Consider the following 144179-nt stretch of genomic DNA (forward strand, 5'->3'; position numbering starts at 1 on the left):
CCCACCCCCTTCACCACCTTCCGTTTCAATTCTATGTGCCTCCTGCCTCCTAGTCCATCTCCCGGCACCCATTGAATTCCACCCAAGGTGGCGTACAACTAGAGGCAGCAACAGCTCACCTGCATAGGGACAGGCATGACCGCATGTGCTCATCCCCATAGAGGAGTCGGTGGTCGCCATAATTGGAGTGATCGTCACTAAGGTCGTGGCCACCAGCGGGGCCGAGACCATAGTAAATGATAGTATGTTACTACGTAATCCTCCATCTCACATCCCACTTCCCCTCATCCCACATTCTCCTCTGATTTACAAGCTACAGATGGTGTAAACATGCAGCTCTTACATTTCACCGTCACTCCCTTCACCACGACCCAACTCTTTCTCCTTTAAGATATCCAAGAACTGCCACCAGATCAGGCACTGGTGCTCAAGTGTGAAAGCTAAGAGGAGCAGGACACTGCTGATGAAGAAACAACATTGCTCGCCAGGTAGTGATGCAGAAGCAAGATGTGAAAGAGGAAGAAGAGAATGATGATGAAGAAACACAATTGCTCACTCTCACACTCGCAGCCACCAGCTCAAATACTGATGCCTCATGTACTTTAGAGGATGGCATAGAGGTGGGATCAGGCTTGAGTGGCCAGAATGTGCTGCACCCCCTCCACCCCCCACTCCCCACTCTACAAGAGCAGCAAGTTGCTGCTCCAAAATTGTTTGCCCCCAAAGAGATGACTCCCAAGGGCACCATAAATGACATGGAGACCTGCTCTCTTTACTTGAATAACCCTCGCACTTCAGACAATAGAACAGGGTTCCAGGAATTGCAGACCCAATATCCCTGCAGGAAATCCTTAAACGTCGCTATTGTATCTGCTTCCACCACCTCTCCTGGCAGCAGGTTCCAGGCACTCACCACCCTCTGTGTAAAAAACTTGCTTCGCACATCCCCTCTAAACTTTGCCCCTCTCTCCTTAAACCTATGTCCCCTAGTAACTGACTCTTCCACCCTGGGAAAAAGCTTCTGACTATCCACTCTGTCCATGCCGCTCATAACTTTGTAAACCTCTATCATGTCGCCCCTCCACCTCCGTCGTTCCAGTGAAAACAATCCGAGTTTTTCCAACCTCTCCTCATAGCTAATGCCCTCCAGACCAGGCAACATCCTGGTAAACCACCTCTGTACCCTCTCCAAAGCCTCCACGTCCTTCTGGTAGTGTGGAGACCAGAATTGCACACAATATTCGAAGTGTGGCCTAACTAAGGTTCTGTACATTTGCAACATGACTTGCCAATTTTTATACTCTATGGCCCGACCGATGAAGGCAAGCATGCCGAATGCCTTCTTGACTACCTTATCCACCTGCGTTGCCACTTTCAGTGACCTGTGGACCTGTACGCCCAGATCTCTCTGCCTGTCAATACTCCTAAGGGTTCTGCCATTTACTGTATACCTCCCACCTGCATTAGACCTTCCAAAATGCATGACCTCACATTTGTCCGGATTAAACTCCACCTGCCATTTCTCCGTCCAAGTCTCCAACCGATCGATATCCTGCTGTATCCTCTGACAATCTTCATCATTATCCGCAACTCCACCAACCTTTGTGTCGTCCGCAAATTTACTAATCAGACCAGCTACATTTTCCTCCAAATCATTTATATATACTACAAACATCAAAGGTCCCAGCACTGATCCCTGCGGAACACCACTAGTCACATCCCTCCATTCAGAAAAACACCCATCCACTGATACCCTCTGTCTTCTATGACCGAGCCAGTTCTGTATCCATCTTGCCAGCTTACCTCTGATCCCGTGTGACTTCACCTTTTGTACCAGTCTGCCATGCGGGACATTGTCAAAGGCTTTACTAAAGTCCATATAGATAACATCCACTGCCCTTCCTTCATCAATCATCTTCGTCACTTCCTCAAAAAACTCAATCAAATTAGTAAGACACGACCTTCCCTTCACAAAACCATCCTGTCTCTCGCTAATAAGTTCATTTGTTTCCAAATGGGAGTCAATCCCGTCTCGAATAATCCTCTCTAATAGTTTCCCGACCACTGACGTAAGGCTCACCGGCCTATAATTTCCTGGATTATCCTTGCCACCCTTCTTAAACAAAGGCACAACATTGGCTATGCTCCAGTCCTCTGGGACCTCACCTGTAGCCAATGAGGATGCAAAGATTTCTGTCAAGGCTCCAGCAATTTCTGCCCTTGCCTCCCTCAGTATTCTAGGGTAGATCCCATCAGGCCCTGGGGACTTATCTACCTTAATGCTTTGCAAGACACCCAACACCTCCTCCTTTTTGATGACGAGATGACTGAGACTATCTGCACTCCCTTCCCTAGGCTCATCATCCACCAAGTCCTCTTTAGTGAATACTGATGCAAAGTACTCATTTAGCACCTCGCCCATTTCCTCTGGCTCCACACATAGATTCCCATCTCTATCCTTGAGTGGGCCAACCCTTTCCCTGGTTACCCTCTTGCTCTTTATATACGTATAAAAAGCCTTGGGATTTTCCTTAATCCTGTTTGCCAATGACTTTTCATGACCCCTTTTAGCCCTCCTAATTCCTTGCTTAAGTTCCTTCCTACTGTCTTTATATTCCTCAAGTGCTTCATCTGTTCCTAGCCTTCCAGCCCTTACAAATGCTTCCTTTTTCTTTTTGACTAGGCTCACAATGTCCTGTGTTATCCAAGCTTCCCGAAACTTGCCAAACTTGTCTTTCTTCCTCACAGGAACATGCTGGTCCTGGATTCTAATCAGCTGACGTTTGAAAGACTCCCACATGTCAGATGTCGATTTACCCTCAAACAGCCGCCCCCAATCTAAATTCTTCAGTTCCTGCCTAATATTGTTATAATTAGCCTTCCCCCAATTTAGCACCTTCACCCGAGGACTACTCTTATCCTTATCCACAAGTACCTTAAAACTTATGGAATTATGGTCACTGCTCCCGAAATGCTCCTCCACTGAAACTTCGACCACCTGGCCGGGCTCATTCCCCAATACCAGGTTCAGAATGGCCCCATTCCTAGTTGGACTATCTACATACTGTTTCAAGAAGCCCTCCTGGATGCTCCTCACAAATTTCGCCCCAACCAAGCCCCTAGCACTAAGTGAGTCCCAGTCAATATTGGGGAAGTTAAAATCACCCACCACCACAACCCTGTTACCTTTACATCTTTCCAAAATCTGTCTACATATCTGCTCCTCTATCTCCCGCTGGCTGTTGTGAGGCCAGTAGTAAACCCTCAACATCGTGACTGCACCCTTCCTATTTTTGAGCTCCACCCATATTGCCTCGCTGCATGACCCCTCTGAGGTGTCCTCCCGCAGTACAGCTGTGATATTCTCCTTAACCAGTAATGCAACTCCCCCACCCCTTTTACATCCCCCCTCTATCCCGCCTGAAGCTTCTAAAGCCTGGAACATTTAGCTGCCAATCCTGCCCTTCCCTCAACCAAGTCTCTGTAATAGCAACAACATCATATTTCCAAGTACTAATCCAAGCTCTAAGTTCATCTGCCTTACCTGTTATACTTCTCGCATTGAAACAAATGCACTTCAGACCACCAGTCCCGCTGTGTTCAGAAACATCTCCCTGCCTGCTCTTCCTCTTAGTCCTACTGGCCTTATTTACTATGTCCTCCTCATTTATTTCACTAGCTCTACTACTGCTCTGGTTCCCACCCCCCTGTCACACTAGTTTAAACCCTCCCGAGTGACGCAAGCAAACCTTGCAGCCAGGATATTGGTGCCCTTCCGGTTTAGATGCAACCCGTCCTTCTAGTACAGCTCCCATTTGTCCCTGAAGAGAGCCCAATGGTCCATATATCTGAAACCCTCCCTTCTACACCAGCTGCTCAGCCACGTGTTTAGCTGCACTATCTTCCTATTTCTAGCCTCACTGGCACGTGGCACAGGGAGTAATCCAGAGATTACAACCCTCGAGGTCCTGTTTTTTAACTTACTACCTAACTCCCTAAACTCCACCAGGAACACTCAGCTCATTACAGCCTTGGTCCAAACAAGAACAAAAGAGCTGAACTCCAGAGGTGAGGTAAGAGTGACTGCATTTGGCATCAAGGCAGCATTTGACTGAGTGTGGCATCAAGGAGCCCCAGTAAAACTGAAGTGAATGGAATTCAAAGGGAAAACTGTCCACTGGCTGAAGTCATACCTTGCACAAAGACTGAGGGTTGTGGTTGTTGGAGGCCAATCATCTTTGCCCCTGGACAGAGCTGCAGGATTTCCTCAGGGAGTCATCCTAGGTCTAACCATCTTCAGCTGCTTCATCAATCAAGGTCAAAAGTGGGAACATTCACTGATGATTGCACAGTGTTCAGTCCCATTTGCAATTCCTGCCATAATGAAGTCCGTGCCTGCCTGCAGCAAGACCTGGACAACAGCCAAGCTTGGACTGAGAAGTGGCAAGTCACATTTGCACCTTACATGTGCCAAGCAACAAGTGAGAATCTAACCATCTCCCTTTGACATTCAGTAGCATTGCCATTACCGAATCCCTCACCATCAACGTCCTTGGGGCCAACATTGACCAGAAACTTAACTGGACCAGCCACATAAATACTGTGGCTACAAAAGCAGGTCAGAGGCTGCGAATTCTGTGGTGAGTGTCACGCTCATGGACAGTGCAGTGATGGAAATACAACAATAAACTGGAAAGTTATAAAAAAAACAGTTTTAAAGACTGGTACACTTGCCTTCAACAAGTTGGAGGACAAAGTCACATGACATCCATCTTCACCTGCACTGAAATACATGTTCATGTCTGCCAGAACTAAAACTCATTAATCCGTCTGCATTGAAACTGTAAACAACTCTTCATACATGGATGTGAGCTATCCACGAAATGAGCTAAAACAAAGGTACTCGCAGATGCCCCATCTCCAGCTACAATCATTACAATAAAGTGTGAAAATACCCCATCTTATCAAAATGGGCTGCAATCAGAAGCTATTGTATAACCCCTCAGGAACTAAAACCTAAGACACATGGGTGAAACTAACACTTAATGAGTTTTACCTTTAATGACAACCTTGTTGGAGAACAAAGAGAACGCCAGGACATAAAAACATCAGCCAGAGATCTCCAGTCACAGTGAGAACATCAAAAGCCATCTTCAATTCCAGAACAAGGCTGAGAGAAAAAGAGAAAGAGAGAGAGATCAATTCCAGCTAAGACAGTTGAATCTGCTGAGACGGGTTTGCAACCAACTGCAGCAGAGAAATAAGATAGTGACTTTTTAAACAACTCCTCCACCTGTCAAAATTGAACTAAGAAATACCAGCACTGCCTTCAAACTAAAGTGCTGACAGCCAGAAGACTTCAACATCCCAGAAAATGCAAGACAACCAGTAAACAGGCCTGCAACTTTAAAAACTTACCTCCCAATACAATACAACGGGTTTTTCCTGAAAACAGCAGACTATTACACCTTGAACTCTTAACACCTTCCATCTATCATTTCTTAAGTGTACATGTGAGATTGAATGTGTGCATGGATGGTGATGCAATCATTTCGGGTGATTATTGTTCAATAAATATTCAATCTTCTGATCAAACCTATAAGAAAACCTGTCAGTGTCTGTTTATTTGGCAAACAAAACACGGGGGCTGAACCACTAGCTTAATAAAAACACTATCTGTGGTCAGTTGGGAGATGACATGTGGAAACCAGCCATGCCATTTCCCACCTGCCTGCAACACGAGTAACTCACCTTCTGACTCCCTAAAGCATTTCCAGCATCTATAAGGCACAAGTCAGGAGTGTGATGGAATACTCCCCACTTGCCTAGATGAGTGCAACTCCAACAACACTCAAGAAGCTTGACACCATCCAGGACAAAGCAGCCCACTTGATTAGCACCCCATCCACCATCTTACACATTCACTCTTTCCACCACTGGTACACAGTGGCAGCACTGTGTACCATCTACAAGATGCATTACAACAACTCACCAAAGCCATAATAAAAGCAAAATATTGCGAATGCTGGAAATCTGAAATAAAAACAGAAAGTGCTGGAAATAGTCAGCTCGCCTGGCAGCATCTGTGGAGAGTGAAACAGAGTTAACTTTTCAGGTCTGAGGGAAAGTTTTAACTTGCCAAGGCTTCCTTGATAGTACCTCCAAACCCACAACAAGGAACAAGGGCAGTTGGCACATGGAAACAGCACCATTTGCAAGGTCCCTCCAAGTCACATAGCATCCTGACTTGGAACTATATCCACCGTTCCTTCACTGTCACTGGGCCAAAAACCTGGAACTTCCCTCCTAACAGGACTGTGGACGCACCTACACCACATGGACTGCAGCTGTTCAAGAAGGCAGCTCTGCACCACCTTCTCAAGGGCAATTAGGGATGGGCGATAAATGCTGACTTTGACTGTGACGCTCACATCTCATAAACAAAGAAAAAGTCCAAAGCCAGACCTTCTAGGCCAAGAACTGCTCAAGGTCATCCTGCAAGCCCATCTGCAGTCTCCCCCACTGAAAGTCAGTACCCTTCCACCAGCCATGCTTCAGCCACTGAGGTAACATTGGATAAGAGCACTAGACCAGGCAAAGCATCCACAAGACAGGTACACAAGGGTGATTAAAAGCAAAATACTGCAGATGCTGGAAATCTGAAATAAAAACAAGAAATGCTGGAAATACTCAGCAGGTCAGGCAGCATCTGTGGAAAGAGAAACAGAGTTAAACTTTTCAAGTCAGTGACCCTGTGTTTCAGGTCAGTGAAGGGTCACTGACCTGAAACGTTAACTCTGTTTCTCTTTCCACAGATGCTGCCAGACCTGCTGAGTATTTCCAGCATTTCTTGTTTTTATTACACAAGGGTGATTGGTTGGGTTTTGTATGGGATATTTAATATTTTGTTGGATAAAGGTGGCATGGAATGGTAGTTTTGTGGTGCCTTTTATTTCAGCATTGTGGCCAAGAGGGTGCTGTTATGGTCCTTATCACAGTGGTGCAGTGGTTAGCACCGCAGCCTCACAGCTCCAAGGACCCGGGTTCAATTCTGGGTACTGCCTGTGCGGAGTTTGCAAGTTCTCCCTGTGACTGTGTGGGTTTTCACCGGGTGCTCTGGTTTCCTCGCACTGCCAAAGACTTGCAGGTGATAGGTAAATTGGCCATTGTAAATTGCCCCTAGTGTGGGTAGGTGGTAGGGAATGTGGGATTACTGTAAGGTTAGTATAAATGGGTGGTTCTTGGTCGGCACAGACTCAGTCGGCTGAAGGGCCTGTTTCAGTGCTGTATCTCTAAATAAAATAAACATCAAGAACGACAACTTATATTCTTTGGTGTCCTTAATGTATAAAACATCACAAGGCACTTCACAGGAGCAGTCCTTGTTTCTCTAGGTGATGGAGGTTGTGGGTTTGGAAGGTGCTGTTGAAGGAACCCTTGCTGATTTGCTGCAGTGCATCTTGTAGATGAAACACACTACAGCTGGGGTGCACCTGTGGTGGAGGAAGTGAATGTTTAAGGTGGTGGATGGGGTGCCAATCAAGTGGGCTGTTATAAAGCAAATTCAGACACCGAGCCACATAAGGTGATATTGGAGCAGATGGCCAAAAGCTTGCACAGAGGTAGGTTTTAAGGAGCATCTTAAAGGAAAAAAAGAGAGGTAGAATCAGAAAGGTTTAGGGAGGAAATTCCAGAGTTTAGGGCCTAGGCAGCTGAAGGCACGGCCTCCAATTGTTGAGCAATTAAAATAAGGAATGCTCAAGAGACCAGAATTAGAGGAGTGCAGATATCGCGGAAGATTGTGGGGCTGGTGGAGGTTACTGAGCTAGGGCCGGTGCGGCCATGGAGGGATTTGAAAACAAGGCTGAGAATTTTAAAATGAAGCTGTTGCTTGGCCGGTAGCAATGGAGGCCAGCGAACACAAAGGTGATGGATGAACGGGACTTGGTGCAAACTAGGACACAGGCAGCAGAGTTTTGGATGATCTCAAGTTTATGGAAGGTATATTGTGGGAGACCAGCCAGGAGTGCATTGGAATAGTCAAGTCTAGAGGTAATGAAGGCATGACTGAGGGTTTCAGCAGCAGATGAGCTGAGGCAGGGACGATTGGGTGATGTTACGAAGGTGGAAAAAAGCAGTCTTAGTGATGGCGCGATTATGTGTTCAGAGGCTTATCTTGGGGTCAAATATAACTCCAAGGTTGCAAACAGTCTGTTATAGTCTCAAACAATTGCCAGGGAGCGGGATGGAGTCAGTAGCTAGGGAACGGAGTTTAGAGCAGGGACCAAAAACAATGGCTTCAATCTTCCCAATATTTAATTCGAGGAAATTTCTGCTCATCCAGTACTGGATGTGGGATAAGCAGTCTGATAATTTGGCAACAGTGCAGGAGTTGAAAGAGGTGGTGGTGAGATAGAGCGGAGAGTCATCAGTGTAAATATAAAGACTAACACTGTCCTTCAGATGATGTTGCCAAGGAGCAGCATGTAGACAAGAAATAGGAGAGGACCAAGGATAGATCCTTGGGGGACACTAGAGGTAATGATGCAGGAGCAGGAAGAGAAGCTATTGCCAGTGATTCTCTTGTTACGATTAGATCAGTAAGAATGGAACCAGGTGAGAGCAGTCCCACCCAGCTGGATACCAGTGAGAGTCTTTGGAGGAGGATTGTGTGTTCAATCATGTTAAAGGCAGGAGACAAGTCGAGAAGGTCACATTGGATGTCATTTGTGACTTTGATAAAAGCAGAGGCAGAAACCTGATTGGAGGAATTCAAACATGGAAGTACTGTACTGTACTATATGTGTGTAGATTAGAGTCCTGACAGTGATCATTTTATATTTTTTATATAAATACTGTATATTTTATAATAATTAATCACTCAGGACCTTCCTGGTCTCTGCATCTCAGCTGCTCACTGGATAAACTTGCAGCAAGTATTTCAACCTGTAAAGCAGGTCTAGGTAATGTATAATGATATTTTCTAAACCTTCGGGCAATTGCAGTGTTTATTTTAAGCAAAACAGATACTGGGACAGTGTGGCACAACTCCACGGGTTTCTGTTTAACTCGTGACCAAACAATCACAGACTTCGTGGCTCCAATTTCATCTTTTTAAACAACCTTTCAAGTCCAATTACAGTTTTTGTTGCTTATCTGCACAAACTGAAAAAGTGAAAATCGGATTCGGAATCAGAAGGTAGGTAAAGTGAACATTCCGGTGGTCGGGTCGGGCTCGGGTCAGCTCGGGTCGGCTCGGGCCCGGGTCAGCTCGGACGCAGGAAAAGATTGGCACACAGGTTGGCACACACATTCCCACCTAGTTTTGTGTCATCCGCGAACTTGGAAATATTACATTTGGTCCCCACATCCAAATCATTGTTATATATTGTGAACAGCTGGGGCCCAAGCACTGATCCCTGCGGTACCCCACTAGTCACAGCCTGCCAACGTGAGAATGACCCGTTTATTCCTACTCTCTGCTTTCTGCTTGTTAATCCTTAATCCATGCTAGTATATTACCTTCTATCCCGTGTGCTTTAATTTTGCTAACCAGCCTCCTGTGGGGGACTTTATCAAACGCCTTCTGGAAATCCAAGTGTACCATGTTCACTGACCCCCCCTTTATCAATTCTGTTATTAACCTCCTCAAAAAACTCCAACAGGTTCTTCAAACATACAATGAGAAACATCATAGAGCAGATGATTGGGATGCTGAAGCTATGGCTCCATTGCCTCAACAGCTCTGGAGGAGCCCTCCAGTGCTCGCTGGAGCAGATATCCTGATTGGTAGTGATCTGCTGTATCTTCTGCAACCTGGCCATCATGAGGGCACCAGTGAGCACCTCAGGAGGAGGAGCAAGAGGAAGAGGAAACGGAGGTGGAGGAAAGGGAGGCGGAGGAGGAAAAGGACTGTTGTGCAATGGATCGGGGGCTGTGTTCACACGAACCCTAGTCAAATGAGGTGATCACAGACAGCCCTGCTGGAATGTGGGTGTGGTGGCTGTCTCCTTCTTTCCTACTCCTCGTCCTCCTCCTCCTGAGGTACTCACTGTATACCTGGTGTCAAGGGCTGTGCCTCGCGATGGCCAGATTGTGGACGATCCAGCTGACCACCATGAATCAGGATACCTGCTCCAGCAAGTACTTGAGGGCTCCTCTAGAGTGTTTGAGGCAGCAAAACCCTTGCTTCAGCATCCCAATGGTCTGATATATGATTTTTCTCATTGTATGTATGTTGGCCACGTGCGGTTAAGTTGCGGAGTGGAGTGGAGTCATGATCCAGGTGTAAAGTGGATGGACCTTGTCACCCAGCAGTCACCTGCATGGTCGATGAAAGATTGAGGGAACAATCGACTGATGCAGAATGAAAGGATCATAGCTGTTGCCAAGAATGCAGTCATTCACGAGCATGATATGCTGAGCTTGGTCACATGCCAACTGCACATTCAGGGAGTGATAACCTTTGTGGTTGTGGTACATCTGAGCATTGAGATGCAGCGCCCACAAAGCCACATGTGTGCAGTTGATGACACCCTGCACCATGGGAGGGTTTGAGATTCTGGCAAAGCCACCTGCACACTCTGTCTGCTTCTCTCTGTTCGGAGAGAACACAATTAACTCCTCTCTCCTGGCGTAAAGAGCATCTGTCACCTCTCCGATGCTGCAGTGGACAGCGAACTGGGAGATTTTACATATGTTGCCTACTGCAACCTGGATCCCGACACAAAGAAATTCAGGGCCACATCACCTTCACAGCTGATGGCAGTGCGTCCCCACCCTGCTCCGAAGTTGCAGGCTTGGTTACAAGAAATAGCAAAGTTCTGTGAGCACTTCCTTCGTAAAGCACAGACAATGCACACACTGCTCCTGGTTTAGGTGGAGGTAGGAAGACCCTAGGTGGATGAGTCCTCCTGCTGAGAGCTCTTCTCCTCCTCCTCCTCCTCCCTCTGTGAAGAACTTGTCGTCTTCTTAGCTGTCTCTGCTTCCTCTCATGCTACAGCCCAATGGAATTGCAACTATAGTATCTATGATTGGGAGCAAGTGGTCTGATCAGAACCCTTGCAGTAATAACCCAGGCCTTCTCCACATGCAGCAACACTTCCTGCAGACTTCACCAACTGTAACCAATTCCTCAAAACACTGAGCACTTCCACACAGTGGAAGTGGCGGCACAGTGGCGCAGTGGTTAGCACCGCAGCCTCACAGCTCCAGCAACCCGGGTTCAATTCTGGGTACTGCCTGTGTGGAGTTTGCAAGTTCTCCCTGTGTCTGCGTGGGTTTTCTCCAGGTGCTCCAGTTTCCTCCCACAAGCCAAAAGACTTGCAGGTTGATAGGTAAATTGGCCATTATAAATTGCCCCTAGTATAGGTAGATGGTAGGGGAATATAGGGACAGGTGGGGATGCAGTAGGAATATGGGATTAGTGTAGGATTAGTATAAAATGAGTGGTTGATGGTCGGCACAGACTCGGTGGGCCGAAGGGCCTGTTTCAGTGCTGTATCTCTAAACTAAACAAACTGAGAGTCAGTAGAGACCAATCAGCACTAACTTGCAAGTTGTTGCTGAGCCCTCTAAATGGGATCCTTCCTGCTGCTCAACACCTATTCAACTGTGTGAGGTTAAGAGAGGGCATTAGCTAGGGGGGAGAGGTCGAAAATGGAATTGCTGGTGTCAAATCAGTGTTACACGCTGGCTGGGAATTTATCCTGGCAGCTGGGGTCTCGACATTCGGAAAAAGCGACATCAAGAACCCCGCGTCTCTTTTGTAGGCGGTCCGCCGAATTTAGTGCCAGTTAGGCACTTAAGTGGACAGCGGTGGGCCTTCCATGAGATCAAGGACCCTCGGAGAGCTGCTGCCAACCAGAGGCCGGCAGCTTTTCCACAGCCTGCGTGGTTTTTCATGCCGAGCTTCTAGTGTGGCGACAGGGCTTCCCGCCGCGCAGCTAATTGCGGTGGCAGCGGGATAAGGCCCTTCATTGGGCATTAATTTCCCACTTAAGGGCCTCAATTGACAGAGGGGCGGGAGGCTGTTCACAGGCCTTCCTGCCCTGGACAATTTTGGCGGAGGTGGTGGGGTGCCCCCACCAACATCCCACCTGATTTTATGCTCTCCCCGCCTCCAAACCCGTCACGGGGGAGAGCATAAAACTCCCCCCGCTAACTGATGTCATGATCTGCCTACTCTGCATACTTCCAGAACATTCCCCTAAGGCCCATGAATGCCCTCACCAAGGTGGGTTTTGGCATGGACTATGCCAGAAACATGCACACGCGGTGCAGACACCATTATGGTATCAAAACGGCACCCGTAATGCTGAAATCACGGGCGCTACAAGCCCAATTTTGTTGACATCCTCTTGTCCACAGATGTACCTGATAAATGACAATTTTCAAAAATTAAAGGCAGAGTTCCCATAAAATTTTCACTCTGACACTTTGAAAGGTGTGACTGGATAAATCTATTATCTGAGCTTCTTATTACAAGGAATTTCCAAATTTCTTTATGATTCAGTTAGCATCAACATACATTACTAAATGCCTAACCAAAAACATACTTTTTCTCACCAACTTTCTTCTCTTCTCTCTTCTCCTAGAAGCATTGACTCCTTACTGGGGTACAGTTCCTGGGATGAAGCCCATGGAGTCACTGAGGAGATGAAAGTCAATATTTGTAATATTGTTGAAATACAAGATATGGTGGCTAGAGCGGAAAGCTCAGTACTTTTTGCAATGATAGTAACTCGACAGCCAATCTCATAGGGTTACAATAATCTTAGCAGTGGCATACATTTCTGGTCTGTGTTGGCTACTACTCTGTCTCACGTTCATCTTGTCTTGCTCCCTTGATCCTATTTCCACTAAACTGCTGACCACCCAACTTCCCTTCCTGATTTTCATGGTAGCCCATATTGTTAATGGTTCTCTCTCTTCAGGTGCTGTTATCCCTCTCCTTTAAATCTGCTGTCATCAGCCACCTCTTCAAAACAAACAATCCATCACCCCACCATACCTGCAAATTACTGTCCCATCTCCAACCTCCCTTTCCTCTCCATACACATGTTGCCACCCAATTCCATTCCCATTTTTACCGGAATTCCCGATAATCCATCCAATTCAGTTTCTAATCCTGCCATAGTACCAAAATAACTATTATCAAAGTCACAAATGACATGCTATGTGACTGTGACAAAGGTAAATTATCCCTCCTCATCCTTCTTGAGCTGTTTGCAGCCTTTGACATGGCTGACCACGCCATCCTCCTCCAATAGCTCTCCACCATTATCCAGCTGGGTGGGACCACACTCCATTCTTATCTAGCTAATTGCAGCCACAGAATCACCTGCAATGGCTTCTCTTCTTTCTCTGACACCATTATCTCTGGTGTCCCCCAAGGATCTATCCTTGGCCTCCTCCTATTCCTCATTTACCTTCTCCCCTCGGGGGCATCATCCGAAAACATGCTGTTAGTTTTCACATGTACGCTGACGACACCCAACTCTACCTCGCTACCACCTCTCTTGATTCCTCCACTGTTGTTAAATAATCAGACTGCTTGTACGACATCCAATATTGGGTATTTATTTAGAGATACAGCACTGAAACAGACCCTTCAGCCCACCGAGTCTGTGCCGACCAACAACCACCCATTTATACTAACCCTACAGTAATCCCATATTTCCTCCCACCTATCTACACTAGGGGCAACTTACAATGGCCAATTTACTTATCACCTGCAAGTCTTTGGCGGTGGGAGGAAACCGGAGCACCCGGAGGAAAGCCACACGGTCACAGGGAGAACTTGCAAACTCCGCACAGGCAGTACCCAGAATTGAACCCGGGTCCCTGGAGCTGTGAGGCTGTGGTGCTAACCACTGCGCCACTGTGCCACTCCATTGCTTTTCGCCATTGCTTTTGGTCCCCACTAAAATCTCTTTTCCCTTGCTATTGAATTCAACCTTCTCTCTGGCAACTGTATGAGGCTGAACCAAGCTGTTCACAAATTTGGTGTCATATTTGACCCTGAGATGAGCTTCCGATCACATAATCACTCCATCACTAAGACTGCCTATTCCCTCCATAATATTACCCAGCTCCCTGCCGCTAAGCTCATCTCTGCTGACACCATCAACCATGCATTTGTTATCTCTAGACTTGACTATTCCAATGCACTCCTGGCCAGCATCCCACATTCTACTCTCCGTAAACTTGACTTCATCCAAAGTTCTGCTGCTGTGTCCTTACTCACACCAAGTCCCATTCACTCATCACCCTTGTGGTCACCGACCTACATTGGATCCCTGTTAAGCAACACTTCAATTTTAAAATTCTCATCTTTGTTTTCAAATCCCTCCATGGCCTCACATATCCTTATGTCTGTAATATACTCCACCCCTATAACCCTCCGCGATATCTGTGCTCCTCTAATTCTAGCTAATTGAGCATCCATGATTTTAATCGCACTACCATTGGTGGCCAAGCCTTGAGCTACCAGGGTCACCAGCTCTGGAATTCCCTCCATAAACCTCTCCACCTCTCTTTCCTGCTTTAATATGTTTTTAAAACTTATTGCTTTAACCAAGCTTTTGGTTATTTGCCCTTATGTAGCTCGGTGTCAAAATTCATTTTATAATGCTCCTGTGGGATATTTTATTACATTAAAGGTGTTGTATAAATATGAGTTGTTGTTTTATTGTGGAAATCATATAATGCATTGTAACCTGACAAACCATTTTTTCATTACACCTAAGGTTAATATGGGACAGCTTCTTAACAAACAAGTATTTAGTGCACGCAGGAAAAAGAATTGCTAAAAAATGCAGCATTGTTGAAACACTTTGCTGCAGTGCATCAATATCTTTGGATCCCTTGCTTAACGTTGTCTGTAAAAGCCTCTAAATGTACAAGCCCATTGTTTCTTTGTGAGCAATTAGACATGCGTTATAGACTATTAGGGATGTTTTAATTATAGTGCAATATTTTTGTTTTCAGATATCTAAGACTGGTCAGTTACCCTTGTGGATGACCATGAGTATTTGACCTTAAAAACAAGTTACATGTGCAGTAGCAGGAACTCATGAAATTGGCTATCATGACACTGTGTACAAAGTCCAACGTTAGCTCTCATTAGATCTGGGAAGTTGCTATATAATTTGCCTGATACTCTTATGTCATAGATTCGCTATTCACTATTTCTCATTATGTATCAGTTTGTAATTTAAATTGAAGCATGTTTGAGAGAATTTCTTTCAATTTTTCCACTGCATTTAATGTAAGTTTGCCTTCTTCTGTGCCTTCGCTGAGAGATTCTACCGTTCTGACTTGCTAAGTAAATATTGACATTCAAAAATATCAATCGGTTATCTTAAGGCAACAGATTGACTCATTTATATATTTTCAATGTGTTTTTAAAGGGGCGGCATTTCCATTGTAGAGTGACTAACAAGACAGCATGATATTACACATTGAGGAAGGCAGAATTAAAATTGCATCATAACAGCACTAAACCACTGCTGTAAATTTATTTTTATTTGATAAACTAAATTTAAAATACTGACATTTTTTTAAACTATTCCAGGACATGAGAAAACCTCCTGAAAATGGCAACACCTGTCCTTTAATGCTGTGCAGAGATCTTCAATGTTGGCAGGTCTAATTCAACTCTTCCTGGAGTGAAGGAAGTCAAGTATTAGAAAGAATCAGAATAATCAGGCCTAATTTAGAAAGAACAACTTGCTATCTCAGTCCACAGTCCTGGCAACTTTCAGGAGGATTCCTCTCCCAGCAATTCTAAATGATTTTCAAAAATGGAGCAAAAGAGAATGAATTCAGTTAACCAGATGTGGGGTTGACTTGAAATCTTTTCAAACTGGCTACACAATCTATTTAAATATTGCTAATAGTGTCATATTTTGCTTTATAATGCTCCCGTGAAGTTCCTTGTGATGTTTTATTATGTTAAAGGTGCTATATAAATATAAGTTGTTGTTGTTGTAAGGTATTACACAGATTTAGGAATATCAGAACTGGCTGAAACTTGAAAAAAATTTCAAATGTTTTTGATTGGTTTCCGAGAGGGACCTTGACTTCTCCATAGCCAATAGTCAGGTAAGAAGTTGATCAGCGGTGAACTTTGACTTAGGGATCAAGGCTACTATTGAATTGTCAAATTCTCCAAAACTGTTTAAGGCATTAGTTTGCAAAGAGCAAAATTCTATGGATGCTGGAAATCTGAAATAAAAAGACCTATGTTTCATCGACCTGAAATGTTAAGTTTCTTATCCACAGATGCTGTCTGACCTGATAAGTGTTTCCAGCATTTTTGGTTTTCATTTAGTTTAGAAAGAGCTTCGGGCTACTTAGATATGGGTCTACCCATGTTCACAATGATGGTTTAGTGAGATATTGCTTGGACAACCTGACATGATATTGCTTCCTAGAAATGGGATGGTGGAACAATAAATTTAAATAACATTGCATTTCTTATATTAAGTCATTGCTGTTTGGACAACTTCACAGCCCCTCAGTAACAATATCCTTGTCATTATTAAACAATTCTTTCATCTTTGTACATTGTATAGTCCAGGGAATTTCCAATAGCAGGGAGCTCAATTGCCACACATGCATCAGCTTTGGGTCCCTTTCTGAGGGTAAACTTCACATCCATATTCCAAAATGCACCAGCACTTCCCATTAAGTGATCTTTTTTTTAATTTGATCAAAGGCCAAGATTATCAATTCAATTATTTAACTAAGATCCAAGCCTTCAGTTGTACAATCGGCTTGATGGCTAACTGGCACAGTAACAGGTTCTGGTCATCCCAAACATGAAGAAAATGGCCCGAGTTTTACAGTAACTATCGGCATTCATCGTCTTTACTCCTCTGAAAATAACAGCAGCTTCTGAAGTCGGCAAATACGCAGTTAAATGACGAAATCCAGAAGGTGCTCTTACTGATTCTCCGTTTCTCCAAAGGGTGTGTTATTAAAGTCCTTCCCCCAGAATGCAATCAATTAGAAATCACTGAACTGAGGAGAAATTCTACTCTTACCCTCTTAGTCTTGCAGTAAAAACCCTTGAAAAAGTTACACCTTGTTGAATGAGATATAACTGGGTTGTTAATGGTATACCACGTCCATAATTACTGCTAAACAGTCTCACTGACCATCGCTTGATGACATCCTGTTGCTGGAAACCTGGAGATCCCCTTGATTTAGCGCCAGCTTCAAACTGATGTTGGGAAAGGGGTAAATCTTTGTGGGCAGCTTTCTTCAAGGTCAGCAGCGAGCGCCGTCACTTTGCTGCTGACTGCAAATTCTGGACCAATGGAATCAGTGTCCTCAAAAGAGTTGACAGTTTTTCAAGATTAACAAAGACTTATCTTTGCTGCTCAGTCCCAGCTGGAGTTGAACAACCATTAACAATCAAAACAGATTCTGTAACTGTTCCCATTCATCCAGGGCATCCAGCTTATATCTACCTGGCAGTCGGGTATTAGGTGATCTCTTATACCACATACACATCTCCACATTTTAACATGAATAATGGCACTTCTGCCAGTACCTTTGTTCTTGCAACTTTGTTGTGGTGCTAATCAAGATCTGCATTATGGCTCGTAAGCTGGGCTCTGCTGCCACTACATATTGCAAGACCTCCTTCCTTTCGTTTGCATTCAGATAACTTTAGTAATTTGGCCTGATCATGCTGTCATGCAGGCCCCCAACTGCCAAGAATGAGGCATATTAATTTCTACACATGGACGTTAAATTTCTAATTGTTGCTGGGAAGAAGAGAAGGCCTGTTACAAAGGGTTGTCAGGCCCCTGGCTAGAAAGACATTTTTGCATATTAACAGACAATGTGTGTAGACAAAGCACCATTTTCTGAAGCACACAATACACAGAGCCAAGATGTGGTCAGACCAGTTAGTCACATGACTAACTGGCTGTTGCAGAGTTTGAACTGAGAGTTTTAAATTGGAGAGACAGTGTTTTTGAACTGGCAGAATGCTCCGGGACTGAAGAAGACCTCCTGCCTGTCTGCCTGCTCCCATCTCCTTCTCACGGAGCTCCAAAAAACCCATTGATGACACATGAACCCGAAGAGAGAACAGTCTCCTACAATGACCAAGATTTAAGAAGAATACTGGGCCCCAATGAAAAGCAAGATCGACCTACAAGCAAGAACTCTCTACCGTGAGCTCGAAGACCCGCAGCAAAAACTTTTCAGATATTGCCTCAAACCTTTCCACTTTATTTCTTCTGCTCATTTCTGTCCCTATCTGCCTGTGTGTATCGTGCATGCATGCTAGTGTGGAAGCGTCGTATATCTATAGGCATTAACCGAATTAGAGTTTTTAAATAAAATTTCACTTTTCTTCTTTAAACCTAAGAAAGTCTGTCTGTGCTGCTTTCTTTGCTTTATAACTGGAAAGCAGTGAATAAAGATTCACCAAGGAGGAGCTAAAAACACAGTGTGTTTAAAACTAAACCCTGTTACAGTAAGATCAGGTGAAGGCTGAAAGGGAACCCTAGACCTCTTTCTCGCCTGGTCATAACAGAAATTTGGGGGCTTGTCTGGGATTTTATCCACAGACAAATGAGAGAAATTGGAAGTGGGAAGCCAAATTGTTCCCAATCAAAAATGAGCAAGACTAATATAGGGTTTCTTGTGGTTGTGTGTGCTTGAACACTAAAATGTCTGCAACTGAAACTAATAGCTCCCCAAGCCAGGGTGAAGTAACTTGGGAAATGTTAAAAGCACTGTCTATGGAGGAGTTGAGGAAAATGGTTGAGCAGTGTGGGATCACTATACGTGACAAGGCTAGGACGTCTGAACTCCTAAGGCTAGTGGCCAACCATTTTTCCCTTGAATCTGAAGAAGCAGAAACAGGGTTAGAAGCAAACTCCAACAGGATATTGTTAGCAAAGATACAATTGGAACAAAGGAAACTTGAATTTGAAGAAAGAGAGGGGGAGAAAGAAAGAACCTTCCAGAAGAAACGTGAAGAAAATGAAGACAGGAGAGAGAGAGAGAGAGAAAATATTCCAGAAAGAATGCGAAGAAAGAGAGTTAAGGCAGCTTGAGTTAACTAGGGGGTAACAGAGTAACCCCGGTGAATGCATGACCAATATGGAGGAGCATAATTCAGCGTTGGGTATAAAATTGTTAAAACTAGCTCATCTAATCCCAAAGTTCAATGAGGAAGATGTGGAGGTATTTTTTGTGTCCTTTGAGAAACTGGCAAGGCAGCTAAAATGGCCATCTGAAACCTGGTCTCTTTTACTGCAAAGCAAGCTAACTGGAAAAGCCCATGAGGTTTATTCCTTGTTGCCAGATGAGAGTTCATCAAATTATGAAAAAATGCTATCCTCGGGGCATATGAATTAGTACCCGAAGCTTATCACCAAACGTTTAGAACCCTCCAGAAGCAAGCTAATCAAACTTATCTGGAGTTTGAAAGAAGTAAGCAGCTGGCTTTTGACCAGTGGCTGAGGGCTCTTAAAGTACAACTCAGCTATGAGACTCTCAGAGAAGTAATTCCGTTTGAGGAATTTAAAATCTCTTTCCCACTCTCCATAAAGATCCATGTAGAGGAGCAGCGGGTTCAGAGAGCCCGGCAAGTGGCCATACTAGCTGATGAGTTTGCTTTAATTTATAAGTCTGTTTCCCAGGAGAGAACCTTTCCTAATCAACACCACAAATCCAAAAAGGAGAAAGGGTGGGAAGTTAATAGAAGTACAGGCAGTTCTGGGAGAGAAAGGAAAGCAGGAGACACAGGGGGCCCTCCTCCAGCCAAAAAGGAAGGTGCTGTGAACAAGAGTGAGACCGGAGACCTGTGTGCTTCCATTGTAATAAAGCAGGGCATTTAAAAGCTGACTGCTGAAAACTAAAGGGAAAACTGGAAGGTTTAATCAGGGCACACACATTCAGTGAAGAAGTGAACCTGATGGAAAGCACAGCAGAACAAGCTGTAGCTTTAACTGCAGTAAGAGTGAGAACCATGAAGCTTACTACTGCAAGTGCAGGAAAATCTAACAAGATTCTTGAAGGTTATCAGGGTTTTGTGTTTGAAGGGAAAGTAATCCCGTATCCCTCGAGTGAGCCAAGCAAGCCCATAGTAATTCTCAGGGTCACAGAGGCCACTAGATCCCTTTTACTGGGAAAAGGTCTTTCCCCAGAGAGTGCAGTGAACACCAAAATGGTGGTGAATGGTATTGGAGGACAGTGTAGACCTGTAACTTTACACCAGGTGCTTTAAAAGCTACTATTTAAAGAATGAGGTACTGATGCGGAAATGAAGCTCTCCTCACAGACCTGAGAGCAAGGAGTGGACAGTAGTTCACCAGTTAGCGGTGCCGCAAAGGTAACGGAGAGAAATATTAAGAAGGGCCCACGAGACTACAGTGGCTGTACATGTTGGTATACGATAGACCAAAGCTCGCATAAGACAGCAGTTTGACTGGCCAAAGCTCCACAAAGATGTGGTGGAGTACTGCAAGAGTTGCCACATGTGCCAGGTTGAAGGGAAACCCCAACCTACAGTGAAACCTGCACCCCTAACCAGTGTTAGGAGGACCCTCCAGCAGAGGGAACCGAGAACAAAAGGAGACAGGCAGGCACACAGCTGGCAAAAGGTTAGACAGGGAAGGGGAAAAGGTGACCAAGAGGGCAGGTTAAAGGAAGTCTGGGAGGAAACCCTGATGCAAGCCCCTACTGTCCGGTCAGCCAACCCAGAAAAATGTGAACAGTTAGACCCCACATCTTCCTACGTAAATGCAGACACAAGAACCACCCCACCAGAGTTGCTACCAGCATTTACAGGAAACTGCAGAGACAAAGAAAGACCTCTAGGGGGCAGAGAAACTGTGAGAGTGATCTCTCACCTCGTCGAAGTGCCACAGGGGCGTGCAGTAGAGGCTGCACAAATACCTGCAGGCAGGAGTGTCCCAGAGAACAAAGGGGAGATTAACAAAGTATCCTCCCCCACAGTCAGAAAAAAAGGGAACCACCCATCCCCCAAAGTCAAAAGCCTTTGCATGACTCAGCAAAGCACTGAAAGGGAGTTCAGGATAGACCCACCCACTACTGACTCTTTAAAAAAAAATTCAGCAGGAACAAAGAATCTGGGCAGCCATGGAAATAGGCAAACTGAAGAAAAACTTCCCCAAAGAACCACATGGTTACTGGGATGCCAAAAAGGGGAAATTAAAGCAGCAGTGGCACCAAGAAAGGACAGTTTTAGTAAGTTTTTGGATTCATGAATGAATGGGAACAAATGAAAGAAATGCATGGTTTTCTGTATCTTATATATTTGCTCTCAATCTTCTTAATGAAATGCACCTTTTCTCAAATTGCATTGAATTCCCCTGGATGTGGAGGTGTCATGCAGGCCCCCAACCGCCAAAAATTAGGCATATTAATTTCACCACATGGACATTAAATTTCTAATTGTTGCTGGGAAGAAGAGAAGGCCTGTTACAAGGGGTTATCAGGCCCCTGGCTAGAAAGACATTTTTGCATATTAACAGACAGGGTGTGTAGAGAAAGCACCATTCCCTGACACATGCAATACACAGAGCCAAGACATGATCAGACCAGTTAGTCACATGACTAACTGGCTGTTGCAGAGTTTGAACTGAGAGTTTTAAATTGGAGAGACAGTGTTTTTAAACTGGCAGAAAGCAGAATGCTCCGGGACTGAAGAAGACCTCCTGCCTGTTGGCCTGCTCCCATCTCTTTCTCACAGAACTCCAAAAAACCCATTGAAGACACATGAACCCGAAGAGAGAAAAGTCTCCTACAGTGAACAAGTTTTAAGAAGAATATTGGGCCCCAACGAAAAGCAAGATCTACCTACAAGCAAGAAATCTCTACAGTGAACTCGAAGACCCATTGCCTCAAACTTTTCTGTCCCTACCTGCATGTGTGTATCGCGTATGCATGTTAGCGTGGGCGCGTCGTGTAGCCATAGACGTTAACTGAATTAGAGTTTAAGTTTAATAAAATTTCACTTTTCTTTAAATCTAAGAAAGCTGGTTTCTTTGCCTTATAATTGGAAAGCAGTGAACAAGGATTCACCAAGAGGGAGCTAAAACACGGTATATTTAAAATTAAACCCTGTTACAGTAAGACCAGGTGAAGGCTGAAAGGGAACCCTAGACCTCTTTCTCACCTGGTCGTAACAATGCGAATAAGTGATGCCTCCATTAAGTGCAGTATGGATGAAGTCATTGTCCACATGGGCTATATCACTGTTTCAGTCACAAGAGTGGTCTTCACAGGTGGGTTTAATTGTTGATATTAGATGACTCTCTTCCCTTATTACAGTCTGTTTTAAAGGGCTGGGTTTTTAATAGTATTCCTTAGTTCTGGAAAAATCGCTGTTTCCTTCCCTGTATGAGTGGCAGCGGTCCTGTTCTATTGAAGATTGATGCTGTAACCCGATCCAATGTTTTTTCCTTTTCTTACCTTGATGTATTACATTGTAAAACCTTTTCTTTTCAATAAAAATGATAAAAATCTAAGGTTAACAGTGGATAAGTATGTTCAATGCAGGATCAAAATAGTAACACTACAGAAGGATAGCATTTCTCAGGAATCAATTTTCCAACCCTCTTTCTTAACAAGATTCAAGGTGATCTTGTTCCTTTATTTTCTAGGTCCAACAACAAAGAATTACTAATGCACAGCAGCTACCAGTTTTATCTGGGGGGGGGGGGGCTAAATAATTATATGAGGGAGAAAGGAATAGATAGATTTGCTGATAAAATGAGATGATGTAAGGTGGGAGGAGGGTAGTGTGGAGCGTAAACACCAGCATTGATGAGTTGGGCAGAATGGCCAGTTTCTGTTCTGTAATTTCCATGTAATCTGCAAAATTCTATAAACACAGCACATCTTTTTTTCCCTGTAAGTGCCAAAGTAAGACGAGATTACATTCAGCCTGGTTCAACAAGAAAAGCAGTGTAAATTAGAAACCAATGTTTGTGGGCATTGCATCGTCAGGGATCCCTGAAATAATCTAGTGACCTCCGAGTAGAATCTTGCCACGTTGGTGCACTGCTGTGATAAATGAAACAGTGTTCCCTCTGAACGCCAGTCTAGGGTAGAAGGAACAACTGCCATCAATCCAATTCAGTCACTTCATGTGATAGAAGCTATTCGGGAGTTTTACCTGAATTATTTGAAGGTAAACATTACCAGGTAATTAATGTCTAAATAAAGAACCCATTGTTCCTCTTGCTGCCCTAGAAATAAACATTTGATTCCTAATAAATTTTAGGTAAAATCTTATTTCTATCTAATTAGATTCCACTAATCTTTCCAGTTTTGAAGCAAACAACTTTGATACTTAATTCTGAAGTATTTCTGTCACAATTAATCTCAGTTGTGTTCAATTAGAGAGAGTTATTCTGACCCTGACCTAAATGTTTAATTGTTCAAAAAGAACAATTGCACAGTTTAAGGTACAAATATTATATTTCCATTTGGCTCAAGAACCTCCCATTCTAAACAAAGCACAATTCCAATTTCTCATTGTCAGATATGGGGCCAGCTTTTCATCAAATGATGCTGAGCCCAGGAGTAGCTCAGTACCATGTTAAAGACTTCATGTTCCTCTTCCTAATTCTTTCTTTGCAGCTGCAGCAATTACAGCAAATCCCACTCCCTCATGTGACAGCCCCTTCAAATATATCATAGGTCCTCACCACACTCATTTAGTAGAATATTATTGCTTTGACTTGAGAAGTAATAAAGTTTTGCATTTGGGGGATCAGAGCTATCCAACTCCATTCTTGTAAACATTCTGTGGCCTTTTCCACCCCCTCAAAGGCTGGTACTGAAAGCTTTTCCTACTGTATAAAATATATATCATGAGAAAGCCAAGAGAACTGTTGATACAATAAGAAAGCATAATGCTTTTTATGAGCCTGTTCCATTCCATCCTTCCAAGAAACCTGGGTGAGTTGCACGTGAATATATTCAGCAACCTACATTTATATATGAGCTGTAGAAAAAGGTCCCAAGGCACTTTGCAGAATAAAACAACAATAAACTCCAAACCTTTTGGGGAGTGTTGAGAGAGGTAGGTGAAAGTTTGATTGCAAAGATATACTTTGAAACGATGGAGAGATAGAGAAGTTGCGGGGAGGGCTTAGGGAGAGAGCTCCAGGGAGTGCGGGGTGGGGGCGGTTAGTGGTGGTGGTGGCTGAAGACTCTGCGAGCAATGGTATGCCAACTGATGTTTGTATGAAATCTGATCAAAATACAGGAGTATATCTCCAGTACCAAAGCTGGATTCTTTTACTTATATTAGCGGGGAGGGGAACGGGGCAAATATTCTTTAATACTGAGAAATGTATCACCAGTACCAGTGCGTCCTTGACAAAACTTGTAAGTTTTGAGATGTAAGGTTGTGCGTGAGAGAGAAACTGAGAATCGTGGAATACGAGCCTCCTCGCTTTGGGAAAAGATGGCAGTGTGATTTCCATTGTTCCTCTGGCCTCTTGTTTGATTTTCGACCCCAGCAAGCATCTTGTCTTTATACTCAGCTTTCTGAAGACATGTCTTTCAAAACAAGCCCTCTTTCTTCATTTTTTCCAAGTGGATAAGTCACTGATTTCCTGTGTTTAAAACAGCCGGCAATGACGTGGCTGGGTGTTAATATGCAGATTGGGAGCTCTGGGGCTGGTTACAGGGGATTGCTACGTGTCTGGGTGATTTAAAAAGCAATCGGAGCCTCCATCTCTGCCCAGCCTCTTCCAACAAGACAGTCAGAGAGAGAGGGGGAGATCCTAACCATAGCGCTTCTAATCCCGCTTCCACATCTCAACATGTCAGGCAGCAAGAAGCCGAACACGGTAAGACAAGGGTTGCAAGCAGCAGCAGAGTAGTTTTAGATCAAACTCGCAGTTCAGAGTCCCATGTCATCTACGGTGTACGGGGCGGGGAGTAGAGAGCGACTCGATCGAACATTCAGCTGCCAAATGAGCATTACGTTTCCTTAAACTTTAGTTTTGGTGCAAGTGGAGGCTTAAGCTCATTCGAATGAAGTTGTTAGCCGTGCAGCATCGTTTACTTCGTGCCACGCATGTCACCGATAAGTAGCACCGTAGTCACTGGTCTTCATCAGGCAGCAGGAGTCTGGTTCTGGTTATTGATGCTGAGAGCAGACACAGGAAAGAGAAAAATAGCAACTTTATGAACAGGGCAGAAGTGTTAATACGATTTTATCGAAGCACAGTATGAATATACAATATAAAGATAGTCACATAGTGTTAATGTGAATTTATATCTATAGCCACAGCAGAATAGTGTCAATTTGAATATATATTTGAGTAACAAAATAGTGTTAATTTCAAAATATATTTAAGAATAGTAGAATAGCGTTAATGTGAATATACACACAACAGAGCAGTATTAACTTTCAATGCAAGTAGTTTTAAAAAGTGTTTAATATTGTACTGTCTTTTTCAGTACAGCCAATGATCTGAATAGGTTGGTATTTTATAGAGGTTATGTAGGTGTTCATCACCTAGGTTGGCATAATTAACACAAAGCTGCTCTTTTGAATACTTTCTAAGTACAGTATGTACTTGTCTGAGCTATGTAGGGTGTCATTTGTATGCCCGTGCTGACTGCAACAAACATTGATTGTGCATTATGAACAGTGGCTCATTCATGAATGCAAACCTTTCACAGTTCAGTATGAAATCAGACCTATTCCCCAGTGATGCTGGTTCTTGTGGCATTTCCTTCCATGGATACCAAATAGAGATTGGCTGATGGCTGGTTACCTTCTGACAGGGGACTTGCTGAGAGGAAAAAAATGAAGTGCTTTTTATGAAAAAAAATCTATACTAAAACCTATTGTTTTTAATGTGAAGCAGAGCTGGTTGTTACAGTAGGTCAGTGTGAGCAGTATGACGTAGTGGTGAAGGAGACAGGTCTGCTGTCTGGTGAAAAACATTTGCAAAAAAAGTTTTCCCATTTACAATGCACTACAGTTCTAACTACAGTTGTAATGTGTTTGAGTTAGCTTCTCGAGTGCATTTCATCAACCCATAATTGAAGTGTGTCTACCATATTTCCTTTCCAACTTGCCTTGGTTGGAGTGAGGAAATTTTAATACAGCCACAGAATTGAAGAGAATTTTCCATATCATGATAAAGCATTTCTGAGTGAGCCAAAGATGTTGGCTTACTGTGGTTTTTAACCTCTTTGATCAACCTTAACGCTGATTCAGAGAAGAACTCAGTTTCTTTTCGACCTAATCTTTTAGATTTAAACAGCTGTTTGAAAATGTGAAAAATTGCAGAAAATCCTTTCTTTTGATTGTTCTATTTATTTTTCACATATGGCTGTAATATTACCAAATGCTTGAAATGGGTTTGGACTGGAGCAATCTTAGATCAGGTTAGTATTCTTTTGGTCAGTTGGGTATCTGACATAGAGAGAAGACCATCATCACTTTGCTCAAATCTGCCCAAATTAACCAACTGAAAAATCTGCATCAATAGATTTTCCAATTACCCCATTGAGTTCACATCTTTTCCCTTAAAGCCCAGTCTGGTGTATTGCATTCAGTTCTGGGTACCACACCTCAAGAAAGCCCTAGAGGGTACACATAGCAGATTCACCAAAATGATACCAGGCTAAAGAGGGTTAAAACTGGGCATTCATGATGTGTCTGCCATCAACAGCAGCAGAATTGTATTCCACCACAATCTGTAGCCTCGCCCTGAACTCTCATTGCTATCAAGCTCGGCGACCAAACCTGGTCAATCAGGAGTAGCACCAGCCATACCTAAAAATTAGGAAGCAACCTGGTGAAGCTACAACACAAAACTATGTGCATGCTAAACAGAGGAAGCAGTATGCTATAGACAGCGCTAGGCAATCCCACAACCAACAGATCAAATCAAAGCTCTGCAGTCCTGTCACATCCAGTCATGAATGGTGTGGACAATTAAACAACTAACAGGAGGAGTAGGCTCTATCAACATTCTCATCTTCAACAATGGCCGAGCCCAGCATGTGAGTGGAAAAGACAAAGCTGAAGTATTTGCAACTGGCTTCAGCCAGAAGTGCTGAGTAGATGATCCATCTCATCCTCCTCCTGAGGACCCCGGCATCACATGCAAGTTTTCAGCCAATTTAATTCATTCCATATGATATCAAGAAATGGATGAACACACTGGATACAACAAAAGCTGTGGGCCCCGACAACATCCTGGCTGTAGTGCTGTCAACCTGTGCTCCAGAATTAGCTGCGCCTCTAGCCAAGCACAGTACAGCTACAACACTGGCATCTACCTGACATAGTGAAAAATTGCAAAGTTGTGTCCAGTCCACAAATGGCGGGACAAATCCAATCCAGCCAATTACCTCTCCCCACCCCAGCAACTCTATTCAGCCTGCTTCCAATCTTCAGAAAAGTGATGGAAAGTATGTCGACAATGTTTTCAAGCGGCACTTACCAAAAACCTGCTCACTGATGCTCAGTTTGGGTTCCATCAGGACCACTCGTCTCTAGACCTCATTATTGCCTTAGTCCAAAAATGAACAAAAGAGCTGAATTCAAAAGGTGAGGTGTGAGTGACTGCCCTTGACATCAAGGCAGCATTTGATGGTGTGTGAGGCCTAGTAAAATTGAAGTTAATGGGGATCAGTGGGAAAAGTCTCCAGTGTCTGGAATCATAACATGCACAAAGGATGATGTTAATGGTTCTTGGAGGCCAATTATCGTCATCCCACGACATTACTGCAGGAGTGCTTCAGTGCAGTGTCCTAGGCCCAACCATCTTCAGCTACTTCATCATGACCTTCCCTCCAAAATAAGAACAGAAGTGGAGATGTTCACTGATGATTGCACAATATTCAGTTCTGGTTGCAATTTCACAGATAATAAAGCAGTCCATGCCCACGTGCAGCAAGACCTGGACAACAGCCAAGCTTGGGCTGATAAGCGGCACGTAACATTCATGCCGTACAAATGGCAAGCAATTACCATCTTCAACAAGAGAGAGACTAACTACCTCCTTTTGACATTCAATGGCATTATCAATCTTGTGTACCACCATCAACATCCTGAGTGTCACAATTGACCAGAAGCTTAGCTAAATAAATACTGTGACTACAAGAACAGCTCAGAGGCTGGGTATTCTGTGACTCACAACCTGATTCCCTCAAGCCTTTCCAACATTAACAAGGCACAGGTCAGGAGTGTGATGGAATACTCTCCACTTGCATGTATGAATGCAACTCCAGTAACACTCATGAAACCCGACACCAGGACAAAGCAGTCTGCATGATTGGCACCCCAATCACCATCTTACATCAAGATGCATTGCAGTAACTTGCTAAAGCTTCTTGGACAGCACGTACCAAACCCTGAACTCTACCACCTAGAAGAACAAGGGCAGCAGGCGCATGGGAACACCACCATCTGCACGTTCCCCTCCAAGCCACACACCATCCTGACTTAGAAATATATCGGCATTCCTTCATTGTCACTGGGTCAAAATCATGGAACTCCCTACCTTATAGCACTGTGGGTGTATCTACACCACATGGACTGCAGCGGGTCAAGAAGGCAGCTCACCTCCACCTTCTCAAGAGCAGTTATGGATGGGCAACAAATGCTGACCTCATCGGCAACCTCCACATTCCCTGATCAGGAGTGAAATCAAGAAGGATATTTTCACTCAAAGGGTAGAGTAAGTGTGGAACTCCCTCTCCCAGAATGCTGTGAATGCTGGGGCAATTGAATTTTTCAAGACTGAAATCAACAGATTTTTATTATTTAAAGGTATCAAAGAATATGGATCAAAGTTGAGGTACAGATCAGCTATGATCTAATTAAATGGCGGAACAGGCTCAAAGGACTAAATGGCCTACTCCTGTTCCTCGGCACACTCACCTCCCTATGTCCAGAAAACATAGAATCACAGAATTGTTACAGCACAGAAGGAGTCCCTTCGGCTAAAGGCCTGCTCAGGTCATAAAAAAAACTGACCCGAACCCGACAGAACCACATAGGACCCAAGCCCGAGCTGGCCCGAGTCCCTCCATTTTTTCCCCGCGCCCAACCCAATCCGAGCCCGACCCGACCCAATCCCGCCCCAACCACCAGAATGTTCCCTTTACCTACCTTGTGACTCTCAATCTGCAGGAAGCTGCAGCTTGAGCGTGATGACGTCATAGAGACGCTCACTGCGCAGACTCAGAGTTTCCCTCTTTGACGTCCCGGACTCGCAGCTCATGTAGGTTTTTTACTTTTAATGCTTCTTGCTGTGTGTGTCTCACCCGGACCCAGCCCGACCCAACCCGAACCCGACACATGTTGGATAGCAGGCCTTTACCTTCGGTCTGTCATGACTGCGCTGGCATTTGGAAGGAGCACATGCTTGCAACAGCCAAAGCTTTGGGACCTCCAAGTTTGGAAATTACTGGGGATTAACTAAAACTGCCCAGCTTATTATTACAGAACACTGTAGGTTGCCATCTTTTTCAGCTATCGCATCTATACCTGTTAGAGCAATGCCTATTTGAAGCCAAATGGGAAAAAAAAATCCAACCTCGACCTCGCCCTGCCCCATCAATGAGCTAAGCTGGCTATTTAATCTTAGTTAGGCCGCACTTAGAATATTGCGTGCAATTCTGGTCGCCACACTACCAGAAGGACGTGGAGGCTTTGGAGAGGGTACAGAGGAGGTTTACCAGGATGTTGCCTGGTCTGGAGGGCATTAGCTATGAGGAGAGGTTGGAAAAACTCAGATTGTTTTCACTGGAACGACAGAGGTGGAGGGGCGACATGATAGAGATTTACAAAGTTATGAGCGGCATGGACAGAGTGGATAGTCAGAAGCTTTTTCCCAGGATGGAAGAGTCAGTTACTAAGGGACATAGGTTTAAGGTGCGAGGGGCAAAGTTTAGAGGGGATGTGCGAGGCAAGTTTTTTACACAGAGGGTGGTGAGTGCCTGGAACTTGCTGCCAGGGGAGGTGGTGGAAGCAGATACGATAGCGACGTTGAAGAGACATCTTGACAAATATATGAATAGGAAGGGAATAGAGGGATATGGGTCCCGGAATTGCAGAAGGTGTTAGTTTCGGCAGGCATCAAGATCGGCGCAGGCTTGGAGGGCCGAATGGCCTGTTCCTGTGCTGTACTGTTCTTTGTTCTTTGATCAACAGTAGTATTAGATCAGATATTGCATTACAGAATCTGCCATAGAGGGTCACCTCAGTTTAATTTCACATTGACAGTAATGTCATCTTCAAGCAAACCTCACTTGCCTTGACTCTCTGCAAGGCCTGTTTCTGTGCTGTAACTGCTATGTAATTCTATTTAATAGTCACCAGTTGGTATTTTGGCGTAGATTTATACCTATTCATAGTCGATGAAATATAAATGGACGCTGTGCAATTAAAGGTATCACATTATTAGATCATCATAAATGAATGATTCAGTTGGAAAATAGATCCAGCATTAATAGGATATAAAAGTCCATGTACTGAGAATAGACTTAACTGCTGAAAATCAATATACATTAAAATTAACTTGCATCTATAACTTTTACTAACATTTATAAAGAATCTACCAGCACGCCTTGAATTAGATGGAGATCAGACCAAAATCCTGTGCTTCAATCTGTTACTTTCAGTATAACACACTGGAGTGCCCATTAAATTATATGCAAAAATTACATCGAGACACTTAATGGGAAATCACATTAATGAAGACATCTATTAAATATTGAAAACCATAGTCCAACATTCACTGAAAAATCTCACCAATCTGTCGGAGTCTGCTTTTTCTCATTCCTCCACATAACACGTACATTTTCTCCATCTCATACTTAATAATGTATAATGGAAGATTGATATTATTTCTGGGAGAAATTTCATAGAGTCTTATCATCTTGGAAGTTTTATGTGTTGATTGCCTTCCTCAGAAGATACTTGGACAGAGTCATGTGAGCACAATCCATGTATTATAAGGAAAGACATTGCATTATTGAGTACTTTTCTGGATCTCAGGACATCCCAAAGTGCATATGGGCCTCTTAGGACAAATGGCCGTTTCTGATACTTTTGTTATGTTTATACACAGTTCCCATGCAGCACTCTCCCCACCCGCCCCACCCCGTCCCCCGCACTGCCCCCACCATCATGTCTCTCCCTCACACTCTAACACACTCTTTCCATCTTTCAAATACAGCAAAAAATAGATTAGTAGTGAGCACCGCCAGATATTAAGTAACCTTTATTATGATATTCTTATCCTGTCAAGGGTAATATCTAATTTAGTTGAGATCTTAATGGTTGTCCATGTTTACAAGATTCTTCTCCTCACCCCCGACTACCTCAGTGGCTCCGTGATTTCCCTTTACCCTCCTATATTTCTGAGCACTCCTTCTGTCCCTAATCTCATCCCCATTCTAAACCCATATTTTTGCTTTCATTTCCTCATCCTACCTGGCCTGCCCCATTCACCTAAGGCTAGGAATCAGCACTATCCAAGCTTATCATTTGACACCAAGCATGGTTTTGGTCACTCACACATTTAAGGTAATAATGAATCATCTGGTCTTATAGTACAGAATTATAAATAAAAACAAGAAATGCTGGAACCACTCAGCAGGTCTGGTAGCATCTGTGGAAAGAGAAGCAGAGTTAATGTTTCGGGTCAGTGACCCTTCTTCGGAACTGACAAATATTAAAAATGTCACAGGTTATAAGCAAGTGAGGTGGGGGGTGGGGCAAGAGATAACAAAGGAGAAGGTGTAGATTGGACAAGGCCACATAGCTGACCAAAAGGTCATGGAGCAAAGGCAAACAATGTGTTAATGGTGTGTGAAAGACAGAGCATTAGTACAGAAAAGGTGTTAATGGACTGAATATTGAACAGTAGCAAGTGCAAACATGAAAAAAAAACAGTGGGTAAGCAAAGTATTTTGCTTTTATATTAGTACAGAATTATAGTTGCCCATAAAGAATTTTTACTCAAATGCTTTCATTTTTCTTTAATCAGCCGCAATAGGCAACAAACATTTAAATCGACAATCAATTTGCTTCAAACTTTCATTGAAACGTTATTTCCAATGAAATAGATAAAAGGATGACAGTATTAGCAGGTTCTAAAAAAAAGTGATATTTACATCAGTTTTGAATACTGGCATTTGCATGATGGAAAACAAAACCATGTGTGCTTGCCCCATTCAAGACACGGCTTAGAGTTTCAAGATGACAGCCATACCTCACTGAAAAGTTATAAACTCCAACTCACGACTTCAGTGCATTAAAGCAGTCTCCATTAAAACTGTATGAGCAGAATAATCAAAAAGTAATCATATTACCGTTTTTATTCAATTCACAAGAATTTAATGAATTTGTAACTCGTTAGTAATGGAAGAAGAATCCTCTATAGAAGAGTGATATTATCTGTCATGCATAACAGTGCATGCATTCAGAATTCTGCTCTGGGATACAATTGTAATTCCCATATGTGCTGCCATTTAAAGTTGGCAAATAATTAACATGTCAGATTTAGAGTGGAGGTTCAAAGGTGAATCACTGTGATGTTAACTATTTTAAATTCAGAAAAATATGCACGCGAGGTAATTATATTAAAACTAAAGGGAAACTTGCTGATGTAAATTAAGTAAGTGCACCTTAACAGTATTGTCTAAAAGTTCAGTATAACTCGATGCTTCTTACAATGCATAACTTGAAATAACTAGAATGGAAGAGAATTATAGCTGTTTGAATTGAGTTTGGCTGATTAGATTGTGCCATTATCGTGTACAGAGCAAATTCCCACAAACAGCAGTGTGATGAATGACCAGGTACAATGTGTTTTTAGTGGCATTTGTTGAGAGGTAAAGATTGACCAGATTTCCCCTGCTGTTCTTTGAACAGTGCCATGGGATCTTGCACATCCACCTGATCAGGCTGACAGGACTTCAGTTTAACATTTTATCCAAAAGGACAGCATAGCCAACAATGCATTTCTGCCTTAGATCTGGACTGAAGTATCAACCTAGATTTTGTGCTCGAGTACCTGGAGAAAGGTTTAAACCCATGAAGTGAGAATGCTACCACTGAACCAGCTGTATTCTTTAATACAGTTCCCAATTTTTAAAGGGGATGGATAGATGGACTGTTTAAATAAAAGCACAGCAGCTGGTTAAGGGACAGAATCATAGAATACAATAACTCAAGATTAGCAGCTGAAAATAGAGAACAGCATTTTTAGCCTGCCACGTTCCCGGACAGATACATTGGTCATACAGGTTAGGTTAGGATTTGCAAAGGTATGAACAAAACTCTTTCACTTTTGTTCAAGAAATTACTGTTTAATAGGAACTTCCAAAGCTCAGTAATGTGCAATAGGAAACATTCAAGAAGATTGCAAAATTAATTTCGGTTGGACAGAGAAGCATTGTAATCAGAGTTTTCGCTCAAAAGATTACTGCCACACATTGCATTCGCTCAATGTGTGCAGTTCTCAACTTAGGCTAAGTATTATAATGAAAGTGTTAACGTTCCAATAGAGTACTTTGTTTGCGGGTGACATTCTCAGTCCTTTTGTAGCCATTCTGACTTACATGCAATTATATACATTCCCTAAGCCACCCCAAGTGGCCAATATCACATTCTGATCTGGCCCAGAGTTGTGGTTCATGTAAAGCTTAGATTCTTGACATACCCTCATTTCATTCTGGAGATCACCCAATAGCCTAAGTAGATCTGTACTAGATAAAACTACCCTGGGCTTCCTGCTCTCAATTCTGATTTGGAATTTTCAACAGGGTTTTAAGCTCCTGGTTAAGAGTCTGAGCAATATTATTGCACAGCAGTTAGCAGTTTTTAGTTCCTGTGTTTGTTTTTACATGAAATTACATTAATAAATTTGAACTAAATCATCAAGAGCCGAGTACAAGTAAAACTGCTTCAAGAAAGAGTGTTAGGATGTATTAAAGTTATATTTTTGGAAGGTTATAAGAATGTCATTTAAGTCTTTCTTCTTCAGATCTCTTTGGTACCATTTAAAAAAAAAGTTGTACAGAATGCAGTTCAATGAGGAAAATGTGAGGTCATTCACTTCGGACCTAAAAATGATAGAACAAGGTACTTTCTAAATGGTGAAAAGTTTTAGGAGGCCCAAAGAGACTTGGGGGGTCCACATACACAGATCATTGAAATGTTATGAACAGATAGAGAAAATAATCAAAAATACTCATGGAATGCTGTGGCCCCATTTTAACTGTATTTAAGTGAATGAGTTTTAAGGGAGTTGCAATGGAGCCCCTGGCCTTTATATCTAGAGGACAAGAATACAAGGGCTAGACCTCATGCTTCAGCTATACAAAGCCCTGAAGTACTGTGAGCAGTTATGGCCACCGCACCTTGGAAGGATATATTGGTCTTGGACTAGGTATACCAGAATGATACCTAGACTCCAAGGGTTAAATTTGAGGAGAAATTACATCAACTAGGACTTTATTCTGTGGAATTTAGGAGGTTAATGGGGTGATTTAAATGAAGTTTTCAAGATATTAAGGGGAATAGATAGGGTAGATAGAGAGAAACTATTTCCCTTGGTTGGCGAGTCTCAGACTTGGGGGCATAGTCTTAAGAATTGACCATTCAGGAGTGAAATTAGGAAACACTTCTGCACACAATGAGGTGGTAGAAGTTTGGAATGATGTTAGATCTATTGTAAATTTTAAGACTGAGATGGATATATTTTTGCTATTTGCAGTTATTAAGGAAAGTGGGGAAAAGGCAGGTATAGAGAAGCAAGATGCAGATCAGCCATGATCTCATTGATTGGCAGAACAGGCTCGAGGAGCTAAGTGGCCTTCTTCTGTTCATATGTTCCTATGAATATTGGGGGTGAACATGGTATTGTGTTGAGGAAGGAAAGTCACACTCTGTATTGAAATAGGTGTGATGTCAGTAAAAGCCCAACCACCAAGAGACTCTTCTCTGAATGTATTGCGAGTAATTTAAAGCCACTAGATTTATTTATTAGAAGTAAATTATTGATTTACATACACTTGTTCATTGAGTAGGGAATGACTTCCCAATGGTTTGATATGGTGTCTTTTTTTTTCTCCATTGCTTTTCTTTCTGTGGTAGAAAACAAATCTTTTTAATGTGTAGTGTGAGCTGTTATTCTTCCTGATGTCCATTAACTTATGTCACTGAATAAAACTGCACCTAGATAACAATGGTCTAGGTGCCAGTTCACAAGGAAAAACAATCTGTTCGTGCAGCTTCTTGCTTTCAAATGCCAACTTTGCTAACTAAAAGAATACACTTGTGTTTCCTCACCTGCATGTTTACATTTGCCAGATGATTTCAGATAATCTGCTGCCAATTGCTTCAGATCTCATTGCAGAATTCAATTCCAAGATTTAGGGTTAGGGCCGAATCTATTCAAGATTAAATTGGATAAGGGTTGAAGTCATATGAGAACAGGATAGAAAAATGTGACTCAACCAGTAGAGGGTACATCCACCATGGACTGCCTGGGCTGAATAGTCTTTTTCAATGTTGTAACTTCGATATATTGTTGTTACAGTTCACCACAAATTACTTATTTGAAGTGTGAAATAAACCATTTTAGGAGGTAGAATGAGAAGAGACAATATAAACTAAATGGTACAACATAAAAAAGGAAAGGTTTCAGGAGTAAAAATGCCTGAGGGTTTACACAAACAAATCTTTGAAGGTGGCAGACAAGTTTATAAAGCTTTAATAATAGAAGTATAGAGTACAAAAGCAAGGATGTTATGCTAAACCTTTCTAAATCACCAGTCAGGCATTGGCTGGAGTATTATATCCAATTTAGAAAGGGTGTTAAGGTCTTAGCAAAGGTGTGGAGGAGATTTACCAGAATGATATTAAGTAAGAGGAACTTCAGTTATGTGGAGAGACTAGAGAAACTGGGATTGGTCTCCTTAGTGCAGTGTATGTTAAGGGTAGACGTGCTCAAAATGATCGAACATTTTGATAGACTAATTAAGGAGAAACTGTTTTCATTAGCAGAGGAGTCAATAGAAACTTAAGAACATACGAACATACGAATTAGGAGCAGGAGCAGGCCACACGGTTCCTTAAGCCTGCTCTGCCATTCAGTAAGTTCATGGCTGAACTGATTACTCCACATTCCCACCTATCCCCGATAACCTTTCACCCCCTTGCTTATCAAGAATCTATGTACCTCTGCCTTAAAAATATTCAAAGACTCTGCTTCCACCTCCTTTTGAGGAAGAGAGTTCCAAAGACTCACGACCCTCTGAGAGAAAATATTTCTCCTCATCTCTGTCTTAAATGGGCCACCACTTATTTTTAAACAGTGACCCCTAGTTCAAGATTCTCCCAGAAGGGGAAACATCCTTTCCATATCCACCCTGTCAAGACCCTCAGGATCAATCAAGTCGCCTCTTACTCTTCTAAATTCCAGCGGATACAAACTTAGCCTGTCCAATCTTTCCTCATAAGACAGCCTGCCCATTCCAGGTATTAGTCTAGTAAACCTTCTCTGTACTGCCTCCAACGCATTTACATCCTTCCTTAAATAAGGAGACCAATACTGTACACAGTACTCCAGATGTGGTCTCACCAATGCCCTGTATAGCTGAAGCATAACCTCCCTACTTTTGTATTCAATTCCCCTCACGATCGACAATAACATTCTATTAGCTTTCTGAATTACATGCTGTACCTGCAAACTAACCTTTTGCGATTCATGCACTAGGACACCCAGATCCCTCTGCATCTCACAGTTTTGCAATCTCTCACCATTTGGATAATATGCTTCTATTTTTATTCTTCCTGCAAAGTGGGCAATTTCACATTTTTCCACATTATACTCCATTTGCCAAGTCTTTGTCCACTCCCTTAACCTATCTAGCCTTTGTAGCCTCCTTTTGCCCTCTTTACAACTTACTTTCCTACCTATCTTTGTGTCATCAGCAAATTTAGCAACCATATCTTCGGTCCCTTCATCTAAGTCATTTATATAAATTGTAAAAACCTGAGGCCCCAGTACAGATCCCTGTGGCACACCACCCCTTACATCTTGCCAACCAGAAAATGACCTATTTTTTATTTTATTTTATTTTATTTAGAGATACAGCACTGAAACAGGCCCTTCGGCCCACCGAGTCTGTGCCGACCAACAACCACCCATTTATACTAACCCTACAGTAATCCCATATTCCCTACCACCTACCTACACTAGGGGCAATTTACAATGGCCAATTTACCTATCACCTGCAAGTCTTTGGCTGTGGGAGCAAACCGGAGCACTCGGCGAAAACCCACGCGGTCACAGGGAGAACTTGCAAACTCCACACAGGCAGTACCCAGAATTGATGAGGCTGCGGTGCTAACCACTGTGCCACTGTGCCGCCCCTACTCTCTGTTTTCTGTTGGTAAGCCAATCTTCTGTCCATGCCAATATGTCACCCCCTACACAATGAGCTTTGACTTTTTGCAATATCCTTTGCTGTGGCACCTTATGAAATGCCTTCTGGAAATCTAAGTAGAATACATCCACCGGTTCCCTTTCATCCACAGCACATGTAACTCCCTCAAAGATCTCAAATAAGTTGGTTAAACATGATTTCCCTTTCACAAAACCATGTTGACTCTGTCTGATTACCTTGAATTTTTCTAAGTGCCCTGCTATAACGTCTTTAATAATAGCTTCTAACATTTTCCCTAAGACAGATATTAAGCTAACTGGCCCAATAAAAACAAAAAGTGCTGGAAATACTCAGCAGGTCTGGCAGCATCTTAGGAGAGAGAAGCAGAGTTAACATTTCAGGTCTGTGACCTTTCAGTTCTGATGGAGAACCCTTCATCAGAACTGAAAGGTCACAGACCTGAAATGTTAACTCTGATTCTCTCTCCACAGATGCTGCCAGACCTGCTGAGTATTTCCAACACTTTCTGTTTTTAAAGTCATTTAATTCGTCCTAACAAACCCTTGAAGAGATCTGTAATCCCTTCCATAAGCATTTACAATCCATGAGTTTTGATTTTCTGTAGGAAATCAGACTCGGGGAATTTTATGCTGGTGGCAGGGCTCTCGACGTTGGAGGAAACCGATGCTGCGTTCCCCATGTCACCTCGTGGCCAGAAGGCCTGCTGAAATTAGTGCTAATCAGGGCTTCCATAGGACTTAGGACCCGTTGCTAGAAGTCCCGGTCTTGCAGAGCTGCTGGTCAATCAGAGGCCGGTAGCTGCAGCGCCACCACGAAAGCGGTGGCTGCTGCTGTAGCTGCAACGACCAGAGACTGAGGAGCGGCGCTGGAACCAGGCTTAAGGTTGGTCAGGGCAGGAGGCATCTCACGGGTGGTGGCGGAGGGGGAGTGAAGGGAGCCGGCGGCAAGGGCAGGGGGTTGGTTCTCAGGGGGCACCCCCTTCCCGATGCTGGGTCCCTCGTTCAGGCACTGTGTCTTTGAACGAGGGACCCCCTCACCGCGCCCCTGGAGCCAGGAAGCAGCCCACACGGTTTCTCGTGCCATGCTTCCCATGCGGTGACAGGGCCACCCATCACACGGGTAATTGCGGCTGTGGCGGGAAGAGGCCCTTAACTGGGGGTTAATTACCCAGTTATGACCCACAATTGGCAGCGGGGCAGAAGGCTGTTCACAGGCCTTCCCGTCCCGGACTTAATTTCACTGGAGGTGGGAAGGTGCGGGTTTCCCCCTGCCCCCCATCCCTGCCACTAGCCCACCTGCTTTTGTGCTTTTCCCGCCTCTAACCCCACCACAGAGGAGAGCATAAATTCCATCTTTTGTATTGGAAATACTAAGTCATGAACAGTGTGGCTCTGCATTATCCATGACTTCTAATTCAAGAGAGGTTTCTTTCCTTAATGCCAAGTGATGAATACAAAGGTCCTCTTTTTAACCTTAACGACAGCAGGTTTACACAACACTGAACAGGGCTTGAGTAAAATGAGATTTCAGAATCTGTTGAACGCATGGTGTGAACAGTGAAGATATTCAGTATTGCACTGTATTGGATTACAGTGACGGCTGAGAGCGTCTGCAGTGAATTTTTTTTTAAAGTCTTTCAAACACTGCTTTACTGTTTCATATACCTGGCACACCATGATGTCAAACTGTTTTAAAATTAGAGGAGCAAGTGCTGCCAACAAGAACTCTTAGTGAAGTAATTACTGCTGTTCTAGGTGACGCTGTAAAGAGAGTAATGCCTTCACATTTAGGTTTTTTTCACAAATGGAAGTTTTAGTAAGTTCTTCACTGGCATTTTCTGCTGGGTGTTTTTCCTGAAAGATTCAGTTTGAAATTTTGCCCACAAAGGAAGCTGGCTCTGACTCAACCATCACTGAGGTTTCCAAATATAAAAGGTCCAGATCACCCATATCATCCAGAATACTGGCCTGCAAAGCATGGTTCCTCTTAGAAAATGATTGGACAATATTTTGCAACAGGCTAGTTAATTAAAGTCCTAAGTAGTTTTCTTTCTTTGGCCTCCTTGTCTCGGGAGACAATGGGTAAGCGCCTAGAGATGGTCAGTGGTTTGTGAAGCAGCGCCTGGAATGGCTGTAAAGGCCAATTCTAGAGTGACAGACTCTTCCACAAGCACTGCAGATAAAATTGGTTGTCGGGGCTGTTACACAGTTGGCTCTCTCCTTGCACTTCTGTCCTTTTTCCTGCCAACAGCTAAGTGTCTTCGACTCGCCACTCTTTAGCCCCGCCTTTATGGCTGTCCGCCAGCTCTGGCAATCACTGGCAACTGACTCCCACGACTTGTGATCAATGTCACAGGACTTCATGTTGCGTTTGCAGACGTCTTTAAAGCGGAGAGATGGACGGCCGGTGGGTCTGGTACCAGTGACGAGCTCGCTGTACAATGTGTCTTTGGGGATCCTGCCATCTTCCATGCGGCTCACATGGCCAAGCTATCTCAAGCGCCGCTGGTTCAGTAGTGTGTATATGCTAGGGATGTCAGCGGCCTCGAGGACTTCTGCGTTGGAGATATGGTCCTGCCACCTGATGCCAAGGATTCTCCGGAGGCAGCAAAGATGGAATGAATTGAGACGTCGCTCTTGGCTGACATACGTTGTCCAGGCCTCGCTGCCGTAGAGCAAGGTACTGAGGAGACAGGCTTGATACACTCGAACTTTTGTGTTCTGTGTCAGTGCGCCATTTTCCCACACTCTCTTGGCCAGTCTGGACATAGCAGTGGAAGCCTTTCCCATGCGCTTGTTGATTTCTGCATCTAGAGACAGGTTACTGGTGATAGTTGAGCCTAGGTAGGTGAACTCTTGAACCACTTCCAGAGCGTGGTCGCCAATGGATTGATGGATGGAGCATTTCTGACGTCCTGTCCCACGATGTTCATTTTCTTGAGGCTGATGGTTAGGCCAAATTCGTTGCAGGCAGCTACAATCCTGTTGATGAGTCCCTGCAGACACTCTTCTGTGTGGGATGTTAATGCAGCATTGTCAGTAAAGAGGAGTTCCCTGATGAGGACCTTCCGTACTTTGGTCTTCACTCTTAGACGGGCAAGGTTGAACAACCTGCCATCTGATCTTGTGTGGAGGAAAATTCCTTCTTCTGAAGACTTGAACGTATGTGGGAGCAGCAGGGAGAAGAAGATCCCAAACAGTGTAGGTGCGAGAACACAGCCCTGTTTCACGCCACTCAGGATAGGAAAGGGGTCTGATGAGGCATGGCTGTGCTGAATTGTGCCTTTCATATTGTCATGGAATGAGGTGATGATACATAGTAGCTTTGGTGGGCATCCGATCTTTTCTAGTAGTCTGAAGAGACCACGTCTACTGATGAGATCAAAGGCTTTGGTGAGATCTATGAAAGCAACGGAGAGGGACATCTGTTGTTCACGGCATTTCTCATGTAGCAGTCAAATGGGGGAACAGCATGTCAATGGTCGATCTCTCTGCTCGAAAGCCGCACTGTGCCTCAGGGTAGACACGCTCAGCCAGCTTCTGGAGCCTGTTTAAAATGACTCGAGCGAAGACTTTCCCCACTATGCTGAAGAAAAAGGGAAAGAAGGTACCAGCCCATCGTTTTGCAAGCTGGAACATCAGAACTATGTGTCCTGGCCTGTCGGAAGACCTTACACAAATCAACGATGCTCGGAAGACTGCCATCATTAACAACGAGCTCAGTAGACTCAATGTGGACATTACAGCACTTCAGGAGACATGCCTCCCTGCGAGCAGATCTCTAAGAGAGCAAAACTACACCTTCTACTGGGAGGGTAGGGATCCTGAAGAACCAAGACAGTGTGGAGTGGGCTTCGCCATCAGAAACTCTTTGCTCAGCATGATAGAGCCACCTTCAAATGGCTCAGAACGCATACTCCCTGGTGTGCAGCAAAGTTAGACTCAAACCAAAGAAGCTACATCACTCCAAGCAGAAGGGCCACCCGCGCATCAACACTAACAGAATTTCTTATCCACAGCTGTTACATAGGTTTCTAAATCCGACTGCTCACCGCCTCTGGTCCAGTACACCTACTCAGCATCTATGCTCCAACACTCTGCTCCCTACCTGAAGTTAAAGACCAGTTCTATGGGGAACTCCATAATATCATTAGTAGCATTCCCAATACTGAACATTTGTTCCTGCTGGGGGACTTTAACGCCAGGGTTGGGGCCGGCCATGACTCATGGCCCTCCTGCCTTGGGCGCTATGGCATTGGAAGGATGAATGAGAATGGACAGAGACTGCTGGAGTTGTGTACCTATCACAACCTCTGCATCACCAACTCGTTCTTTCATACTAAACCCTGTCACCAGGTTTCATGGAGGCACCCAAGATCACATCGTTGGCACCAGCTGTACCTCATCGTCACAAGGCGAGCCTTTATAAACAGTGTTCAAATAACTCCAAGCAGAAGGGCCACCCGTGCATCAACACTATCAGAATTTCTTATCCACAGCTGTTACATAAGTTTCTAAATTCACTTGAAAAAGCCCTTCCAAACACTCCTACAGGGGTTGCAGAGACCAAGTGAGCCCACATCAGAGATGCCATCTATGACTCAGCAATGACCACCTATGGCAAACGTGAGAAGCAGAATGCAGACTGGTTTCAACCTCACTTTAAAGAGCTGGAACTTGTCATAGCCGCTAAGCGCATTACATTGTTGAACTACAAGAAAGCCCCCAGCGAGTAAACATCCGTAGCACTTAAAGTAGCCAGAAGCGCTGCACAAAGAACAGCCAGGCGCTGTGCAAATGACTACTGGCAACACCTATGCAGTCGTATTCAGCTGGCCTCCGACACCAGAAACATCAGAGGAATGTATGATGGCATTAAGAGAGCTTTTGGGCCAACCATCAAGAAGATCGCCACCTCCCCCCCCCAAGTCTAAATCAGGGGACACGATCAATGACCAACGCAAGCAAATGGACTGCTGGGTGGAGCACTACTTAGAACTGTACTCCAGGGAAAATGTCACTGAGACTGCCCTCAATGCAGCCCAGTCTCTGCCAGTCATGGATGAGCTGGACGAACAGCCAACAAAATCGGAACTCAGTGATGCCATTGATTCTCTAGCCAGTGGAAAAGCCCCTGAGAAGGATGGCATTACCCCTGAAATAATCAAGAGTGCCAAGCACTCCATGAACTGCTTTGCCTGTGCTGGGATGAGGGAGCAGTACCACAGGACATGCACGATGCCAATGTCATCACCCTCTATAAGAACAAGGGTGACCGCGGTGACTGCAACAACTAAGTAGTTTAATGCTTGTTAAATCAGGGAGACTTTGCCATGAATTAGGTACCTATTATAAATAACTGAAGATATTACAATTCAGTTCTTAAGTCCAACAAAACAAGCTCAACATCCAAGTATTAATGTTCAACTTTTAGTAGAAAGTAATTCTGACTGTTCACAGCCCCTGATAAATGGACCACGTTTTCATGTTTAGATTGTGCCCATCAGATTCAAGGAGATCAGTGCTGGGGGATGGAACATGTTCCCATTTCCGCTTTAGAAAAGTCATGAAGATGACTGATATAGCAAATAGAAAAAGTCACCTTCGGTGCAGTGAGTTTCGGGGTGGGGAAGCAGGTGAGAAGCTGTAGTGAAGCTGGTTGAGTTGTGCCTGACCCCGGACATTATTGATGTTGATGGAAAGAGGGTAGTGCTGACCTTAGTGCTGAAGACTTGTGCCCCAGAACTAACCATGCCTCTGGCCAAGCTGGTCCTGTACGGCCACAACACTGCTATCTACCCGGCAATATGGAAAATTGCCCAGGTATGTCCTGTCTACAAAAACCAGAACAGGTCCAATCCAGGCAATTACCGCCTCATCAGTCTACTCGCAACCCTCATAAAAGTGAGGGAAGTTGTCATTGGCAGTGCTATCACTAGCAGTTACACAACAACAACCTGCTCACCAATGCTCGGTTTGGTTTTTACCAAGAGCACTTGGCTCCAGACCTCACTACAGATTTGGTCCAAAAATGGACAAAAGAGCTAGATTCCAGAGGTGAGGTAAGTGTTACTGACCTTGACATCAAGGCAGCATTTGGCCAAGTGTGGTATCAAGGAGCACTAGTAAGATTGAAGTTAATGGGAATCAGGGAAAAATCTCCAATGGCTGGAGAATTAGCTGGTACAAAGGTTGATGGCAGTGGTTGTTTGATGGGAATGGTTGTTGGAAGTCAATCATTGTAGTCCCAGGACATTGCTACAGGAGTTCCTCAGGGTAGTGTCCTAGGCCCAACCAGTTGCTTCTTCAATGACTTTCCTTCCATCATAAGGTTAGAAGTGGGGATGTTCACTGATAATTGCACAATGTTCAATTCCATTCACAACCCCTCAGATACTGAAGCAGACCATGAAGCAGCAATTCCAAGATAACATTCAGGCTCGGGCTAATAAGTGGCAAGTAACATTCACGTCACACAGGTGTCAGGCAGTAACCATCTTCAACAAGCATGAGTCTGATCAACACCCTTGACATTCAATGGAATTACCACAGAAAGCAGTTGAGGCCAAAACATTGTATGTTTTCAAGAAGGAGTTAGATATAACTCTTGGGTCTAAAGGGATCAAAGGGTATGGGGAGAAAGCGGGAACAGGTTACTGCGGCAACAGGAGTTGGATGATCAGCCATGATCATAATGAATGGTGGAGCAGGCTCGAAGGGCCGAATGGCCTACTCCTCCTATTTTCTATGTTTACCATCACCAAATACCCCCCATCAACATCCTGGTATGGAGGGGAGTGGAGGGGGGGGGGGGTGCGGTGGTGTGGGGGCAGCGGTCCCCATTGTCCAGAAACCTAACTGGTCCAGTCATGTAAATACTCTGATTATCTGAGCAGATATTCTGTGGTGAGTGACTCACCTGTTGACTCCCCAAAGCCTGTCCACCAATTGCAAGGCACAACTCAGATGCATGAAGGAACACTTTCCACTTGCCTAGATGAGTGCAGCTTCAGTAACACTCAAGAAGTTCGACATCATCCAGGACAAAGCAGCTTGATTGATTGGCACCCCATCCACCATCTTAAACATTTACTCCCTCCACCACAGGGTGTACCATGTACAAGATGTACTGCAGCAACTTGCCAAAGCTTCTTTGACAGCATCTTCCAAGCCTGCAATCTCTACCGCCTAGAAAAACAACAGCAGAAGCCACATGGGAATGCCACCACCTCCAAGTTCCCTCCCAACCCACATGCCACCTTGTCTTAAAATATATTGTCATTCTTTCATCGTCACTGGGTGAAAATCCTGGAAATCTCTATCCAGTGGTACTGTGGCAGCACCTACACCACATGGACTACAGCCATTCAAGAAGACAGCTCACCACTACCTTGTCTAGGGAAGTTTGGGATGGGGATTAAGTGCTGACCTTGCCAGTAATGCACACACATGTTCATCTGATGAATAAATAAAGAAAAAAAGCATATTTTCATTTTATGTTGCAAATTAAAACCAGGTTATATATTGGAAGAGACACTGTTGCTACTTGCTCAGTTAAGAGGTCTGAAAGCCTCTTGTGACTTACAATGTGAAAGGGCCCTTTATGAAAACTCTCCCATTTGCATCCATAGCCACCCAATGACCTAGGTAGTTTGGCCTTACTATCAGATGAATATCTGCAAGGTCACGATTACTGATGACCATCTCTGATCATTTTGTTTCTCATCATGTGCATCACCATTCACACCTTTTAATCCATTCACCTTCTTATGCTATCCCTGAGATAGAACTCCTTAACCACAGTCTCTCCAACTTTTCCTCTTGCATCAGCCCCTCGGTTACTCTGCTTAATAACTACTTTACTGCCATTTGGATACCCTTGTGCATGCTAATTTTTTTTATTCATTCATGGGATGTGGGCATTGCTGGCTAGGCCAGCATTTATTGCCCATCCCTAATTGCCCTTGAGAAGGTGGTGGTGAACTGCCTTCTTGAACCTTACTTGTACTTCTTTCAATGTAGTATACTGTATTTGCTGCTCGCAATGTGGTCTCCTCTACATTGGGGAGACCAAACGCAGACTGGGTGACCGCTTTGCGGAACATCTCCGCTCAGTCCGAAAGCATGACCCCGAGCTTCCGGTTGCTTGCCATTTCAACACACCCCACTGCTCTCATGCTCACATCTCTGTCCTGGGATTGCTTCAGTGTTCCAGTGAACATCAACGCAAGCTCGAGGAACAGCATCTCATTTACCGATTAGGCACACTACAGCCTGCCAGACTGAACATTGAGTTTAATAATTTCAGAGCACGACGGGCCCACCATTTTACTTTTATTTTTAGTTATTTTTTCTTTTCTCTTTTTTATATTTTTTGTGTTTATTTTATTTTATTTTATCTTAGTTTGTTCAGTTTGCCTACCCACTTTTTTTTCATGGTTGTGCTTGTGGCTGTTCAGTTTTAAGTCCATTAACACCCTATCTGTACTAATGCTTTATCTTTCAACACGCCATTAACATATTGTTTACCTCAGCTCCTTGACCTTCTGGTCAGTTATTCTTTGTGACCTTGTCCTATATACACCTTCTTTGTTATCTCTTGCCCCACCCCTGCTTTACTTGCTTAAAACCTTTCACATTTTTAATATCTGCTAGTTCTGAAGAAGAGTCACTGACCTGAAACGTTAACTCTGCTTCTCTCTCTTCAGATGCTGCCAGACCTGCTGAGTATTTCCAGCATTTCTTGTTTTTATGCCTTCTTGAACCAATGCAATCCATGTGGGGTAGGTACACTCACAGTGCTGTTAGGAAGGGAGTTCCAGGATTTTGACCTAGTGACAGTGAAGGAGCAACAATATAGTTCCAAGTCAGGATGGTGTGTGGCTTGGAGGGGAACTTGCAGGTGGTGGTGTTCCCATGCATCTGCTGCCCTTGTCCTTCTAAGTGGTAGAGGTCGTGGGGTTTGGAAGGTGCTGTTTAAAGGAGCCTTGGCGCGTTGCTGCCGTGCATGCTGTAGATGGTACACACTGCTGCCACTGTGCATCCGAGGTGGAGGGAGTGCCTGTTTGTGGATGAGCTGCCAATCAAGCGGGCTGCTTTGTCCTGGAAGGTGTTGAGCTTCTTGAGTGTTGTTGGAGCTGCACCCATCCAGGCTAGTGGAGAGTACTCCATCATACTCCTGACTTGTGCCTTGTAGATGGTGGATAGGTTTTGGGGAGTCAGGAGGTGAGTTACTCACCTCAGGATTCCTAGCCTCTGACCTGCTCTTGTAGCCATGCTATTTTTATGGCTACTCCCATTCAGTTTCTGATCAATGGTAACCCCCAGGATGTTGATAGTGGGCGATTCAATGATCGTAATGCCATTGAATGTCAAGGGGAGATGGTTAGATTCTCTCTTGTTTAGATAGTCATTGCCTGGCACTTGTGTGGCACGAATGTTACTTGCCACTTATCAGCCCAAGCCTGGATATTGTCCAGGTCTTGCTGCATTTCTACACGGACTGCTTCAGTATCTGAGGAGTCGCGAATGGTGCTGAACGTTGTGCAATCATCAGCGAACATCCCCACTTCTGACCTTATGATTGAAGGAAGGTCATTGATGAAGCAGCTGAAGGTGGTTGGGCCTAGGACACTACCCTGAGGAACTCCTGCAGTGATGTCCTGGAGCTGAGATGATTGACCTCCTACAGCCTCAACCATCTTCCTTTGCGCTAGTTATGACTCCAACCAGCAGAGAGTTTTCCCCTGATTCTCACTAACTCCAGTTTTTCTAAGGCTTCTTGATGCCATACTCGGTCAAATGCTGCCTGGAATATCCTGGAAGTTCTCCACCCCCACTGCTCTCCCTTGTACAACAGGCATTTCTTTGGTCTCAGGTCAATGGACCAGATGCTACAGCACATGGAGTACATCTAATCGAGCTGCCCATCACCAGATTTATCTTCACCATCCCAAGCGGTTAGGCATTTCTCTCTCTTCTGCTGGGTAGTAGTGGAGGGCAAGCTCAAAATCCTTTCCCATGAAACCCATGCAACCTCCTTCCTTACCTCACTTCATGAGGTGAACATGGTCTTCTTTGTTTCAAAAATTGAGATTAGTGTGTGTCTGCCTCTTTCTCTCTGCACTGTACTCTCACACTAATCACCCCTCCTAATTGTTTTCCCAACCTAGCCCTCAAGAACACAAGAACACAAGAAATAAGAGCAGAAGTAGACCATAAGGCCCATCGAGCCTGCTCAGCCATTCAGTACGATCATGGCTGATCTTGGGCTTCAGTTCCACTTTCCTGCCCGCCCCCCATATCCATTGATTCCCTGCGAGACCAAAAATCTATCATAGCCTTGCATGTATTCAATGATGGAGCATCCACAACCCTCTGGGGTAGAGAATTCCAAAGATTCACTCATCCTTACACTTGGCAGTCTTCCCATCTCTTCCCAAGCCATCATTAAAATTTACTTCCTTTAGCAAGCCCACCACCTGCTATGTCAACCTCTTTAAACCCATTTTCTCAGCAACCAGCTTTGCACTCACCTGTCTTACTCTACACTATCTGAATCCTTTCAGTTCCCTTTCCGCTTTACGCTACAGCACCGAGACCACTTTGGTCAAAGTAATCATCCTATTTGACTGCAACAGCTCACTGTCCTTTGTAATTTTCCTCAATTTTTCCATCACTTGTAACATCCTTCATTCCTGTTCACCACCACTCTTCACATCGACCTCCATAGCACCATTGCTCTTGTAGTTCTGTTGGTACCTGTACAACACAATCACTGCATCTTCTCAAATGCTTTCTCCTTCTATATGCATGGTTGACCTCTGTTGTCTCAAATGGTGCCAACTTGGTTCATCCCATTTATGGTCTACTTCCTTCTCCTTGATGGCATCTGCAAACACAGGAGAAAATGTAAGCTGATGATATCCATGTATACCTCACTGTCACCACTCCAGGGTTAGTATTTGACTTCCTTTCTGACATTAAGTCCTGGATGATACAAAACTTCCAAAAGCTCAGTATCAGAACAAATGACGTCATCCTGCTCAGCTCTCACTATCACCAATGAGCTTTGGTGCTGACTCCATAAGCTTCCCTGCCTGCTTGCTAAGACTAAGGCCCTGATGGTGTGGAAGCTCAGCATTATATTCAAAGCTGAGCTGAGATTTCTACCCCATAATACAGTCCATCACCAAAACTAACTTTTTCTAGACTAACTAACTTCTAGAATGTTGTCCGTTTACATCCCATCCCCTCTGATGCCGACACCCTCATCCACATCATCATCACCTTGAGTTCCAACTTCTCAAGTGTTCTTTAATCTGGCCTTGCTTCCTTCGTCCAGACCACAGCTAATCCAGCATTTCTTGATTCAAGTTCCCTCCTGAACTGACACCATGCCTATCCTCACCAAGCTCCACTGGTTCTCTGATTCCCAACAAATCTGGATTCTTGTCTTCATTTTAAAATTGCTTTAAAAGCCTGTCCCACCCCGTTAATCATTTCCAGCTGAACATCCCAGCCCACATCATTCACTCACCCGATTCCCAACCACGCCTTGTTCTCCATTCGTTCCACCCCACATCAAAGATTGATTTTTAAGTCCATATCCTCTGAAATATTCTGACAAAAGCACTTTGCCTTACTTCACCTTGCCTAATATTCATAAACCGACTCAAAGGACTGAGTTTTGCAGCAAGGCCTCAGGTCCCAATATTAGCAGGTGTCGCTTCTGTTCAGGCGTTCAGCGGCCAGCCTCGCACAATCTTACGGCAACTGACCAATTAATTCTGGGTGGCATGGGGTCCATCCACTGCAGGAGCGGCAATCAAGGCATCAATTGATGCCGCGCAACATTTAAAGGGCTGCCAGCCCTGTTTTCATTGCTGACTGCCTTCCGGGAGCCTCTGCCTGCCTTCCGGGAGCCTCTGCCTGTCTGCCTGCCTTCCGGGAGCCTCTGCCTGCCTTGTGATGAGGGAACTGAACGGAAGCCTACAGTCACAATGGCAGATGGAAGGCTCTGGGTGGCCCCATGGTTCAGTGATGCCTCCCTGCAGATTCTCTTCTAGACAGCCAGGGCAAGACGGCAGGTCCTCTTCCCCTGGGACAGGAGGAGGAGACTAGCCCAACTGACCAAGCAAGCCTGGACAAAGATTGCAGAGGAGATCAGCAGCCATGGGGTCACCCCAGAACCTGGATCCAGTGCATCAAGTGCATCAATGACCTTATTCGTCTGCCAAGGTGAGCACTCCATATGTCTTTTCCCTTTGAGTTGGCATGTGGCAATGTGAGAGGGAGGCCTTGGTGGAGAGGGAGTGACCACCCAGGCAGTGGCAATGGGGTCAGGCAGTGGCATATTTTCTCAGAAGCAAGGCTGCATCTTGGTGAGAGGTCCCCATCTGTGAATGCTGACTCTCACAAAATCCCTGGAAGATGGCCACATGCAGGAGGCACTGGTGTGCCCCAGTTATGGACTGCTGGACCCCCACCAGCATAGGCATTGTGATTGTCCCCGTGTTCATTTTTGTGCCTGCAGGAGAAGACAGCACATAACACAGAGGTAAGGACTAAGACTGGTGGAGAAATGCCATAGCAACACATCCTGACCCCCATGGAGGAGAAGGTCTTGGAAATGCCAGGGCACAAGAGCGTCTGCTCTATCACTGATGGCAAAGCAGCAGTGCCCCCCCAAGAGGGTGAGTGGATGAGTGCAGGGCACAAGGGTGTATATGGCACACGCAAGGCATAGATCTAATTGTGTCCTTGATTGGGGACATGGAGCTCCGCGTGGGAACCCTTAAACCTTCAATCTATATGTTCTCTCATGCAGGTTAGGATCATGCCGAAGTGTGGACAGCTGGAGGGACTGGGGTCTAGCCGGCTGCTTCTGAGGAGGAGGAGAGATCCTCAGAGATTGCACCATCATATCATTCCCTCACATCCTCCACCAGCTTGGATACTCTCACTTTGGTGAGAATCTGTTCATGCTTAGAATCGGGCACACAACCTGGTGAGCATGGCACAGATGTGGCCAAGCAGCTGATGGAGGCTGTGAAGGCTGAGGCCTTTAATAGTCACAGGACTGTGGGAGGCCAAGTCCATGCTGAACCCCGGGCTGATGACATGCCTCTGGAGTCATCAGCATGATGACAAATGCTGCAGCTGCAGCGAGAGTGAAGGGAACATCTGGCAGAGCTTCCAGGGACTATGTGCTCCCATGCGTGGACGATGGAGGAATCCATCCAGGCCGTGAATGCTACTATGACTCTGGTGTGTATGCACATGGCTTCCTCCATGCAGAGATTGGCAACCCTCATGGAGAGCCTGATCCAGCAGACCACCCAGTGGATGCCAGAGATGTATGCAGACCTGCATACCGTCGCCTTGTCCATGAGCTCAATGCAGTAGTGGCAAAGCGAGAGGGGAAAGCAGCACCTGGACTCTCCATGCAGGTCCTTGCATTTCTCAGGTCAGCGGGGAGGTACAAATGTGCCTTGCAAAGGAGGAGGATCAGCTGCCTTCTACATTTGGGGGTTCCTCTCAGGGTGCACCTGGTGTGGACAGCAGCACCTCAGGCCCTCTGCCGGTGACAACACTGCCTTGAGTAGCAACACATTTCTCCCTATAAATAAAATAGCTAACCATGCAAACATCAATAGAGAGCAGCACAACTGTATTAGCTAACTAGCAAGCAGAATAGTATGCAATGCAAATGCGAAGCACTTTTGTTGACAGAATACAGCTAGCTACATCATGTTACAGGATGGTAGATAGACCTTATCGGATGACCTCTGTGGATTCACACTGTGTCAGGAGTGCAAATTCATCCAATAAATCATGAATCTCAAGGGGAGGATTGTTATTGTGGTTATTGAGGTGAGGCAGTTGAAAAATTAGCAATAGGAAGATGGACCATTTCTCACACTGCTATTATCACAAGGCAATTAAGCCATGATGGTCTCTGTGCAACTTCTCCAGTTGCTTGTAATATGTGTCTGAAGACAGGGCAGCAAACAAAAGGGTAGTGATCTCCAAATCAGGATAATTTTATAGGATGAAGCAGATTGTACTTCAGAAGAGTCATGTAAAACAGAAAAGCAGAATGGGACAGTTGGTAGCCAAGACTCGTTTATTCATCATGAATAACTAGGTCCTGGATTCTAAAACACAGACACAACAGCATCTCTCATGGACAAAATGTCACTTACTCACCAAAGCTAAAGACAAAATTAGATAAGCACAATTACAAATAAAGAGTGCCCTTCAGTTCCTTCAATAAAGCGATTCTCTTAAATTCACTTATGTCTATATCTCAGTCTATCACTGTCAATTCTGATTCAGCTTTGACAAGATAATCATTAACAAAAAGCTTTTCTGCAAAAAGTTGAAAAGTTAAGCGGTTGTTACTGCATGTATTACTCAGTTACAAAATATTTAGTCACTATCTGTAAGATCATACTCCAGACTAACCAATTTATGCCCAAGCCAAATCTCTCACCTGTTAGCAAAGGTGCACTTTTAACATAATGTAATTATGTAATGATACAGACAACTTTCAAATGACATTGGCCACTCAGATTATCTGCCCTCAAACTGGTTAGTAAATGATGCACATTGCTGTTACTGTTCTTTGATATACTTGTAAAACTTGAACTTTAATCCAATTCACAGTAGAAAATCTCAGTTAATGACTGTTCCCAACATGCTTATTGAAACATAATAAATTTTTACTCTGTCTTCCCAGACAGGTGTAAAACTGCAAATGCAGCATGGATTGTATTCAGGAATGGTGGACAATTCATTATAGATTAAGGTTTATTAAAGCTATCAATTACATTGTATTTATTAACTGTTGTATATGGGTCAGCAGCATCCTGTTTTTGCCACTATCACTCAGTCCCATCACACTGTACTCTTGTATTCATGAATAACTTACAGTGCTGACTTCTGGAGATTCCTTTGATTTTCTTCCTGTTTTCCCCTCAATACAATTTCCGGAACAATGTGATTCCAATTGGATAGCAGCAGAATTGCGGCATCTATGTAGAAGTAAAAGTCCAGCAATTTTCAACATGTCACTGAGCTTGTGCCCCAAGTAAAAGCAATGTGTGCCAGAGCATAGATGTTGAGACATTCCCTCAATTACTTTTGCCATTTTAAAATGAGTTTACATTTTTACATTTACATGCTAGGTTATTTTAAAACCCAAGGTTAAAGACTTGGAGCAAGCATATTCAACTTTTTCACGTTGTGGGGGGGCACATTACAATTTTTGTCTTGCATAGGGGGCCTGTGAGACAATTTCACAAAGATAATGGCATTAAAAACTTATCTTACTATTAATCAAAACAACAACAACAATGTATTTTTGTGAAGAAGCTTTGAATGAGAAGACAAATTTATTGACTTACTTTCATGTCACGATGTTGGACACTGACTTAGTGAGACACCTGGCTGTTTTGTTTGCTTGCACAAGTAGTCAATGTCTGCCCATACAATTTTTATAGCTATGCAAAGTATTCCGGATAGATGTCCATCTGTCAGGAGTGATCTTGATTGCTCTCTCTCACTCCTCTCTCTTTGACTGTCTTTCTTCCCCCTCCCTCTCTGTGTTTCCCCCACTCTGTGTTGTTCCCCCCCCCCCCCCCCCACTGCCTCTGTGTCGTTACCCCCTGTATAGTTCCCTTCCCTATCTGTGTCATTTGGACAAGTGGTAGAAGTGTCAGTGGGGGACCATTTCGGGGATAGTGACCATAACTCTGGAAGATTTAAGGTAATTATGGAAAAGGACAAAGATGGACCGCAAATAAAGGTACTGAATTGGGGGAAGGCCGATTTCAATATGATAAAACAGGATCTGGCCAAAGTGGACTGGGATCAGCTACTTGTAGGAAAGTCTACATCAGACCAGTGGGAGTCATTCAAAAAGGAAATAGTGAGAGTTCAGGGCCAACATGTTACCGTAAAGGTGAAGGGTAGGACCAATAAGTCCAGGGAACCCTGGATGTCAAGGGATATAGAGAATTGGATAAGGGAGAAAAAAGGAGGCTTATGACAGATTCAGAGGGCTGAAAACAGCGGAGGCCCTGGAGGAGTAGAGAAAGTGTAGGGGGGTACTTAAAAAAGTAATTAGGAGAGCAAAGTGGGGGCATGAAAAAACACTGGCAGGCAAGATAAAGGAAAATCCCAAGGCCTTTTTTAAGTATATTAAGGGTAAGAGGATAACCAGGGAAAGAGTAGGGCCCATTAAGGACCAATGTGGCAATCTGTGTGTGGAGCCGGAGGACGTAGGTGAGGTTTTAAATGATTACTTTTCATCTGTGTTCACTATGGAGAAGGACGATGTAGGTGTAGAGATCAGGGAGGGGGATTGTGATATACTTGAACAAATTAGCATTGAAAGGGAGGAGGTGTTAACGGTTTTAGCAGGCTTAAAAGTGAATAAATCCCCAGGCTCAGATGAGATGTATCCCAGGCTGTTATGTGAGGCAAGGGAGCAGATTGCAGGGGCTCTGACACAAATTTTCAAATCCTCTCTGGCCACAGGAGAGGTGCCAGAGGACTGGAGGACAGCGAATGTGGTACAACAATTCAAAAAAGGGAGCAGGGTTAAACAGGTAATTACAGGCCAGTGAGTCTAACATCAGTGGTAGGGAAAGTATTGGAAAAAGTTCTGAGGGACAGGATTAATCTCCACTTGGAGAGGCAGTGATTAATCAAGGATAGTCAGCATGGCTTTGTCAGGGGGAGATCATATATAACAAATTTGATTGAATATTTCGAGGAGGTGACTAGGCGTGTAGATGAGGGTAAAGCAGTTGATGTAGTCAACATGGACTTCAGTAAGGCTTTTGATAAATCCCGCATGGGAGATTAGTTAAGAAGTTAAGAGCTCATGGGATCCAGGGCAATTTGGCAAATTGGATCCAAAATTGGCTTAGTGGCAGGAGGCAGAGGGTGTTGGTCGAGGGTTATTTTTGCGATTGGAAGCCTGTGACCAGTGGTGTACCACAGGGATCGGTGCTGGGACCCTTGCTGTTTGTCGAGTACATTAATGATTTAGATGTGAATATAGGAGGTATGATCAGTAAGTTCATAGATGACACGAAAATTGGTGGTTTCATAAATAGTAAGGTGGAAAGCCTTAGATTACAGGACAATATAGATGGGCTGGTAAGATGGGCAGAGCAGTGGCAGATGGAATTTAATCCTGAGAAGTGTGTGGCGATGCATTTTGGGAGGATTAACAAGGCCAGGGCATATACAATGGATGGTAGGACCCTAGGAAGTACAGAGGATCAGAGAGACCTTGGTGTGCTTGTCCATTGATCACTGAAGGCAGCAGCACAGGTAGATAAGGTGGTTAGGAAAGCATACGGGATACTTGCCTTTAGTAGCCAAGGCATAGAATATAAGAGCAGGGAGGTTATGATCGAGCTGTATAAAACACAAGTTAGGTCACAGCTGGAGTACTGTGTACACTTCTGATTGCTACACTATAGGAAGGATGTGATTGCACTGGAGAGGATGCAGAGCAGATTGTTGCCTGGGTTGGAGCATTTCAGTTATGAAGAGAGACTGGATAGGCTAGGGTTGTTTTTCTTAGAGCAGAGAAGGCTGAGGGGGGACCTGATAGAGGTATACAAAATTATGAGGGGCATAGATAGGGTAAATAGGAAGAAACTTTTTCCCTTAGCGGAGGTGTCATAACCAGGGGGTATAGATTTAAAGTAAGGTGCAGGAGGTTTAGAGGGGATTTGAGGAAAACCAATTTCACCCAGAAGGTGGTTGGAACCTAGTACACACTTCTTGAAGGGGTGGTAGAGGTAGGAGCCCTCACAATGTTTAAGAAGTATTTAGATGACCACTTGAAACACCATAGCATACAAGGCTACAGGCCAAGTCCTGGAAAATGGGATTAGAATAGATAGGCTTGATGGCCAGTGTGGACACGGTGGGCCAAAGGGCCTGTTTCTGTGCTGTATATCTCTATGACTCTATGACTCTATTTCCCCCCTCTGTTGTTCCCCCTCTCTCTTTCTCTCTCTCTCTCTCTCTCTGTCTCCCCCTCTCTCTGACCCCTCCCCTCTTGCTCTGACCATCCCTCCTCCTCCCCGACCATTGCTGAGAGTGGGAACAGTGGTTTCCAAACTTTGGACAGCTTTGTGGTTTTTGGGCAGGCTTTTAAAAAGAAATTGGAACCCACCACAAACCTCTCCCCTGTCTGGGAAAGCCCTGATAGTTATATGCATGCAATCAATCCAGCGATGATCCCAAACCCAATGGACCTTTCCGTCTGACTGCCTAGATTGTTCCATTAGTGCACATAGTCACCGACCCTCTTGAACAGGACATTGGTCACCTCCTTGCTGCACTGTAGACTGGGAGATGCCACACATGACTCTAGTGGATCCCTGGAAAGATCCGGAAGCATAGAAATTGAGAGCTATGGTGATCTTCAGTATCACTGGTGTTGTCATTAGAGAGATACAGCACTGAAACAGGCCCTTCAACCCACCGAGTCTGTGCTGACCATCAACCACCCATTTATACTAATCCTACATCGATCCCATTACCCTCTCACATCCCCACCTTCCCTCAATTCTCCTACCACCTACCTACACTAGGGGAAATTTACAGTGGCTAATTTACCTATCAACCTGCAAGTTTTTTGGCATGTGGGAGGAAACCGGAGCACCTCGAGGAAACCCATGCAGTCACAGGGAGAATTTGCAAACTGCGCACAGACAGTACCCAGAACTGAACCCAGGACGCCAGAGCTGTGAGGCTGCAGTGCTAACTATTGCGCCACTGTGCCACCCGTGCATCTCAGCTCATCCTGCAGCATAGCACACAGATCAGTGACTGCCTCCCTGGAGAGTTGCAGTCTTCGCTGACACTGCTTCATGGACATCTGCAAGTAGTTGAGCCTTGGACGGTAAAGGCCTACTTCCCGATCCGAACCCGACCGGACCTGACGACATGTGTCGGGTGCGGTTCGGGTCAGGTCGCTTTTCTGGGTCTGGCTTTCTGGCTTAGCTCGGGTCAGGCTGGGTCCAGGTCGGGCTGTGTCCGAGTCAGACACACACAATATTAATTGGACTTGAAAGGTTGTTTAAAAAGATGAAGGTTGGAGCCACAAAGTCAGTGATTGTTTGGTTATGAGTTAAACAGAAACCCATGGAGTTGTGCCCAGACAGGTTGTCCCACACTGTCCCAGTATCTGTATTGCTTAAAATAAACACAGCAGTTGCCTGAAGGTTCAGAAAATCTCATTATACATTACCTAGACTCCTGCTTTACAGGTTGAAATACTTGCTGCAAGTACTGTACTGTACTGTATGTGTGTAGATTAGAGTCCTGACAGTGATTATTTTATATTTTTTATATAAATACTGTATATTTTAGATAATTAATCACTCAGGACCTTCCTGGTCGCTGCATCTCAGCTGCTCAGTGGATAAACTTGCAGCAAGTATTTCAACCTGTAAAGCAGGAGTCTAGGTAATTTATAGTGATATTTTCTGAGCCTTCAGACAATTTTAAGCAATACAGATACTGGTACAGTGTGGCACAACCTGTTTGGGCACAATTCCATGGGTTTCTGTTTAACTCGTGACCAAACAATCACTGACTTTGTGGCACTAATCTCCATCTTTTTAAACTACCTTTCAAGTCCAATTACAGTTTTTGTTGCATATCTGCACAACCTGGAAAAGTGAAAAAGGATTCGGAATCGGAAGGTACATAAAGTGAACATTCCGGTGGTCGGGTCGGACTCGGGTTGGGTTCGGGTCGGGCCGGGCTTGGGTCGGGCGCGGGAAAAAATGGAAGTACTCAGGCCGGGTCGGGCTCGGGTCCGATGTGGTTCTGTCAGGTTTGGGTTGGGGGTTTTTTTCCTGACCTGAGCAGGCCTTTATCGGACGGCACACTCTCTCCTGGGGATAGCCTCTTCTGCATGCAGGAGGCTTTTGGTTTGCCCTTCTGTGGCCTTCTCTGCTGTGCCCACCTCGAGGTTGGCTCTCTTGTTGGTCCTGAGGTTGTTGATGCACCTCTACCGGCACCTGGACCTCCTCCCTCTCTGCTGCTCCTCCTCCTCAATGAGGAGCCAAAGCCTGGGTGGATGACAGCCATGGCAGGTTGCCTCTCTCCTTGAGCAAGACTGCTCCCCCGGTTTCCCTCATTTGTTTCTTTCCAGCAAGTGCCACTGCTCTAATGGCACCTTGGCAGCATGTCCCATAATGATTGTACCTTTTCCCCCATTCTGTCATCATTTGGCAATGCCATCTGTGCACCACCCTCCCTGGCACGGTACGCTGGCTCACTCGATGGCTGGCTGAGAGAGCCAGCACTGAGCTCCCGCTCCCTGGCCGCCTCCTTTAACCAGGTGAGGCTCTGAAGTCCCATGGTTCCCATGCGCCATCAGTAAAATTCCAGTTAATTGGCCTCTTAAATATTTTGATTGCTCTCCGACCATGTTGATGTGTGAAGCCCACCCTCCATGCCAGCTGCCATCATTTAAATCCAGAAAGGATGTGAAGATGTTGGACTTCTGGTCAAACATCTTGCATTCTGATTTTCTGTCTCCCCCCCCCCCCCCACCTCCGAATCCATTCCAAGTGGCCCTGTGAAATTTAGGCCAAATCTCTCTTTTTGAGTTTGCTTTGGATTCCTGTCTCCCTCTGTCCAATTGTTGTTTCTTCCCAATGTCTTGTCTCTTTATCCAGACCGTCAGCCGCTTCGCCACTGTATGAATGTAAATTGTTGTGGATAATTCATGTGCATTCAGTATCTCGACTAATCCAAGTTAACATTGTTCCAGAAGCAGTAATGAATAGCTGCTTGAGCTACCCATTCAATCACTTATAAAATGCATATATTTAACTCCCTGTCATGCTGTGAAGACTGCCTCATGTAAGAGAGGGCTGCAAGGAAGTTTTCACTGGTTTACTTTGGCACAGGGAATTTTTAGGAATTGTGAGTGTGTTGTTCAATTCCCCTTGAGTGTGTGATTTTTTGTTAACCTGATGTTATCGCTGGCAGGTAGAAAGTACGGGAATGTTACTTTTGTTCAGTAGATGGCAAGACATAGGACTTACTCGTTTAAAATTTATTTCAGTTTCCATTTTACTATATCTTATTACCTTAACACCAGAATCGTTGCTAGGTGTAAATGTTAAAAATGAGGGTAGGTTTTTGATGTCGGATTAGTGTTCCCATTAAAGCTGGTGTAATAACACAAAATATTTACCAAATGTCATTGCCTGGTAAAATTACTCAGTTGTGCTTGGTGTACTTGCTGAATTGAATTACTCAGAAAATAAACACATTCAAGAAATAATAGCCTGATCTACTGCTTCAATGCCAGAAATGCTAATTTAATTCTTTAAATCTCCGCCAGGGGTGAAATTTGTGCAATCTCCTAGTTTCAGTTGCCACCTGTTACACCTTCTTATTATACTGCCCTATTAGTTGTCACGTAAAGGGCTCAATTTACAGTAATGGACTATGACCTAGATCTTATAATGCTCGAATTAACAAAAGGTACAGCACCGTAGGCATGAATTTCAAGCTTCAAAGACAATGGCACACTGTAAGGTTAAACTTTCGTAGTCACTTACATAACCGCCTCCATTCATGCAGTTCCTTTGTGAAAACTGTTTTAAATTGGTTTCACAGTTTCCAGAGACTCTCGACTGAATGCCCTCACCTTGTTCCTAATTTGAAATGGTCCTTGTTTATCTGATGCATCGTTCTCCAGCTATACCTTCTTGAATTTCTGAAATTATGACAATGATACCAAGCTCCCCTTTCTTATTGAACATTTGAATCCTCTCACTCACTTACATCTTTTATTTTCTGCTGTTTCATTCCTGTTTGGCACTATTTCCCATCAGCATGCTGTCTACAGCTGGGGATTACTACAGTAAGACATGCAAACAGTGGTTTGGTCGGTTGGAACAGTTTCTGAAAAAGTAATCAGCAAATAAGCTAGCAAACAATGACTACGAAATCAAATAAAGTTACAATAGTTATCACTACCGCACTTCAACAATGGCTTGTATTTGTCAGCATTTTTAATGTAATAAAATGTCCCAAGGCACTTCACAGGACCATTATCAGACACAGAAGGAAATATTTGGACAGGTGGCCAAAAGCTTGGTAAATAGGTAGGTTTTAAGGAGTGTCTTAAAGCAGGAGAGAGAGAGAGAGGCAGAGAGGTTTATGGAGGGAATTCCAGAGTTCGGGGCCTAGGAAGCTTAAAGCAGGGCTGTCAGCGGTGGGGTGAAAAAACTGGGAATGCACAAGAGGCAAGAATTGGAGGAGTCCAGAGATCTTGGAGGGTGGTAGGCCTGTTTTCGCCCATCTTCTGCAACCACTTCAAAGCAATACACTGAGGTACTTTCACATCCTGCATCCAGATATTTGCCAGTGGCAAATATGATTGGACTACTGTCATTGGTTCTGGATGCTGCATTCCTTCTAATGGGGGGAATTCATCCAATCAGAAATGTAGCTTTCACTTGCTATGAATAAAATGGCTGTCATGTCTGCCTACAGAACAACAGTGACTAGGCTTCAAAAGTCTGGTACAGGCCTTCCCCTAGACTAGGAGAAGACCAAACGGCCAGAAGCTTGAAGTCACGAACATAACTTATGAGCAACTAAGCAGCTGCATGATGCACTCAATGTGGTTCTGCAATATCTGTGGGATACGAAGTTTAAATTTTGTGTCATTTACGTTGTGGTAAAAAAAATTATTTACTGAACAAAGGACATGTCCTATTCGCCATCTCCCCCTGCCCGCCTACCCCCCCCCCCACAAACTCCCCTTAATGTTGTCCATGGGATATCTTCAGAAATGCACTACATAGGAAACTGAATTAGTTGGGGTACCCTGGCATCACAAGCACCGTCTCATTCAAAGTTGAGATGGAGGAAACACAACAAACAATGCACAATGCAGTGCCCCAGTTAAACTTAAATAAATTGAAAAACTTACATATACCTTTAAAAAATATTTTTATTTTCACTATTGCATTTACCATGGTCTCCAGAATTCTAGAACATTGACACAACACAAAATACAATATTTCTTATCTCATTAATACTTCATCATTCAATTTATTAATCAGGCAGTCATTCAATATGAACAGAATAATCATGGTGGCTCCGGCCATTATTCTATCTCTTCAGGCCTTCATTGCTATGCTATTAATTGTAAGAATTCCAATGAAAGATAAAACAGTCAGTCAAGGTTAACAGACAAAGGAAAAAATATCTTGCATTTCTAAAGCACCTTTCACAGCCGCAGAAAGCCCAGTTTGCAGCCAGTGAATTACTTTTGAAGTCTAATCCCTGCTGTGTGAGGCAAACATAGCAGCCATTTTATGCACAGCAAGATCCCATTCAAAACCCATGGAAATAAACTTGTCGTAAAAGTAGACATAGCACCAGACCACACAGGAGTTCAAGATAGACCCCGCCTCCACCATTACTATGTTGCACTTTGTACCATATTCTATACAGAATGCGAATCTATGGTTTGATCTCTCTGTTCTTTTGGAGTATAGATTGAGAAATGCACAGGAAAGTGGGATTCATTGGAGGGAATGCTATAAGAAGAACTCAAGCCGTAAAGTATTTTAGTCTTGGTTGAGGTTGTTCTGATGTACACCATTTATAGATTGTGGTTTGATTCTAGAAAGCAAAAGCCTGAAAACAAGGCTTTAATTATTGCATTGTGGGAAAGCACTGATGCAATGAGTTAGAAATGAGTGTAGAAGCACAATGTAAATCCATAGAGAAAGACTGCTTCTTTGTGAATGAACCACACAATTAACCACAAGTTCTGTTGCCTCAGAATGGAATTAGCAAATAATTACTGCCTATATAAGCTTGACTGAATGGTGCTACAAAATAGATTAACCTGTTCAGCATTGAACTTGGAAAAGTTTTACACTTGCCTATAGCTTCCATTTCCAACTAACAGGATGATAATCATCTAATTTATGCTTATAAGGCCAGTAACTAAAGATTAATCAACAACTGTGCCATGATAACTGTGAAGTAAGGACTGTCTGTGAAAGTAGAGGGGCGAAGCCTAGTCACACTCACCACATCATCATTTGCCATCATTTGCCTCAATGTTAACTGTCTGCAACATTCTGGTCAAGAAAGTGCACTGCTAATAGTCTCATAACTCAAAAAAAAACTGCAAGCTAATCTGTGATATACACCAACATATCGCATTTGCTTTTTTGTTATACATCACAAGGCAAATTAATTGAACTCAGAAAGGAGAACTCTTGAAGGTTTTACATTTGCATGTGGTTTGAAGGTTGATAATCATCCCATTTTTCTTCAGTACAAGATCACAGGCTAAAGTTTGGTAAGTGAACACATGTGGGAAGAGCAGCTTCTAATGGACTGCATCCTGTTTTTGTTAATCCGCTAGGACATGAGTTTAAACAAACAAAAGTCCTCAATCATTCTTTTCCCAGTATAATCCATTAAAGGACAGTACAAAGTACATCTCACTACTGCGCATTTGCTTTATTTAGGCACAACCTAAAGACACGTGGTAAACTTTCTTTTATTTACTTTCTTCTTGTGTTTTTCTATTGTATGGTAATACTGGAAAACTGGGCCCAGTAAATTTCTTTCTGGTAAAATGTCCAGTCAGAAAATTGCTAACATAAAACTTTTTCTATTCTCACAGGAAATTCAAAAATCCACCAATGTGATCTATCAGTCCCATCATGTTAGTCGAAGCAAGAGAGGCCAAATTGTTGGCACCCGTAGTGGATTTCGTGGTTGCACCGTCTGGCTGACAGGTAACATGTTATCTCAGATTATTTAGTATTGCATGTCAATCCATCAACATGATTATGGTAAAGATATCACACACTTCACTCCAGAACTTTTCATTAATTTCAGGCAATAAGCAAAGTGCTCCATGCTTTTTCAGTAGGTTTATACTTGCAAGTGCAATATTGCTCCTGCTCTTTCAACTGAGGCTAGTCTGCAGTATCAGAATTGGGGAGAGGGTGCAGGTAATCCCAGATTGCAGTAGCAGCAGGGATCAGATTAATAGGTGGGGAAAGCTGCCAGGAGTAACGGTGCTGGTACCATCAGCTTTTATGGTTGGACTTGTGAGGTAATACAGAAGTGTTGTAGGAAATGGAGAAACGGCGCACCACTCAGAAACTTCCCATGCGACCTGATTGTTCAAGTATTGCTACCTTTTCTACTCTCAATTTTGACAGCAGATATTTCACTCAGCAATTTTTTGCTCGTTTCTAGGGGTGTTTGTAACTTTGGATCTTTCTTTTAGGAATTTTAGGATACACATTCCAACTTAATTGACATTGATATTTTCTATTCAGGTCTATCAGGTGCTGGAAAGACCACCATTGGGTTTGCATTGGAGGAGTACTTGGTAACTCATGGTATTCCATGTTACTCTTTGGATGGAGATAATATTAGACAAGGACTAAACAAAAACCTAGGTTTCACCTCTGAGGACCGTGAGGAGAATATCCGGCGTATTGCTGAGGTGGCCAAACTGTTTGCAGATGCTGGTCTTGTGTGTATCACTAGTTTTATCTCTCCATTTTCAAGGGTAAGTTCATTCAAAAGAAGAAACTGACATGTTCAATTATGCAAATTCATTTCTGCCTCCATTCACTAGGTAGGTGGATAAATTATATATATATCAAGCTCTTTGACCATCATCCTCTTGATGGGAGCATTAAACTTCTTTGGGGGGAGGAATAATCCCAGCTGGGAAGGAATATCTCAAGGAATTGGTCTCCTAGAGATAAATGAAAGAGCAACATTATATGATACTATAGAGTTGTCTACAGAATGGCTTGTCCCAGCATCCTAACCAAAGAGGATAGCTTGGATGTGGAGCACCAATCCTGGGGGCAGAAAACAGGGAGTGGAGAGACAAGTGGTAAACATTTTCAAGCACCACAAGAAATATTACAGGCCTGCCATATACAGTTGTAAGTGATTGATCTGGGCATAGCTCTTGAATATTAGAGAATAAATAAGGAACATACTATTGTTCTTTTTATGTAGAACACCCATAATGTTTAGCACCAATTTCCATTATTGGAGCTTCATAGAACCAAATGGCATCTTTCTGCAAGCTACCCACTCTGAAAGATCAAAGTTTGTTAGAAATAGTTAACAAATTTTGGGCTCATCCTTTTCATTGACGCTTACATCTTGAGTTGCATATTTGATAAATTATATATAGGGGGAGATTAGATGAGTAAGTACATTTAATTCTTCATTCATAACTGTCAGTAAAAAGGCCCATTGCCCAAAGTTCTCTCCAGCAGGTAACTGCAAATGCAGGAAGAAGCAATTTGATCATTAACACGTAACTCTCAAAGGTTTCAGACATGGTCATTTAAGAGACAAAAAATTCAATTGATGATTTCATTACAGTATTCGCTGAAATGGGCATTTTAATTATTGAAACCCTCAATAACTCCCACATTGATGTGTTACAGTGAAAAGCTGAAGATATGTACAAAATACATCCAATAAGATTATTACAGGGAACATTTTCAGCTGGCTTGAATTACTTTTGTGTTTTGTTAACAAAAGCATTCTCTATCAAATACTGTTTAAATCATCAATTAAAAGTACTGAAAGGGTTGATATTATCCCAAACCCATGGAATACAATTTTTTTTTTTTATTCATTCACGGGATGTGGGCGTTGCTGGCCAGGCCAGCATTTATTGCCCATCCCTAATTGCCCTTGTGAAGGTGGTGGTGAGCTGCCTTCTTGAACCGCTGCAGTCCATGTGGGGTAGGTACACCCACAGTGCTGTTAGGAAGGGAGTTCCAGGATTTTGACCCAGTGACAGTGAAGGAACGGCGATATAGTTCCAAGTCAGGGTGGTGTGTGACTTGGAGGGGAACTTGCAGGTGGTGATGTTCCCATGTATTTGCTGCCCTTGTCCTTCTAGTTGGTAGAGGTCGTGGGTTTGGAAGGTGCCGTCGAACGAGCCTTGGTGCATTGCTGTAGTGCATCTTGTAGATGGTACACACTGCTGCCACTGTGCGTCGGTGGTGGAGGGAGTGAATGTTTGTAGATGGGGTGCCAATCAAGCGGGCCGCTTTGTCCTGGATGGTGTCGAGCTTCTTGAGTGTTGTTGGAGCTGCACCCATCCAGGCAAGTGGAGAGTATTCCTGACTTGTGCCTTGTAGATTGTAGACAGGATTTGGGGAGTCAGGAGGTGAGTTACTCGCCTCAGGATTCCTAGCCTCTGACCTGCTCTTGTAGCCACGGTATTTATATGGCTACTCCAGTTCAGTTTTCGGTCAATGGTAGCCCCTAGGATGTTGATAGTGGGGGATTCAGCGATGGTAATGCCGTTGAATGTCAAGGGGAGATGGTTAGATTCTCTTTTGTTGAAGATGGTCATTGCCTGGCACTTGTCTGGCGCGAATGTTACTTGCCACCTATCAGCCCAAGCCTGGATATTGTCCAGGTCTTGTTGCATTTCTACACAGACTGCTTCAGTATCTGAGGAGTTGCGAATGGTGCTGAACATTGTGCAATCATCAGCGAACATCCCCACTTCTGACCTTATGATTGAAGGAAGGTCATTGATGAAGCAGCTGAAGATGGTTGGGCCTAGGACACTACCCTGGGGTACTCCTGCAGTGATGTCCTGGAGCTCAGATGATTGACCTCCAACAACCACAACCATCTTCCTTTGCGCTAGGTATGACTCCAGCCAGCGGAGGGTTTTCCCCCTGATTCCCATTGACCTCAGTTTTGCTAGGGCTCCTTGATGCCATACTCGGTCAAACGCTGCCTTGATGTCAAGGGCAGTCACTCTCACCTCACCTCTTGAGTTCAGCTCTTTTGTCCATGTTTGAACCATGTTTAAAGCAACCTGATTTATTAATCAGCTGAATAAATGGCATCGCCTTGCCTTTTAACACAATACTTCTTCGGCTGACTGGATCACAAGATAGCCTGGCAGAAATATTTAAGCAAGAATTAATGTGAGTCAGTGGCCTCCAACAGTCACTATAAACCAATCGTGTTAATTTTGTCTGTTCATTTATATCTTTAGGATCGTGAAAAAGCAAGAAAAATTCACGAGGTCTCCAAACTTCCATTTTTTGAAGTCTTTATCGATGCTCCTTTAGATATCTGTGAAAGTCGTGATGTGAAAGGTCTTTATAAGAAGGCTAGAGCAGGAGAGATCAAAGGTATACATATCATTCTGGAGCAGAAGAGCTCTTGTGATAATACCATCAGCTAAATATACTCTGATATTGTGAGACCTAGCTCCACTACGACAAATTGTACCTTTCAGGATTGTTGATGGTTATCAGTTAATTGAAGAGCTGTATTTGTCTGCACAGTGAACATGCAGCTCCATTTTGTGCAGTGAAACAATGTTCATTTAACATGGTTATCAGTGAGAAGTGTGAGAAAAACAAAAGTCTAGGGACAGCATTGATATTTCACTCCTAATCAACAGCATGACCTTGTAAAGAAAATGCAGGAACATCAAACAACTGCAGTAAAAGCTGCACTGATTTTGGACTCTTAGTAGAAAGACAATGGAAATCTTAGGGAATTATTTGTGAGGAAAAAGCCCTCCTATTTTGCTTCTGCTTCAATACCCTAACAGCCCAAATTGCCTCTTTTGCACCATTACTGTAAAGTAATACGAACATTCGAACATACAAATTAGGAGCAGGAGTAGGCCACTCAGCCCCTCAAGCCTGCTCCGCCATTCAGTAGAGCATGGCTGAACTGATTGTAACCTCAAGTCGACATTCCCGCCTACCCCAATAACCTTTCACCCCCTTGCTTATCAAGAATCTATCTACCTCTGCCTTAAAAATATTCAAAGGATCTGCTTCCACCGCCTTTTGAGGAACAGTTCCAAAGACTCATGACCCTCTGAGAGAAAAAAATTCTCCTTATCTCTGTCTTAAATGGGCCACCACTTATTTTTAAACAGTGACCCCCTAGTTCTGCATTCTCCCACAAGATGAAACATCCTTTCCACATCCACCCTGTCAAGATCCTCAGGCTCTTATATGTTTCAATCAAGTCGCCTCCTACCCTTCTAAACTCCAGCGGATACAAGCCTAGCCTGTCCAGCCTTTCCTCATAAGAGAACCTGCCCATTCCAGGTATTAGTCTCGTAAACCTTCTCCGAACTGCTTCCGTGTTTACATCCTTCCTTAAATAAGGAGGCCAGTACTGTACACAGTACTCCAGATGTAGTCTCACCAATGCCCTGTGTAACTGAAGCATAATATCCCTATTTTTGTATTCATTTCCCCTAGCAATAAATTATAACATTCTATTAGCTTTCCTAATTACTTGCTGTACCTGCATACTAACCTTTTGCGATTCATACAGTAGGACACCCAGATCCCTCTACATCTCAGAGCTCTGCAATCTCTCACCATTTACATAATATGCTTCTTTTTTATTCTTGCTGCCAAAGTGGACAATTTCACACTTTCCCACATTTAACTCCATTTGCCAAGTCTTTGCCCACTCACTTAACCTATCTATATCCCTTTGTAGCCTCCTTATTTCCTCTTCACAACTTACTTTCCTACCTATCTTTGTGTCATCAGCAAATTTAGCAACCATACCTTCGGTCCCTTCATCCAAGTCATTTATATAAAATGTAAAAAGTTGAGGCCCCAGCACTGTGACACACCACTCGTTACATCTTGCCAACCAGAAAATGACCCATTTATGCCTACTCTCTGTTTTCTGTTGGTGAGCCAATCTTCTATCCATGCCAGTATGTTACCCCCTACACCATGAGCTTTTATTTTTCGCAGTAACCTTTGCTGTGGCACCTTATCAAATGCCTTCTGGAAATCTAAGTACAGTACTGATTCCTCTTTATCCACAGCACATGTTACTTCTTCAAAGAGCTCCAATAAATTGGTTAAACATGATTTCCCTCTCATAAAACCTAATAGAGATCTTTAAAATAATGAAAATGTTTGCTAGGGTAGACATAGAGAAGATGTTTCCACTTTTGGAGAATTCCAAAATTAGGTGTCATAAATATAAGATAGACACCAATAAATCCAATAAGGAATTCAAGAGAAACTTCTTTGCCCCAGAGAGTTGTTAGATTGTGGAACTCATTACCACATGTAGTAGTTGAGGTGAATAGCACAGATCTACTTAGGGGAAAGTTAGATATATATATGAGGGAGAAAGGGTCAGAAGGGTATGCAGATAGGGTAAAATGAAGTAAGGTGGGAGGAGGGGTGTGGGTGCATAAACTCATGTTGACTCTGCCTGATTGCCTTGAATTTTTCAAAGTGCCCTGCTGTAACGTCTTTAATAATAGCTTTTAATATTTTCCCTAAGACAGGTGTTAAGCTAACTGGCCTGTAGTTTCCTGCTTTCCGTCTCCCTCCCTTTTTGAATAAAGGAGTTACACTGGCTATTTTCCAATCTAATGGAACCTTCCCCAAATCTAAGGAATTTTGGAAAATTAAAACCAATGCATCAGCTATCTCACTAGCCACTTCTTTTAAGACCCTAGGATGAAGTCCATCAGGACCCGGGGACTTGTCTTCCCGCAGCTGCAACAATTTCCTCAGTACCACTTCCCTGGTGATAGTAATTTTCTTGAGTTCCTCGCTCCCTTCCATTTCCTGATTTACAACTATTTCTGGGATGTTACTTGTATCCTCTATAGTGAAGACCAATGCAAAATACCTGTTTAATTCATCTGCCATCTCCTTATTTATCCTTATAATGCACAGTCATGACTGTCCAAATTTACACTTTTTCCTATCCTGGATCATACATAGAATTTACAGCACAGAAACAGGCCATTCGGCCCAACTGGTCTATGTCAGAGTTTATGCACCCACGCACCTCCTCCCACCTTTCTTCATCTTACCGTATCTGCATACCCTTTTGACCCTTTCTCCCTCATATATATATATCTAACTTTCCCTTAAGTAGATCTGTGCTATTCACCTCAACTACTACATGTGGTAATGAGCTCCACAATCTAATCACTCTCTGGGGCAAAGAAGTTTCTCTTGAATTCCTTATTGGATTTATTAGTGACTATCTTATATTTATGACACCTAATTTTGGACTGCTCCAAAAGTGAAAGCATCTTCTCTATGTCTACCCGAGCAAACACTTCTATTATTTTAAAGATCTCTATTAGGTTACCCCTCAGCCTTTTCTATTCTAGGATCATGGATGTTACTTAAATCTAATCACTCCAGGTGCAGATGGAGAAATTGCACCCCGCCCCCCCACCCCCCCCCCCCCCCACCCCCACTTTATTAAAATTAATGGATGGAAAACAAAGTCTGAGAGTCTAAGTTTTCTAGCCTGCCCTCATAACGCAATCATGTGCACCACTTCCAGGGCTTGGTTCATCTTCTTGTGCCTTGGGCTCACTCGTGCAAACTTGGAGATACTTCTAGATTGCTGAGGGCAAAACAGCCAAAACTGATGACGCTTTTAACTGACATCCACGCTAGGCGTCAAGTGGGAGCAGAAACCCATGCTTTTATATTCCCCTAGCCCAGTGGTTCTGAGGTCAATAGTCATGTTCCTAGTCCTGACCTGACTGAGATCAGCTAACTCAGCACACAGGCCTTTCTGATATGTAGGGTAAAACACCAAAGGCCATTGGGCCATTGGAGGAGTTAAATGAACAGCCGTTTACAATGTTAGAAAAGCTGTTTTTATTTGAAACTTTTTCCGATCAATAAAAGGCATGTTAACGCCTAAAGGCTCTGTGCAATGCATTTGTTCATGTCTGAGAATAAGTTCTACTGCTTAATTTGGTTCATTTTATTTCTTTGTATAGGATTTACCGGTATTGATTCAGAATACGAGAAGCCTGAACATTCTGAGTTGGTGCTGAAAACAAATCTCACATCTGTGAATGAATGCATCCAACAGGTGGTGGAGCTTTTAGAGGAGCAGGTAAGTGAAATGTCCCAGTGTAGCTGGAAGTTATACCTGGGTTTTTGAAAAAAAAATAGTGACTTGCAAGGCAACCGCTATTCATGGCTGGTATTGTATCTTTTTGATATTTCTACAAACATACGAACAATGACAGACAGGAAAAAGCCCTCTGGCCCATCTGGCCTATCCCACAAAGCTGCAATGCCTTGTGCACCACATGACAGACATTTCCCATCCCATCTAAAACCATGTGAACTCCTGGGGGAGGTGAAAACTCACATAAAAACCCAGGCCAATTTGGAAAAAGAAAATCTGGGAAATTCCTCTCTGACCGACTTAGGCAGTTGAAACGATTCCAGATCACTCTGGCCCCTCAGTATGCTGTTTTGGATACTGTTGGGGGGGATGGCCTCTCAGGGGAAAGCAGCAACAGCAGCCAGGTCAATGGCACCATGACTGGCTCTGTTGTACTGCAGGGAAGGTCAAAGTGTAGGCGAGCAGTAGTGATAGGGGACTCTATAGTCAGGGGCACAGATAGGCGTTTCTGTGGCCGCGAGTGAGAATCCAGGATGGTGTGTTGTCTCCCTGGTGCCAGGGTCAAGGATGTCTCTGAGCGGGCACAGGGCATTCTGAAAGGGGAGGGTGAGCACCCAGAGGTTGTGGTCCATATTGGTACTAACGACATAGGCAGGAAGAGAGATGAGGTCTTGCAAAGTGAATATAGGGAGTTAGGCAGAAGGTTAAAAAGCAGGACCTCTAGGGTTGTAATCTCTGGATTACTCCCTGTGCCACGTGCCAGTGAGGGTAGGAATAGGAGGATAAGGCAAATGAATACGTGGCTGAAGAGCTGGTATAGGCGGGAGGGCTTCAGCTACTTGGACCATTGGGATCTTTTGGTGCAGAAGTGACCTGTACAAGAAGGACGGGTTGCATCTGAACTGGAAGGGGACCAATATCCTTGCGGGGAGGTTTGCTAGTACTACTCGGGAGGGTTTAAACTAGTCTGGCAGGGGGGTGGGACCCAAAGTAGTAGTCTCTCCGATGAAATCGTTGAGGCAAATGTAGAGGTTAAAGCAATCAAGTCCAGTAGGGAGGCCGGGCAAGGGCAGGACAGGGAGCGTGGAAGGTCTGGTAGGCTAAACTGCATTTACTTTAATGCAAGAAGCCTTACAGGTAAGGCAGATGAACTCAGAGCATGGATCGGTACATGGAATTGTGATATTATTGCTATTACGGAAACATGGTTGAGGGATGGGCAGGACTGGCAGCTCAATGTTCCGGGGTACCAATGCTTCCGGCGTCACAGAGGTGGAGGTAAGAGAGGAGGGGGAGTTGCACTATTGATTAGGGAGGACGTCACGGCAGTACTTAGAGAGGATATTGTGGGGGGAGCATCCAGCGAGGCCATATGGGTAGAACTTAGAAATAAGAAAGGGGTGATCACTTTGATGGGATTATACTATAGGCCCCCCAATAGTCAGAGGGAAGTGGATGAGCATATATGTAGGGAAATCACAGATAGGTGTAGGAATTATAGGGTTGTAATAGTAGGTGATTTTGACTTCCCCAATATTGACTGGGACTGCCTTAGAGCTAAGGGAGCAGATGGAGAAGAATTTGTTAAGTGTGTCCAGGATAGTTTTTAGATTAGATTAGAGATACAGCACTGAAACAGGCCCTTCGGCCCACCGAGTCTGTGCCGAACATCAACCACCCATTTATACTAATCCGACACTAATCCCATATTCCTACCAAACATCCCCACCTGTCCCTATATTTCCCTACCACCTACCTATACTAGTGACAATTTATAACGGCCAATTTACCTATCAACCTGCAAGTCTTTTGGCTTGTGGGAGGAAACCGGAGCACCCGGAGAAAACCCACGCAGACACAGGGAGAACTTGCAAACTCCACACAGGCAGTACCCGGAATCGAACCCGGGTCCCTGGAGCTGTGAGGCTGCTTTCTGAAGCAGTATGTGGATGGCCCTACTAGAGAAGGGGCTACACTCGACCTCCTCTTTGGAAATGAGGATGGGCAGGTAGTTGATGTGTCAGTGGGAGAGCACTTTGGGACCAGTGACCATAACTCTATTAGCTTCAAGATAGTTATGGAAAAGGATAGGACTGGTCCTCAGGTTGAAGTCCTAAATTGGGGAAAGGCTAATTTCGATGGTATCAGACAGGAACTCTCAAAAGTTGATTGGGAGAGGCTGTTTACAGGTAAAGGGACGTCTGGCAAGTGGGAGGCTTTTAAAAGTGAGATAGGAAGAGTTCAGGGTCGGTATGTTCCTGTTAGATTGAAGAGCAAGGCTGGCAAGTTTAGGGAACCTTGGTTGACGAGGGATATTGAGGGTCTGGTCAGGACAAAGAAGGAGGCATATGTCAGGTATAGGCAGCTGGGATCAAGTGAGTCCCTCGAGGAGTATAGGGGATGTAGGAGTACACTTAAGAAGGAAATTAGGAGGGCGAAAAGGGGCCATGAGATTTCCCTGGCAGATAAGATAAAGGAGGATCCTAAAAGATTCGATAAGTATATTAAGAGTAAAAGGGTAGCTAGGGAGAGAGTAGGTCCCCTTAAGGATCAGTGTGGTAATCTAGGTGTGGAGCCAAGGGAAATGGGCGAGGTCTTAAATGAATACTTCCCGTCTATATTTACCATGGAGAAGGTCATGGAAGCTAGTCAGTTCAAAGGAGGGAACAGCGATATCCTGGAGCATATCAACATTACAAAGGAGGAGGTGTTGGAGGTTTTGAAGCACATTAAGGTGGTTAAATCCCCAGGGCCTGACCAGGTGTATCCTAGGATGCTATGGGAAGCAAGGGAGGAGATTGCTGGGGCCCTGGCAGAGATTTTTGTATCATCGTTAGCCACGGGTGAGGTACTGGAAGACTGGAGGATAGCTAATGTTGTGCCTTTATTTAAGAAGGGCAGCAGGGATAAGCCAGGGAACTACAGGCTGGTGAGCCTTACATCAGTGGTGGGAAAGTTATTGGAAGGGTTTCTGAGAGACAGGATTTATATGCATTTGGAAAGGCATGATCTGATTAGGGATAGTCAGCATGGCTTTGTGCGTGGGAAATCATGTCTCACGAATTTGATTGAGTTTTTTGAGGAGGTGACCAAGAGGATTGACGAGGGCAGGGCGTTGGGCATTGGCTACATGGACTTTAGCAAGGCTTTGACAAGGTCCCGCATGGTAGGCTGGTCCGGAAGGTTCGAACACATGGGATCCAGGGTGAGCTAGCCAATTGGATACAAAATTGGCTTGGTGATAGGAGGCAGAGGGTGGTAGTGGAGGGTTGTTTTTCAGATTGGAGGCCAGTGACCAGTGGTGTGCCGCAGGGATCAGTGCTGGAACCCCTGTTGTTTGTCATATATGTTAATGACTTGGATGAGAATGTAGGGGGCATGATTAGTAAATTTGCAGATGACACCAAAATTGGTGGTATAGTGGACAGTGAAGAAGGTTGTCTAAGGTTACAACAGAATATAGATCAACTGGGAAAGTGGGCAAGGGATTGGCAAATGGAATTTAATGCAGACAAGTGCGAAGTGATGCATTTTGGGAAGTTAAACCAGGGCAGGACATATACAGTGAATGGCAGGGCCCTGGGGAGTGTTGTTGAGCAGAGAGACCTTGGGGTGCAAGTACATAGTTCCCTGAAAGTGGCAACACAGGTAGACAGGGTGGTGAAGAAGGCGTATGGCATGCTTGCCTTCATCGGCCGAGGCATTGAGTACAAGAGTTGAGACGTCATGTTACAGTTGTACATAACATTGGTTAGGCCGCATTTGGAGTACTGTGTGCAGTTCTCGTTGCCGCACTACAGGAAAGATGTGATTAAGCTAGAGAGGGTGCAGAAAAGATTCACAAGGATGATGCCTGGTTTGGAGGGCTTGAGTTATAAAGAGAGATTGGCTAGGCTGGGTCTGTTTTCCCTGGAGCAAAGAAGGCTGAGAGGGGACATGATAGAGGTATATAAGATTATGAGAGGCATAGATAGGGTAGATAGCCAGAGTCTGTTTCCCATGGTAGGGGTGACTAAAACTAGAGGGCATAGATTTAAGGTGAGAGGGAGAAGGTTTAAAGGGGATCAAAGGGGTAAACATTTCACACAAAGAATAGTGGATATCTGGAATGAGCTGCCAGTGAAGGTGGTGGAGGCAGGAACAGTAGCAACATTTAAGAGGCATCTGGACAGGTACTTGAATGAGCAAGGCATAGAGGGATGTGGAATTAATGCAGGCAGGTGGGATTAGTATAGATAGGCATTATGGTCAGCATGGACGCGGTGGGCCGACTGTACGACTCTATGACTCTCTGGCCCACATGCATAACACTGTACTTTTCTAACTTAAACATTACTTGCCAGTCATGTGCCCAATCCCCCAACACATCGAGATCAGCCTGTACTAGTCAAGCATCATTTACAGTCCTGACTCAGGTCTTAGTATCATTTGCAAATTTGCAAGTCATTCACCCAACACCGCTATCAATAATAAAAGTAGAAAAGTTTTTCTCTGATAAAAATCAAAAAATAAATTGTGTAAGAGCCTTATATCGGTTTCCATCCTTTGCGAGTGGAACGGCATTATGGATAGATGAGAATTTCGTATTTCTTCAGTTATAGTTCATTCAAACAAATGTAGTCTTTACTTCTCATTCCTCGTCTGCCTTTTCTCCTAATGGCTGTTACTTTTGATACAGAACATGGGTACTTTCAGAGACAGGTATTTCCGCAGTTACCATCCATACTATGCCTTAAAAATCAACAACAGCTTCGATTTACTTCACACCTTTGACCAGAGAGTGATGGAACAGACACCAAGCCATTTTGAGAAGGTTAAAACATAGAAACATAGAAAATAGGAGCAGGAGTAGGCCATTCGGCCCTTTGAGCCTGCTCTGCCATTCATTATGATCATGGCTGATCATCCAACTCAGTAACCTGTTCCCACTTTCCCCGCATATCCTTTGATCCCTTTCGCCCCAAGAGCTATATCTAACTCCTTCTTGAAAACATACAATGTTTTGGCCTCAACTGCTTTCTGTGGTATTCGAATTCCACAGGCTCACCACTCTCTGAGGTGACTGAAATTTTAGTGAAAGGCACCAAGGGGGAGAAGTTTGTTTGTGTATGCAGACTTATGCTGATTGACCAGGACAGGCAGCAGGAGACAGGAAGGGAGATAGAGAGGGGAAAGGAATTCCAGAGAGTAGGGCTAAGGTGGTTGAAGGTTCTGCCAATAATCTGATAAGAACATAAGAAATAGAAACAGGAGTAGACCATATGGCCTCTCGAGACTGCGCTGCCATTCAAGATGATCATGGCTGATCTTTGGCTTCAACTCCGCTTTCTCACCCACTTCCCACATCCCTTGATTCCTTGAAAGACCAAAAATCTTATCTCAGCTTTAAATATATTCAAGGATTCAGCATCCACAACTCTCTGTGGTAGAGAATTGTACAGATTCACATCCCTTTGAGTTAAGTAATTTCTCCTCATTTCAGTCCTAAATGATTGGCCCTTATCCTGAGACCAGGCCCTGTGTGCTAGATTCCCCAGCCAACTTCTCAGTGTCGATCTTGTCAAGCCCCTTTAGAATTTTAAATGTTTCAATGAGATCACCTCTCATTCTTCTAAGCTCCAGAAAATATAGACCCAATGTACTCAGCCTCTCATCCCAGGACAACCCTCTCATCCCAGAACCAATCTAGTGAACCTTTGCTTTACCAACTCCAAGGCAAGTATATCCTTCCTTAGATACGGAAACCAAAACTGCATACAGTAATCCAGGTATAATCGTACCAAAGCCCTACAATTGTACCAAGACTTCCTTATTCTTGTACGCCAGTCGCCTTGCAATAAAGGCCAACATGCCATTTGCCTGATTAATTTCTTGCTGTACCTGCATGCTAACTTTCTTTGTTCATTGTACTAGTAGTAAAGGAACATCTTGAAAATGGTGACTATAATATGAATGAATTTGATATTAGGTTTGACAGCCAAATGGGGAGATCACAAACCAAAGCTTTAAATCTAAGTGAGGCAAACTGAAGGGATGAGAAATAAGTGGCCTGAGTAAACTCGGCTGAAATGTTAATGAGTAAACCTATCTACAGATCGTGGGAAGTATTCAGAGAAGCTTTTAATACAGTGCAAAATTAGTACGTACCAATAAAAGGCAGAATCTCAACTTGCAGTTAAGGAACCATGGTTAACAAATGAGGTGAAGGACAATATCAAGTTCAAAGAAAAGGCTTACACAAATGCATAGTGGAAGTCCAGCAGATTGGGAGAGCTATAGAAAGAAACAAAGGGATACCAGAAAGTAATAAGGGATAAAAAAAAGAGAAATAGGAAAATAAAATTGCAAAGGATATCAGCAAAAGACTTTAGAAATATGCTAAGAGAAGGAGAGCAGTGAGGGAATGTGCCTACTCTTATGTTTTTAAGTTCCTTTCTATATAACAAAAGTGGGGGAAGGGGGAATATACAGAAGGCTAGAATATGTGACCTGGAGAGCGTGGGAGGGACATAAGGCTGGATAAGGATGCAGAGATAGAGCGGGATGAGGCCATAGGGGACTTTGCAGATTCATTACAGTAATAGATGGAAAATCGTGGAGAAAGCATCTGAATTCCTGACTCCACTCTAATGGCTGAAGCTATGTATTGGGAGCCAGAATTCGTAAAACTATCTCAATTAAGTTTTAGATGCTCCCTTCAACCATTCCATGGTAGCGTTTCAATGTGTGTTTGTGTGTATGTGTACATGTGCACATGTATTTGTGTGTATCTGTCTGTGCTTCACCCAGGCTGTTACTCTGTCATAAGCCACTAAGAGCTGTATCAGAAGGAAGCAGGTTGACCTGCTTTCCAATATATCCACTCCTTCCTTCCTCGCCTCCAATTATCCACTCATCCAGATGGTGCAGCTATGATCTATACTTGTGAAATTAAGTCACTTTGACCTAGCATACTATGACATGTTGGGGTGCAAGGGTACTTCGATCCACTGAACCGCTCAAAAGTTTCCACTTCAGTGCTTGACCTTGAAACAAATTAGAAAGCCACTCACTTATACTTGCGGGGGGGCGCGAGGGGTGGTTGGGGACTGGTGAGATGTTGGGGGTGGGGTTGGGGAATCTAATGTTTGAACCAATTCCTTTTATAATAAACATGAAGTGAAGGTGGTTACACTGTGTCTACATGAGAGGGCAGAACACAAGCAGCACACATGAGAAAGAGTTCAGGTCTCTTAAAGCAGCTGAGGAACACCTGCAACTCCATGTCACAGGTGAGATATTGCGATTATGGCTCAGAGCCATGGGAATGTGGGCTTGTGGTGGAACCTGACATGTATCTTTAAGTGAATTGTGGAACAGCAGATGCTTCACCAGTGACGCTAGTTAGGGCCCATGTACAGGTTATCAGTTCTGTCAAACTGTGAGCAGCGTAATTACCAACATTGGACAGACTGACTGGAACATGTTTGGAACCCACCCTGAAAGGACAATTAAAGTGTCATGTTCTGACTTTCTGGGAGGCAGGCCAGCAGAGTTTAGAACTGATGTATATTTATTGTTACTCTAAGGGCATTGTTCCTCCTGCTGCAAATGAAGAAGTGAAGGAACTCTTTGTCCTCGAAAACAAGCTGGACTTGGCATGTGCAGCCGCCCAGGTTCTGCCCACACTGCAGATAACGCAGGTAACACTTTGAATTCTACTCTTAAAATTCTTTTCTTGTGTAACAATGTGATTAAACAAAAACAGCCTACCGATGTTTCACCCAATGTACATTATTAAACAGCTAAGAGGCCTAGTTCCTGCAGAGTGGATGTAGTGCTAACTGAAAGCAGCCATACTTTCTTCACCCAACTCTTGACCATCAGAAGAGCTTTTCTTTAAAGATATATTGATGTCTGCACAATTGAAGTATTTTCAGGCCTGAGATCTTGGTTACTTTTGTTGGCTGTGCAAGTGAATAGTGTCATCTAGTCAAGAGTGATTAAGTCTATGAGAGGCCCTTTGTAGAAAAAAACATTGGCTTCAGTTTTGCTGAAAGGCCAGCGTTTGTTACCCATCCCTAATTGCCCTTGAGAAGGTGGTGGTGAGCCTTGAACCGCTGCAGTCCATGTGGTATAGGTACGCCCACAGTGCTGTTAGGGAGGGAGTTCCAGGATTTTGACCCAGCGGCAATGAAGGAATGGGGATCTATGTCCAAGTCAGGATGGTGTGTGACTTGGAGGGGCAGCTTGGTGGTGGTGGTGTTCTCATGCACCTGCTGACCTTGACTTTCTAAGTGGTCGAGGTTGGGAGGTACTATCAAAGGAGCCTCGGTGATTTGCCAAAGTGCATCTTGTAGATGATACGTACTGTAGCCACAGTACACCGATGGTGGAGAGAGTAAATGTTAAAGGTGGTGGATGGGGTGCCAATCAAGCGGGCTTCTTTAGTCCTGGATAGTGTCGAGGTTCTTGAGTGTTGATGGAGCTGCGTTCATTCCGGCAAGTGCAGAGTATTCCATCATCCTCCAAATTTCTGTCTTGTAGATGGTGGAAATGCTTTGGGGAGTCGGGAGATGAGTTACTTGCCGCAGAATTCCCAGCCTTTGGACTTCTCTGATAGTCACAGTATTTATGTGGCTGGTCCAATTAAAAGTATGGTCAATGGTGAACCCCAGGATGTTAATGGTGGAGAATTCACAATGTTAATGCCTTTGAATATCAAGGGCAGATGGTTGGACTTTCTCTTGTTGGAGATGGTAATTGCCTGGCATTGTGTTGTGTGAATGTTACTTGTCATTTGTCAACCCAAGCCTGAATGTTGTCCAGGTCTTCCAGAATGCAGACACGGACTGCTACATTATCTAGGGTGTTGCAAGAGAACTGAACACTGTGCAGTCATCAACAAACATCCCCAATTCTGACCTTATGATGGAGGAAAGGTCATTGATGAAGCAGCTGAAGATGGCTGGGCCTTGGACTCTACCCTCAGGAGCTCCTGCAGCAATGTCCTGGGGATGAGCTTATTGGCCTCCAACAACAATGCCCTGCTGAGGAAATGACACTTGAAGAGTGTTATTGAAGCCTGTGTCTAGTTGTCTAAAATTGGAAGCAGGGAAAGACTACAGCTGTCCTCTTATCAGTGATTTACATAAAATCCTTGTAAGGGAGCATTGCCCCAGTGAATAACTACTCCCCACCCTGATAGAGGTAAGCTCCTTTATCTAACAGGCAATTCCTTCAATGTTATTAGGCATAAAATCATTAGCAAAATTTGTAATAAGTGCTTCAACCCAAACCAGATACTGAAGAGGAATATCCGACCCTTGTCTGTATAATTAACTGGAAGCTAAGTTGGGGCAGCACAGTGGCGCAGTGGTTAGCACCACAGCCTCACAGCTCCAGGGACCTTGGTTCAATTCTGGGTACAGCCTGTGTGGAGTTTGCAAGTTCTCCCTGTACCCATGTGGGTTTTCGCCGGGTGCTCTGGTTTCCTCCCACTGCCAAAGACTTGCAGGTGATAGGTAAATTGGCCATTGTAAATTGCCCCTAGTGTAGGTAGGTGGTAGGGAATATGGGAATACTGTAGGGTTAGTATAAATGGGTGTTTCTTGGTCGGCACAGACTCGGTGGGCCGAAGGGCCTGTTTCAGTGCTGTATCTCTAAATAAATAAGAGAATTGTGGGCACTGTGCACAGGTCATAGGTTTATCCTCTACTAAAAAGGACTAGAAAGAAGAACATATAATTTACTTCAAACAATAGCTAATGAATGTCAATAAGTTTAAAACTTAATTTGGATATTGTGACAGTTTCTGATATTAGTGCATGCCTGAATATATTATAAGAAGAAACTGGAACTCTAAAAGAATCATTGCATTAATGTTTGTTGTATTAAAACAAGAAATGCTGGAACCACTCAGCAGGTCTGACAGCATCTGTGAAAGAGAAGCAGAGTTAACGTTTTGGGTCAGTGACCCTTCTTCGGAACTGACAAATATTAGAAAAGTCACAGGTTATAAGCAAGTGAGGTGGGGGTAGGGCAAGAGATAACAAAGGAGGTCTAGATTGGACCTGGCCACATAGCTGACCAAAAGGTCAAGGAGCAAAGGCAAACAATATGTTAATGGTGTGTTGAAAGACAAAGCATTAGTACAGATTAGGTGTTACTACACTGAATATTGAACAGCAGCAAGTGCAAACCTGAAAAAAAACAGTGGGTAAGCAAACTGAACTAGACCTCCTTTGTTATCTCTTGCCCCACCCCCACCTCACTTGCTTATAACCTGTGACATTTCTAATATTTGTCATTTCCGAAGAAGGGTCACTGACCTGAAACGTTAACTCTGCTTCTCTTTCACAGATGCTGCCAGACCAGCTGAGTGGTTCCAGCATTTCTTGTTTTTATTTCAGATTTCCAGCATCCGCAGTATTTTGCTTTTATTTTAATGTTTGTTGTATGTTCAGTGAGGTGATGGCACATTGGATTCACCCAATGATTTGTTCTCTCTATAGCTGGATCTACAGTGGGTGCAGGTCTTGTCTGAAGGTTGGGCTACTCCACTGTCAGGCTTCATGAGGGAACGGGAGTTCCTGCAGGTTCTGCACTTTGGGACTCTCTTGGATGGTAAGAATCACTGACTGCAAATTCTTCAAACTGTGTCTGTGATAATGATAGTTCTTAATGTCTACATTGTATTCAGTATAGTCCTGTTGATATAAAATGTGTCTGATCCTCACAGTGAGGAAGGATGTCATATTATTTTACATATCTGTGGCAGTTCTCACCATCTTTAGGGTCCTGGCCAGTTTCATTACAGTTTTGGTCACCACCTCCATTGCCAGGTTCGTGGTTTTCCGCGGGTTCTGATTTTTTTTTAAAGCCTGTGGAAAGCCACGAACTTGTCCAAGGTTCAGAAGCGCTGTCTGTGCTCTAAGCACCTGTCAGCTGTGAAACTGACAGCTGCGATTTGTTAAAAAACTGTCCAAACACAAAGCTACTCCAAGGAGAGTTCCTGCTGTCTGCAACTCTCAGAGAGGGGGGCGGGGAGAGAGAGGGTGGGGGGAACAGAGAGAAACGGACAGAGTGAGAGAGGGGGGAGAGAGAGAGAGGGACTGGGAGGGGCGACAGAGAGAGGGGGACAGAGAGATGGGGGGACAGAGAGAGAGAGTGGGGTAGAGAGAGAGGGGGGAGAGAGAGAGTGGGAGTGGTAGAGAGAGAGAGGGACAGAGTTTCAATGATCATGTTAGAAGCAGTCATTAACTGATTTTTTTTTTGCTGAAAATAGGATTAAAGGATAAGTTTTACAAGTATGTCAAAGATCAGTAACTGCAATGTGCATCATTTACTATCCAGTTTGAGAGCAGATAACCTGAGTGGCCAATATCATTTGAAAGTTGTCTGTATCATATAATTACATTACTTTAAAAGTGCATGTTTGTTAAATAGATTTGGCTTGGACATAAATTGGTTAATCTGGAGTACAATCTTACAGATAATGACTAAACATTTTGTAACTGAATGATACATGCAGTAACAACTGCTCAACCTTTTGCAGAAAAGCTTTTTGATAACAATTATCTTGTCAAAGCTGAATTGGAATCGACAGTGATAGACTGAGATATAGATGTAAGTGAATTTAAGAGAATCACTTATTGGAAGAACTGAAGGGCGCTCTTTATTTGTAATTGTGTTTATCTAATTTTATCACTAGCTTTGGTGAGCAAATGACATTTTGTCCATGAGAGATGTTGTTGTTTCTGTATTTTAGAATCCAGGATCTGGTTTAACAGCCTTTCAAGATGAATAAATTAGTCTTGGCTACCTACCGTTAATCTCTCTGTCCCTTCCTGTCCCACTCTGCTTTTCTGTTTTACATGACTCTTCTGAAGGGGCCGGTAAGATTCAGCCCAGTGTGAATCCACAGAGGTCATCCAATAAGGTCCATCTACCATCCCGTGACACCCCGTGATATGTTGTAGCTAGCTCTATTCTGTCAACAAAAGTAATTTGCATCGGTATTGCATACTATTTTGCTTGCTAGCTAGCTAATGCAGTTGTGATGCTTTCCATTGATGTTTGTATGCTTAGCTACTTTACAGGGAGAAATGTGTTTTAAATCAGACTGTGTTTTGATGGCATTAGGTTAGCTATACACTTTATATACAGCTTAATTGCCCCCATGTCCATGGCTGAGTCAATAATTTTGCCAGCTGTTCATGGTGCAACATGTCGGTGCCTATCCCTGGCTACGGCTGACACCTACGACTCATAATAGAGTGGAGAACAGACAAATAGATCTTTCAAGGTACAAGTCAAGGTAGACAAAAACATTAAAAAGGCCAAAAGAAATTCTAGGTTTTATACATGGGGACATTAACTGCAAAAGCAGGGAAGAGATGTACTCTTTTTACAAGTCAATGGTTAGGCTGCAGGTTTATTGTCTGCACATCCAGACATACCAGTATGAAAAGACTGTTATAGCCAGGGAGAGGATACAGCAAAGATGTGCAAAAATGATTCCAGGTATTGGAGGGTATAGTTATGAAAAAAGGCTTGGAAAATTGAGACTTTTTACTGGAACAGAGTAGGTTGAGGAATACTCAAATAGAGATTTATGAAAATATGAAAGATTTTGTGAGGGCAGAGATTGTTTCCTCTCATTGGAAAATCAGAAACAAAGGCTGCATAGACTCAGAATTATGACTAAAAAATTGAAGGAGGAAGCCAGAAGAATCTTTTTCATGCTTCAGGTTAATGGAACATAGAATGCTCTACTATAAGTGTCAAGGGTTATAACATCATTTAAAAGAGAATTGAATAAGTACTTGGAAAGGAAGAATTTAAACGGGCATGTGGAAAGGGCAGGAAATATGGTTAGGGAGATAGTTTAAGTTACTGCTGGTACAATGGGCTGAATGGCCTCCTTTCATGCTGTAAATTCTGTAATTCAGTTTTGTTGTCTATTCAAAACTATTGCTTTAACACTTTTCTTTATTAGTTATAAAAATATTGAAGATGGGGAGAAAAGACTGTTTGACCAGGTGGGGCATGTGGAGGCATGAGGTCACATGATGAAACCTCCAGAATACATCCAACCAGACCTGGCACCCCATTTGTAAAACAAATGATGTCAGGAAATTAATTAAAGTATCAAGAAGCAATGAGATTGAGTGCAATAAGGACTTCATTCAGGAAGAGTTTTGCAAATTGTTGCGAATAAGTGGGAGGTTGGGGAACAGTGAATGATGTATCAATGCTCAGTCTGGAGATACTGAGACCCAGCTGAAAGGGTATTCATTGGAGACCAAGGCAACAAATAGTATAAAAATGTTCAAATGGCACTGGTCACCAAGTGTACAATTATGTACAAACTGAGAACTCACTTCAGATGTATAAGATGGGTTTTCCCTATTGTTGGACCTTACACACCCACTACAGAAGGTTTGGCATCAGGAAATAAAGTTACAAATGCAACTGTTATTTTCTGTTGCTGCTGTAGAATCCATCCTGCAGTACAGATAGGGGAAGCAGCACTTTGAGCTAATAGTATCATCTTAAACCAGTTACATTGAATTGCATAGAATGTACAGCACAGTAAAGGCCTGCTATCCAACCCGAACTCAACGGTACCCGACGACATGTGTCGGGTTCAGGTCGGGTCGGGTCACTCTTCCAGGTCTGGCTGGGTCCAAGTCGGGCCGGGTCCGGGTCAGGCCGGGTCTGTGTCAGACACACACAGCAAGAAATGTTAGAAGTAAAAAACCTACCTGAGCTGGGAGTGCAGGATGTCAAAGAAGGAAACTCTTGAGTCTGCGCAGTGAACGAGTGAGCATCTCTATGACATCATCACGCTCATGCTGCAGCTTCCTGCAGATTGTGAATCGCAAGGTAGGTAAAGGAAACATTCCGGTGGTCGGGTTGGGTTGGGTCGGGGTTGGGTTCAGGTCGGGACAGGCACGGGAAAAAATGGAGGGACTCGGGCCAGGTCGGGCTCGGGTCCGATGTGGTTCTGTCGGGTTCGGGTCGGGTTTTTTTTTCATGACCTGAGCAGGCCTTTACAGCACAGAAACAGGCCATTTGGTCAACTGCTTCATGCTGGTGTTTATGCTCCACACGAGCCTCCTCACACCCTCTTTATTTAACCTGATGAGCAAAACCTTCTCTCTCTTTCTTTATATTTATTTATCTTGTCCTACTGCATATGGTAGGAGGTTCCTCATTCTAACCACAGTTTGGGTAAAGAACTTTCATCTGAATTCCTACATTGTTGGCTATCTTATATTTTGTCCCCCACAAGTGGAAATAACCTCTCTGCATTAACCCTATCAAACCATTTCATAACCTTTAAGGTTTTATAAATACAGAATAAAGCAGTATGAGGCCCCAGTCAGTTGCCTTGGAGTGAAGCAAAGAACAGTGAGTGATTGGGTAGAAATGCGAGGGCCCTGAATTACTGCGGGGCTTTCCCCATCTCCAGGTGGAACTTCACCAGTAGATCAGGGGAACTCTCAGGGAAATCTCTGGGACTGCTATCTGCTCTCTGATTTGGAATTCGTAACTGACTGGAAGTTAGAACTCTCAATATTGTAAGACCACTCAATTCATTTGCTTCAGCATTAATCAGTGCTGAAGGATGGCTAGTTGCATGTCAAAGATGGAGTGAGATAAATGCCTGACTGAAATTCTATTATCTGAAGTTTAGCTGTCAGACTAATATTTTGTTCACCTGGGGCTGGGTTTTGACAGTTCTATTATGAGATCAATGCTATTGTTTCCAGAAGTGAGCACTCCCTCCTGTCTCACTACACCCTGAGTGTACTTTCCACCTATTTGGGTGAGGTGAAGTGATTGCTTGTATTATTGTTAGAGCTTAACCCAAACAATTAAACATAATCATTAGAATCCTCCCATTAATTATTTCTTTTCAAATATGTGCACAAACCAGTAACAGCAAAATGATTTAGAGTGGCGCAGTGGTTAGCACCACAGCCTTACAGCTCCAGTGACCCAGGTTCACTTCTGGGTACTGTCTGTGTGGAGTTTGTAAGTTCTCCCTGTGACTGCGTGGGTTTCCGCTGGGTTCTCTGGTTTCCTGCCACAGCCAAAGACTTGTGGGTTGATCAGTAAATTGGTCATTGTAAATTGCCCCTAGTGTAGGTAGGTGGTAGGAGAATTGAAGGAAGGTGGGAATATGGGATTAATGTAGGATTAATATAATGGGTGGCTGATGGTCTGCACAGACTTGGTGGGCCAAAGGGCCTGTTTCAGTGCTGTATCTCTCAAAAAACAAAAAAAAAGGACACAATTAGGGGGAATCAAAGTGGTCAAATTCTATAAAACATTATGCGAGTACAAGCAATTATATGCATTCCTAGGGGAAGTACAAACTGTACCTCATGTATATAAAAAAACAGATTTTATAAGGATAAATGAGACAGGGCCTGGGGTTTGAACTGAAATTGCAATCTAAAAAATACAGATGAAATATTGGGGAAAACATAATGCAATGTATAAGTTGGTAATCACATGGGGGAGGGGGGAGATAAAGATCAGTAATATACACAAAGAGCTCTAATTGTGATTGCCATACACAGAATTTCAAAGTTGGTCAGACAGGAATTGAAACTGTGCCTAAACTGGCAAACCTATAGATCATTTTTCCTCACGACTGTTTGGGAGATTTTGTTGTGTGTTAATCTGGCTGCTGTGTTTGCCAACAAAACAAAGTGACGGTGCTTCAAGTGTAACTCATTGGTTGTGATATACTTTAGAATGCTCTATGAAACATGTTTTATGAATTCAAGTTCTTTCTTCTTTGAACTGGTCCCTTTATGTGAACCACATATATTGCTTAGTTGCTGATTTATTGCTGCCAGCTGTTAAGGCAGCGTCAATCCTCACCCACAACAAAGGCTTGCATTTCCTTTCAAGAAAAAATGAAAACATCTTTATAAAATTATTATTTAAAAACATTTCTTACATATTGATTTCCTAGCAAAACACAATAAAAAAAGAATTTCCATTAATTTTTAAAATTTATCTTGAGGATATGGGCAACAGTGGCAAGGCTGCATTTATTGCCCCTGAAAAAGTGGTGGAAAGGCCTTCTGCATTAATTTACAGCTGAGTGCCTGTTTAGGTACTTCAAAGGCATTAAGGGTCAACCAGCATCTGTGGAAAGAGAAGCAGAGTTAACGTTTCGGGTCAGTGACCCTTCTTCGGAAGAAACGTTAACTCTGCTTCTCTTTCCACAGATGCTGCCAGACCTGCTGAGTGATTCCAGCATTTCTTGTTTTTGTTTCAGATTTCCAGCATCCGCAGTATTTTGCTTTTATTAAGGGTCAACCATTGGATTGGGATCACATGTAAGCCTGACTGGATAGGACATCAGTGAACCAGTTTTAATGACACTCCAGTAACATTCTTAGTGCCAGCACACAAATGAGCAGTTGTATTGAATTGAATTTGCCATTGTGGAATTTGAACTCAGTACCCTCTACATTGTTAGTTCAGTCACAAAACCACTAGGCTACCTATCTAACACCTATCATCTAAAATAATGTCCAAGGCACTTTACAATTAGAGGCAAGTAAGTGAAACTAGCACCAAGCGAGGAAGGGAGAGGTTAGGAGAGCTGATGCAAAGCTCAGTTGAAAAATGGGTTTTGAGAAGATTTTTTTAAAGGTGGAGATTTGAACACAAGAACACAAGAAATAGTAGCAGGAGTAGACCATATGCCCAATCGCGCCTGCTCCGCCATTCAAAACGATCATGGCTGATCTTAGGATTCAACTCCACTTTCCCACCCACTTGCCTTATCCCTTGATTCCATGAGAGATCAAAAATCAGTCTATCTCAGCCTTAAATGTATTCAACAATGGAGCATCCACAACCCTCTGGGGTAGAGAATTTCAAAGATTTCCAACACCTTGAGTGCAGTAATTTCTCCTCATCTCAGTCCTAAATGGTCGGCCCCGTATCCTGAGACTGTGCGCCCATGTTTTAGATTCCACGACCAGCGGAAATAATCTCTCAGTGTCTACCCTTTTCAGCCCCTTTAGAATCTTATATGTTTCAATGAGATCGCCTCTCATTCTACTATACTCCAGAGAATACAGGCCCAATTGACTTAGTGTTTCATCATAGGGACAACCCCCTCATCACAGGGACAAATCGAGTGAACCTTTCCTGCACTGCTTCCAATGCAAGTATATCCTTTCTTAAATGTGGAGACCAAAACTGCACACAGTATTCCAGATGTGGTCTCACCAAAACCCTGTACAATTGTAACAATACTTCCTTATTCCTGTACTCCACTCCCCTTATAATATAGGTCAACATGCCATTTGTCTTCCTAATTGCTTGTTGAACCCGCTTTTCTGCTTTCCTTGTACAAGCACACCCAAGTCTCTTTGAACATCAACACTTGCAAGTTGCACACCTTTTAAAAAATATTCTGCTTTTCTATTCTTACAACCAAGTGCATAACTTCACACTTCCCTACATTATACTCCATCTGCCATCTTGTTGTCCACTCACTTAACCTGTCTATATCTCTTTGCAGCCTCTCTGTGTCCTCCCCACAGCTTACCATTCCACCTACCTTTGTATCATCAGCAAACGTAGATAAATTACTCCTGTCTCTTAATCTAAGTCATTAGTATAGATTGTTAATAGCTGAGGCCCCAGCACTGATGCTTGTGGCACTCCACTATTTACTGCCTGCCAACTTGAAAATGCCCCATTTACGCCCACTCGCTGCTTCCTGTCTGTTAACTAATCCTCCATCCACGCTAATATGTTACCCCAACTCCATGAGCCCTTATCTTACCATGTAACCTTTTGTGTGGCACATTATTGAATGCCTTTTGGAAATCCAGGTATACTACATCTACCGTTCCCCTTTATCTACCCTACTAGTTACATCCTCAAAAATCTCTAATAAATTTGTCAAACAGGATTTCCCTTTAATAAAACCATGTTACTTGTTCTAATCATACTGTGCTTTTCGAAGTGCATTGTTAAGACTTCCTTCTTCCTTAATAATTGATTCCAGCATTTTCCCAATTAATGTTAGACTAACTGGCCTGTAGTTCTCTTTTTCTTCTCTCCCTCCTTTCTTGAAAAGCGGTGTAACATTTCCCAACTTCGAATCTGATGGGACCATTCCCAAATCTAAGCAATTTTTTAAAGAGTCCAGGGAGGGAATTCCAGAGAGTAGGGTGGAGGCTGTTGCAGACACTGACAACAGCAATGTAGTAAAGGGACAGAGGGGATGCAGAGAAGGCCAGAATCACAGCAACAGATTTCACGAGTCCTGGGAGTTAAGTAAATTTGCCAATTCTAGTTGGACGTATTACTGGAAATTTCATCAATAAGCTGTTGCCTCCAACCATCCCACCCAGTCAGACAGGCAATGAAAATAACTAAAAAGCAAACACAATTTTTTAATGTCCTTAAGATTTTTCTCCCTAGCTGCTTGCAGCAGTGACCAGAAGATCTATTAGGAACAATAGCCTATGGTAATGTTACTGGACTAGTAATCCAGAGACCTGACTAAAGGCAGTGGTTGGCCTTCTGTATTAATTTACAGCTGAGTGTGGGAATTTAAATTCAATTAATAAATCTGGAATAAAAAACTAATCTCAGAAATGATGTACATGAATTTGACAGATTGTCGTAAAAACCCATCTGGTTTACTAATGTCCTGCTGGCTTAGATATGACTCCACACCCATCGCAATGTGGTTGACTCTTAACTGACTTCTGATATGGCCTAGCAAGCCACTCAGTTGTTTCAAACTGCTGCATAAAAGTTGAAGAGTAAAACCGGATAGACCACCAGCATCAACCTAGACACCAGAAACAACAAAGCCACACCCTGCCCAGTTGATCTGCAATCTCCTCCTCACTAACGTCTGGAGACTCAAGCCAAAATTGGCAGAGCTGTCCCACAGACTAGTTAAGCAACAGCGTGACATAGTCATGCTCACTGAATCATACCTTACAGTCAATGTCCGAGACTTGTCCAGCATCATCCCTGGGTATGTCCTGTCCTACCGGGAGGAAGGACCCACCAGAGGTGGTGACACAGTGGTATACAGTGGGGAGAAAGTGGCCCTGAGAGCTCTTAACATTGCCTCCAGACCCCATGAAGTCTCATGGCACCAGGTCAAACATGGGTAAGGAAACCGCCTGCTGATTACCATCTACCACCCTGAATCAGTACTCCTCCATGTTGAACACCACTTGGAAGAAGCACTGAGGGTAGCAAGGGCACAGAATGTATTCTTGGTGGGGGACTTCAATGTTTATCACCAAGAGTGGTTCAGTAGCACCACTACTGACCGAGCTGGCTGAGTCCTGAAAGACATGTCTGTCAGACTGGGTCTGCATTATGTGGTGAGAGAACCAACAAGAGGGAAAAGCCTACTTGACCTTGTCCTCACCAATCAACCTGTCGCAGATGCATCTGTCAATGACAGTATTGGTAGGAGTGACCACCGCACAGTCCTTGTGATGACAAAATCCCATCTTCACACTGAAGACACCCTACATCGTGTTGTGTGGTACTACCACCATGCAAATTGAATAGATTCAGACAGATCTAACAGCTCAAAATTGAGGCATTGTGGACCATCAGAAACAGCTTAATTGTATTCAACCAGAAACTGTAACCTCATGGCCTGGCATATGCCTCACTCTACCATTCTCATCAAGCCAGGGACTAACCCTGGTTCATTGAGGAGTGTAGGAGAGCATGCCAGGAGTAGCACCTGGCATACCTAAAAATGAGGTGCCAACCTGGTAAAGCTACAGCACAGGACTACATGTATGCTAGCAGTGGAAGCAGCATGTCATAAACAGAGTTAAGCTATCCCACAACCTACAGGTCAGATCAAAGTTTGGCAGTCTTGCCACATCCAGTTGGGAATAGTGGTGGACAATTAAACAACTAACCAGAGGAGGAGGCTCCAAAAACATACCCATCCTCAATGATGGGGGAGGCCAGCGCACTAGTGCAAAAGACAAGGCTGAAGCATTTACAGCGATCTTCAGCCCGAAGTGCCCAGTGGTTGATCCATCTCAGCCTCCTCCTGAGGTCCCCAGCATCACAGATGCCAGTCTTCAGCCAATCCAATTAACTCCGAGTGCTATCAAGAAATGGCTGAGCACACAGGGTACAGCAAAAGCTCGGGTCCCCGACAACATCCCTGCTGTGGTGCTTGTGAAGACTTGTGCTCCAGAACTAGCCACGCCGCTAGCCAAGCTGTTCCAGTGCAGCTACAACACTGGTATCTATCTGACAATGTGGAAAATTCTCTAGGTATATTCTGTCCACAAAAAGCAGGACAAATCCAATCTGGCCAATTACTGCCCTGTCAGTGTATTCTCACTCATCAGCAAAATGATGGAAGGTGTCATTGACAATGCTATCACAACTGACACCTTAGGGGCCCGATTTTATATCTGCACAAGTGGATGTGTTTTGAATGAGTTAAAATCTCGCACCTCGTATTAAAATAAATCTGTGTCTCTGGAACCTGTGAACTAGCTGGTTAATACCTTCACCATTTTCCTCCATATTGTGCAGCTAAAAGATGTACTATGACAAAAGAGAAGGTTGGGTGGGAAAGAAGGATCAGGGCAAGGAATAAAATAACTTAAATTGCACAAAATTGTGTTTGCAACATTATTTGCTGTGCAAGTGTATCTTTAATATATACTTCAGCAAGTTGAACACAGTGGGCTGGATTTTGTGCTGGAGGCAGGGCTCCCAGCACCAGGCTAAAAAGACACGTGAAACCCCGCTCTACCTTTTCATGCCCCCCCAGCCTCCCACCTTCCCCACCCTGGAGCCATCCTCTGGTCCTTTTGATTCAAAGTTTTAGGAGGCGGGATCCCGAACCTTTAAAAACTTGAAAGGGACGGGGATGCCACCTCCAAGAGCTGCCGGTCAAACAGAGAGCAGGTAGCTCAGCCGTATCGGCAGCGCCACCAGGAGTAGTGGCCAGTGTCAGTACTGCAGAGGCCTGGGACCCAGGCACAGCAGTGGAACCCCGGAACAGAGGTAGCTGAGTGAGGGTCACCGGAGCCAGTCCGGAAGGCGCCAGCCAAAGCTGGGTGGGGGGGGTGGTCATTCAGTCCAGGAGAAGGGCTGGTCCCATGGGGTAAAGTAGTTTCTGGTACGGGTCCTCCATGGGCCACAAATTGCCCACGGAGGAGGGAGCCCCTCTCCCCACACCGCCCAAGCCCGCAGAGAGGGAGCCTCGTTTTACAAGGCATCCTTCACATGCACTTAAGGCCACTTAAGGGTCTCAATTGGCCTTTGGGGGGGACGGCTGTCGTCGACCTATCCCGCCTCCGAGAAGATCACTGGGTGACAGGGAGGCGATGGGCCCTCTGCCCCGTCGCTCCCCCTCCCACCACCCGTCGCGATATTCCATGCACCCAACGCCCCCCCCACAACATCCGATCCTGCCTCTGGATGCCCGTAAAATCCTGGCCAGTGAGTTTTTTTGATCTGGAATGCACTACCTGAAAGAGTGATGGAAAGAGCTTCAGGAGTTACATTAATTTATAAAAGGAAGTTGGATAAATAGATATTTAATATCCAGTCGAGCCCCCGTGACGTTATTGGAAAATGATTTGCATATCTAAGTAAGGACCCCCACAGCCGTCCTGTGGGTATCTCTGCTCGACTGCTCAAAAGAGCAGGTTAAAATCGCAGCCAGGTTGAGGTGCCCAACAGATTCCTACCCGCACAACTCCCGGCAGAGTTAAAATCTGGGCTACCATGGCTAACAGTGAATTCCAACCTTGCATTATAACAATTGTAACAGAAGACAGCCAGGTAATATGCATCCCCAATGAATCAATAGTAAATGATAAGTCAGTTGCTCTGTGGAGTTTAACTTTATGTACCTGACTCTTGGGCATAGAGGGTGAAGTTATGAGGAGAGGTTACACAACTTGGCTTATATTTCCTGGAGTATCGAAGAATGAGAAGTAGATCTGATCAGAGTGTTTAAAATGTTAAAATTATTTGATAGGGTACATAGAGAGAAACTATTTCCTCTGGTGGGGTATCAAGAACACGGGGGCATAATCTTAAAATTAGACCAAGGCCATTTTGGAGGGAAATTGGGAAGTAAAGGCCTGCTACCGAACGACAACATGTGCCGGGCTCGGGTCGGGTGGGGTCGCTCTTCCAGGTCCGGCTTTCGGCTCGGGTTGGGTCAGGCCGGGTCTGGGTCAGGCCGGGTCTGGGTTGGACACACACACTATTAATTGGACTTGAAAGGTAGGTTAAAAAGATGAAGATTAGAGCCACAAAGTCAGTGATTGTTTGGTCACGAGTTAAACAGAAACCCATGGAGTTGTGCCCAGGCAGGTTGTGCCACATTGTAACAGTATCTGTATTGCTTAAAATAAACACTGCAATTGTCCGAAGGTTTAGAAAATATCATTATACATTACCTAGACTCCTGCTTTACAGGTTGAAATACTTGCTGCAAGTTTATCCAGTGAGCAGCTGAGATGCAGAAACCAGGAAGGTCCTGAGTGATTAATTATTATAAAATATACAGTATTTATATAAAAAAATATAAAATGATCACCGTCAGGACTCTAGTCTAGTACTGTACTATATGTGTGTAGACTAGAGTCCTGACAGTGATTATTTTATATTTTTTTATATAAATACGGTATATTTTATAATAATTAATCGCTCAGGACCTTCCTGGTTTCTGCATCTCAGCTGCTCACTGGATAAACTTGCAGCAAATATTTCAACCTGTAATGCAGGAATCTAGGTAATGTATAATGATATTTTCTGAACCTTCAGACAATTGCAGTGTTTATTTAAGCAATACTGGTACAATGTGGCACAACCTGTCTGGGCACAACTCCATGGGTTTCTGTTTAACTCGTGACCAAACATTCACTGACTTTGTGGCTCCAATCTCATCTTTTTAAACAAACTTTCAAGTCTAATTACAGTTTTTGTTGCTTATCTGCACAAACTGAAGAAGTGAAAAACGGATTCGGAATCGAAAGGCAGGTAAAGTGAACATTCCGGTGGTTGGCTCGGGCTCGGGTCGGGTCGGGCTCAGGTTGGGCTCGGGTCGGATTGGGCGCGGGAAAAATTGAAGGACTCGGGCCTGGTCGGACTCGGGCCCAATGTTGATCTGTCGGGTTGGGGTCGTGTTTTTTTCCTGACTTGAGCAGGCCTTTATTGGGAAGTGCTTTTTCACTCAGAGTAGTATATATCTGGAATTACGCCCCCAAAAGGCAGTCGATCCTAGGCATTAACTGGAGCTTTTAAGACTGAGATTGTAAGATTTTTGTTTTAAAGGTATCAAGGGGTATGGAGTAAAGATGGGTAAATAAAGTTGAGATACAGATCAGCCAGAATCTAATTGAATGGCAAATCAGACTCAAGGGGCTGAATAGCCTAATTGTATTCCTATATAAATACTCTCTTGATAGTAATAGCTGCTATTTTGATGTGTTCTTTTTAGTAAATGATTCTGTTCTGTAGGGTAATTGAGCTTGTTGTCCATAGGTGGAGTCATCAATCTAACTATTCCAATCGTCCTGCCGGTAAGCACGGAAGACAAAGAACGTTTGGGTTGCTGTTCAGCCTTTGCCCTCGTGTACGCGGGTCGTAGAGTGGCCATACTTCAAAACCCAGAATTTTATCTGCATAGGAAAGAGGAACGCTGTGCACGACAGTGGGGAACAACCTGTGAAAAGCATCCCTACATTAAGGTACGTGGACACCTGTGACTGTCTGCCCCATTGAACAAATCCCAGCACTCGCTCCTTGAGTTACTTCGTCTGTACCTCATTTGTTTCGTGGGGGTTAGCAAGCCGGTGATGCCTAACTTCACATTGACCTCCAAACTCTAACCTCACACTGACCCCACCTTTACACTGAACCTTAACTTTGGACAATGGAGGGAAGGCCCACAGCATCTTTAACACAGTAAACTATCCCAAGGCATATTTGTAAAAATTTGATACCAAGCCACATAAGGAGATATTAGGGCAGATGGCCAGAAGCGTGGTCAAATAAGTTTTAAGGAGCATCTTACAGGAGAAGAGGGACTTAGAGAAATACAGATAGTTATTGAGGGATTTCCAGAGCTTAGGGCCTAGGCAGCTGAAGGCATGGCCGCCATTAGTGGAGTGACTGGAATCGGGGATGCTCAAGAGGGCAGAATTGGAGGAGCACAAAGATCTTGTAGGATTGTGAGACTGGAGGAGGTCACAGAGATAGGGAGGAGTGAGACCGTGGATGATTTGAAAGCAAGGAAGCGTATTTTAAAATCAAGGTGTTGATTAATTGGGAGCCAATGTAGGTCAGCGAATACAGGGGTGATGCGTAAAGGGGCTTGGTGTGAGTTAGGATATGGGCAGCAGACTTTTGAATGACTTCACAATTATATAGGGTGGAAGATGAGAGGTCAATCATGAGACATTGGAATAGTTGGGCCCAGAGGTGACAAAGACATGGATGAGGGTTCAGTAGCATAAGAGCCAAGGCAGGGGCTAGGAAGTCGGGCAGTGTTATGGAGGTGGAAATATGCAGACTTAGCGATGGTGCGAATATGTAGTCAGAAGCTCATCTCGGGATTAAGTATGACATTGACATTGCGAACAGTCTGGTTCAGAGTCAGACAGTTGCTAAGGAGAGGGATGGAGTCAGTGGCCAATGAACATTACAGTGAGCCCTAACTTTACACTGACCCCTAACTTCACTCTGACCTCTAACTTCATAGTGATCCCCTCACCTCAAGCTGAGCCCTATCTTCACACTGCCCACCTCTGGTAACAGCACTGAGCCAGGAGCCTTGTTTAGAGCTCTGAACTAATTTGAATTCCAAGATATAGGAATGTCATATATCGGTTAGTGTTTTTCTTCAAGCTGCTGCTTTCATTTGGCTCTGTATGATTAACATATATTACTTGAAAACTAGATAAAGGACTGAAACCACCAATAATGTGGGCAGCCTGAATCGGTGTGAGTTGTGCGAATCAAGAAAGTTTAACGCCTTAGAGTGCAGAGTGTGTTACAGGAAGTACTTACTATGCTTCAAGACTTGCACAGTCTCCTTCAGCCCTGCTCACTTACATGGCAAGTTATAGCTGACTGTTTTTGATATCAATATTAAAAAAATGCTTTTGGAGATTTCGTAATGGGAAATTCCAGCCTCAACTTTAGGTCTGCAAACTCTCCTGGGATTGTCTTGGAGTCTCCAGGAATGAAAGATCAACCATCTGGACACAGCTGCAAGTAACCCAGTAGAAAAAGCATAGGGGCGTTAAAGAAATGGTGTGGTTTTTCTTTGAACACTTTTGTTTATTTACTTTAATTATATTGGAGATGGAAAAAAACGCTGTTTGACAGGGCAGGGTGCTTCAAAGTGGGAAGTCATGTATGAAACCAGAGTTGGTATCTCTACTGCACCTACACTGCTCCAAAATGACTGCCAGGAGATGCCGCAGGATCTCATTTGTGGAAGGTTCTGGCCCTCTCTTTGATGCTCCCTACAGAGACACACCTAAGATTGGGGTCTCACCAACCCATGGCGCAGCACTCCCTGACAACACAGGTCAGCACTTTAATGAGCTGTGCCACTGCATCACTTCTGACTGGCTGAACATCCCAATGATCTTAAGGTAGGCACTGGTGTAGCCAGGGAATCACTGAGTCTGGCTGATGGTGCTGTTTGCACCTGTATTTGCAGGAGCAAAGTTCATCAGCAAGAAGACCAGATCTAAAGTGTTGTGTTTTATAGGTAAGCACAAAAGTGATTAGCTTTGGGTGGTGAGATCTTTAAAATATAGCCCATTTACAAATGCTGCTTTACAAATGACTGTTTCAGATGGTGATGGAAAGTGGAGACTGGCTTGTTGGAGGTGATCTTCAGGTACTGGAGAGGATTCAGTGGAACGATGGCCTGGATCAGTATCGCCTAACTCCCCAGGAACTCAAGCAGAAGTTTAAGGACATGAACGCTGGTATAATTTCTCTACTACTACTAAATTCCCACCCCTTAGCTCAGCATCGACAATGGTGCTGAATGAATTCATTCCATTGTTGTCTGTTCTGAACCAGCCTGGCTGCTACATTCACCTCCATTCCTTTCTGTGACAAATCATTCTTAACATTGTCCATCCATTTTTCCCTTGGTCTTCCTTGGCTTCTTGTTCCATCTGTCTCTTTATGCAGGGCCGTGAAAGGTACCCTAGCTGTTCCCATTCTTGAAAGGCACCCAAACCATTGCAGTCACCTTTCTTGGATCTTCTGTAAAAGTGTAGTTTCTTGTCCATGCCATGCTCTTTTAAAAGCATTCTTAATTTCTCAAGTACTAATCATTCAACAATAACATATCATGCTGTGGTAGCTCATGGATTTCAGAGCAACACTGAAGTCTGACTGAAAATTATACTTGCAGATTATTAATGTGCACTTTGGGAGAGAGGTTTTAAAATGATTTTGATAGTCAGTGATGAGGATTCATCAATTCAAAATTGGTTTAAAGAAAGTGAGTAGGGAAATTTCTTTATGCAGATGGTTGTTGGAGCACGGAATGCTTTGTCATTGCACCTATTAAGGGAAAAGTGGCTAAATATTTGAAACATTGGAAGATACTAAACTATGGCGAGGGAGCAAGGCAACGTGATCAGTTTTGAATTGCTCTAGGAAAGGGCCTGTACAGACACAATGGGCCGAATGTCTCCCTGTGCTGCAAACCGCTATGCTTCTATGATAGGGTCTTTGCTTCTAGCTATAACTTGCAACTTACTGTTGTGATAAGATGTTTGAATGAATGTTTAGAAGCCACCTTAAAAGTAGAAAGGCTGCACTTTTGTATAAACTAAACAGTAGAATTTACACAACCATTTAACCCCCAGGGTTGTCCAACAAAACAGCCCGCGGGCCAGAATCCGGCCCGCTGAAGGCTTGCATCAGGCCCATCAATCTGCTTGTGGCTTGGCTCCCCTGTATGTCAGGCAGAGGGGGTAGGTGGAACTTGACTCTGGCGGGTGGGGGGGTTCCCTGTTTGTGATTGATAATTCCCTATGGCTGACAGGGGCTGCCCGGGCAGCGTTAGAGCTGATTGGTGTAATGCAGTGCAGGCGCCCTGGAATCAGCAACCCCTGTTGCTTTCACACTGGAGGTTCCTGCCTCCAGTCACCCCAACTTAAATAAAACAAGCATGGTAAATAAAAGCAAAATACTGCGGATGCTGGAAATCTGAAATAAAATTTCAGGTCTGGCAGCATCTGTGGAGAGAGAAGCAGAGTTAACGTTTCAGGTCAGTGACCCTTCTTCAGAACTGGCAAATATTAGAAATGTGAAAGGTTATAAGCAAGTAAAGCGGGGGTGGAGCAAGAGATAACAAAGGAGAAGGTGCAGATAGGACAAGGTCACAGAGTAGCTGACCAGAAGGTCGTGGAGCAAAGGCAAACAATATGTTGATGGTGTGTTGATAGACAAAGCATTAGTACAGATAGGGTGTTAATGGTCTGAAAATTGAACAGCGGCAAGCACAAACATGAAAAAAAACGTGGGTAAGCAAACTGAACAAACTAAGATGAAATAAAATAAAATAAACACAAACATTTTTTTTTTAAATATATATAAAAAAAGAAAAAAGAAAAAAATAACTAAAAATAAAAGTAAAATGGGGGGCCCGTCAAGCTCTGAAATTATTGAACTCAGTGTTCAGGCCGACAGGCTGTAGTGTGCCTAATCGGTAAATGAGATGTTGTTCCTCGAACTTGCGTTGATGTTCACTGGAACACTGCAGCAATCCCAGGACAGAGATGTGAGCATTAGAGCAGGGGGGCGTGTTGAAATGGCCAGCGACAGGAAGTTCGGGGTCATGCTTTCGGACTGAGCGGAGGTGTTCTGCAAAGCGGTCACCCAGTCTGCGTTTGGTCTCCCCAATGTAGAGGAGACCACATTGTGAGCAGCGAATACAGTATACTACATTGAAAGAAGTACAAGTAAATCATTGCTTCACCTGAAAGGAGTGTTTGGGGCCAGGGATAGTGAGGAGAGAGGAGGTAAATGGGCAGGTATTACACCTCCTGCAATTGCAGGAGAAGGCACCATGGGACGGCGACGAGGTGGTGGGGGTAATGGAGGAGTGGACCAGGGTGTCACGGAGGGAACGATCCCTTCGGAATGCTGACAGGGGAAGGGAGGAGAAGATGCATTTGGTAGTGGCATCACGCTGGAGGTTGCGGAAATGGCGGATGATGATCCTTTGGATGTGGAGGCTGAAGGGGTGGAAAGTGAGGACAAGGGGAACCCTGTCACAGTTCTGGGAGGGAGGGGAAGGGGTGAGGGTAGAGGTGCGGGAAATGGGCCGGACACAGTTGAGGGCCCTGTCAACCACAGTGGGGGGGAAATCCTCGGTTGAGGAAAAAGGAAGACTTTTTTTTGTGTTTATTTTATTTTATTTAATCTTAGTTTGTTCAGTTTGCTTAACCACTGTTTTTTTCATGTTTGTACTTGCAGCTGTTCAATATTCAGTCTGTTAACACCCTATGTGTACTAATGCTTTGTCTTTCAACACACCATTAACATATTGTTTGCCTTTGCTCCATGACCTTCTGTTCAGCTATTCTGTGCCCTTGTCCTATCTACACTTCCTTTGTTATCTCTTGCCCCACCCCCACTTTACTTGCTTATAATCTTCCACATTTCTAATATTTGCCAGTTCTGAAGAAGGGTCACTGACCTGAAGCATGGTAAATAGCCAGTTATGGGAATGGCTGCTGCGGAGAGCACTGAGCGAGGAGAGGGAAACACTGAGTGGGGATTGGGGAACACGGTGTGGGGAATATGGAGCACAGAGTGAGGGAGACACAGAGAGTTGGGAGTGGGAGACAGAGAGAGGGACAAGAGAGTGAGAGAGACAGAGAGAGGGAGGTAGAGACAGAGAGGAAGGAAGAGAGAGACATGGAGAGGGGTAGAGAGACATAGAGAGGGGGAAGAGAGAGACTGGAGAAAGAGAGAGACAGAGAGGGGGGAAAGAGAGACAGGGAGGGGTGGAGAGAGAGGCAGAGAGAGAGAGAAACGGGGGGAGAGGGGGAGACAGACAGAGAGAGGGGAGACACAGACAGGGAGGTGAGAGAGACAGAGGGGAGAGAGAGACTGAGAAAGGGAGAAGAGAGACGAGGGGAGAGAGAGAAAAACGGGAGAGAGAGAGACAGAGAGGGGGGGGAGGGGAGAGACAGAGAGAGGGGGGAAGAGAGATACGGGAGAGAGAGAGAGGTACACAGAGAGGGGGAGAGAGAGAGACAGAGAGGGGGGAAATAGAGAGAGAGGGAGGAAAGAGATAGATGGAGAGAGAGGCAGAGAGAGGGGAGAGAGAGAGACAGACAGAGAGAGGGGAGAGACAGCCAGGGAGGAATAGAAAGACAGAGAGAGGGGAGAGAGAGACAGAGAAAAGGAGAAGAGAGATGAGGGAAGAGAGAGAGAGAGACGGGGGAGAGAGAGAGATGGGGGGGTGGGTGCAGAGAGAAACAAAGAGGGGGGGAAGATACGGGGGGAGAGAGAGACAGAGAGGAGAGGGGGAAAGGGAGAGAGACAGAGAGAGGAGGGAGAGAGGGGGAGAGAGACAGAGAGGGGCTGAGAGAGAGAGAGACAGAGAGACGTGAGAGAGAGACAGAGGAAGTGGTAGAGAGACGGAGAGAGGGAGAAAGAGATACAGAGGGGGGAGAGAGAAAGACAGAGGGGGAGAGAGAAACACAGAGAGGGGGAAGAGAGGGAGGGAAAGGAGGGAGAGACAGAGGAGGGAAGAGAGAGAGATGGAGAGGAGGAGAGAAAGGGGTGGGGAGAGAGCCTGAGAGGCTTGGTGTCATTTGTTTATGGCACAGAAGGAGGCCATTTGGCCCATTGAGTTCATGCCAGCTCTCCATGAGCTATGCAGTCAGTCCCACAACTCAGCTCGATCCCTGGAACCCTGCAAGTCTATTTCTCTCAGGTGGCCATCCAACTTTCTCTTGAAGTCATTGATCGTTTCCACTTCCACCACCCTTGTGGGCAGTGAGTTCGAGGTTATTAGGACCCGCTGTGTAAAAAAGTGCTTCCTCATATTCCCCCTGCATCTTTTGCCCAAAACTTTCAATATGTGTCCCCTAGTCCTAGACAGGGGAGAGGGAGGGGGTGAGAGAGATAGAGAGACAGAGCATGGAGAGAGCGGGGGGAGAGAGATCAAGATCTCTCAGATGGATATCTATCCAGAATACTGTGCATCACTACATCAAGTGTGCAGGCAGAGATTGACTACTTATGCAAACAAAAACAATGCCAGGTATGTCATTAAATCAGTTTTCAATATAGTGACGAGAAAGTAAGTCAATAAATTAGTCTTTTTATTTAAAGTTTCTTCACAAAAATGCACATTTGTTGTTTTTTTGATAATAGGATAAATATTTAATACCTTTATCTTTCTGAAATTTGCTCACTGGCCTGCTATTCAGGGCAAAAGTTGTAATGTGCCCCCCGCCCCACATTTGAAAAGGTTGGACAACCCTGATTTAACCACTTTGCCTGTATTTCTGTAGGTGTGTACAAATGCTGTGTTGTTGTTTTCACAGTAATGTCTTGGTGTAAATGTGCTCTGCCTCATAAGCATAGGACTGCAGATGTTGTTAGGTTTGTACCCTACGTTAATGCAGCTTGGTAGTGCAAGCAGTAGACCATTTGTTACCAACCCAAGTTTGTGAGATTGAAACTTGCCTCAACTTTCCAGCCCAACTGGGGATTCATTTGATTCAATTTGCATGAGAGTTTTAGTACTTTAAAGGCATTATATAAATTAATATTGTTGTTGTTGTTGTTATTGCTTTTAGAATGGAAAGAAAATAACTTTTCAATTGGAGAGGGCTGAATGCAATAAACTGTAATCAATTAGTCATGACAAAATTGTCTGCAGTAAAATAGCCAAAAAATGTTTCCTTGACAATCCAAAAGTGATCCTTTCTTGTCTGTTGCAGACGCCATTTTTGCATTCCAGCTCCGTAACCCTGTTCACAATGGCCATGCTCTACTGATGCAGGACACAAGACGTCGGCTTCTGGAGCGAGGCTACAAGCGGCCCGTGCTACTCCTGCACCCGCTCGGAGGCTGGACCAAAGATGATGATGTTCCACTGGACTGGCGCATGAAACAGCATGCAGCTGTTCTGGAAGATGGGGTGTTGGATCCGCAGTCAACCATTGTAGCCATCTTCCCATCACCCATGATGTATGCTGGGCCAACAGAGGTTAGTGAGAGATCAATGAAAGGGAGGAAACAGGCGAGCAAGTTAAGACTGCTCAGCTCCTGAGAGTGTCAGACAAACTTGGGCTGAATTTTAATAGCGGCGGTGAGCTTCAAAAAGTGCACAGTGCATGCGCGAGACATGCGCCGCAGAGCCTCTGTGATATTTCACGCAGCAGCTCATTAGCATGGAGATGCCATAGAGGGGGCGGGCGATCTGTGCCTGGCAATGGTGTCCAGTGCCACTGCGCAGACACCGGCGCTTTTTTTAAACGGCTTCAAGCCCTTCAGTTACATTTTTATTTTTAAAATCACAGAATGTTCAAAAATAAATAAAGACATTTTATTAACATTTTCAATCCCCTCTCCCACACCCCAATCACTAATCAATTCATTAATTTCCCTTTCCCCCCGAAAAAAACTTCTATTCCAATTCCGACCTCCGCCCCCCCAAACTTTATTAACTTTAACTCTCAACCCTTCCCACCGTCCCCCCCACCAATAAGAAGAGTTTTCCCCGCTCACCGCGCCCCCCCCCCCAAAAACTTCACTCCTCCCCCCCTCCCCACCAATGTTACACCTCGGATCCGAACGGAGATCCGAAGGCACTGGAGTTCCGGCCACAGGCCAGAATATCGACGTGGGATGGCCATCGTACAAGGTAAGTCATTATTCATTCATTATAATGTATTTAAATATTTAAATCAAGGAGGGGCCACCCCGAGGCCTCACTGCCGCCGCCAGTAAAACGGGGCGGGACCTTCCCGTCGTCCAGGCCTGTGGCGGGCCTCTTCCAGAAGTATTTTCTGCCCCCCCTCTAGACCCTCGATGTCGGGGGGCTTATAAAATTCAGCCCAAGACCATTTAGTGATTATGCACAGATATACTCATTGCCTGAATTTCCTTATTGCTTTCAGCATTTCTTCTGTGAAAAATCAAAGCCTTGTTTTTGTTTGGGCAGCAAAATGGGGTGGAGTCCGTTTCCATTAATTCTTTGGCTCAATATTGTCCCATTCCACAGCCACCCCCACCACAGAGTTTCCTAACATGAGTTGATCTTTCCCATGGTCCCAAGCCAGCTCATTAAATATATCGTAATGAGGGCTGGTATCATTTCTGCTCACAATGTACTGGGGTGAGTTTGAATGTGATAAATAAAGTGCAGCTACTATCAGGATCAACTGAGATAGGTGAAAATGAGGAAGCTGTGAGTGTGGAGAGTTTGAGTAGTAAATACTGTGGCTGGAAACAATTTTTCTTTTGGTTTTCAGCATATGAAGCCTTGAACCTACTTCTAACAATGTGAGGCCACTGTGAGATTTTGACCAACCTTCTAATGCATCCCACCTTAGCAAGGGTGGAGGAATAGCATTTCTGATGAGCATCTTCATGATAAGGCAGCTTTTAAGATGCACCCTACCAGATAGCCCACTCTGAGCAATATGTAGGGAACACATGCCCTTTGTATGCCTTAATGAAAAGATGTGTATTAAAAGAGTGTGTTCTTCTGGCCCACCTCCCATCTCCCACACTCCATAAACTTCAGCTCATCTAAAATTCTGCTGCTCAGACCCTAACCGACACCAAGTGCTGTTCACCCATCACCTCTGTTGCTCATTGCTCCAAATAGCTCCCGGTCCCCAAATTCCTCTGTTTGATAGCATTCCCGTGAAGCGCCATGTGATGTTTTACTATGTTAAAGGTGTTATATAAATGCAAGTTGCTGTTGTAGTTCACCAAAGAGGAAATAGGGTAGGCATCCTGCATGACGGCCCACACTACTCTCATCTGCCCACACTACTCTCTCTGTGGCTGTGAAAGTGACCACCACAGACACATTTTCTGCACAGGTTTATTTCAGGCAGCCAGAGGAGTCCTCAGTAGTATCAGTGAAGATGCTGCACGAGCATATATTCAGCCGATGACGGACCCACTTTTGCAGGAGATCTGGGGAATTCATTCACTTAGGCATCAACTACAGCACCAAGCTGGTTCTCCAATCAGACACTCTCAGCACAATGTGGCACTTGCAACAACAGCATTTATGATAGCATCTTTAACATAGGAAAATATCCCAAGGCGCTTCCAGGAGCACAATAAAAGAGTCAAAGAAAGTGAAATTGGGAGAGGTGATCAAAAGCTTGATCATATAGGTAAGTTTTTTAAAGAGGGTTTTAAAGGAGGGAGGAAGTGAATATATGGAGGTGTTGAGAGGCGACATTCCTGAGGTTAGGGCCGAAGCTGCTGAAGGCACAGCCACTTGTTATGGATGATGGGAATTAAAAATGTACAAGGGGCTAGAGTTGGAAGAACATAGAGTTCTCAGAGGGTTGGAGGGCTGAAGAGGTTACAAAGATAGGGAGGGGTGAGTCCATAATTTGAATTCAAGGCTGAGAATTTTTAAACTGAGGCATTGGGAGCCAATGTAGGTGGGTGAAAGGAACCAGACGCAAGTTAGGATACAGGCCAGTTTTGGATGAGTTCAGATTTATGGAGGATAGAAAATGGGCTGCTGGCCACAAGAGTATTGGAATAGTTGAGTCTAGAGGTAACTTGTCGGGAATGCTAATTGGAAAAACAAGGGCCTGCAGTCCCTCCATCCACCTAAATTGCTGGGCAGAAGATTAGAGGTTCACATCAGGAAAATCCAATTGGGAAACAGCCCTTACAGTCATAATTTAAATGGCATGCATTCCATAGTTTCAAACCATCACCTCATGCATTGTTAAGAATATCCAAAAGCTCACAGAACTTTACATCCTTTTAAATGCTCCAGTGACCATGAAGAATTTTAGTATTCACCAAAAGTGTAAAACCTGCAATTACAGTGACTGAAACTGTACTAGACTAATCCTGTTGGGGGAAGTGTGTTTTAGTGAATTTACAGCAGAAGCCTCTTAGTGGGTAATGAACCATGTTTCACCTTTTGATCTAAACAGAGAGCGAGAGAGTAGCACATATTTAAGCACTCAGAAACCAAAGTCACGGGCAGAATTTGAATTTTAAAAATTCTATAAAGGTTAGAATAATGAGATAATTTGTTTCGGACTCAATTACCCTGTCACACAGCAAGATATTCTTAGAGTTCAACTCAAACAATCAATCTTGCTAAACTGCTAGAACAGGCATTGATAACTTAATTAGATTTCATTATGTTCTGGATGTTGTTTGGCTGCAGTAGAACTTTTTGACCAGTTTTTTGCAGTGCACCCTAAAGGTGCTACAGATGGAGTCTGTATTAGTGAGATGCCGATTGTATTACATTGATTTTCAAGTGGCATATCTGTTATATTTTTTGGGTCTTTACTCCAGATATTTTGCTTGGAGTTCAGTGCTTCCTCTAAGCAAGCTTCACTCCCTCTGAACTAGAGCATGTGTTTACCTGCTCATTATCTAGGTAATTGAATTGAACTAGGAATTGAACTAAAAACTCTTGTTCCTGTATGCTGTCATGTTGGCTATATCACTGCCCTCACATCAGCTGTAAACTGCTTTGGGACATCCTGAAGTTGTGAAAGGCACTATATAAACGTAAGTAATGTCTTCTTTCTTTACCTTCAGATGATCTTCTCTGACTTTGAAAGGCAATAGAGGGAACAATTCATTGGATAATGCCTTAGACTATAAACTGCCAATCAGCTTTATTAAACTGTAAATGGATAAGTGAAGAGAAGCAGTGACATACTGAAGATTTACAGTACTTACAGGCTTAATTATCTGTTCTCTGAAGATACAATGTAACAGTCAGTTGCTCCCATTGCATTAAACTTCAGTGTGAACTGGACCATGCCCAAGGTCCCTGAATGTTAACTGTAATATGGTCATTTGTCTTGGTGGCCTAGTTATCTCTTTCACATAGCTTTGGATGAACTGCTCAATTTAAACAAGACTGGCTGAGAAATGTCTTTCTGAAAAAGGTGACTGGAACAGAGAAAATTTAAATATATAAGGTCAATTTCAACATTTGGTGCGAAGATGGTGATTAGATTGAAGAACACGCTGTTGTTGTTGCTGTAAAGTGCCATCCATTTAGAGGTCTGGGTCTCATATCCACTGATCCAGTGAGCTGCACACACCACACCATTCACCCCTTGGAGCTTAGGAGAGCAGGAAATTAGCTAGCTCCTATGGTGAAGCCAGCTGACACTCCAGACTTGAATGCTGGGGCGAGGAGATTGGGGGTGGGGAAGGGGGCACACCCTGGCCAACAACAAGCCAGAGTATTTTTGTGGGGCCAGGGGCAGCCTTCTGCCCCTCTTGGCCCCATAATACCAAAAGATTTTAAAGGGTTTGGGCCGCTTTTGAAAAATCTCCACTGGCCCCTTTATAGCCATTCAACATTGCTTCTAATAGGCAGAGCATATACAGCACACATTCGCCAATTGTATCTTAAAATTACATAAGACCCCAATTTGTATCAAAAATGGCCTTCTACCTAAAACAGTTGGATGCTCTGGCTACTCATTTAAAGACCGCTACCAAGGTGGCAGCAGCCCGAGTGCTTGCGGAAAGAGAATAGTAAATGACCTGATACCATTTTCAAGCCACTACCACTCTGTTTACCATAGGTGTTACAATTAAAATCGGCCCCTTAACCGAAAGCTAACAAAAGAAGTGCAAATCAAACATATCTACAAATAAGACCACCAAGATGGCTGTATTTGAATTGAATATCTTGAACCCTCCCTTACAGAGACATAGGAATCATTTTATAAGTCCACAGTACTGATTGGTGGTATCAGAATTTTGCATTGTGGGAGGGTAAGGCCCTCTCCTGGTAGAGCAGACTCACAAACTTACCCTGTAAGTCCAAATTCTGGAGCGATGGTCGATTAAAACCAGCTGGGCCACTTCCTGTGTGAGACTGATTCTTAACCCCATATGTACTAAGACAAAATGAAACTCAATACCATGATACATTTTTGTTTAGAGATACAGCACTGAAACAGGCCCTTTGGCCCACCAAGTCTGTGCCAACCATCAACCACCCATTTATACTAATCCTACACTAATCCCATATTCCTACCACATCCCCACAATTCCCCTACCTAAACTAGGGGCAATTTACAATGGCCAATTTACCTATCAACCTGCAAGTCTTTGGCTGTGGGAGGAAACCAGAGCGCCCAGTGAAAACCCACACGGTCACAGGGAGAACTTGCAAACTCCGCACAGGCAGTATCCAGAATTGAACCCGGGTCACTGGAGCTATGAGGCTGCGGTGCTAACCACTGCGCCACAGTGCCGCCCATGTGATAGATAATAATGCTTCATTTTTTTCACATCTACTACAACTCCAGTGCCCTGCTGTCATATATGAACAGTGAATTAATTGTATAGAATCTTTTCTCATTGATTTACTGGGCTTACTACAGTTTGTCAGTTCTGTGCTGCATTAGCTGCTTTCCCATGTTGGGAGAAGGGGCAGGAGGGATGAAGCACTAACAGTGTGCCTCAGTGTCCATGGTCTGATGTGAAAGAAAAAACAATCAATCAGTGTCCCTGCTCCTGATCATCTCCAGTGGTCTGGTCTCTCATTATAAAGCCTATCTGATGTTCCTCTCCATTGGCCTTGGGCAGGACATATGTTAGACAGCTATTCTGCTGCTACCCATTTTGTGGCAACACTAAAGTTGAATTTTACCTACTGTGTATTTTCCACCAGGATTGTCTCACTTCACCTCCATAATATACACTAGTAAACACGTTTTTCACTGCACTTCCAGTGAAGGTATGGCACAGAGTGGGAGAAGCCCTAAGAAAATTCCTGGTTTAGGTGGGAATAGTACTTGGTTTAGCACTGGTCTTTAGCAGTCTGCCAGCACTCACCATCCAGACCCACACATAAAGGAAGAAGAAGAAGAATGGTGCCAGTTCTGCTTCCATTGCTGCCAACACTCAGTTTGCCCGATATACTGCGTATATACTGGGGTATACTGCGTGCCAGAACCAGATCCCTGGTGGAAGTGAGGCCCACGGGTGCTGCTTTCCTGGAAGACCAGTTGCCATTGGGAAAGTGGCAACATTAAATTGTTTCAGCTCCAATGAGACAGGTTTCCACCGCTTCCCCTGTGTGAACAATTCTGACCTTGGGATTTACAACAGGGTGAGGGGCACAGCAAACTGGTGATGGTGGAGAAGGAGTCCTGGAAATTCAGGCTCTTGTTCTTTGCTTTAAATACATGGAAATCATAGCACTAATGCCGGTCATTTGTTTGGTTAGCCAATTGCCACTGGGATCTATTGAGAACTCCTGTCCGCCAGCAGCATGTACTTCATTTATTTGATAGCAATGCTGTTTATTTGCAGGTTCAGTGGCACTGCAGGTGCCGAATGATTGCTGGAGCCAATTTCTACATAGTCGGCCGTGATCCTGCTGGCATGCCTCATCCTGCGACCAAGAAAGATCTGTACGAGCCAACACATGGAGGGAAGGTACTGAGCATGGCACCAGGTCTAACTTCTGTGGAGATCATACCCTTCAGAGTTGCTGCATACAATAAGGATAAGAAGTGCATGGACTTCTATGACCCAGAAAGGTGAGAAGTTACAGGAACTAAGGTTTCAAGTCTGACTTATGAATCAAATCTAAGGAACTGTGACAGTTCAGTCTTTAGTACCATGCATTGTAATTGAATCCCTTTTTGCTTTCCAACCAGTCATGGTCAATCTGTTTCTCAAGAGCCCCTGTCACTGCTTGGGAACTGTTTAGCTAGTGCTCAGACAGCCCTCTAAAAGAAGATAAAGCAATCACAAACATGCCATTTGCGACCCAATGATAAAGCAGTAATACTATAGCAGCAAACAACCTTGAATATCTTGCTCTTCTGGATGTACGGTGCTTTGTTTCGTCCAAATAAGTAGGAGCATAGAAAGAGACATTCACAATTCCCAGCCATTGTAACATGTGTGCTCCATGTCTGACAAATGCGGGATTTGGATCTGTAACTGATGCTGTCGGAAGGGATCCTAACTGTACCCAAAATTCTTAGTTGTAACAATGAACCTTTACTGAGGTGGGTTCCTCTCAATCATGGTATGATATATTGCCACTTCAAAGTTGTCAATTCTAAGGACAATGATTGAACTCACAATTTCAGGAACCACACAACAGATTCAACCTATGGGATTATTAGGTTTCACAAGGTCATTCAGTAAAACATTTCCTGGAATTTGATGATTGCGCCACCCACCATTATCAATTCTTACAGATGACCAAGCACAGATAATTCAGTGTTGAATATGCCAGTACATTGCATGAGAGACAGATACAAGACTCTAACGTTACAGTATTCCTGACCTGGAAGCATCAAATTACACATTATTTCCCCATTTTATGATAACGCCAGAGGATACTGGTACCACACCTATACTGGTTTGGTGCAGATATAAACCTGCAATTTTGCAAAATAAAGCTACCTTTTATACCACTCTTTAGATCCTCGTGCACAAAAATGCAGGCAGCATAATTTCTGGCCTCTAGAAAGAAAGAAAGAATTTGCATTATTATAGCAGAGTTCATGACCTCAGGACGAACCAAAGCGCTTTACAGCCAATGAAATTAAGTGTAGTCCGATAAGAAATGCAGCAGCTAATTTGCTCATAGCAAGCTCCTACAAACAGCAAAGTGGTTATCATAAAATAATCTGTTTTTGTGATGCTGTTTGAGGGATAAATATTGGCCAGGATCCTGGAGAGAACAGCCTTGAACTTCTTCAAAATGGTGCCATGGGATCCTTTATGTCCACTTGAGAGGGCAGACAGGGCCTTAGTTTAACATCTCATCCAAAAGACGGTGGGCTGGATTATACCAGCCCTCTTGCCTAGGGCTGGGAGGTGGGAAGCCTCATAAAATGGTGGCAGAAGGCATCAGGAGGGGAGCCTGACATCTTCCCGCCTCCACAGGATATTCCAGTGGTGGGAACCTCAGCGGCGCATCTGCCCATTGATTGGCGACAGGTGGCCAATTAAGCCAATTAATCAGCCAGTTATTGGCCAGTTCTTACCCCCGGTGCTTTACCAGCATTGGGAGGGGCCGCCACAGCATGGGAAGACCTTGGCAGTCTCCCAGTGGGCTCCCGGTGGTGGTGGGGGCCCTCCTTTATGACTTATTTAAAGGCTCACAGAGGGACCCCCCAGCGAAAGTGGCCGCCCCCACAACTACAGTGCCACCACTGGAGGGTGTACTCTCTTCCCTCCCCCCCCCACCCCCCAACCCCCGCCGATTGAGAGGGCCTACCTGCCTGACCCCAGCACAGTAAGAAAAAAAAGCATGGAGATGTCCTCTCCTTCCTGCAGCCTCAGCAATGGCCATCTCAATTGGTGGGACTGTCGAGGCCGCTAACCTGCCAGCCCTCTAATTGGGCTGGCCGCTCTGGGAGGCAGATCGCTTGCCTCAATTGTCCAGCAGTCCCAGCAGCAGCCTCTTAATTGACTAATGGCGGTAAAATGCAGCCTAGGGTCCCACAATGACCCGCGGGGGGGGGGGGGGTCTGGTCCCACTTTCAGTCCCAGCAGCGGGACTACTTACTTTTTGAAAAATTACGCCCAGCATCTCCAACAGTGCAACTCTCCCTCAGTACTGCACTGGAGTGCCAAAACCTAGCTTTTGTGTTCATGTCTCTGGAGTGGGGTTCAAACCAATACCTTCAGCCTCAGAGGTGAGAGTGCTATTCACTGAGCCACAGTTGAAACCTAAATCACACCGCCAATATCCCTCAGTGCATATGTTAGGAGGTACATAAAAATAGCTCAGGATGAGTTACCTCCCTCTGTCCCCCTGGGGAAAACATTTAACTTCTCTGCAGAGCTTCGACTGGCGTAACCAAGATTAAAGAAAGCAGAATTCCTGTGGCACTTTTTACATCCTCAGGAGATCGCAAAACATTCCACAGCTTAAGCGCAGTCCCTGCCATAAGATAAGCACAGCAAAGCCCCACCAATACATAATCTGTTTTAGTGGTGTTGGTTAAGGGACAAATGTGGACCAGGACACAATTCCCCTCCTCTTCTTTGAATAGTGCCGTGGGGCCGTTTAACATCCCAGCAGGTAGGGCCTCCGTTCAACATCTCAGCTGAAAGATGGCACCTCAGACAATGTGGCACTCAAATGTCAGCCTAGATTATGTGCTCAGAGAAAAAGTCTCTGGAGTAGGGCTGAAACCCACGGACCTCTGACTCAGAGGTAAGAGTGCTAGCACTGATCTAAGGCTGATATTTGCACTTAACAGCTTCCTCCCTAGCCAGTTCAGACGTGAATCCAATCTCAACCCAACCATCTCGCTGTATTATGTTATATCAAAGCTGCTTTATCGCCCAGGATCATAATTATTTTTAAAAACCCAAGTCATTTAATTTTGAGAACATTGAAAAGTCTTGTATTAAATGGTTGACTGCTCAGTTTGCTGACAATTCAGTACAAAAGTGGATAGAATCTATTGAGGTGAAATTCATCTTACACAATAGCGCATAAACAGGCAATAGCAGTTCACCAGCCCTTTTCTCACAAAGGAAAAGAACATCGGCGGAATGTAAAACAGGCTGGCAGTTCACTGCCGCCAGATCATTATCACAAGATCACTACTGTCAATTCACTGTCACCAGTTCATTATTGGAAATTCACTATTGCCAGATCACTACCGCCAGTTCACCATCGCCAGGTCACAATTGGAAGTTCACTATCACCAGATCACTATGGTCAGTTCACTATCACCAAGTCACTATTGCCAGTTCACTATTGCTAGTTCACCATCCCCAGTTCACTATTGCCAGATCACTATCGCCAGTTCATCTGAGAGAAATTTCACCCCATCAGTTTAACACGATTGTCGTATTTTTCCATTCATTGATGCCCAATTTTAAATGCAATGTTTACTAATATATCTCACGGCTGTTTATTTTAGACATCAAAGTTTTGAGTTCATCTCTGGCACTCGTATGAGACAGCTTGCTCGTGAAAATATAAATCCACCTGATGGCTTCATGGCTCCCAAGGCTTGGAGGGTGCTGACTGAATACTATTCTTCACTGGAAAAGAACAATTAAAGTTTTACTATACAAAGGGCGGTTTGTGGAGTGTGAAACAGCAGCTAGCTGTTCCCTTACTTGCAAATTTTCTTTTTTATATTCTCTTAATTCATGCAATTATTAAATCTCAATTTGATTTGATTTACACTTATTAACAATTGATTTCTAAATGACTGATGAAGACCTAGCTTGAAAAATAGGTTATTGTTCATTGAGATTGTTAAAATGCCTATTTATTCTTTCCTTAATGTTTTTAAATAAATATCAAGTTTTTTTGGTCCATTGCTGTAGCCATTAACTTCATATTTATATATAAAGTAAGAATCAAGTCTAAATGGGAACAATTTGAGATGTTTTAACATTATACGGAGTTTCTTCTTAAAATGGTTGAGTGCAACACTGTTTTAAGTGTTTCCTCTTGGTGGGTTGCACTACATGAAATTACCTCAAATGTTGACAAACTGCTGTGTGACGGGACTTATTTGCTGCAATCTACTTTTAAAGGGTCAGATCATTGCCGGGTCCCTTGTAACCTTGTATAGAATGTGAATAGTAAAATTTGTTACAAGTACAAGTCACTTTTTTTCCCTGACATCCTTTACAAATACTATACATACTAGGCAGAATTTTATCTTTTCCATCTTTATTACAGTTAGGCACTGAGATGCTTTGAAATCATTTTATATTTGTGTTTTAGCAAGGGCTCAAGATTTGATGGGTTGCTAATTACACATTAGAATTCTGGATACGATGAAAGAGAATTTGTTCTGGGCATTGTTTTTGATAATTGTGCTCATGATCTGCTCTCTTACAATTGTAAATAATTGTCTTACTTTTAATAACTCGTGTCCCATGCTCCACTTGTTAAATGTTGACTTTTGTAACTTGCTGAGCAGGTAAAGGAACAGAGACAAAAGCAAATCAGACAAACCACAGGCACCAGGAAGAACATGCCTTTAAATGATAATTGTTCCAGTCAACACAGAATCGCTAAAAAATTTGCATCCCCAAACAACTTTGATTTTAATTTTTAACAGGAGGCTGGTGCACTTTCTTCTCAGGAGTGTCTCCGTCTAACCCTTCCTGTTGGTGCTATCTTCTAATGTTGCCACACTGAATAAAGACACAGTGTTGTAATTAAAGTAACATTTAAAATCATGTTTGTCATGGAGGAGGGAGGGATGTTGTTTTTGCTCCCCAGTGTAGCTTCAAAACCTTGCATTCTGTTTACACTGGGAAGTGTCAGATAAAATCCAAATCAGAACATCAGAGCGTCCATACTTTAGCTTTCATTGGCCTCAACTGGGACGTTCAGTCCATTATGCCTAACTAAGAAGTTTACAATTCAGGTCCCGGGGTAGTCATCATTTCTGCTCACTCTCCTCAGTTGGGTGTGTTTGATTTCTCATCAGCCAAATCTTAGGCAACTGGGAAAGTAAAAACTGGACATTTCAATTCATTCTCCTTTAAAAGTGCCTCTTGTTGGTGGATTACAGAGCACCATGGACACTAGATTTGGGCAGGTCCACAAATGATTATGTCATTTTTGGCCAGGAGAGGAAGCAAATATGGATGGGGCACCCCTGGTAAGAAATCAAGGAAGAATATGAGAACGGGAGGATGAACTGAGTTATTTACGTGAAGTTTCTAGCACTGACAGCATCACCTGGCCCATACAAAAATCAGAACTAAATGAAGAAACTTTTCAATTTAAGTTTCAGATGAGTAACCTTTAAATAAACAATGTGGTACAGTTCAAATGGTGTTTGAGAGGTTTTAAATTTACTTTCAATATGAATAATGGCTACAGCAAAATTCAGAACAGTTAATGCAGCAGGAGGTATATTTAGTTTCTGGAGAATACTGCTTAAGCTTTAATTGACTATCCATTCGTGCCTTAATGACCAGAAATATATATTTATTATTTAGATAAGGAATGACTTTTACATTGTGCCTTAATCAATAAAAGCCTTCAATGCCTTTCATATACATGGTATAGCTAAATCTTCATATTAATATAAGCTTGTACTGTTTATATGAATAAATATTCATTCATTAGCATTTGTTCATGCACCGCGTTGTCATTTAGTATGCACTGCTCATTGCTACTGTTATTTATTTAGTGCCCCAGTGTGAGTCCAATCTGCTATGCTTCATCAACATAGACACCACAAGTGATTGGACATGACTTCCCTTTTCAATCTTTTTATTTCAGTAAGTTGCCCCAATGAATAAGTAATTCCATCTGCATTTTATATAAAACAGAAACAACCAACTGAAAGTGTAAAATAAAAGAGAAAATGGTGCAAGTACACAGCACATCCATCAGCATCTGAAATGTGAATGCCAAGACAAGAGGAAGGATAATTGCATTTAGATAGCAACTTACCACATCCTCAGCAGGTCCTGAAGTGCTCATGACTAACAAATGTCTGTGACTGTTAGTGGGTAGACAAGTGAGTCAGGTAGATGGCCTTCAATGGAACTCTTCAGAATTAGGTTATTTTTGTCTTCACAGCTTTTGAGAGAACTGCTGCATATTTCCATAAAATTCTATTTTTTTAATTCAGATTCTGAGCATTTAGTGTTCTTTTTGATTTTTTAAAATTAATTCATGGGATGTGGGCATCACTGGCTAGGCCAGCATTTATCCCTAATTGCCCTTGAGAAGGTGGTGGTGAGCTGCCTTCTTGAACCGCTGCAGTCCATGTGAGGTAGGTATACCCACAGTGCTGTTAGGAAGGGAGTTCCAGGATTATGACCCAGTGACAGACAGTGAATGAATGGCGATATAGTTCCAGGTCTGGATGGTATGTGACTTAGAGGGGAACTCGCAGGTGGTGGTGTTCCCATGCATCTGCTGTCCTTGTCCTTCTAGTTGGTAGAGGTCACAGGGTGGCAGGTGCGGCCTAAGGAGCCTTGGTGCTTTGCTGCAGTTCATCTTGTAAATGGAACACACTGCTGCCACTGTGCATTGGTGGTGGAGGGAGTGAATGTTTGTAGATGGGGTGCCAATCAAGCGAGCTGCTTTGTCCTGGATAGTATTGAGCTTCTTGAGTGTTGTTGGAGCCGCACCCATCCAAGCAAGTGGAGAGTATTCCATCATACTCCTGACTTGTGCCTTGTAGATGTTGGACAGGCTTTGGGGAGTCAGGAGGTGAGTTACACGCCGCAGGATTCCTAGCCTCTGACCTGCTCTTATAGCCACAGTATTTATATGGCTACTCCAGTTCAGTTTCTGGTCAATGGTAGCCCCTAGGATGTTGATAGTGGGGGATTCAGTGATGGTAATGCCGTTGAATGTCAAGGGGAGATGGTTAGATTCTCTCTTGTTGGAGATGGTCATTGCCTGGCACTTGTGTGGTGCGAATGTCACTTGCAACTTGTGTTCCTGCATTTCTACATGGACTGCTTCAGTATCTGAGGAGACATGAATGGTGCTGAACGTTGTGCAATCATCAGCGAACATCCTCACTTCTGACCTTATGATTGAAGGAAGGTCATTGATGAAGCAGCTGAAGATGGTTGGGCCTAGGACAATAACCTGAGGAACTCCTGCAGTGATGTCCTGGAGCTCAGATGATTGACCTCCAACAACCACAACCATCTTCCTTTGTGTTAGGTATGACTCCAGCCAGGGAAGAGTTTTCCCCTGATTCCCATTGACTTCAGTTGTGCTTGGGCTCCTTGATGCCATACTCGGTCAAATGCTGCCTTGATGTCAAGGGCAGTCACTCTCACCTCACCTCTTGAGTTCAGCTCTTTTTGTCCATTTTTGAACCAAGGCAGTAATGAAGTCAGGAGCTGAGTGGCCCTGGCAGAACCCAAACTGAGTGTCACTGAGCAGGTTATTGCTAAGCAGGTGCTGATTGATGGCACTGTTGATGACACCTTCCATCACTTTACTGATGATTGAGAGTAGAATGATGGGGTGGTAATTGGTCGGGTTGGACTTGTTCTGCTTTTTGTGCTGGGCCATTTTCCACATTGCCGGTGTTGTAGCTGTACTGGAGCAGCTTGGCTAGTGGCGCCGCAAGTTCTGGAGCACAGGTCTTCAGTACTATTGCCAGAATGTTGTCAGGGCCCATAGCCTTTGCCTTTGCCTTCAGTCGTTTCTTGATATCACGCAGAGTGAATCGAATTGGTTGAAGTCTGGCATCTGTGATACTGGGGTCTTCAGGAGGAGGCTGAGATGAATCATTAAACTGGCACTTCTGGCTGAAGATTGTTGCAAATGCTTCAGCCTTATCTTTCACACTGATGTGCTGGGTTCCCCAATCATTGAGGATGGGAATATTTGGGGAGCCACCTCCTCCAGTTAATTGTTTAATTGTCCACCACCATTCATGTCTGGATGTGGCAGGACTGCAGAGCTTAGAACTGATCCATTGGTTATGGGATCGCTTAGCTCTGTCTATCACATGCTGCTTACGCAGTTTGGCATGCAAGTAGTCCTCTGTTGTAGCTTCACCAGGTTGACACCTCATTTTGAGGTATGCCTGGTGTGCTCCTGGCATGCCCTCCTGCACTCTTCATTGAACAGGGTTGGTCTCCTGGCTTGATAGTAATGGTAAAGTGGGGGACATGCCAGGCCATGAGGTCACAGATTGTGATTGAGTACAATTGTGCTGCTGCTGATGGCCCACAGCACCTCATGGATGCCCAGTTTTCCATTGTGAGATCTGTTCGAAATCTATCCCAATTAGCACGGTGATAGTGCCACACAACACGATGGATGGTATCCTCAATGTGAAGACAGGATTTCGTCTCCACAATGACTCTGCGGTGATCACTCCTACCAATACTGTCATGGACAGATGCATCTGCAGCAGATTTTTATTCAATAAAAATAAATAACAATAAAAAATAAAATGAATAAAATAAAAATAAAAAAAAGATTGTTGAGGACGAGGTCAGGTACGTTTTTCCCTCTTGTTGCTTCCCTCACCACCTGCCGCAGTCCCAGTCTAGCAGCTATTTCCTTTAGGATTAAAGCAAAATACTGTGGATGCTGGAAATCTGAAATAAAAACAAGAAATGCTGGAACCACTCAGCAGGTCTGGCAGCATCTGTGGAAAGAGAAGCAGAGTTAACATTTCGGGTCAGTGACCCTTCTTCGGAACTGGCAAATATTAGAAATGTCAAAGGTTATTAGCAAGTGAGGCGGAGGTGGGACAAGAGATAACAAAGGAGGAGGTGTAGATTGGACAAGGCCACATAGCTGACCAAAAGGTCATGGAGCAAAGGCAAACAATATGTTAATGGTGTGTTGAAAGACAAAGCATTCGTACAGATAGGGTGTTAACGGACTGAAGATTGAACAGCAGCAAGTACACACATGAAAAAAATACAGTGGGTAAGCAAACTGAACAAATTAAGATGAAATGAAATAAACAAACAAAAAAAATTGCAAAATATGTAAAAGAAAAAAAAAGAAAAATAACTAAAAATAAAAGTAAAATGGTCATGCTCTGAAATTATTGAACTCAATGTTCAGTCCGGCAGGCTGTCATGTGCCTAATCGGTAAATGAGATGCTGTTCCTCAAGCTTGCGTTGATGTTCACTGGAACACTGCAGCAAGCCCAGGACAGAGATGTGAGCATGAGAGCAGGGGGGCGTGTTGAAATGGCAAGCAACCGGAAGCTCAGGGTCCTGTTTGCGGACTGAGCGGAGATGTTCCGCAAAGCGGTCACCCAGTCTGCGTTTGGTCTCCCCAATGTAGAGGAGACCACATTGTGAGCAGTGACGCATTATCTCATCCGATGCATTAACAAAAAACCTTTTTTCCTCTTTTCAGATGTCAAGAAACGTTCGCTGCTCAAACACAGACTGGGTGACCCCTTTGCGGAACACCCCTTTGCAGGGTTGGTAGGCAAAACTTCTTTAGGGTTGAGTGACTTGAAGGTGACGCAGTTTATGATGAGAGATTGGACTTGAGTTGATCATTTGTCCAGCCTTAATAGACCATTATTGGAGAAAGGCAGGTCTGCAGGGTGCTGTTGATCATTGATTCTATGAAATTAAGGTGGGTAAATGGAATTGAGGTACAGATGAGCCATGATCTAACTGAATGGTGAAGCAGGCTTGAGGGGCTGAATGGCTTATTCCTGTGACCAGCTAGTGTGGCTCATTAATGGAATATGGAGGGGAGAGACCTATTTCTGGGGGAACTGAGATTCTCCCATTTAGTTCCAGGCCACCCTACAAACCAGATAAGGTGGTCCTAGCTGCATAAGCTGCGAGAACTTGCTAGTACTCTGTTCTGACAACGCTGTGTGCCTATATAGGGGGTGGGGTTGACTTAGGAGGGACCCTAAGATTTGGCTGTTGGAAAGAAGAGTGAGAGAGAGAGAGAGCATGAGAACGAGAACAATAAATGAAGTAAAGGGAAACTGCCTATGCCAATTTCTTGGTAGTTTAGATTGGAGATTCTTAAATGCGGTGGTGGGTTGAACGTATGTCAGACACTCAGCTGACCAAAAATAATTGTGGTAAAGAACAGTCAGGCAGGCCTTGCTGTACCTGGCGGTCTCCCCACATGGTGGCGGGGGGTTGTACCAATGCTGGTAAACTGTTGGTGGGGATGTAAGATTCCCGTTTATTGGCCAGTTAATTGAATAAATTGGCCACCCGCCTCTGATCGGCAGGAAGCCGAGATGCTGCCGTTCCCATTTCTGGGAATATCCAGTGGTGGTGGGAAGACGTTAACATCTTCCACCTCTGTTTTATGAGCCCACCCACCTCCCAGTCCGTCTCCAGATGGCTGGTAATATTCTGACCTCCATTTTATTTCTACTGCCCCAATGTGTCCCACATTCATATAACTTTATAGTAAGATTATGACACCATAAAAGACTTGTGCCATTTAAATAACAAGCCCAATGACTCAAGAACACAAGAACACAAGAAATAGGAGCAGAACTAGACCATATGGCCCATTGAGCCTACTCTGACGTTCAATACAATCATGGCTGATCTTGGTCTTCAATTCCATTTTCCTGCCCACTCCCCATATCCCTTGATTTCTAGCGAGACCAAAAAATCTATCTATCCCAGCCTTAAATGTATTCAATGATGAAGCATCCACAACCCTCTGGGGTAGAGCATTCCAAAGATTCACAAGCCTTAGAGTGAAGCAATTTCTCCTCATCTCAGTCCTGAATGATTGACCCCTTATCCTGAGACTGTGTCTCCATCTTCTAGATTCCCTGACCAATGGAAACAATCTCTCAGCTTCTACCCTATCAAGCCCTATCTCAATTAGATCACCTCTTATTCTTCTAAACTCCAGAGAATATAGGCCCAATTTAGTCAGCCTCTCATCATAGGACAACCCCTTCATTAAAGGCCTGCTCGGATCTGGAAAAAAAATCCGACCCAAACCTAACAGAACCACGTTGGACCCAAGCCCGACCCAACCCGACCACCGGAATGTTCACTTTACCTACCTTCTGATTCCGAATCCGTTTTTCAGTTTTTCAGTTTTTCAGTTTGTGCAGATAAGCAACAAAAACTGTAATTGGACTTGAAAGGTTGTTTAAAAATATGAAGATTAGAGCCACGATGTCTGTGACTGTTTGGTCATGAGTTAAACAGAAACCCATGGAGTTGTGCCCAGACAGATTGTGCCACACTGTCCCAGTATCTATATTGCTTAAAATAAACACTGCAATTGTCCGAAGGCTCAGAAAATATCATTATACATTACCTAGACTCCTGCTGTACAAGGTTGAAATATTTGCTGCAAGTTTGTCCAGTGAGCAGCTGAGATGCCGAGACCAGGAAGGTCCTGAGTGATTAATTATTATAAAATATACAGTATTTATATAAAAATATAAAATGATCACTGTCAGGACTCTAGTCTACACACATACAGTACAGTACAGAAAGGTTCTTTGGAGCAGAAATTCAGCTTCTGTGCTCACTGTCATTTTGCCCAATTGGGGCATTGGTGGCTGATGAGAACAAGAGAGGAATTTCTGTCCCTTGATCTCCAGAAGACATCTATTTAAAAAAGGAAAATCTACCCATCACTTAAAATCTCTGTGTGAGGGGTAAAAACTCATTTCAATTGATAGTTGATGTGATCAATCAGTAAGGAAGCTAAGATTAATAGTCAATTCACCCAGTAATCGACCAGTTTATTTACCTTTTTCAGGCTGTTTTAGCTTAGGAGGTAGGATAGGTTGGGGTGAGGGACTAGGGGAGGGTGTAGACAGTGGTGGGGAGAGTTGGGTAGGCTGAGGTGAGGGGGTAGAATGTGGTGATGAGAGGGGCAGGGTAAAGCAGGATAGGTGGGTAGGTAGAGTGCAGAACTAAGGTAGATCGGGGTGGTGAGATGTGGCAGGGTAATGTGTAGTGGAGTTACCATTTATCCGGTTTTGAACTGGTAGAGTTTTTTTTTGTGAGCAGGCTGTCCCAAAATGTCTATGGTTGCAAGTTTAGCATGAGTGCAAAGCAATTTCTGCTTCACACAAGTGCTAATACCTGCAGCCAGGGTGCAATCTGACTGCAGAGATGTGGGGTAGAAGGTGAGAAGTCCAAACCTTTTCAGTTTGAGATCAAATAGAACATAGAACATAGAACATTACAGCGCAGTACAGGCCCTTCGGCCCTTGATGTTGCGCCGACCTGTGAAACCATCTGACCTACACTATTCCATTTTCATCCATATGTCTATCCAATGACCACTTAAATGCCCTTAAGGTTGGCGAGTCTACTACTGTTGCAGGCAGGGCGTTCCACTCCCCTACTACTCTCTGAGTAAAGAAACTACCTCTGACATCTGTCCTATATCTATCACCCCTCAACTTAAAGCGATGTCCCCTCGTGTTTGCCATCATCATCCGAGGAAAAAGACTCTCACTATCCACCCTATCCAACCCTCTGATTATCTTATATATCTCGATTAAGTCACCTCTCCTCCTCCTTCTCTCTAACGAAAACAACCTCAAGTCCCTCAGCCTTTCCTCGTAAGACCTTCCCTCCATACAAGGCAACATCCTAGTAAATCTCCTCTGCACCCTTTCCAAAGCTTCCACATCCTTCCTGTAATGCGGTGACCAGAACTGCACGCAATACTCCAGGTGCGGCCGCACCAGAGTTTTGTACAGCTGCAGCATGACCTCTTGGCTCCGAAACTCGATCCCCCTACTAATAAAAGCTAACACACCATATGCCTTCTTAACAGCCCTATTAACCTGGGTGGCAACCTTCAGGGATTTATGTACCTAGACACCAAGATCTCTCTGCTCATCTACACTACAAGAATCTTCCCATTAGCCCAGTACTCTGCATTCCTATTACTCCTTCCAAAGTGAATCACCTCACACTTTTCCGCATTAAACTCCATTTGCCATCTCTCAGCCCAGCTCTGCAGCCTATCTATGTCCCTCTGTAACCTACAACATCCTTCGGCACTATCCACAACTCCACCGACCTTCGTGTCATCCGCAAATTTACTAACACACACTTCTACACCCTCTTCCAGGTCATTTATAAAAATGACAAACAGCAGTGGCCCCAAAACAGATCCTTGCGGTACACCACTAGTAACTAAACTCCAGGATGAACATTTGCCATCAACCACCACCCTCTGTCTTCTTTCAGCTAGCCAATTTCTGATCCAAAGCACTAAATCACCTTCAATCCCGTACTTCTGTATTTTCTGCAATAGCCTACCGTGGGGAACCTTATCAAATGCCTTACTGTAATCCATATACACTACATCCACGGCTTTACCCTCATCCACCTGTTTGGTCACCTTCTCAAAAAACTCAATAAGGTTTGTGAGGCACGACCTACCCTTCACAAAACCGTGCTGACTATCGATAATGAACTTATTCTTTTCAAGGTGATTATAAATCCTATCTCTTATAACCTTTTCCAACATTTTACCCACAACCGAAGTAAGGCTCACAGGTCTATAATTACCAGGGCTGTCTCTACTCCCCTTCTTGAACAAGGGGACAACATTTGCTATCCTCCAGTCTTCCGGCACTATTCCTGTCGACAATGACGACATAAAGATCAAGGTCAAAGGCTCTGCAATCTCCTCCCTGGCTTCCCAGAGAATCCTAGGATAAATCCCATCTGGCCCAGGGGACTTATCTATTTTCACACTTTCCAAAATTGCTAACACCTCCTCCTTGTGAACCTCAATCCCATCTAGCCTAGTAGTCTGTATCTCAGTATTCTCCTCGACAACATTTTCTTTCTCTACTGTAAATACTGACGAAAAATATTCATTTAACACTTCCCCTACCTCCTCTGATTCCACACACAACTTCCCACTACTATCCTTGATTGGCCCTAATCTAACTCTAGTCATTCTTTTATTCTTGATATACCTATAGAAAGCCTTAGGGTTTTCCTTGATCCTATCCGCCAATGACTTCTCATGTCCTCTCCTTGCTCTTCTTAGCTCTCCCTTTAGATCCTTCCTGGCTAGCTTGTAACTCTCAAGTGCCCTAACTGAGCCTTCACGTCTCATCCTAACATAAACCTTCCTTCTTCTTGACAAGAGGTTCAACTTCTTTAGTAAACCATGGCTCCCTCGCTCGACAACTTCCGCCCTGCCTGACAGGTACATACTTATCAAGGACACGCAGTAGCTGCTCCCTGAATAAGCTCCACATTTCGATTGTGCCCATCCCCTGCAGTTTCCTTCCCCATCCTACGCATCCTAAATCTTGCCTAATCGCATCATAATTTCCTTTCCCCCAGCTATAATTCTTGCCCTGCGGTATATACCTGTCCCTGCCCATCGCTAAGGTAAACCTAACCGAATTGTGATCACTATCACCAAAGTGCTCACCTACATCTAAATCTAACACCTGGCCGGGTTCATTACCCAGTACCAAATCCAATGTGGCATCGCCCCTGGTTGGCCTGTCTACATACTGTGTCAGAAAACCCTCCTGCACACACTGGACAAAAACTGACCCATCTAAAGTACTCGAACTATAGTATTTCCAGTCAATATTTGGAAAGTTAAAGTCCCCCATAACAATTACCCTGTTACTCCCGCTCCTGTCGAGAATCATCTTCACTATCCTTTCCTCTACATCTCTGGAACTATTCGGAGGTCTATAGAAAACCCCCAACAGGGTGACCTCTCCTCTCCTGTTTCTAACCTTGGCCCATACTACCTCAGTAGACGAGTCCTCAAACATCCTTTCTGCCGCCATAATACTCTCCTTGATTAACAATGCCACACCCCCCCCTCTTTTACCATCTTCTCTGTTCTTACTGAAACATCTAAATCCCGGAACCTGCAACATCCATTCCTGTCCCTGCTCTACCCATGTCTCCGAAATGGCCACAACATCGAGATCCCAGGTACCAACCCATGCTGCAAGCTCACCCATCTTATTCCGGATGCTCCTGGCGTTGAAGTAGACACACTTTAAACCAGGTTCTTGCTTGCCAGTGCCCTCTTGTGTCCTTGTAACCTTATCCCTGACCTCACTACTCTCAACATCCTGTACACTGGAACTACAATTTAGGTTCCCATTCCCCTGCTGAATTAGTTTAAACCCCCCCGAAGAGCACTAGCAAATCTCCCCCCCAGGATATTGGTACCCCTCTGGTTCAGGTGAAGACCATCCTGCTTGTAGAGGTCCCACCTACCCCAGAAAGAGCCCCAATTATCCAGGAAACCAAAGCCCTCCCTCCTACACCATCCCTGCAGCCACGTGTTCAACTCCTCTCTCTCCCTATTCCTCGCTTCGCTAGCACGTGGCACGGGCAACAACCCAGAGATAACAACTCTGTTTGTTCTCGCTCTAAGCTTCCACCCTAGCTCCCTGAATTTCTGTCTTAAATCCCCATCTCTCTTCCTACCTATGTCGTTGGTGCCTATGTGGACCACGACTTGGGGCTGCTCCCCCTCCCCCTTAAGGATCCCAAAAACACGATCCGAGACATCACGAACCCTGGCACCTGGGAGGCAACACACCAACCGTGAGTCTCTCTCGTTCCCACAGAACCTCCTATCTGTTCCCCTAACTATGGAGTCCCCAATGACTAATGCTCTGCTCCTCTTCCCTTTTCCCTTCTGAGCAACAGGGACAGACTCTGTGCCAGAGACCTGTACCCCATTGCTTACCCCTGGTAAGTCGTCCCCCCCAACAGTATCCAAAACGGTATACCTGTTGTTGAGGGAAACGGCCACAGGGGATCCCTGCACTGCCTGCTGGTTCCCTCTCCTTCCCCTGATGGTAACCCATCTACCTACTTCTTTTACCTGAGGTGTGACTACCTCCCTATAACTCCTCTCAATAACCCCCTCCGCCTCCCGAATGATCCGAAGTTCATCCAGCTCCAGCTCCAGTTCCCTAACGCAGTTCTCGAGGAGCTGGAGTTGGGTGCACTTCCCGCAGATGTGGTCCCTGCCGCTCACAATGGGATCAGCTAGCTCCCACATCATACAGCTACAGCACATCACCTGCCCAGCCATCTCTACTTAGTTAATTACTTTATTAATTTATATAAATTTATGAGCTAAATACTTTGATTCTTCTCTGCTGTGGTCTTTTTCAAATAACCAATTAATAGATAAGTCAAAAAAGTAAAAGAAGAAAGTAAATTTTTACAATCACACAATACGGAAGAAATAAAATAAAAAGCTTACCTTATCAACACACCATAGTCCTTTTTTTTGGTTGGAGGAGGAGGGTGGGTGGGAGACACTACACGTGTAGTGTCTCGGGTTCAGCCACTGCCCAAATATATAGGTTTTGACTTACCCAGCAGTCCCCGGTCCTCCGAAACAAAAGGGAATTAACTTTAACTTTAAACTGAAACTGACCTCCCAGCTGATAGTTCGCTTCACACTCTCCGCTTCTGAAAAAGCTGCTGCAACCAAAATGATGTGTGGGGACACACCCACTCTGACATGTAAATCAACCTCACCTCAATTTGATTGTATGGAGGGCATCACTACTCCACTCCTCATTTCTAACTTCCGTATCTAGGCAGCACACATCTCCTTCCAGTGAACTGATTTATCACTTTAACCCCTTTTTAGGGACAAAACCAAACCAGGAGTACATCCCTATGAATCTCCTTTAATTAAGTTCAAACCAGACAAATTTTTATAGACACTTATTTGAGTGCAAAGAATTGAACTAGCTTTCCCTCAAAGAAAGGAAACTAACAAATATTACTTACTTTCGGAAAGCCTATTTTAAAAAATAATTATGGCTATGTCATAAATATCCCAGATATTACGAGGGTCTTCAATAAATATCTCTCCACATAAAGAGACACAGAGAGGGGGTTCTTGTAGTTATACACAGAATACTACATGAAACGATCTATTAACTTTTATATATTTATTAAAGAATTTAACATGCAATACACTTCTAAATGGATATGTATCTCACAATATCAAATATTACTAAGAGATGTAATACATAATCTTATTTCTAACATAGAATCCAAAAGTTTAACCTTGCTAATGGTACAGCAAAATATCTTAGAATATCCATCAAAATTTGAAGTAAACTCTTCCCTTAAATTCCCTGAGTAAGGCAAGGGGTGAGAAGTATTGTTTGAGGAATTCAACAGTTCTAATCTTTGCTTCAAAACTCTCATGTTTATACTTTAGCTAAGGTGTCATTTGACTTCTTAGCATATAGGTGTTACCTTTCTGTGTGTGTTTTTCCTGCATTCAAGATCCATATTTGGTAGTATCATTAACTAACTCTCCACTTAATGTTGTACTGGAAATCCCCTGTTCTTGAAGTTGTTAGCATTTATCTGGTCAAAATGTTTATAACTGTGTTTACTTGACGTCTTGTTCCTGTAAGTCCATTCCATTTATTGTTTTATTATCTATAATTGCCTTTTTATGGTACCTTAAAGCAAACTTTTGAGCAGATCTGTCTACATCAACAATCCCATGAACTAATTAAGTTTATTGCTACCTCTTACTAATGTCACACAGGATATTTCAATGTGTGTGTTTATCTTACAAGTCCCTGACAAAGAGACACACATGGACTTCCCAACTTGTTTCTGGTTCATAACAGGGGCCTTGAAAGTCCTTGAAATTTTTATCTCTACCTTCTTAAAGGGAAATGTCAGTGAGTCTTAAAAACTGACATTTATTCAATCTTTACTTCTAAAAGGCATAATATATTAACTATATCTAAATGCTACATAATTAAGCCTATTATACCTATATTCCATCACACCCTCCCCCCGACCCATATAAAGGTGAAAAACAAAAATAGGTTGTTTCAACTAAACCATGCCTAAAATATAAACATTCAATAAAGTGTCATAACCTATTACGTAAAACAGTGCAATAATACAAAAGACTACATTGACAGCAATCATAGTCTGCATTTTTGCATGGATCATCTAAATTCTCCAAAAATAAATCTTTTAATTCTATCACAAAGTTCAGAATAAAACTATGCGAATCGTCCGCGATCTGAGGTTGCAAAATGTTCAATAAGAATAAATGTATCTCGAAGTGTTAAACATCAATGATCCATGTGATGAGGCAGAGAAGGAAGGTTCCATAGCTGCCGTTTAATCTTGAACCGATAAAGTCCTGTTGAGATAAACTAAAATGTGCTTTAGTCTATTTTCATTCACATTCCAGCCAACGTCCTCATACCAGGAATAAAATGAAAAGAGCTTAACATCAGGCAATTCTGAGGTCACCTGGATAGAAGTGTTATTCAGAACCTGATTATCTTTATAACTGGTGTACTTTCCATCAGAAGCTAACTTGGCGATATGAGGAAGAACCTTTCCGCCATATTTTCCTTAGTACCATCGCAGTCTTCCAATGTTCTAATGAATAAGACCATCACTTGCATTACCTCCCCTCCAAATGTCACTCAGGGCAAATGCAGTAAAATGTTTTATTTCTGCTTCTGTGCAAGAAATCGCATAGTGTGAGGTGTTCAAGCAGTAAGACATCCCTGGCATGTCACATGCACTGCCTGCAGCCGGAAGACCTGTAACAAAGAATCCTCCAGTACCTTAATCCTTGCTTTACGCGAGAGCAAGTCCCATCACTGAGAGTCCGCAGTGCTTCATTCCTTTCCCCACAGTGTTTCCTTCTTCTGTTGCACCAAGTGTGGTTCTCTGTGAAACCAACCTTTGAGGTGCTGCGAGGTCTTGGGTGAGGGAGGAACAGTTATTGACGCAGTTGGTTGTAGTTTGATTAGCGTTGTTTCCAATGTCATCCTGCAGGCTGGGTCCTGAAAGATAGTGTACGACTGCACATTGCCCTGTTCTTCCATTCCTGTACCCTTTAGGACACCTCTTCAGGTTGTCTACAGAGACAATTTTAAGAGATTGCTTGCCATTCAGCTGGTTACCAGATATTTTGACAGTTCTTTCATTAATAACAGAATGTATTTGAACAGGTTTCTTCCACTTCTCAAGCCAGGTTTCTGTTCGAATTTTCTCTCCTGAACTCACTCCCCGGTTACAGGTTGCCAAGCTTTGTTAGTTACCTGTTTTTGTTTATTCTTCTCTCTGATCCTCTGATTAATTTCATGAATTTGATCTGTCATTTCTTGTTTCAAATCTAATTGTTGCTGTCAAGTCAAGGAGTCAGAAAACGTAGAGGCAATAAAAGAACCTCAAGTAAGTGGTGTATGCATTTCAACACCATACATTAAATAATACAGTGTTCTAGGGAACACTGTCCCTGATGCACATATGGGCACATTATTTGGTGATAACTGTACCTTTGGAATGAGAGCGGCCCACTTATTCCCTCTGATTCTCAGCAGTTTGGTCAATAGCTAATTTACTTCCTAGTTTTTATGTTCCACCAGTCCCGCTGACTGCCGATGATGTGGTGTGCTGTGCTCTAATCCAATCCCCCTTTGCACACAATAGTCTTTGAAAACCTTGGAAACAAAGGCTCCACCTTGATCAGAGTGTAGGATTTTGGGTGCACCAGCTGCAGTAATAATGTCAGTAATAGCATTGACAAGTGCGGTTTCCGAAACAGTTTTTGTGGGGACTAGCCAGCAGAAAGAAATGCGGCCATCAACACAAATGAGAACATGGTTATATCCCATTGATGGGGAAAGTGGTCCAATTAAATCAAGAAAAAAATGTCTTCATTGATTTATTAGGCTTCACAGGAGCCAAGAGTGAGGGTTTAATAAGTGATGATTTGTTGATTAAATTACATGGCTCACAATTTGCCACATATGTTTTACAGGATTTAAGCATGCCTGGTCACCAATATAAAGGAGTCAATTAGCAGAATGTTGTTCAGGCAACACTATGTGCCTGACCTATACCCTTGTGAGCTTCTTTTACAAGCTGTTCTCGTTTGTGACTCGAGGGTACCTCCCGGACACCCTTGGGCAACTTAACCAGTACAATACCAGTCGGGGTCAATGAATAGAAGTACTTTGATGAATATTCTTTTGGATTCTCTTTCATTGGGTCTAATAGCTGAATCAGTTCCTCAACCTGATTAGGTGCCCGTTCTGCGCTAGTAATTACATTAACTATGGCAGACCCCTCGCGAGGGGGTGTCATGCAGACTGAATGCTTTGCCTGTCCATCTGCAAGACTGTTGCCCTTAGAATGTGCTGAACAATGGTAAGCCCGGGTACGTGAATTACCTGACAATTGCGTTTCTCCTTCCACAAATGGAGAATATCTTCCCAGAACGACTTGTGTTTTATGGGTTTACCTTTATGATTGGTAAAGCCTGTTTGCTCCCAGAACACACAGTCTTGGTTGTAAGCCCGTTTACAATAGTTACTATCTGTACAAATTAATGCGGGCTTAATAGGGTCTGTGTTTTCTAAACTATAATGCTGCAGCTTCGGCTTACTTAAAATGTGTCAGGAACTAATCTCAACTAGGATTTAAAGTGAACTTTAAAGGAAACTTCTAAACCTCAAAAGTAGATTAAGGGAGTTCGGATTTAAGATCCACAAACCGTGATCAAGAGTTTACCATCTCTCGATTCTTAAATCGGGGTCTTAATACCACTGACAGTAAACATTCCTTCCGTAGTTACAAATCTAAAATAAACATTAAAGACTACAGAATTCTGTTAACAACAAGACAACTTTTGTGTGTCAACTGAAGTGACTTATGACTTTAACCCCTTATAGGGACAAAACCAAATCAGGAGTACATCCCTATGAATCTTCTTTAATTAAGTTCAAACCAGACAAATTCTTGTAGACACTTATTTGGGTGCAAAGAATTGAACTAGCTTTCCTCAAAGAAAGAAAACTAGTAGTGAATATTGCCATCTTTCGGAAAGCCTATTTTTTAAATAATTATGGCTGAGTCATAAATATCCCAGATATTATAAGGCTCTGGGAAACTCTTCAATAAATATCTCTCCACTTAAAGAGACACAGAGAGGGGGTTCTTGTAGTCGTATACAGAATTCTACATGAGAAGATTTATTAACTTTCACATATTTATTAAATAATTTAACATGCAATACACTTCTAATTGGATAAGTATATCACAATATCAAATATTACTAAGAGACATAACACATAATCTTATTTCTATCATAGAATCCAAAAGTTTAACCTTGCTAATGGTACAGCAAAATATCTAAGAATATCCATCAAAATTTAAAGTAAACTTTTACCTTAAATTCCCTGAGTAAGGCAAGGGGTGAGAAGTATTGTTTGAAGATTTCAACAATTCTAATCGTTGCTTCAAAAACTCTAATTTTTATTCTGTTACTAAGGTGTCATAAGACCTCTTAGCATATAGGTGTTACCTTTCTGTGTGTGTTTTTCCTGCTTTCAAGATTCATATTTGGTTGTATCATTAACTAACTCATTGTTAACTAACTTAATGTTGTACTGGGAATCCCCTGTTCTTGAAAGTTGTGAGCATTTATCTGGCCAAAACGTTTATAATTGTGTTTACTTGACCTCTTGTTCCTGTAAGTCCATTCGTTTTATTGTTTTATTATCTATAATTGCCTTTTTTATGGTACCTTGAAGCAACCTTTTGAGCCGATCTGCCTGCATCAACAATCCCATAAACTAATTAAGTTTATTGCTACCTCTTACTGATGTCACACAAGATATTTCAATGTGTGTGTTTATCTTCCAAGTCCCTGACAACAGAGATACAAGTAGATTTCCCAACTTGTTTCTGAACTCGCATTGTTTGGTGATAACTGTATTGCACGTGGCACTCGGTTAGTTATCCCAAAGGCACTACAGCAACGTGTATGGCATCTTGCCCATGAAGGGCATCAGGATGTTGTTAAGATGAAACAATGATCTGTGAAGCAGGTCTGGTGGCCAGAAATAGATCGCAGTATTGAAGAGCTCATTAGGAACTGCGTAGTTTGTATACTCAGTGAAAAATCTGTGAAACCATGTCCTGCACCTCTATAACCGACCCTATGGCCAACAAAACCATGGCAACAACTCCAATTTGGTAATTTTAGAGAAGTGTAAGCAGCCCCTAGGAATCAACATTTTTTCCTTGCTGTTCATTAACTCCGTAGCAAATGGCTGAAAATTGCTGCAACAAGTTCCATTACAATCACTTTGGTCATCAACATTCTGGACAAGTTATTTACAAAATGGGTTTTGCCAGAGACCATCAATCCAGACAATGGACCACAGTTTGTTTCAAGTCAATTCACGGAGTTCCTAGCCAGTTGCAGAATCCATCACCAGCTGACATCACACGACAACCCGCAATCGAATGATGGCGTTGAACGGTTCAACAGGGTGATGAAGGAAAATCTGAAAGCCAATATGTCGGAGAGGAGAATATTCGAACAATCTGTTCACATCCTACTCCGCACATACCGATCCACCCCATACTCTCTGACCGGCAAGGCACCAGCCTCACTTATGATAGGTCAGAACTTTCACATGCCACCACTACCAGTTAACGAGGATGTCAGAGTGAAAGCAGATGAAATCGCAAAGTGATAAAGTAAAACAAAAGCATACTTTGACAAACGTACAGGCAGCTGGAAACCACAGTTTAGAATTGGAGGTTGAGTTCAAGTCAAATGGCCAAATCGTAACCACAAACTTGCTTCATCAGTATCAGGTCCAAAGCAGATTAAACATTTGCTCGGTACAAACATTTATCTGTTGGCTGACAACAGCAAGTGGAATGTGAGACGTTTGATAGGGAGCAGACCAGGATATTTTGAGGATAGTGGTTATGAGGATACATTTCCTTTTCCTATGAATGATATTTATAATCCGCCTCATCAAGCTGATCAAACAGATCCACAACCTCAAATCCATAGATCTAATCAAAGACCAAAGAGACCTTCCTAGCTCAGACTATTTCTGTACCTAGAGAAAACAGACAAGTTGAACACTAAGAAATAACTTGATGTATATATGTGTGTTGTTTAGAATACTTTAATGTAAAAATAATGTCTTCAGTCAAAAGGGGGGAAAAAGTAGTGTTTGATTGATCAGGGTTTGATTATATCAGTCTGTCCACTATCTGTGTTCACATGTTTGATTTCTTAAGCCTTCGGGTGGGGCTGCAGAGCAAAAGTGAAAATAAGACAGGGCTAGAAGCCTCTACATTGCTTTGATTGTACTGAAATCCTGTAAGAATCTTTATAGTTAAAGTCTTGTAATTAAATCAGTTGGTTATTTAACACAAGTATGATATCTGCATTGCTCTGAGTTAAATCAAATATTACGAACTAAACCCAGTACCCAGCATAAACATAACTGTTAGAATTAAGGAACAAAGATGAGTATTATGCTATTGGGCAGGGCTCTCCAACCTTTCTTTTAGTGAGAGCTACTTCTGATAAATGAAAAATATCACGAGCTACTTAAACATATATTGAAAAATATTGAAAGATAAATGCAAACTAAATATCCAGATATTATGATTACATTATACAATATTTAATATGAAGGAAAACTGATCTTAACTTTATTTCAATGTGATACCTGATACTGCATGCTGTCCACCAGTCCTGAAAAATTCAGCTTGTAACTGGAGAGGACAACCCTGATGGAGTCATTCAGATGCTTGTCGGTCAGTGGGATTCGAAATTTCAATTTGATAAAGTTCATGCCAAAAAGGTGGACCCACAAAGATATGTGGAACCAAACAATGAAGCCACTTTCATTGCTGCTGTGTGGATATTACTGTACCTCTCTGTATCCACAGGACTCCAGAAATCAGTTGCAGGGTACCTTGATTTCAGCTGAATGTCATTTTGAAGATTAATAATCTCCATTTCCAAATCGGCACAATCCGGGTTTAACAGTGAGCTCACTTGTTCAGAAATGCCACCTACATCCACTTCCATAAAGGGGTTTGAAGTAAACATCACACATGGCTCCAGCTGCCTAAAGTCACGGAATCTGTTGAATTCTTGACCAAGCCTGGTCAAGAGATCACTTTAAGTGTCCTTGATGGCATCCAGAAGCTCAGCAGCAGCTTCATTTTCTGCCAGCATTTGGAGAAAACATGAAAAGGTTTTTTTTCTTTTTCTGCAATTGTTACGCCCAAAAATCCAGTTTCAATTTGAAAATTTTCACTGCACCTATTTTGTTGGTAATTGTGTTTTGTTTCCCCTGCAATTCGCAGTTCAGGCTGTTTAATTTCTCTGTCATGTCTGTTATAAATTCCAAGTAAAGCATCTCTACGCACTGTCTGATATTTGTGTGGTACTTTCGTTCCTTGACTCCAATAAAGGTTAATTTCTGACACAAGGGAAAGAAAATCAATGTAACACTTCCCCTCTGCTAAGCCACTGGACTTCAGTGTGCAGCAAAAGATCGCCATACTCGGATGATAGTTCGTCGAGATGTAACTTGAACTGACGGAGTTGGAAGGCCCTTGCATGAATCGAATTGATTATTTTCACAACGGGAGTCATGACATGATCAAATCCCATTGCTTTGCCGTGAATTGTTTTTTGATGAATGATACTGTGGTAGTTCAGGAAATGAGGGAAATTAGGGTCTGCTTTGCAACTTGCAATGAAACCGACATGACGCCCAGTCATTGAAGGGGCTCCATCGGTTGTTATTTAGACTAGCTTCTTGATTGGCACATTCTTATTTACAAAATAATTCTTAACCTTGTTGTAGATATCAACTCCTCTGGTAGTGGCTTTCAAAGGCAACAATGGCAAGAATTCCTCTTTAATGGTGAAGTCTTCAAACACCATTTGAATGAACACAGCCAGCTGGGCAGTGTCACTGGAGTCATCGGATTCATCACACTGACAAGTACTTAAATCCCTCGCTAGCTGTTCCAAAACGTCTGCAGATATGGCAGACATCATTTCTGGCTTGTCTTTGAAATCTTTGAAAAACGATTTGGCCATAACAGTCGTTGTGGCTTTTACATTGCACCATCTGAAAATGCTGCCTTGTTTTTGGTTAAAAAGTGAGCAACTTGAAAAGATGCCACTGTTGCCACATTAGCTTTCTTCACCAGTTTGCTGTCGCTGCAATGCTGTCTTTGTGTGGACGCTGCCTCCTGCAGAAACATTTTGCTCAAAATCCTTGTGTACCATTGCAAAGTGTCTCTCCACATTGCTCTTTTCTCCAACTGCAACCCCCACACTGCAGATTAGACAGACACATTTGTCTTTAATGCATGTTTTCATAAAGGTACTTCCATTGTTAATATTTTTTGAGGACTTGTATTTAAAAGACTTTGGAAAATTCCTGAGAAGATGCCTAGACTTGGTATTTTTGAAAAGGGTCACTGGAAGGACACTTGGGACTTTGATTAAACAAAACACTTACAGGAAGTCACATGTCTTAAGCTAAGTAAACATCCAGAGCCTTATGGACAATGGAGCTGTTTGGAATTAGAGAAGTCACTTGGCTGTCAGGAATTTTGGTTTTGTTTTTAGATAATGTTTGGTGTCAGTTTGGAGTTGCAGTGTGCAGAGAGAGAAGCAACCAACCCTCCTGTTTCACCTCTTTGAGAAACCCTGAGAATCCAGTGTGAGAGCTGGAGAAACTGATACAGCATTTCTCCTGAGAAGCTTCTGGAATATTTCCTCTCAGCATCTCCTAAAACAAACTGCTTCTGAAAAGATCCCTGTGACAACCGCATGTTTCTAGTGACACCTGTCTACGTGTACCAGGACGTCAGACTGAAAGTCACCCGGAACATTCCGTATCTTATCCTTCTTCTTCAAGAATTGACACTAAATTGGCGAAAGTATTTATTAATTTATCTCTGCAGTGCCAGTTTTTTCATTTTTCTTTATTTTTCCTTTAACCGGTGTGTGTGCATATGTGTTAGGTTATCTTAGAAGAGTAGATATTAATACTTTCATATTTCAAGCTGTGTAATAAGCTTTGCATCTTTATGGAATACGTCTTTGTTTACAATATTTTATTGAAATTCTGGTAGGCAAATTTTTATTCTGAAGCTAACATAGATAAAGTATATAATTGGCCATATTGGTAACTGGGTGAAAAAAAATATATAAATATGTGTTGTGACCAGTGGAGTAGTGGAACTAGAGAAAGACAGTGCATTCCTCTAACTTCGGTTGTAACAATGTAAACAAAAAAATCGTTCTCCCACTCTTGGTGAAAATAGAATGTCTTTTGGTTTTATTGTACAGGTCTGCCTCGGCATCCATAATTCGAGTCATGCTCATTGCCGCTCCCTCGCCAGTTGCTTTGTTCCCGCCTCGCTGCTCCCTCGCCGTTCCCTCGCCGCTTGCTCTTTTCCCACCTCGCTGCTCCCTAACTGCATCGCTTGACCTCGCCACTTCACCGCTGGACTTTGCTGTTGGACTGGGCACTAGATTTGGCTCTGGACTTGCCACTTCGCTGCTTGACTTCACCGTTGGACTCACCACATGGTGACGTTAACACAGATGCGCATGCACAGATTAATGATGGTAAACGTGGATGATGCGGGCAATCTGACTATGTTGGGAGCTACTCAAAAGACTGTCGCGAGCTACCACTATCCCGCGATCAACGTGTTGGCAACCCCTTCCCTTGAGAGATGGTGGAAGTAGATAGTGTTGATTTATTCAAATGCAAATTAGATACATTTATTTCAGAAATAGCATTTTGGGGCACAGTCTGTGAGTAATCTGAGACATATATAGGATACATATCGCATGCTTCAGCAGAAAAAGCTGGCTTTAGACCTATGGTTCCCAAGTATTTCCACCACTGCAGTTTTCCTCAACTTATGTCAGGATCAGTTGTAGGCTAATTGATAGAGTTTGATTAGTATGATTATCATTGTATCAAGTGAATACTAGGATGGTAGAAGGAAAATTAGATGGACCTTGGCCTTTTTATGCCTATGCTCTGAATACGTTTTGGTCAATGTAATTTATTGCACAGGTATTGTGAAATACTTCTCAATAGTAGCATTGCCCTTTAAAGGCTATTATTGATAAAAACAAAGCAATTCACAAACATTACTTGAATTATCAACATTTCCTTCTAATTATTCATAAAACAAAAGTCGCTGTATATATGAAATGACAGTGGAACTGAATCGTGAGTTAAATATTCTCTAGAAATTTATATAGCATCAATATCCAACCAACCATGAGCATTTGGCAGAAGAAAATAAAATAAAAGAGGTAACATAAGTCATCCAGAAAAACAAGTATGAAGGAGTAGGATCAAAAAGAATTGAAATGAAGGTTGAGTGAAAAAGCTCAGATTACATGAAAAGAACAATTCCCTTGGGAGTAACAGGGTAGCACAACGAGTTAGCACACTGACCTATTAGACCAAAAAACTCTGCTCAAACCCAGTCCAGGAAAAGATGAAGTCTCCAGTCTCTTGATTGGAAGCATCCTATATGAGGTGAGTTTGGTAAGTCTCAGACCAGTTCCCAATGGGCACCCCAAAAACCATTGCACTACAGAGGGCCCATAGTATGGGAAATGTAAAGGCTGCCGGAGAAGATGCTCTTTCAAGCTAAGGCACATCATTGGACCAGAATAGAGGGAATGTTATTCCAGCATCTAGCTTGTGCTTCATTTGCCAGACTACAAAGAATTCACAAGAAAAATGCCTCTGCATTAAGTCACAAATTATACCAGTCCATTGCTGAGCTCCTCCGTGGTGTAGTAAGTCTAGCCAGTAAGTAAATGAGACATTCAACCACTGGTGTCTGCTGAATTAACTGATCTCAGCTGGAGCTAAGAGTGCTACAATTGGCCTTAGGGCCCCTGGATTAAAGAGGGAAAAATGGATAGGGTTCTGTTCCTGAAGGCTACCTTGTAACCTCTGTGGGAAGTGCACATGTGAACATCAGGCAAGAACAGGACTAGGTTCAAATATGATGCTCTGCACTAGCACACAACATCAAGACTCGATCATGAATAAGGTGGTCATTAAAGTGTGTGATTAATCAAGATATTGTTAGTGTATTTTAAAATAATAGAAGTGATGTACCTTCTCCACTGACATCCCTAGGGCTAGCTATTCCTCAGACTCAACTAATCTTCAGAAACCAAGAGCAAACAAGTCACTTCAAACCCCTTGACTTGCTGTGCTCCCAGCACAGAATCAAGCTGAGCAACCAAATATATCAATGCACTCCACTCCCCTCCCCAACCCTGCAAGCACTCTGCAATCAAAATGTACAGGATCTTCAAAATAAACATAAATGTACACTTTTGAGAACTTAATTTGAAAAAGTTGTTCATGATAGTAATTTAGGTGATGTCAGGAAGCACTTCTTCACACAAAGGGTAGTGTTAATGTGGAGAACTCCCTTCAAAATGCTCTTGATGCTTGGGGCAGGATGTTAGGTTGGGACCCCGATGTTAGGGTCAAATGGGGGTCACAACCCCACACTGTGACAGAAACAGTCACCCGGCAGTGATTTTCCCCAAATTGGCCAATTAGTGGCCAGAGGGCGAGCTCGCTGTCCAATCATGAAATGAGGACGGCGGGTGGGATCCATCTTGAGGCACCCCCTCTCCAACATTTCAAACTCTTAAATGAAAAATAGACTGAGCAGATTGGAAAATTCTAGTCGGTCTCTGACAATAGGTCTTAATTGGCCTTTAATTCCCATTAATTGGCTACCTGCTGCCTTCCACCCCACATCCCACCTCCAGGAAAATGCCCCATGTTGTATGATTGCCTTTCAGAATGATGTCCCTTTAAGATCTTAGTATGCTAATGAGCTAAGTACTAGGATACAGTCATGTGACTACATGTCAGAGTAACTCTGCAATTGTAACACCCAGAGTAAGGTTCTGTAAATAGTTAGCTCTGTACTGTATATAATAGTCTAGCTGTAAATAAACCTGTTTGAGATCTTCAACTAACTGGACTCCATGCATCTCGTTTATGTTGCATCAGACAACATAAAATAATTCATTATATGGTGGCAGCTGTGGTGAAAAGACAAAGTCTAAGTTGAAGACCAGGGTTAAAACAGCTCTGAAAACAACTTTTCCTACAGCCTGTAGAGAGAAAGTTCAAGAAAAATACTGGTTCAAACAGTGAAAAAGGAAAAACTTACCTCAAGCTGTAGAAGACAGAGCACAGAACGACAGGTTGTAAGTAAATCGGGCGAGGGATACTGCTTTTAAAGAAAAGCTTTGAAGGCCCTCAAAAGATCATTTTTTTTCAAAAGCTCTGTGCAGAAAAAAACGGGGGAAGCCCGACTCCTTTCCCGAGCTGATCGAGGCTGGCACCATTACAGCTGGCATCTCTTAGAAAAAACACAGGAAAACCCAGATCACTACAGAGCTTTCATCCACGCAGCCAAAATTTTTTAAAAACCCATTAAACTACTTGAGTGTGAATAAGAGATTCCATTCATGAAGCCACAGTAAAAAAAATTAAAAGCACTTGAGTGTGAAGAAGAAAAAAATTCTAAATTAAAACCATTGAACTGCCGATTGAACAGCAGTGTAAACAGAACTGGCTTAAGTGCTGGAAGCAAGATAAGTGTACAGCACTAGCAAACACCTGTTCCTGTCAATCAAAGCAACTAGTATAAATAACAGAGAATCTGTTAAAGGCAGAGTCATAGAACAAGTCTTAAAGCACATTTTAAAGCAAAAGAACAACAGAAATATGGATACCAAATTTCCCAGCATGAACTGGAAGGCCTTGGATATCCTATCTGCGTTCCAACTGGTTAATCAAAGAATTCAGTTATTCTTCACTGACCAAATAATTGTAAAACCAGAAAAACAGGCTATAAAAATACTAATTGCGGTTGGAAATGAGGGATTACACTGAATCAACACCTCTGAATTATTTGATGAGGACCAAAAACATCCAGCAAAGACATAGAAAGTGCTAGATGATAAGCTCCGATTAAGAGTGAATTTTAGAATTCATTGCCTGGAACTGATGTCCTACTGTAATAGCTAAAGGAATCAATAGACCAGTTCATCAGTAGATGCCATAGTAAGGGCAACCAAAGAGATTTCTCAGAAATTGAGATGTTAGAGCGAGTAATGGAGCTGGTGATTGTCTCGACACCTATTGAAGCATTTCAGAAAGACCTCTTGGGGAAAAGGAGAGGTCACAGCATTGATGCGCTGCTATAAGATGGCAGGAAATATGAAGCCATTGTAGCTGGACAACAGCACCTGCAAGCACTAGTGCAGCCAACAGTATCGGTGCGATAACCAGGTTGAAAAGAACAAGCAAGCTGTGTGGTAAGTGTGGTTGGTCCCCCTCACCACGAAGTTGTCCTGCATTTCAAGACCTGTGCAAGGCGTGCTGTGCAAAAGGACACTGGGCCCGCCTATGCAAGAAATCTGGCTCCAAAGACACAGCCAAAAGTCATAGTAGGACACAAACAAAAGAAAACAGGACAACAGAGGCAAGGAAAGTGTCAGAGACCTGCATAAACGCAAGCCGATACACGAGGTCCATAGCAAAACAGACCTGAGACAAGGCTCAGAGAGAAGCAATTCTCAGACAAAAGACCAGCAGGCATTCCACATTGTGAACCTAACACATCAGGCTGAATTTTACACTCGCGCCACCGAAATCGGCGGCTGGCTAAAACAATGGCAGGCCGTACGTCGCGGAGCCACAACAATCCTAAGCGCGGCGGCTCATTTAAATAGCCGGTACGGGCCGCCTCCCCTGATCACGTGGAGGGGATGGGCTGTCCATCCCCAGCAATGGCATGCACCATTTTTAAACGGCTTTGAGCCCTTTGGTTAAATTTAAATATTTAAAGCTAAAGTGAATGAAAAAAAATTTAATACATTTATTTTGCCCCTCTCCCACACGGCCCCCACAATGACAATTAAAATAATTACTTGCCCATTCCCCCCCAAAACACTTACCTTGTCCACCTGACCTTGTCCCCCCACAAAGTGCATAAATTTAACCTAAAACCCATCCCACCATCCCCTATACCAATGGTGTTACTTTGACTGCGTTTCCCCCCACCCCCGCATTTTAAAAAATATTTAAATGGGGCTCCCATCGCCAAGTGGAGGGGGGGCCATCACAAGGCCTCGCCGCCGCTGGCAATACCAGGCCGGGCCCTCCCAGAGTCGGGGTGTGTGACGGCCCTCCCCCGGAGGTATTTTCCGCCCCCCCCCCTCCACCAACCCTACCACCATCCCTGACATGGGGAGTTCTGTAAAATCCAGCCCATCATGTTGATGAAGTCAAACAACTGGAAGCTTTTGCTGCCATTAACATCACATGCCCAAAGAAAGCTGGCAAATATACAGTCAGGGTTAAGATTGACACTGGGGCTAGTGCAAATATCCTACCAGTCCAAATCCTGAAGCATATGTACCAGAGTCATTGGAAATCAATGATGCAACCGACAACTACCAAGTTATCTGCATACAATGGGTCACCCATCCCTTGCAGTGGCACACTAACAATGCAATGCAGAAATGGCAAATCAGCAAGGAAGCCACAAATATTCTACCTGGTAGACACAAGCGGACCAGCAGTGATAGGACTATCAGTGTGTAATGACATCAACATCATGACCATACACGAGGTCACCAAGGTACACATTACAGCAGAAGCGACCAAGGGTACCTGCATTGAGTCGGTCCACAACCTACAACAAATGTACCCAGACAGGTTCATGCTATAGGACATTTCAAAGGTGATGCCGTTCTGCACCTCAGAGAGGATGCAATTCTGTCAAGTGACCCTCCCAGAAAGTGCAGCATGCACGTACATGAAAAGTTAAAGCGCGCGTTAGATGACGGAACGCAATGGCAGCATCCGTCACATCCATCATCACACAGACTGGTGCAGCTCAGTTACGTGTGTACTAAAGAAGGCTGGAGCAATCGGGGTATGCCTAGATCCGAGGGGTCTAAACCTCTCCCTAAAGAGATGCCCCCACAAGATTCCGACAGGGCCCAAATTCTTCCCCAAGTTGGATGCTAAACATGGATATTGGTCAGAACAACTAGCTAAGAACCTCAATAAGTCACCACCTTCAGGAAACCATTTGGAAGATGCTGTTTCCAGAGACTACCCTTCGGATTATCTGTCAGTCAAGATCTGTTTCAGCAACATATGGACAGAATTATAGAAAACATGCCTGGATGTATATGCATTGCCGATGATATTGCAATAATGGGCAAAACCAAAGAAGAACATGATTGAAACATCCATTCACTGATGACTGTAGCTCATCATGAAGGGCTCGTTTTTAACAGCAAGAAGTGCCAGGTGAATGTAAGTCAGATCAATTTCTTTGGCTCCATCTATTCAGGTTGTGGAATCCATCCCGGCACAGGCAAAGTCGAAGGTGTAAGGCATATACCTACCCCACAAGACAAGGAAGACCTCCAGAGATGTCTTGGATTTTTCAACTTGTGGCACCATACATTCCACATTTTTCTGACAAAGCATCATTGCTGAGAGAGCTCTTAAAGAAAGGTGTACCATATGTATGGCAGGAGGACCATCAGCATATGTTTGAGTCTCTCAAACAAGCATTGTCAGCAGAAACCTGTACCCTGCAGTACTGTGATCCAAGGAAGAAGACAATCCTGGAAGTCGATGTCTCACAGAAAGGACGAGGAGCGGCATCCTAAAGGATGGCAAACCAATTGCATTCGGGTTCAAAAGTTTATCCTCAGCACGTCCAATTACTCAATTACTGGAGGAAGCACTGAGGGTGGAAAGGGCTCAGAATGTACTCTGGGTGGGGGACTTCAATGTCCATCACATAGAGTGGCTCGGTAGCACCACTACTGACCGAGCTGGCCGAGTCCTAAAGGACATAGCTGCTAGACTGGGTTTGCGGCAGGTGGTGAGGGAACCAACAAGAGGGAAAAACATACTTGACCTCGTCCTCACCAATCTGCCTGCCGCAGATGCATCTGTCCATGACAGTATTGGTAGGACTGACGGCCGCACAGTACTTGTGGAGACGAAGTCCTGTCTTCACATTGAGGATACCCTCCAACGTATTGTGTGGCACTAACACCACGTTAAATGGGATAAATTTCGAACAAATCTTGAGATGCAAGACTGGGCATCCATGAGGCGCTGCGGAACATCAGCAGCAACAGAATTGTACTCAAACACAATCTGTAACCTCATGGCCCGGCATATCCCCCACTCTACCATTACCATCAAGCCGGGGGATCAACCCTGGTTCTATGAAGAGTGCAGGAGGGCATGCCAGGTGCAGCACCAGGCATACCTCAAAATGAGGTGTCAACCTGGTGAAACTACACCCAGGACTACTTGCATGCCAAACAGCGTAAGCAGCATGCGACAGGCAGAGCTAAGCGATCCACAACCAATGGATCACATCTAATCTCTGCAGTCCTGCCACATCTAGTCGTGAATGGTGGTGGACAATTAAACAACTAACTGGAGGAGGCAGCTCCAAAAACATCCCCATCCTCAATGATTGGGGAGCACAGCACATCAGTGCGAAAGATAAGGCTGAAGCATTTGCAACAATCTTCAGCCAGAAATGCCGAGTTGATGATTCATCTCGGCCTCCTCCTGAAGTCCCCAGCATCACAAATGCAGCCAATTCGATTCATTCTGCGTGATATCAAGAAACAACTGAAGGCATTGGATAAGGCAAAGGCCACGGGCCCTGACAACATTCCGGCAATAGTACTAAAGAACTGTGCTCCAGAACTTGTGGCGCCCCTAGCCAAGCTGTTCCAGTACAGTTACAACACTGGCATCTACCCAGCAATGTGGAAAATTGCCCAAGTATGGCCTGGACACAAAAAGCAGGACAAGTCCAACCCAGCCAATTACTGCCCCATCAGTCTACTCTCGATCATCAGTAAAGTGATGGAAGCTGTCATTGACAGTGCTAACAAGCGGCACTTTCTGAGCAATAACCTGCTCAGTGATGCTCAGTTTGGGTTCCGCCAGGGCTACTCAGCTCCTGACCTCATTATAGCCTTGGTTCAAACATGGACAAAAGAGTTGAATTCAAGAGGTGAGGTGAGAGTGACAGCCCTTGACATCAAGGCAGGATTTGGCCAAGTATGGCATCAAGAAGCCTGAGCAAAACTGGATTCAATGGGAATCAGGCGAAAAACTCTCCACTGGTTGGAATCGTTTATTGCACGAAGGAAGATGGTTGTGGTAGTTGGAGGTCAATCAACTCAGTCCCAGGAGATTACTGCAGGAGTTCCTGAGGGTAGTGTCCGAGGCCCAACCACCTTCAGCTACTTCATCAATGACCTTCCCTCCATCATCAGGTCAGAAGTGGGGATGTTTGCTGATGATTGCACAATATTCAGCACCATTCGCGACTCCTCAGATACTGAAGCAGACTATGCAAAAGTGCAGCAAGATCTGGACAATATCCAGGCTTGGGCTGATAAGTGGCAAGTAATATTCGCGCCACACAAGTGCCAGGCAATGATCATCTCCAATAAGAGAGAATCTAACCATCTCCCCTTGACATTCAATGGCATTAAGATCGCTGAATCCCCCACTATCAGCATCCTGGGGGTAATCATTGACCAGAAACTGAACTGGAGTAGCCAGATAAATACAGTGACTACAAGAGCAGGTCAGAGGCTAGGCACCCTGTGGCGAATAACTCACCTCCTGTCTCCCCAAACCCTGTCCACCATCGACAAGGCACAAGTCAGGAGTGTGATGGAATACTCTCCACTTGCCTGGATGGGTGCAGCTCCAACAACACTCAAGAATCTTGACACCATCCAGGACAAAGCAGCCTGCTTGATTGGTACCTCGTTCACAAACATTCACTCCCTCCACCACCAACGCACAGTGGCAGCAGTGTGTACCATCTACAAAATGTACTGAGGCAATGCACCAAGGCTGCTCAGGCAGCACCTTCCAAACCCGCGACCTCTACAACCTAGAAGGACAAGGGCAGCAGATACATGGGAACACCATCACCTGTAAGTTCCCCTCCAAGTCACACACCAGCCTGACTTGGAACTATATCGCCGTTCCTTCACTGTCACTGGATCAAAATCCAGCTCACCGCCACCTTCTCAAGGGCAATTAGGGATGGGCAATAAATGCTGGCCTGGCCAGTGAAGCCCACATCCCATGAAACAAATAAAACAAAACATCGAACATGAAACATTTGCTCTGGTGTTTGGGATCACAAGGTTCCACACCTACCTGTTCAGCAAGCAGTTCACTGTGGAAACCGACCATAAAGTTTGCACTGGAGTGCTGACTTAGGGTGCATTAGAGTGCTACAGTGGAAGTTTGGTAACTGAGGATAATTAAGGGTTAATTTTATCTTAAATCTAATCTGTCTTTTATTTAGCAGATTAACTTAACAGTTGCTGTTTGGGTTGGAGAAGGTGAGTTTTAGACCACCTTTAAACAGGGTTCACTCAGGCTCTGCTTGCAGCTGCACCTTGTTAATTAGAGAATTGGCTTAAACCAGTTTTCAGGGGGCTAGAGTCAGTCAGTATAAAAGTGAGCCATCTTACAGTGCTGACTTGGGTTGCAATAGAGTGCTACAGTGGATGTTTGGTAAGTGAGGAAGTTCGGTAAGGAGGGAGTGAGGAGCTCCTTTCATTTCCTACCTGTCCTCAGAGTGAGGGGAGCCGAGAGCTTCCAAAGAGCACAGCTGACTGGGAGAAGACTTGGAGGGTGGAGTTCCGGACCGGTAAGTATAAAAAAACTTACCTCTGGCAAAAAAACTGAAAGTGATGTCACAGGAAAGCTGTGACCTGATTGGCTGGTAGGGAATATTTTTTTACTGAATTTGAAAATACAACATTGGTAAAAATTGATTAAAACCCTAAATAACGAAGCAATAAGTAAAGTAACTAAACCAGAGGGAGGAGATTACTGTACTTAGTTAGCATTTAATATTTATAGTAGAAATCTAGCACTTGGGACTATATAGTTATTATAACAATTTAGTAAGGAGTTAATAAGTATTTATTTATCTTAAATTAATTTATTAATTAGTGCTAGAAATGTCGGGTGAAGTGCTTCACCTGTGAGATGTGGGAAGTCCGTGACGCTTCCAGCGTTCCGGATGACTACATCTGTAGGAATTGGACCCAGTTGCAGCTCCTCACAGACCACATGGATCGGTTGGAGTGGCAACTGGATGCATTTAGGAGCATGCAGGTGGCAGAAAGCATCATAGACAGGAGTTTTAGAGAAGTGGTTACACCCAAGGTGCAGGCAGATAGATGGGTGACTGCTAGAAGGGGCAGTCAGTCAGTGCAGGAATCCCCTGTGGCTATCCCCCTCTCTAACAAGTATACCGTTTTGGATACTGATGGGGGGCTGGCCTATCAGGGGAAAACAGCAGCAGCCAGAGCAGTGGCACCACGGCTGGCACTGTTCAGCAGGGAGGGACAAAGCGCAAAAGAGCAATAGTTATAGGGGACTCTATAGTCAGAGGCACAGATAGGCGCTTCTGTGGATGTGAAAGAGACTCCAGGATGACATGTTGCCTCCCTGGTGCCAGGGTCAAGGATGTCTCTGAACGGACAGGGGCATTCTGAAGGGGGAGGGTGAACAGCCAGAGGTTGTGGTACACATTGGTACCAATGACATAGGCAGGAAGAGTGACGAGGTCCTGCAGGGGGAGTTTAGGGAGTTAGGTAGAAAGTTAAAAGACAGGATCTCTCGGGTTGTAATCTCGGGATTACTCCCTGTGCCATGTGCCAGTGAGGCGAGAAATAGGAGGATAGTGCAGCTAAACACGTGGCTGAACAGCTGGTGTAGAAGGGAGGGTTTCAGATATCTGGACCATTGGGATCTCTTCAGGGATAGATGGGACCTGTACAAGAAGGACGGGTTGCATCTAAACTGGAGGGGCACAAATATCCTGGCTGCGAGGTTTGCTAGAGTCACTGGGGAGGGTTTAAACTAGTGTGGCAGGGGGGTGGGAACTGGAGCAGTAGGACAGCAAGTGAAATAAATGAGGGGGAACTAGTAAATAAGGCCAGTAAGACTAAGAGGAAGAGCAGGCAGGAGATGTTGCAGAGCACAGTG

The 144179-nt window shown here is 43.7% G+C and overlaps 1 protein-coding gene and 1 long non-coding RNA gene across 2 annotated transcripts; one reads left to right on the forward strand and one right to left on the reverse strand.

The window, feature by feature from the left end:
* Positions 1-5062: 5062 nt before the first annotated feature.
* On the reverse strand, positions 5063-17444 carry LOC137380543 (uncharacterized). Its single transcript, XR_010977044.1, has 3 exons — positions 17166-17444; positions 12558-12649; positions 5063-5170 (listed from the first exon to the last, which is right to left on the reverse strand). It is a non-coding gene; the product is annotated as an uncharacterized lncRNA (long non-coding RNA).
* A 7225-nt stretch (positions 17445-24669) lies between these two features.
* Positions 24670-112838, forward strand: papss2b (3'-phosphoadenosine 5'-phosphosulfate synthase 2b). The gene is made up of 12 exons (XM_068052518.1): positions 24670-24863; positions 62191-62305; positions 62858-63093; positions 65581-65719; positions 69346-69464; positions 77051-77164; positions 79976-80087; positions 93030-93235; positions 95356-95491; positions 100490-100758; positions 107064-107293; positions 110657-112838. Exons 1-12 carry the CDS (start codon positions 24837-24839, stop codon positions 110796-110798), a joined length of 1845 nt encoding a protein of 614 aa, XP_067908619.1. The 5' UTR covers positions 24670-24836; the 3' UTR covers positions 110799-112838.
* The last annotated feature ends 31341 nt before the right edge of the window (positions 112839-144179 follow it).

The sequence above is a fragment of the Heterodontus francisci genome, chromosome 20, assembly GCF_036365525.1.
Source record: "Heterodontus francisci isolate sHetFra1 chromosome 20, sHetFra1.hap1, whole genome shotgun sequence".
Taxonomy (NCBI): domain Eukaryota; kingdom Metazoa; phylum Chordata; class Chondrichthyes; order Heterodontiformes; family Heterodontidae; genus Heterodontus; species Heterodontus francisci.

Coding starts and splice junctions, on each gene's coding strand:
- papss2b (XM_068052518.1), top strand. CDS start 24,837: ATGTCAGGCAGCAAGAAGCCGAACACG. Junction 63,094..65,580: donor TTATCTCTCCATTTTCAAGG/GTAAGTTCATTC, acceptor TTATATCTTTAG/GATCGTGAAAAAGCAAGAAA. Junction 69,465..77,050: donor TGGAGCTTTTAGAGGAGCAG/GTAAGTGAAATG, acceptor TGTTACTCTAAG/GGCATTGTTCCTCCTGCTGC.